Source organism: Dermacentor albipictus, chromosome 9 (assembly GCF_038994185.2).
Source record: "Dermacentor albipictus isolate Rhodes 1998 colony chromosome 9, USDA_Dalb.pri_finalv2, whole genome shotgun sequence".
Classification (NCBI taxonomy): Eukaryota; Metazoa; Arthropoda; class Arachnida; order Ixodida; family Ixodidae; genus Dermacentor; species Dermacentor albipictus.
The window spans coordinates 23,524,463-23,665,658 of record NC_091829.1 but is presented as its reverse complement, the minus strand read 5'-3'; the positions used below and the strand labels follow the sequence as shown (position 1 = coordinate 23,665,658).

The 141,196-nt window shown below is 44.0% G+C and overlaps 2 protein-coding genes across 9 annotated transcripts; one reads left to right on the top strand and one right to left on the bottom strand.

Moving 5' to 3' along the window:
* Positions 1–23,909: 23,909 nt before the first annotated feature.
* On the bottom strand, positions 23,910–88,268 carry LOC135902004 (neprilysin-1-like). Of its 2 annotated transcripts, XM_065431899.1 has the most exons (22): positions 88,165–88,268; positions 85,533–85,637; positions 82,689–82,739; positions 75,649–75,810; positions 74,921–75,007; positions 72,738–72,934; positions 69,316–69,453; positions 66,029–66,226; positions 61,778–61,858; positions 59,511–59,644; positions 59,199–59,424; positions 54,251–54,349; positions 45,852–45,929; positions 45,655–45,767; positions 44,279–44,337; positions 37,380–37,431; positions 34,123–34,190; positions 29,533–29,663; positions 29,120–29,185; positions 28,209–28,310; positions 25,678–25,754; positions 23,910–24,061 (listed from the first exon to the last, which is right to left on the bottom strand). In XM_065431899.1, exons 2-22 carry the CDS (start codon positions 85,618–85,620, stop codon positions 23,950–23,952), a joined length of 2,319 nt encoding a protein of 772 aa, XP_065287971.1. In that variant the 5' UTR covers positions 85,621–85,637; positions 88,165–88,268; the 3' UTR covers positions 23,910–23,949. The 2 variants fall into 2 exon arrangements, with proteins under 2 accessions (XP_065287971.1, XP_065287972.1); XM_065431900.1 differs by lacking the exon at positions 69,316–69,453.
* Positions 88,269–101,188: 12,920 nt separating this feature from the next.
* On the top strand, positions 101,189–113,813 carry LOC135901941 (uncharacterized). Of its 7 annotated transcripts, XM_065431783.2 has the most exons (6): positions 101,207–101,613; positions 102,021–102,159; positions 106,674–106,805; positions 107,149–107,199; positions 109,409–109,478; positions 110,667–113,813. In XM_065431783.2, the coding sequence occupies exons 2-6, from the start codon at positions 102,061–102,063 to the stop codon at positions 110,687–110,689; spliced, it is 375 nt and encodes a 124-aa protein (XP_065287855.1). In that variant the 5' UTR covers positions 101,207–101,613; positions 102,021–102,060; the 3' UTR covers positions 110,690–113,813. The 7 variants fall into 7 exon arrangements, 2 of the variants coding, with proteins under 2 accessions (XP_065287855.1, XP_065287856.1); XR_010564318.2 differs by lacking the exon at positions 107,149–107,199 and having other exon boundaries at positions 101,189–101,613; positions 106,456–106,805; positions 109,333–109,478; XR_010564317.2 differs by lacking the exon at positions 107,149–107,199 and having other exon boundaries at positions 101,211–101,613; positions 109,333–109,478.
* Positions 113,814–141,196: the final 27,383 nt, after the last annotated feature.

Here is a 141,196-nt window from a genome sequence, read left to right as displayed (position 1 = left end):
ATGGATGGATGGATGGATGGATGGATGGATGGATGGATGGATGGATGGATGGATGGATGGATGGATGGATGGATGGATGGATGGATGGATGGATGGATGGATGGATGGATGGATGGATGGATGGATGGATGGATGGATGGATGGATGGATGGATGGATGGATGGATGGATGGATGGATGGATGGATGGATGGATGGATGGATGGATGGATGGATGGATGGATGGATGGATGGATGGATGGATGGATGGATGGATGGATGGATGGATGGATGGATGGATGGATGGATGGATGGATGGATGGATGGATGGATGGATGGATGGATGGATGGATGGATGGATGGATGGATGGATGGATGGATGGATGGATGGATGGATGGATGGATGGATGGATGGATGGATGGATGGATGGATGGATGGATGGATGGATGGATGGATGGATGGATGGATGGATGGATGGATGGATGGATGGATGGATGGATGGATGGATGGATGGATGGATGGATGGATGGATGGATGGATGGATGGATGGATGGATGGATGGATGGATGGATGGATGGATGGATGGATGGATGGATGGATGGATGGATGGATGGATGGATGGATGGATGGATGGATGGATGGATGGATGGATGGATGGATGGATGGATGGATGGATGGATGGATGGATGGATGGATGGATGGATGGATGGATGGATGGATGGATGGATGGATGGATGGATGGATGGATGGATGGATGGATGGATGGATGGATGGATGGATGGATGGATGGATGGATGGATGGATGGATGGATGGATGGATGGATGGATGGATGGATGGATGGATGGATGGATGGATGGATGGATGGATGGATGGATGGATGGATGGATGGATGGATGGATGGATGGATGGATGGATGGATGGATGGATGGATGGATGGATGGATGGATGGATGGATGGATGGATGGATGGATGGATGGATGGATGGATGGATGGATGGATGGATGGATGGATGGATGGATGGATGGATGGATGGATGGATGGATGGATGGATGGATGGATGGATGGATGGATGGATGGATGGATGGATGGATGGATGGATGGATGGATGGATGGATGGATGGATGGATGGATGGATGGATGGATGGATGGATGGATGGATGGATGGATGGATGGATGGATGGATGGATGGATGGATGGATGGATGGATGGATGGATGGATGGATGGATGGATGGATGGATGGATGGATGGATGGATGGATGGATGGATGGATGGATGGATGGATGGATGGATGGATGGATGGATGGATGGATGGATGGATGGATGGATGGATGGATGGATGGATGGATGGATGGATGGATGGATGGATGGATGGATGGATGGATGGATGGATGGATGGATGGATGGATGGATGGATGGATGGATGGATGGATGGATGGATGGATGGATGGATGGATGGATGGATGGATGGATGGATGGATGGATGGATGGATGGATGGATGGATGGATGGATGGATGGATGGATGGATGGATGGATGGATGGATGGATGGATGGATGGATGGATGGATGGATGGATGGATGGATGGATGGATGGATGGATGGATGGATGGATGGATGGATGGATGGATGGATGGATGGATGGATGGATGGATGGATGGATGGATGGATGGATGGATGGATGGATGGATGGATGGATGGATGGATGGATGGATGGATGGATGGATGGATGGATGGATGGATGGATGGATGGATGGATGGATGGATGGATGGATGGATGGATGGATGGATGGATGGATGGATGGATGGATGGATGGATGGATGGATGGATGGATGGATGGATGGATGGATGGATGGATGGATGGATGGATGGATGGATGGATGGATGGATGGATGGATGGATGGATGGATGGATGGATGGATGGATGGATGGATGGATGGATGGATGGATGGATGGATGGATGGATGGATGGATGGATGGATGGATGGATGGATGGATGGATGGATGGATGGATGGATGGATGGATGGATGGATGGATGGATGGATGGATGGATGGATGGATGGATGGATGGATGGATGGATGGATGGATGGATGGATGGATGGATGGATGGATGGATGGATGGATGGATGGATGGATGGATGGATGGATGGATGGATGGATGGATGGATGGATGGATGGATGGATGGATGGATGGATGGATGGATGGATGGATGGATGGATGGATGGATGGATGGATGGATGGATGGATGGATGGATGGATGGATGGATGGATGGATGGATGGATGGATGGATGGATGGATGGATGGATGGATGGATGGATGGATGGATGGATGGATGGATGGATGGATGGATGGATGGATGGATGGATGGATGGATGGATGGATGGATGGATGGATGGATGGATGGATGGATGGATGGATGGATGGATGGATGGATGGATGGATGGATGGATGGATGGATGGATGGATGGATGGATGGATGGATGGATGGATGGATGGATGGATGGATGGATGGATGGATGGATGGATGGATGGATGGATGGATGGATGGATGGATGGATGGATGGATGGATGGATGGATGGATGGATGGATGGATGGATGGATGGATGGATGGATGGATGGATGGATGGATGGATGGATGGATGGATGGATGGATGGATGGATGGATGGATGGATGGATGGATGGATGGATGGATGGATGGATGGATGGATGGATGGATGGATGGATGGATGGATGGATGGATGGATGGATGGATGGATGGATGGATGGATGGATGGATGGATGGGACGACGCAGGCAGGCAGGCAGGCTCAAAGCACCTGTGGTAGGCAAAAATGCTAATCGCAACAAAAATGATAAGGGCTAGTGACAACAGCAGAGCTTCTATGGTCGATAGACGGCATTAATCCAGCCTACTTGCATTGTATAATTTGCTGCCTTGAATAGTTACTACCAAATGTATGAAAAACATTGAGTAGAGAAGGGACAGCTGAACGCAACACTCCTTCAGTTACTGTGGTTGCTACTGCGATATAATTAAAATAGTGTTTCACGAGTTGCAAACGTCGACCGTATTGATATACATGCATTTATTTGGACGGCCGAATGTTTACAGTGTGAGAGAAAGCAAGTCTTTATGTTGCACAAAACACTTGCGTGTAATAAACTCGATGCAGCAAAATAACATTGAGTAATTTTGTGTACCACTTGAACGAAAAATTTAAAGCTCCTACTTCCCGGAATTCTGCAGCGTTGATTACATTGGTTATTCAGCTAAGCTGCACAGTCCTCGGGATCTTATGCAAAACTTTTGCGATAACCGGGACCGACTGAGCATGAGGACAGCGATTGCACAAACAGTAACGCCTACACAGTGAAACGGCGTCTCGAATAGGGAGTGCAAGTAGAAGTCGTCGTATCCACAATTAACTGACAGAATCTGGTTCTTGCTATTCACTTATTGCAATACGTATTTCAAGTATTAAACGGAAGCTTTCGTGGTTGATCGTTTTGGTGAGCACTTCTACTTTTGCATGACGTGGAGTACATGGCGACGCCTCACTGGTTCTTTGTGCGTCATGTGAGAGCATCGAATCACTACGCGGCATGAAAAAAGTAAACCTGTGCTTATCGTCAGTCTATATTTCTGAATGTCTCCCATTGTTGGAGTCGGTAAATTCTATGCAAGTACTGCAACACTGAAAACTCGAATCTTTTTGGAAACTCTGCGGAAGAAGAGGCCAGAGGAAAAGTAAGAAAGAAATTCATACTCACATTCACACATGCATGCCTTGTACATAGTTGCAGCTTTCTCTTTCAAATTGTGGGGTTCAGTGATGTGAGTTATGTTTTCAATTATTTCTGCAAAGAATTAGTTGCCGATTTGAAAGCGCAATTATAAGATTATATAAGATAATATACACGGAAAACCAGGCGGAAGATGCACTATCAGATATTAGCGGAGGAAGCATGAGTAATCTTTGGAAACAGTAGTACTGGCAGAAGAAGCATGGGTGAAAACAGAAATTAAAGGTTTACGATATTATCTTCTCAGTGATATCAATATGAACACGATTTACTTATGAAATAAAATGGCAGTGTTAAAAATATTATTTTTGGACAAAATTACCAGGCGATAACACACTTTCCCGCTTTGTGTATTCTACAGCACTAAGCATGGGAAGAGTGCGATTACAAACATATTCAAAAAAGAATATGGCAGATGCTGGCAATGACTTAGACCCCCAGTTACTATGCGCACGCAATAGGTGACATCTGGGAATTCTGGGGCTTCCGGTTCCTGTATTTCATGTCAAAAAAGCGTGCGAGGAATAAGACAGTATGATGAAACGTTCGACAGCCTATGTTATAAAAATGAAGGCTCAATTCTAGTTATTCTTATTCCTATATGAGTGGATTGTTACCTTTGAGTTCATTTCGCACGTTTTGCCCCGCTAGTTCAAATGTTCCAAACGATGTATCAGCCTTTGGAATAGGGTGATCTCTGATCCAGCCGTCGCAAACAAAGCCGAAGAAGTCTTCGCAAGGATCCAAGCTTGCGTTGATGCTTGCATTGAGCAGCTTTGCTAAGGTACATACGACAAAAAAGTCAAATATCAGTTGATGTGTTAAATACGTTGAATGAAACATCAAACAAATTAAACAGGGGCTGGTGCTAATCCTAAATTTGCATAATGAACAAGTGTCCAGCTGAGGAATGTAACAGACAGCTTTTTCCGAAGTTGGACACGCGCGAAGCTCAGATGCGTTCTAATTGGGCAACCACACGAGCAATTACTAATATGTTTTTTTTATCATTTTAACAGGAAATGGCCCAAAACAAGATCTAGCGCATTTCACTGGCTAATTTCAATCTTTACGGTTCGAGATGTGATAAATACGACAGATACTTCAAAATGTTCAAACAATTATCATCAGGGTGTGCCACTCAAGGATAAGGGCATATACTGACATTTCGTAAACTCCCTTTGGTAGACAGTGTGATTTGAACAAATCCATAATTGCCATTTCCATGTCTCTAACGGAAGCTAGTGATGCTGAAACCGTATCCTAGAAGTAGCTATATGCTATTGTACTCTTTATTACTCTACAAAGTGTTCAAATTTGAGCTTTATGGTTTTCCTAAATTTAGGCAATGGGAGGCACGCGAAGGCCACCTGTGCAAATAAGTTATGTGGCCAGAGGGAGACAAAGTGATGACACAAACTCCGCACGCAACAACCACGTCACATCAGAAAGGAGCTTTCCGCCGATCCTAACTTTCTTGCATGCGTAATCATGTGAACGACATATAAACATTGGATTCGGATATCTCGGAGCACAGGCACGCTAAAAGAATTCTTCCAAAGAATACTGCTTACAAACACGACTACCTCTAACTTTTCAACACAAACGCACCCACTTACTTCAGTCAACAAAAAGTAACTTGTGCAATTTTGTTACTTGGGCTGTAGACAGCGATAATTATCATCTCGCTTTGTGTATCCCTGGCCACACAACTTATTTAAACAGGTGATCTTCACGTGCCTCCCAGCGCCTATTTTTAAGAAAACCATAATACTTAATTTTGAACACCAGGTATAGTTTTGATCCCTTAAAAGGCTGCGGAATGCGCTGTCTGAGTATTTCCGCTATTAGCGTTCGTTGTGCAATAACTTCGAAGCCTCACCTGCAGTAGCGGTAAAAGGTGAAATGGTCGACCGTTGGAAATTAATCATGGTTTATAATATTGTTCGGTTGTTTCAAATAATTGCTATTTCGTATTAAATGAAACATTTGGCTCAGGTTGTTCAAGCGATTGTCAAACAAGAGCATTACTAGCTTTCTACCGTATTAAAATAAGAATCCCAGACCTGTAGCTTCCCATTGATATTCGTTACTGGGGAGCTTGCTCTTATGACATACTGCAAAGTGCAAAGGTTTCCGAAAAGCATTTGACAGCTCACAGATAAATGTAAAGAAGGCATGCTAGAAATATGATAAAATGAATTTTTTTTTTACTTTAAGATCTACTATGAGTAATAGCTAGGTACGTGAACGCAGACAGGCAACTGACGTAAAAGCAAACAAGTATTTGACAGGCATTTTACCCATGCATATAGCATTCCAAAGGACAATTTGTAAACTTATGTGAAGCAGTGGTTTGCTTCAATATTTTTGAGCAACCTCGCAGGTCTCCCTCACAGGAAAAATGAACATTCTTTACAGAAGTGCTTCAATGACCTTTAGAGGAACACATAACATGCAAAAAAATGCTGATCATTTGAGCAATCTTGCTGCGTTATAAAAATTACTGGAGGGTCGCAAATACGCCTACTGGCTGAATAAACGTACACGCGCCAACTGAAAAAAATCAAAACAGAGATTGACGTTTCCGCGCCCAATATGGGTGCCTTGTTCACAATGAACGAATGCATGGTGGTCTTTATTATATACGCGTTGGAAGACGTGATGCGCTTGCGTACAACTCAGGGAGGGACCCCGTGTCCGGTTTATCGTGTTAGTAGTAGATTGCATGCAGAATGATTCAAGGAGCAATCGGAATCATAAATATGCCTACTGTGTCTCTTAAAGGTTGATGGGTAAAATTTACAATTCAGCATGACGCTTGCAAATGTAACCTGAAATCCACTCCGTAAAATGGCTGGCGGTCACTAATATGCGTGCTGTGCCTTTAAATGTTGATAGGTAAAGTTTACGTCTCATCATAACGCTTGTAAAGGTAAACCTAAATGCACCACATAAAATGGCTAGTGACGAAAACTGAAATATAAGGTCGCGAAAGGGAATTGAAGACAAAAAGAACATTTCCGCACACCTGAATTCGTATGCAGAATGTCACGTTTGAAGGAGGATTCATGGCAAAGGCCAAAGGCAACGGTACTTTTACTGCGCTTCGAAGTTGCCTAGAAACAGTGTATGCATGCATCGTAACTATAGTAATTAAAGTTAAAATAAATACAGATAGGCGCTCTCATTATCTGCGTTTAGGTTAGTAATGCGATTATTGGTTTTCGCTTTTATACTGCTGACATGTGTTTCGGACCTTTGGCAGTGCTGTATTTACTTGCACCAACATGGAGCCAACAAGGAAACGGTAACGCATGTGAGGAAATATAAATCAAGTAAACCGTTATTTAAACGAACTGTTACAAGTGCTTACAAAAAAAAGAGAAATTTTTTAAAGAAGGACAGGATCTTGATTAGAAATAGCGCATGAATAATCCCCTTGTCTTACGTACGTACGTCCACGTCCTTTCCTTCACTTAATATCGTCAGTGTAAAGCTAAGCGCAATATAACCATGAATCCCCTTGTCATTGAGCACTATCAGCACAGAATCAAGTTAGCATGATTGAAAACTAACGGTGGCCGGTTCCATAAAGTACAAGCCATATGCCACGTGTTAGGGGAATCTTCAAAAAGAATACAATTATTTTTTATTTACAAAATACTGTAGGCACAAGTTAGGGCCCCCGGCAGGAGCGCTATGAAAAGTTTATATATATATATATATATATATATATATATATATATATATATATATATATATATATATATATATATATATATATATATATATATATATATATATATATATATATATATATATGACGTGACACCTCCATGATCACCTCATGGCAGTGACAATAATGCTTCACACAATTAAACATGCCAACTTTAGTGAAAAACTGTCCTGAGTTGGCGACAAGAGAAAAAAAAGCGTTTCACATTATGGCGGTAATGCTTCGAATTAGTCACTGTTCTGCAGCATACAAAGCGGCAAAGGGTTCCAAACTGTAATAGTTGCTGAAAAAGAAATGAAAACTTGAATGTTTTAGTATGTGCTCTAAATGGTGTTACCGATTCAGCATGACGATTTTGAGTTAGTCGTGACGTTGGAGGTTGGATGTACGGAGCAATGTCTAATGTGAGATGTTTGCTTTTCAAGATAAAAATAAACTTTAATCTCAGAATTTCGCAACGCAGCTTAGGTTTCTGAATTTTCTTTGTTTCCATCAGAAAAGTTGGGTAGGGGGGGGGGGTCTTCATGGGGTATTTAGAAAAAAAATAAAACCACGCGAATTTGCGTTGAATCATTTCAAGAGCGTCATTTCTTTTCTTACTGTGTGGGTCCCAAATAATGCATGCGTATTCGCGGCCAGGTCTAATGATTTAATTATAGGTAAGCAACTTCACGGATGCAGGAGTTTGTCGGTGTTTATATCTGAGGAAGCATAAATTGTGGAAAGAAGATGCGCTTCTGTTGGATGTGCGTTGAACTTCGCTGAAATTGGTCCAGCAGTTGCCTCGTGAGAGAATTTCTACACTACAAGTCAATTTGAATAGGCAAATCAGAGATGGCCTCGATCTTAAGCTTCATCTCAAGGTGTAACTGGGCTTCATCAGTTCAACAATTTTTTCGGGAATATGTGATCACGCGCGACGTCGGCCAAAGGCACTGGTATGTGGCGTACGTAAGTGTCATAACCATAATCCTCAGAGTTTGAGTAATGGTAACATACGTGGGATTCAAGGCTTACCTCTCTCCTTGCATACTTCCGTCTCGCAAACAGTGTAGGGCTTGCCTTTGTCTGACAACAACAACAACAAACAAAGAAAAAACGCTCATGTATTATTGTATTAGACGTCTCTTTCCCCTCCAATGTTAAAAATTGGCGGCCTTTCTTTCTTGTACAAAAACAGGCGAGAACCTTAGCTGGTAATCCCAAATAAAATAGAATTTCTTATCGGAACATAGAAAATTAAAAAGGGGGCTGACAAATAGCGTAGCACACATGGAATAAAGTTTATAAAAAGGGATAAGGTGCCTCAGAAAGGCTGGCCAACTTTTCGATACGAGAGCCTATCTTCATCAAAGGCTCCTCCTACCGAAACATTAGCCAGCCTTTCGAGGCACCTTATCCCTGTCTGTAACCTTTGTACCGCGTGTTATAGAAACCTAAATGTATAAAAACTTACGAAACTGGAGTGGTCTCAGCTTTCTCACATTGGTGCTCGAAATGGCTGATGACGACGAATAATAGTAAATGCAAGCCTTTGAGAATGTCACTTTCTAGTGGTCTCTCCGATCTTTACCTGTACGTACTTAACAGTGTACCCCTAGGTTCAGTTAATTCGTATAAGTTATTCATATTACGAATAGCATGTCATGGAAAATGCACATTCGCTACATAATTAATAATGCGAATTGTAGCCTCGGTTTCATTCGCCGTAATTTCTCCTCTGCCCCAAGCTTTTTAAAGCTCTCTACAAAACTCTGGCCAGGTAAAACTCGAATATGGCCTAAGTATTTGAGAGCGCTATCTTGTCTTCTTGAATCAATCAAAAATCCATGTGCTCGTTTCACTGTGCGCCACTGCGCCCAGGATGCAACGTTGTCAGTAATCAATCATTCTCGCAAACTATCTGATTTGGCAATTGGACGGAATGGTGCTCAACTGTGCCTATTTTATAAAATCTCCTATCTTATTCGACAGCTAAAACGTGAGCTCGTCGTGCCCCCTTTATATATTTCCTCCCGCATTGATCACAGTCTGAAAGTCAATGTGCCCTGCTGCCGCACAAACCAGTACACTGAAGACTGCCTCTGAGTAGAACCACTTCCCCGCTTCCACTGCCAGCAATACCAAAGAGTCTTTATTCAAGACCGCCATTTGTACGTTGCTCAAGTGCTAACCATTCCTCTTTGTAACGCCTTAGTGGCCCGGATAGCATCTAAATGAGTAAATAATTAAATTTAGAAATTTGTGGACTAGAAGCACACCGCACGAAATAGATCAGTTTAGAAGCTTTTGCTACATACATGCTGTGCGTTTTATGCAATCAACTGAAGTTTAAAAGACGGCGATACAGTTAAATTGAACTTTATAGACAAGCCCACCAACCAGGTGTCTTAAGTCTGCTTTAAAGTGTTTGTAGTGTAAGCAACAATGACGCTTTCACCTTCCTTTGCGGCAAGAGATGGACTGTGCAGAATGAGCTCGCTGAACGTAGGTGCCAAAACATAGATCACTGCAGCAGAGATATGCATCTCCACCCTTTCGCCACCTGCACCAAGGAACAGGCCATGAGTGTCGTGACTTTAGTGCCTCTTATAAACGACCACGAGAACGCTTTGTATGAGTGGCGAGCTTGCTACCTAGGTGCCTTGGTTGAGTGCCTGTATGAGTGCAAAACCTTTGAATAAAGTTAACCTTCACAGCAATTTTGTCTTATGAATGTTGTTGGCAAAAAAGCATATCTGTGTTTTGACCATGAGATCATTTTTCAGGGTATAAGTTCAGTTTCACTATCTCCACTATAATTTTTTAACAGTGAAAAAGAAACTGCATCTCGTACAAAGAACCGCCTTGAGCCACAAAACACACACATACACACAAACATACTTTTTTAGTGGCGAACATCCTTAGCTGAGTGTTATGTCCAGTTCAAAGGAAGGCAGGAGGTATAACAGGTCGGAACGTAAACATCCCTTAAAGAATTATTGGGTCACGCAATGCCAGGAGTATGATACGGAAAAGTGGGCGCACAAAAAAATGGTCGCGGAAAAAAACGGAAATACAACAAAACAACCAATCTTACACTATCTTTACCGTAAATATTTGTGAACTTGCTTACATTTCGGTCGTTTTATACGTAGGTTACCCTATTCTTCCACAGTATTCGGGAGAAGAACTGGAATCTCTGCCTAAACTCCTTCATGAAAGGATCATAGTAGCCCCAATCCCCAAGAACACGAGTCCAAAATACCACCGCGGTCGTAGAAGTGCTCGAGCTCCAAAGTTAATGCAGCAATTCGGTGGAAATCCGGATACGGTCTACACAGATGTTGCTCGATGTGGTGCTTACAAGTACGCCCTCGCAGTAGTAGAAGCGGCCGCAGATCAAGGACTTGTGACTTGCGCCACGGCTTGAGTTGCGTCTGCGAATACCGCAGAAGCTTCAGCCATCGCGCTAGTTATCAATGCTAAGGACGCTCTGGGACAATCGTCGATAACTCTTAGATTCCCAGGTCACATGTAGACTCTTCCTCTCCGAGAGGCTACCACACAGCACCACCCACCTATTAGGATCCAACCTAACGCAGAAACACATTATCATCTGGTGCCCGGGTCACGGAATACTCGAGGGCAATGACAGAGCGCACGGTGTAGCTCATGCTTTTGTCACCCGAGCGGCCGACCACTCTGACGAAAAGCCCTTCTTTCCACGAGACATCCTTGAGCACCAACTGCGTGAGCGAAGAAGCTACAGTTCACCAGAACCTGACCTATCCAGGCGGGACTGTTATGACTGGCGCCGGATACAGACACACACATTTCCAAACCTTTATTTGAAACATGCCCTTCACCCAACGCTGTGCAGCGTTCGCTGTCGGTGGTGCGCAGGCCGGCCAACTCTCACCCACATTACGCGGGATTGCCAGAACCGGCCACCCAAAATTATAACACCCAAAATAGCCGGCAAACTTTCCGGCAGGGAGCAATGGGAGACTTCGCTCGCCAGTGAGGATCGGGAGATGCAGCTAGCGCTCCTCGACCGTACATGGCGGACGGTTCAAGGTAGTGGGGTCCTGGACCCCCTAGAGGCTCCACCCACTCCCTAAAACGCTCACACCATTCCATAATATGGTTTGACTGCGGAGACTGTGACTGAAAATAATTGCCAACAAGTGAAACTGCAATAACAAGCACAGCGACCAAAAAATAACTCGCGTCTTTTCGGCGGCCAACTACAGCGCTGAATTTAAAAACTGGCGTACCTGCCTGCAGACCTTCAAACACAATAACAAAATAAGCAATCCTGTTTTTGAATAAGACGTACTCATTGGAGATAACTTTGAAGGAGATGTTGTGATTACTGAATTGAGCTTCACAGCTGTTTAAATGTTGTCTTTGCTGTGCTCTGTGCGTGGCTAACTTAATGCGTATACATATCCAACTTGGTTTTATGTGTATGGCTAGTTAAGGTGCGTTCGAGCCTTCGGTACTGCCGTTGGCTCTGCCTCCTTCCTGGTGTGGTGATATTGAAGCGCATGCGCGGCAGGTTAGGAAGTCTCCAGAGACACGTATTGTGGTTGGCTGCAAAACCGACGAAACCAAGCGGATTCACTTTCACGCTCTGCTCGATTCACTCTATACCAGAGCCAGGGCAGCATCCCGGGTTCCGATACTGGCAAGTACGTCACATTGTGCGCACGCATCAGCGTTTCTGCTGGGCAAATCTGCGCATACCAAACCGTGGTGCATACATTAGTCTTGAGATGAAAGAACAGTATACGAGTGAAGCTGAATCGTTCTCGCACCATCATTGGGCGCCGAACGCCTACAGCGTTTCGTTGGTCTGGTTTCATGCACCGTCGAGGTATGACGCCTGTAACGGAGTTGCCCGCGTTCCTCGATTTCGCCAGCGGTGTGACGCGCTTGGTATAGGGCGCTCTTCCTGCTGCAGCGCAGCAGTCATATCACGTGCTTCATCGCTCAATATGGCGTCCGCGTTTCATTACAACACCGGATAAGTTACTCCAGTGCAATGCTATACATTGCTACTGATATAGATATTTCGCCTTTGGGAGAAAACGCCAATTTCTTTTTTACAAGATGGAGGTGCGCCGACCTTGTAAGCAACCTATGAACCGTGAAGTCGTCGTTACGGTTATTCTCTCTACGTCGATGCAAATGCTCACCTCAAGCACACTTACTTCAATTTGGCGTAGCTAAAGTTAAAGGATGCTTGAGAAGCCTCTTGCTCTTGGCCGAAATTCTTGGAGATGATCAGGCGAGCTTTTTCTAGGTTTCCTCAAAGCAAGATGAGTCCACATTAGAGAAAGGCTTTGCCGTGTAGATGTATACCGGACAGCTGTCTCTTGACAAGTGATATCGTTTCCGTCGCTTCGTATAGCATTAGTATTCTGGCTTCTTTCAGCGAATATTAAAGGGCATATCTCAGCTCCGCGCCTGCATACCAAATACTTGTTGCGGTTCGACTTTGTGAGCTATGCTGACCTTTTATATTTTATTTCACATTAAATCTTGCTACCCACGCGGCAGTATGAATTTCTCTACAGTGGCATATGACTCATAGCCGGTACGTATACCGTGCATGATTTTTGCTCAACTTTTCTGTTATGTGCATTCTCAAGAACACTTATGTTGGCGACCTCGGTAGCATTAACAATTGAGCGTGTTCTTTGATCGCAAACAAAGTCGTATAGAAGGGCCGTCGCCAATGCGTAGCATAAAAATGACGTACAATTGAGGGGAGATGTTAAGAGTACACAACCAATGAACCACTCTCCGACGCAAAAATAAAATGTGCTTTTTAAAACTTTCTTCGTTGATTGCTCAGTTTTACGCCATTGGCGCTGTCCGCAGTGGTGGGACGGTCCTGGATATGTGCAGCGTACCGTTTGCAATGGTCATGAAAAGGGAAACTGCCATCCACTTGAGTAGCACGACGATTCAAAAGAATTTCCCACGGATTACTCCGAAAAAAAGCTTCGCAAATGACAAAAAAAAATCAAGGGACACTTGGTTATCCCTGCCTGGGTTAATGCGAAAGCAATGCGAACACCGCGCAATGCTTAGACATTATGCCACAACGAAAGATCGTTAGTTTGACTCCCATCAAAGGTCGAGGATTCGACTACCAACAAAGGTGATGGGTTCGTAGACCTAAAGTAACTCTACCTCAATTCATTATGCCCTAATTACCTTCACATCAATGAACCACAAAGGTCGTCGGTTCGAGAGCCATAATTAACTCTACCTTAATTAGCCATATCTTAATTAACTGCACCTTAATTAGGAGTAAGGTTCGCGTGGCTGACTCCTACCAGTGGTAGTGGGTTCGAGTGCATTAACCAACTATATCCTATTTAACTGAGCCTTAGTTAACTTCTCCTTATTCAACACCAAAAGTCGTGGGTTTGCTTTCCGCCAAAAATCATGGGTTTGAGTGTCTTAATTAGGTATATCTTATATAACTCTGCCTTAACCCTGCCGTCATTACCACCAAAGGTCGGTAGTTCGAGTGCCTTAACTCTAGTTTCGTTAGCTGTACCTTAATTAACTTCACCTTCGTTAGCACCAAATGTTGTGGATTCGACTCCCACCAAAGGTAAAGGGTACGTAGCCTATTTGGACGATCACTTGGTTACGCCAACAACGCCGGATTTTCCACCTCATGAGCCATTTATTGCTTTCGCATTAAAATTCCTCCGGTTCTGAGAATCAGATGCATGGTCATGCCTTGCCAGGGCAGTTATTTTACTATCTAAGCTAAGCAGGAGGCTAGTACGCATAGATCGAAACGCGAGATAGAATTCAAAGCAAAATGATGCTGAACATGGAAAACTATTTCATGGTCGTCGTTCTAGATGTGTTACTCGATTTTCGTCATACGGTCTTCATCACGCCATCTTCGTCATGCACGCGCTGTCATCCCATTGTCCTCATAATGTCGTAGTTACAGTACATTAGGCTGCGCCATTGTATGCTTAGATAGCTGTCGAGCGTTGGATGATTGGAGAGGAGCGTAATGGCTTAACGAGAGTGCTATAAAACATTATTTAGAGGGAAATGTAATGGGAGAAGTTGTACCTCGAAACCCCCAAGTGCTCCTGGGAGCTCGTGATCGAAGGCAAGGACCGATCTTGACATAGGTGCACCGTCTGCTGCACAACATTCATCCCTCTTCGCCCGTCTAACCTGCCCACGCAGCTCAGCATTCTTATTACATCTCTGCAACGACAAAGAACTGCGGAGAAGCCGAAGCCCCTTTCTCCTCTCGAGAACAAAATGTCACATGCGCATTCCGCGGAAATTTTGCGCTTGAATCCATCTATTAACACTTCAGGTTCCGTATCCAATGCAGGATGCTCATTGTCACCAAAAGCTTGACAGTGCACTAGAGACGATGGCGTGGTGAGTCCCATCTCTTGTCACCACGCTGGATTTGGTGATGACCCTGTGCGGATGCAGTAGGAGAGAGCAGCTTCACTTGTCTGCTGTTCCTGAGTCACATGAGATTAGTGTAGTGCAGAACCTACGGATTGGAAATAACCGAACACTGCAAGCTTCGTCACTATGAATGCATCTTGTGGAGCCTTTCTTATTGTCAAGAATTACGAGGCTGTACTAGAAAGACCACCAGCAGCCTTGCTGGCTTCTATGCCTATGTGTGCAAGTAGCCACTGAAAAACGATTGTAAAAGCCGTGATGTGTAATCCTTCCAGAGCACATAGCATACGCTGTATTCACTTCTCTAGGGAAAGATCCATGATGTGGAAGCTACACAACAGATTTGCTTTCTGAGAAGAGAGCATGCTGCAGTTGGTAGAACTTCATTTTGCGCAAGGCTGCTTTAAGGGCGGCTTGTTAGCACGCCGTAGAAGATACGGCGTAGTTAATTCTGGAATACTGTGACACCTTCAGAGCCGGAATTTCCCACGCCACTGTTCTCTCTCTACTCTCTATGCCAACAGAAGCGCGACCAACAACATCCTGTAAACCCGCGAAATTCCTGGTATGATTCCTCCGAAGCCTATGGCGCCATACATTACGTATACCTTCTTTTTCTCGCACCAAATATAAATACATCAAACCGATTTCAGGAATGTACCTAAAACAAATTGTTGAGTATACAAACCTGGGCTGATAAAACTACCGTAACTTAATCACAGTAAAGTCGCCACACCACGCAAGTGTCGTCGTTTGCTTTCTTGAACCATATATTTTCCAGCTCGAAGAAAGGGGGTTAACCGAGGGGCCCGATTTTTAATATTCATAGGCTTTTTGTGATCTTTTCCAGCTCGTCACACCGAAATAGCGATGTAAACTACTTGATATTCCTTAGAGATACGTATATACTGTAGAGCAAAGAACAAACAACGGTGAGGAGGAGGAGGAGGAGGAAAGAACTTTATTGTGTGCCCTGCGAGTTGGTGGGGAGGGCCAGAGGCCCCGCCTAGGTGGCGGCCAGGAGTTCTTGGGTCCTGGCGGCATCCTCGGCCCGCTGGACGGCCCATAGTTGATCTTCGAGGGCGGGGCTGAGCAGCACGGCTTGCCAGCGCGTGCGAAGGCAGCTGCTAGAGGCCGCGTTTTCTTTATTGTTATTTATCATGCGGAAACGTTTTAGGCAAGATAATGTCAAGACATCCAAGGCCTTCACAGAAATTGATGGTCAGTGATCGCGATTCGTTTTACTCTCCGCGACTTGAATCAAGCATTGTTTAGTTTGAGTAAACAACGAGAATGGCTGAATTCACCAACGTCACTTTTGCCGTCGACGTTGGAGTTCTACTGGATGTACGTTCGCCTAATGACGAAGGGCATCGTGTCTGAGACTTCTCAGAGACAATGGGGCCAACGTGACCTTTCTTTTTGCACACAATACACGATTTTTCAAAGTGCTTTCCAAGTATTTGTGAGTTCATTCTGCGTACGCAAAAGCAGCTGGAACATGTGTTGCCATGCAGCTAGGTTGTAATTGTGCGATCCACAAAAGTCAAATTTTAAAAGGTCGGCAGAAAGACTTCGGTATGTTTACGTGTGGGAATGCGAAAGCGTTGTAGTCGATACGGGGGAATGTTTTCGCTTAGGTATTCGCACCTATGCCATCGTGCACATTGTGAACTTGCATGGCATTCCTTTTTTGTGTTTCCTTGTTTCGTCTTCTGTGGCGTGCTTCCGTGGGCGAACACATTTCAAGGATGGCGCTGAAGTAGACGGTTCGGAGTGCATCCCAGTAGACACAGCACCGATGAAATCCGAAGGTCAAGTGACGGGTGGGAGGCAGCGCTATGACATGTGCAGTGACGCACGCGCTAGGTACGCCTCATTTTAAGACCCCCTGAGTTGGTGTGAAGAGTGTATCGCGGTAGACACAGCACTCATGAAATCCGAAGAGCAAGTGACACGTGGGAGGCTGTGGTGGAGGCAGTGACGTGATGGGTGCAACGACACATGCACTAGGCGCAGATTTAGTCAACCATAACGATGGAGCCGCCGTTGTGCCGGAGAAGCGTGCTCGTCTCGCACCCTTAACGCTTATTGCCACCGAGACCAAATTGACACTTCGTGTAGCTCAGTTCGAGGCCGGCTATACTTAAAGGGACACTAAAGCAAAACAATAAATCAGTTTACACTAATGAAGCATTGTTTGAGAACCCTGCAGGCAGTCATTTAAAAAGAATAGTTTGATTATTAGATGAGAAAATGGAGGTCCAAGTATCATTATTTGAATTTCGCGCCGAAACCCCAGCGCCGGTACGTCAGCGTGACGCCAGGTATTCCTGAGTATGTTTTCGCATTTGGGCCGCGTTGGCTGAATAAAGGTTCCCGAAACTTGGCATGTTTAATATCTGGTTCCTTTAGAACACAATGTAGTCGATCTGTACCACTATATATATTTAGTAGGCCCTAGAAGATGCCATCAAAATCCAAAACGTCACAGCCCCCAGGTGCGGGAACTTAAGTAGGCGTCGCCACCCGTATTTCGTTCTTGAGCTTTTTCTGGGTTACGAAACGTCTTATCGTTGTAAGAGTGGTGTTTTTGGTGTTGTAGAACGGTACTTTACTGATGTAGAAGAAATCATTTCTCACTTTAGTGTCCCTTTAAACGCGCAGTACACATTCTAAGAACAACCAGCACGCCACCGCCAGCCACACGAAGCCCTCGGGGGGCTGCTGGGGTGGGGACCTTCTTTAAACGTCTACGGAGGCTAGCACTCATCACAGATATGTGGGCTCCAGTGTCGACAAGTGCTTGGACAGGTACGCCGTCTATTTTAACGTCAATCACACTTTTCCTTGTGGGCACAGACAGGTGATTTGCTGCAGTAATAGGCAATTCAGCACCACCTCCGAAGGCTACATTTCTTAGTTTTCCGAGAAGGTGCGGCCGAAAGCCACAGGGGATGAAAGGCGACGGGGCTGCGGCCAACCGGAAGATGGGTGACTAGTTTGCGGTGAACGAGACTGGTGTCCGCGCGGCGATGGTGAGCTACTGTACCACGTGTTCCTTGCAGAGTTGTCGGCGCTGTTAGAGTCGGCCATGGGCGAAACATTGCGGGCATTTCTATCGAAACGGCTCAGGTTGGTTCGCGAGCGAGGTGTTGACGTCCACGAGTTGCGACAGTATCGGGCGACATGGCCAATGCAGCGATAGGGGAAACAGATCGGCTGGTCGTCCGCAGTTCTCCGCTCAGTCGGGTTGCGATAATGCGGAGAGAATCGACGTGTTGGAGCGAAAATAGTAGAAGAACGCTCGTGAGCTCTGGGGCTGGCGACAGCACAGACAGGATGCAAACCACTAGTTCCAAGTTCTTGGCGAGCGATGGCTTGTACGAGGGGAACCGAAAAGGTGGTAGCATCAAGGCTGCGCGAACAGAAAACTGCGGGCGCCATCGCATCTAGTTCACGTCGGACGATTCGCACCACGTCCTCTGATGGCGACGCATGCTGATGAGTGGGTTGATCTTCACACGTCAACGTTGCGGCAGTTTTGGAACATCTGGCGAATGGGTGCAAGACGCGTCAGCTTTTGGCCTGCTCGAATTATCGGCACTCTTTAATGATAGCATCAATTGTAGAGCAGCTTTTGCACATGAGCAGATTAAAGGCGTCATCAGAAATGACCTTAAGCACATGCCTTACCTTGTCAGCTTCTGTCATGTTGTGATCGGCTTTACGACAAAGTGCCAGCACATCCTGGATGTACGAGACAGTATTCCATGGGGGATTGGGCATGGGAGGCCAGTTACTGGCTTTGCGGCAATTTTATGGCCAGCTGGTTTGCGAAACAACTCTGTCAACTTATGTTTGCATTGGTCCCAGCTGGTTAGTTCCTCTTCGTGGTTTTCATACCACACCTTTGCCGTGTCTCTTAGGTAGAACAACAGGTTAGTTAGCATAAGCGTAGGATCCCTTCTGTTGATTCCACTCACACGTTCGTAAATGGCCACCCACTCTTCAATGTCGGCGCCATTGGTCTCGCAGAAAGTTCCAGGCTTCTTGGGTTGCACAACCACAACCGAAGGTGACAGCTACGTAGCTGGAAACGGTGACGTAGGAGGTGGTGACGACGTTGATACCGCGTGCTCACCGTCATTCATGGCGTGGACGGTGATGCGACGGCCACTGCGGAGCTCCGTTTCCAGCCGTGTTACCGCGCACCTCCACCAATATGTTACGGGGATGTTGGGAGTATAGAAAGACTGTATTTACAAGATTATATATATATATATATATATATATATATATATATATATATAATCCTGTAAGGTAATGTGAGCCCCAGTGACATTGTTGCGTTAACTACCTATGCTACTACTACTACTACTACTACTACTACTACTACTACTACTACTACTACTACTACTACTAATAATAATAATAATAATAATAATAATAATAATATTGTCGCGCAAGCGACATTCTGAACACAAGATTACGGCCCACCAGCGTTGGCAAGAGGACTTGATGATGACTGTCTTCTGTGGTATGACTACTTAACCACTGTGGCAGGAAAAAGTAGCTACCTTAAACCTTGTCATTGACGACGATACGTAAGCACTGGTGGTGGCATGCCTTCCTAGGTGATATGTTTGTTTGTACGTGGAGAGTTTGGGAGCGCTGCAATCATGGCGCGCAAGTAAGTATATCACGTGGTATTTCTTTTATTATTATTTCGCGGCCATGCGCAGTTAGCTGAATAACACTAATACTTGATAGAAAGTTAGAAACTGTCTAGTCGGTTGTTTTGCAGATAGCTCTGCAACTTTCCAATTGGAATTTTTTGCCGTAACTTCGATGCTTCAGAAATTGGTTAATTAATCTTGACTAATCATATAATTAAGCAAGAAACAACATATAGCGTTACACACTACATACAAAAGTGAGCAACATGCATTTAGTCGCATCGTCTTAGAGCACATCGGCATATTTTTTAACTCTGGCTAACGTTACCTGAAACAACCTGTATAATCGCTCTCTACTTCGAATATCGTACTCAAACCTAAGTTCTCCAAACACCGTGTTCAATAGAATCGCCAGTCAGAAAAAAAATGACATTTAAGTACAATGCCGGTCATCAGGAATAATGAACTATACCACTTTGATTAACGACTTACGGCTTGCAAATGACAAAAAACGAATTACCCAGGCTGCTCAACTCATTTCATGACACCGGCATGGATACACTTAACACTGTCTCGAATATTTTTACTTATGCGATCTGTCTCTGAATTGTCTAAATATGAACAAAGACATTAGTCGTTGTTGTTTTTTTCTCACCTATACTTACATGTACGTGATGTTAAGTGTGGGACAACGTAATAGTGTGTAATGTTTGCTTCAGTTTCGCTTGTCATTGTTTTATTAATTTGTTGTTGCAATAGAAATTCCCTTGCACTGTTAACGCAATCTTCTTTAATTTTCTCGTTTATGAAAACGTGTTTCTTTAATCTGCGATGATTGCGCGACTCACTGCGCGACTCACTGCCGCCACCTCAAGCTCTCTCATTGCAGCTGTTATCGTAGCCTCCTACATTGTTTGGGAGTGCTTGCAATGTGTACTAGTAAACAAGGAAAAAAAAAAACTCAGACATGAAACCTCAAAACGAAAAGTCGGACCAAACGCACCCAACAAAACTAAAAGAATTACTGGAGCACGAAGCGCTAAGCAGCGGCAAAAACAGGGTAGCAGAATACTACAGCGTAACAGGGCACTCGTATCGCGCATTATAATAGCCCTGGACGTGTATTCCCAGCGTATATGCGCGCTTTATACGCTAGTTATATGCCCTACCTATCGTTCTTTTCTATACGAGGTTATGTACGTCGTCAACCCACATGTGATAAATTCTTGCCGGCATCTTACCCATAAAGCGATTGCCCTAAAATATGGGCACTAGTTGAGGTGTGTGATAATGCCGCCTGCTTTTTCTCTCTCGCGCGCGCAACCGATACCAGAAGCACTGCCGATGTGACGAATCTCGTACAATTCTAACATTGTAGTAGAAGAAAGGCCTGCCACTCATAACAAATTGATGACGCGCAGAGATACGATGCTGTGGTACCATATGAGATTTACGCCAGCGCCTCTTGAAAGTTCACCGATGTGTGCGTATCGGTGGTATGAAGTCGCCGTCATTGGTATCGACGATCGCTTACTGCTCTTGTTTTTACGACCGCCGCCAAGCGGTGTCTTGATTTACGAGGCAAAAGTTCGCCCAGTTAACTGTTAACATTTCTTTAACCAGGTGACATCGTTAAACACGTGACAATGCCAAGCAATGCTTTATAGTCATAACATTGCCTATAGAAGAAAGAGAGAAACATCGAGGCAGCGTCCCGTAGCACAGTCAAGAATTACTGAAGTCAGCTGAGTAAGCGACCATGGCACTGTAGCTTTTAATGTCTCCCAGCACTGCACTCAGCGCAGACTTTTGCGACAACAGAAAGGGCGTGGTGGCAATGCGCGGCTACTGTATCCGCATGCTATTGGCCTCGAGCTCCACCACTGGAAAAGCTGGCGCCACCGTCGGCGTGACGTGCTAGGAGGGATCACGTGGGCATAGCGGCCGCGTCGGCTGCTTCGGGAGCGCCGAAGCGAGCTGAAAACGAGTTTAAATTCCCTCGTACGCTGCGGTACTCATTTAGTGGCGAAATTTTCCCGCTTCGAGTGTCCCCTTTACAACGCTTGTAAGCACTACAATAGGCAATGGCTGCCTTTGAAGGGGCGCAACATGGTAGGCTACTGCTCGGTGCCGCAAGGCCGGACGCGCGTAACGGAGGTCGGTGTCAGTCTTATTCACACGTAGCCGCAGGACAAGAAGCTGCGTGAAGCTTGGCTCGCGAAACATAAAACCGGCAAACAGTCATCGGCTACAACTCGGGTATGCAGCAAGCACAGACGCGAGGAAGATTTCTGCTACGGCGGCGGGTCTGCGATGTTCGGAAAACGCGAACTGAGACGCTCGCCCGATACCGCTGCCCGACTAATGTCATAACGGTTTGGTCTATGAACTTGTCGATGCTATAGATACTGGCAAGTTCACTGGAGTGGAAAGGGAGCGGTAAGAAGCACAATAAAGAAGAGCATGGCATATGGTCATGTTTGTGTTATGAATTAATGCACTGGATTACAAAAAAAGAAGAGCGGGAAATCGCAGACTCAGAACACCGATAAATATACAGTGCGACGCAACTCTAGAAATAATATTGAAAGTCAAAGAATCTAGAAGAAAAAAGAGATTGAATCGTCGCGATGGCACATCACAGTCTCCGTAGGCGTCGAAGTCTCTACAATGAAATCATTTTTGAACAGCTCTGATAGCGCCAATACGACAATGGCTGCTTGTATACTGTCAAATGCTCATATTCTGCGGCCTAAAGCTCATGGCACGGTGTGAAAACGCGCGCGGAGAAAGCGAAACAGTGCGCGGACAAGCATACAGACGCGCAGTCGCTCGGTGCGAATCTGCTCGATCGCTGCATTGAGGCTTCGTTCTATTCTAAATGGAGCGTAAGCTCCATTTAGTATAACTAAATGGAGCTTACTATTTAGCATTACTATAAGAACATATTTCACATAGTTTGCTTTCAGCGTTTACCTACCTTTCACGCAAGAAGGCGCTTCGGGAGACTCCATGCATCGCGGCTGCCGCGCGCAGTGGCGTTCACTGTACGTATTCAGTAAAGAGATAGCGTCTGTAAACGATTGTGTGCTTTCAGTTTGCCCACGGTTATTATTTAGACAGTAAAAAACTTCTCTCGTTTCGAAAGTACTTACAGAAATGTCCGGGAGAGGTCACGCGGGGTGTTTTCAGTGAGCGCTGACAGCAAAACCTATGAGGAGCGCGCCGCATGATCCCTCATACTACGCCAGCGAGGCGCTTCCGATAGATGGCGACTCCGTAACTCCTCGCCGCCAATAACGAGAACTTCGCGACGGCAGAGTCGAGCTGGAATGCAAAAGCGTAGGGAGGAGCCTAGGTTGTGGAGCCGGTTGTTTCGAAAACTTCCTGCGTTCCACAAGAAAAACGTGATATCAAGGCTGAGCATTCGAAGTTTTCCAGCGGCATCTGTCCTTGACAGTGGTATCGGCTCCTCTTTGTTCCCTTGAAGAGCAGACCTAGCAGCGTTTGCGGCGTGTTCGTTTCCTATGACGCCGCAGTGACTTGGACGCCACTGAAATATCACGTGGTGTCCTTTCTCAGTCAAGCTGTCTAATCTCTAATACCAATTGTTCGTGTGGTCCACGCCACAGGGCTGATAGCAAAGATTGCAGTGCTGCCTTCGAGTCGCTGAATATTGACCTTCTTCAAGGTTGTTCTTGGCTGACGAAACGAAGTGCAGCGCGAAGAGCTGCAAGTTCCGCAGCCATCGGTGTCGTTGGGTGACTAGTCTTGAAACTGATGGTGATGGCTTTCGCTGGAAAAACCACGGCTCCAAAGGTATGAGTGAAAGAATGTAAAGAGGCTCTCGGTAACTCACACAATCTTTTTAGATGTTCAGCTTAGCCATTCGGACGAGGAATTCTTTCCCATACCTCACTACAGAATCATGGAATGATAAGACCATATTCTCAGCTGGAAATGCCCTGGCTCGTATATATGCTGTTGCCAGTCAGCAGGTGCCTGGCTGGGATCATCTATACGGGCATCATATCGCTTTACACACGGCATGACACACGGGGTGGCCAACAGTTTTGCAATTGCCCCGCATGTGGGATACATCTCGCGTATGCTGTTTAGCGATGTTTTTGAGAGTGGTAAGAATATGTGAGACCTTCACATCGATAAATCTGCCGTTAGCATATCGCGCTTGAAAGGACGAGATTAAACGACGATGAGAAGCGAATGTGCGTCAAATACAGTTGCGTGTACAGAACGTGATAAAAGGTAACTTTATTATAGTGCTAATTCACCACAGCACGCAAGTCTCGTTGCTTTTGGCCTTGAACGACATCTTCCTTGTTTCGTTGCAACGAAATACCGAAGTAAACGATTTCATGTTCTTTAAAGAGACGTTTATCCTGCAAAACGAAAAAAATATCTGAACTGAAGACACGAAGCCATGTCATAAAATCAAATCTGAAGACAGTCATGGCGCTCTTTGGCCAAACCTGGCCCTTGCGCCACAAAAAACCACACATCATCATCATCAAATCTGAAGACATCGCGATAGCTTTACTAATATTATTGTCGCTTAGTGGGCACGAGGAATTTTTCATTTATTTGTACTGCCGGATGTTCTTCAAGCGAGAATAACTACTATTTCTGACATATCACGGAGAATCTTTGCTTCATCTGGAAAACGTGGTGCTGAATGTAATGATAAAAAGCGGCAACACTGTGACCGCCAATGGTTGTAAAGCAGCTGTAAAGTTAGGTTTAGGACTCCTGCCTAACTGAGACTTGTTACAAAGAATACCACGAAGACGCAAGAAATTGACTCACAGGTATATGGTCAAGTATGTGAATTCCGAATATCGGTATGCTAAAGCTACCCACCTTTTTATACTAGCGGACCATATGTACGTTCTAGATATGCCTCTTGTACGCCGATAGTCTGTCGTCATTTCTTTAAATTCTGGGGTTTTACGTGTCGAGAGCAGGATCTGATTATGAGGCGCGTGGTAGTGAGGAATCCAGACTTAAATGAATGAACTTGGACTGCTGAGATATTTTTAAAGCTATATCATTGTTTCTTTTGCGATAATAGGTTGATTATACGAAGAAGAATTAAGGTTGAAGGTCGATTTTCTTTATTAATGTTTCATTTTGCACCGAATTCCCACGCTGGTATGTCAATCTGACATTATGGGTTCCACAGTATTTTTTTTTCTATGTCGTCCACATTGGCTGCGTGACATTTTCCGAAACATGCTATGTTGAGTCTTTGGCTCATTTATTAGACAATGCAAAGTCCATTGTCACCTATGATTAATTAACTTGGCCCTAACAGACGCCGTACAAATCCATGGCGTTACGACATGCCAGTTGAAGAACATCGAGGTGGTGTCGTCACCTCACATGTCTTTTGTTTTTCGAATCTTCTCCGTTTTACCAAACCTCCTCATGGTAACAGTTATTTCACTGATTTTATGGATGATTATTTACTTGTACAGGTAAAATTATTTTCTCTGCAGTGTGAGACTCGTTAATTATTTAGTTCACTCATCGTCTCATTTCTTTTATTAATGTGTCTCATAATGACTGTTGAAGGAAACATCTCTGTATTGTACTCACTTTCGCCTATTTAACAAAGTTACAGATTTCTCAATTCGTACCTCCAGCCCACTTCTGAAATTCCCCTCATTCTTGGCCCATCCCTATGGGGGGGGGGGGGGGTAAGTGCCAGTGCTTTTAGGGCCATAATCATATTCGTCAGTTTGCCTAATTTCGTGCCTGAGACACCTATACTGATTTCCCCCGCAAAAGTCGGCAAAGCAGCTGTAAGTGAAGTTAAACTGCAATAGCTACACCATTTTTCAGAGTGATATTTTTTTATTGGATTACGAGCAGAGTGAACGTTACACGTGCGTTAACAAGAAATGTCCAGGACTGAACCTTCCTATTCCAAACAAACTCACTGAGAGCACATTTACTTAAACAGTAGAAAAAAATAGAGAGCAAAAATAAAAGTCACCTTTGTTGGCGCGGGCTGTGGGGGTCGTATTCTATTTGCAGACGCAGAGCCCCTGCACGTGTGCTGCCACACCACACCTGCGAGACGAACATAGCGTTTGTCGTTTTAGTGAAAAGGCGCTGAAATTTTGGTTTCGATACGAATAGCATTCTTGGCATTGTCTGAGACGATATCGTCTTTCCGGCTATTTAACCATGTAACCTAAATTAGGTGGCCTATTCCGAACATAGAGCTGTCTTAAAATATGGGCCGATCCTGAACGTGTCGCCTATAGTCTAAAGAACGTGAGATGATCCCGAAGATTGTGCAGTCTAAACAAAATTTGCCTAAGCTCGTATAAGGTGCTCTTCAATGAAAAAACGTGTTGCGCATGCAATCGTGCCCACGTCAAACTGGTTACAGAGGCACGGCTACCCGGAGCTTTGCTCACTGCGCCTCAAGATGCCCGCAGGGTGAGAAGGATTATTTCGTAATATTCGAACACACCATAGTGGTACGCATCTTTGAGGCCACGTCAGGACTTCGTGGGTGGGGCCCATTCAGTGTACAATAAATTAATTTTCGTCTTGAAAGATTGCTGTTCGCATACTCGCCTAGTCGTCGTAGATAAGTTCTTCTAGAAATTTTGTTTCTAAAGGACAGCGTCGGCATCCTAACAGTATTTGTTTGCGTCATAGAAAAAGGGCATTTGTTCGCCTGATCTTTTCTGGTTTGGTTTTTCACATTTAGCTGCACATAAGCAACGATCGAGAGCGCATGGCCTCGGCAAAAGAAAGAAAAACTGCAATGTCCCCTCTTTATGAGGCAGCAATCGGGTTCAGTGGGCTTACAGAGGTGTTCTATTGTTAGCCGCTTTTCAGGATCACAATCAGCCTGTTTTATGTACACTGCAGGACGTAGGCCTCTCCCTGCGATCTCCAATTACCTTACTTCCCTTCAAGTATCTCCTGCAATTGTTTTTACAAAAAGAATAGTAAGAGCACCATATCAAAGCTCTGTGTTACACTTTTCAGCGACAAGAACCAGAATATAGCATTTCACCTTTGCAATAAATTTAAAGGGGAGTACCGAGGAAGACGCGATGATGCGTTTGCCCGATACATAAGTTGTACGAGACAGTAGAGGCACTCGAACAAGCATTGCCCGCTTCTGAAGGGGTGCCGGTGCTGGACACGCGCGAAATCCGTATGACCACCGGGATCGGCCCATGGAAGAGACCGCGCCTCTACCAGAAAGCTCGCCTTCGCGCGTAGCAATCACCGCCAGCGTTTTCCGGCGAACATTGCGGTTACATAAGCTGCAGTTGCCGGGAAGCATGTGATGCAGTCAGGGACATTTGAAGGCTATTGGGTTACACTCCTAAAGGCGAAGCTGAAGCATCCTCCAAGTTCTTATTGCTACAAATTCTATCGCGTCATCACGATCTAGTGTCACGCTTTCATCTCCTAATTTACACCTGGTATCCTCGGTTCTATGGCTCGATGCGTTGTCTCATCAATTCGTCCACTCACAATAGGTAGGCTCACCAAAGTGCATGTACTTCCACTATTTGTGATCTCACTGAACTTCGCACACAGATTACGGGGACGGTCTTATTTCCCGAAGCACGCGTTCTACGCCCTAATAGTCACTAGAGATGGATCACTCAGGCGAGATACTTGGAAGTCACTCCTATATAATTAGGGCGCATCTCTCATGACAGCATATGTACTATACAAGCTCGACCTGGTCCTGCTGAAGCAAGAAAATATTTGGTGACATCACAAAAAGTTGTAGAGAGCAAGGAGGCGACAGCGTGCCCCTCCGCTGGTTCAAAGCGCTTTTTTACGGCCAAGAAACTGTCCTTCCATACTCCGTGGTATGAAATAAAAGAAAGAGTGCGTAGATGAAATGCCAGGGTATGTGTTGTTGGCAGCGTCACGGTTGTGAATAGTACCTTTCAAAAATGACTCTCTCGCCGCGAAACTGCATAACGGGTTATAGGGGACATCGTACTGGACTATTCAGGAACAATTTTTGCCACCTTGGGTTCTCTAACATGGAACTAACAATATGTACATGGGTGATTTTGGATTTCGTCCCCATTGAAATATGGTCGCCGCGGCTTCAACTCGAACCAGTGACCTCATGCCCAGTGGCAGAACGCCTTCGCAACGGAGCTACCACGGCTGGGGAAGAGCTACTAAACTGTTACCTCTAATTGCGCCAGTCACCTGCCGTGGTTGCTCAGTGGCTATGGTGTTAGGCTGCTGTTAGCCATGGCGGCCGCTTTTCGACGGGGGCAAAATGCGAAAACACCCGTGTACCTATATTTAGGTGCACGTTAAAGAACCCCAGGTGGTCGAAATTTCTGGAGTCCTCCACTACGGCGTGCCTCATAATCAGAACGTGGTTTTGGCGCGTATAGCCCCATAATTAAATTTTTTTATTGCGCAAGTCGATTTGGTTGTTTCTGCACCGTTGTTCCGTTATTTTTTCAGGCTCATGAATTTAGTTGCCTCGTTAACCAGAGGTGGAATAGGGAAGCTTACGAATGCAGTGGAAATGAAAAACAGGTGCTTCGCTGAGAACTCTTCCAGGCCCGGAAGGCGCACGTCTGGCGTACTGAAAGCCTTCAGTTGCTGGTCAAGTGTCTGAAAAAAAGAAAGGAAAAAGCATAGCCGCCTTCCATGGAAGTATCGTAGGCGTCTGCATCATGATAATCAGCCCTCTTTTCCCTCAAAGAAGCATGAAAGCCTCTCCCAAAAGTTTGCGGCTCCTGCAGTCCTTCGTCAAGCTAACTCATACTTCCTAATTTCCTTATCTCTTCATTGAACCTAAATGTTTCTCACGGTAGACGGCTTTTCTTTACTTTCCGCAGCTTTCATCTCATTGCGGTATAATGGAAACTTCGCTGTATTGCCCACGTAAAATATGTCGTAACATTGTGGCACGATATACTGATAAATTAGTTCATTAGCCATTGCAGTGTTTGCCTTCACATCTTAGTTGTGAACAGATGAAGCGTTTCTTGACCTAACAAACGAGAAAAAGGTAGCAAAACAGTTCCTTCATCCCTCTCGTCCCGTGGCGGGATAAGTAAACATTTCCGAAAGACCGTTAGTATTGTAAGAATGAAGAGTCATGGCACTTCGGATACCGCTGCAGCAAAGGTTTCAACAGAAAGATTTGTCTTCGTTAGCCGTTTGTAAAATGTTCACCATTACTGCGCTCTTATGCGCAGTTTTCCATGGGCTCTGTGGAAAGTTGCTGTGTGAGAAGCATGCATCCCTTCAACTTTTTAGCGGCAGCAATGTTTCATAAAACCGACTCGTACCACAACGACAGTTTCTGACATTGGCAGTTAATATGACAGTTTGTATTTGTCGGTCCGTGTAATGTTTGTTTCTGGATTGGAATGCAGTCGTGCAAGTGCAAAGGTTGCTTTTGAAAGTCTACGTACCCTGAATGCCATTCGAAGTCCCCCGTTGTCCGCCATATTTTCACCCAATGTATTCACGCCATTCAGCTGTAAGTGAACCATAAGCACACGTTTACAGGTTAGAAAAACATTCTTAAAGAACTGATTCTATTGGTCTACACTGTGGCATTATGTGGCGGGCTTAGAATAAGCGTAAAAATTTTATGAGTAATGGCTTTCGATTCGTAGCCGAAAGATCATTCATTAGAGGTCCCAATGCGAGAAATATTCCTGGAAACTTATTTCGCAAACTTCCACACAAACCCGACAGGCGTTCAGGAATTTAGCGAACCGAAACCGTCTTCTCGAGTATTTTGCTCAAAAAAGTAGCGAGGCAATTACGCCCTTAAAGCTTATGCTAAGTTCACATGAATCGGTATTTAGTATATACCCACCGTTGTGTTAGCCAATTCGCTGAAGACGGAACTGTATTGGTTAATGAAGCAGTCTGCTCTCTTGTCGAACATTTTTTGAGTCGAAGGGCTCCACCAGTTTCTCAACCGCCCGTCCTCGTCAAACTGTTTACCTGCAAAAACATATGAAAATTACAGTATAGGAAGCTATAATCTTGATGTTTCGAAATTCTCTACATAAGGTCTCCTAAAAAACTGCGGAAGCTTTTGATGGATAAACATAAACGTTTCATTAGGTTGCCCGCTGCATATGATAAAATAAGCTCAGTTGTATGCACCACCATTAGTTGTACATAATGTAATCACCCGCTTCCCTGAAGTTTCTCATTACTATATTCCAGTGTGTTAGTTGGATCTGCATACCATTTTATGCCAGTTCAAGTGTGACCTCCTAGAAACACGGGATGCACTACCGCTATACCAGCAATTATAATCCGGGTGCTCTAAAACTTCTGGCAGACTCAAATGGAGTTCACATCTACGTAATACGAAGCATTATGAACAGGGTAGATTCCAAACAGCAATTATCGAGTGGTACTTATCCAGTTGCACATAACAAGTGGCCTGCTGGGGCACATACTCGGTAGCATATAGCTAGGGGCAGCTATCCAGTGGCATAATCCCAGTCACACATACACAATGGCACATACCCGCACATACCTAATGGCCCATGCCAACTGAACATACCCAGCGGTTCCAGTGGCACAAAATTTTAGACTGCAATGACACCAGGATTGGCCCACGAAAACAATGAGGTACCCAGAACACCCGCCCAACTGTGTTTTATTTTATTTATAGATACTGCGATCTTTTACAAAATCTTAGCAGGGTGGGAACATACTAGTACATTCACAAAAACATACAGTTTAAGCAATCATGCCAACGCTTGAATTCGAAAATGGCAAAAGGACAAAATGCAAGGAAAAAAGAGCAAATAAAGTATGTGCGGTTGAGTCATGAGTACAGGTGCGCCTGAAAACGGGATAAAGAATTTTCTGTAACGACTTTATCAGGAAGTTTATTCCAATCAACTATTGTTCTTGTAAAATAAGAGTATTTGAAGCAGTTGTTGTGTGGTGTTAACGGGGTTACTGCTAGGGAGTGTTTATGACGAGTAGCATAACCAGTTAAAGGTGTTAAGATGTGTGAGGTATCAATATGGTAGTGGCCATTCATTAGTTGAAAAAAGAATTTTAATCGGGAGACACGATTTTGTTCTGTAATCGAAGAGAAGCCACTACATTTAAGGAGATCTGTTATAGATGTTCGACCGTAAGAATTGTAGATGAATCGGACAGCTTTCTTTTGAATTCATTCTAATTTCTCAATATTTGTTTTTGTGTAGGGGTCCCAAATGATTATTGCATATTCTAAAGTAGGACGAACTATTGTTTTATATGCCATGAGGCGGACAGTTGGTGTGGAGAATTTAAGCGAACGTCTGAGGGTGAACAATTTCCGAAGACAATTAGCCATTACAGTGTCAGTATGTTTTGACCAGGAAAGATTGTGGGATATGTGTACACCGAGATATTTATAGTGAGATACTTCCGAGATATAAGTGTTCTGGGCAAAATACTGGAAGAGAAGAGGCTTTTTTCTTAGTGTAATTCTCATAAAGACGGTTTTCTCACAGTTAATAGTCATTTGCCATTGATGGCACCATGCAACTATTTTGCCAAAGTCACTATTTAACCTGATTTGATCTTGGGGTGAGTCAATTTCATCATATAGTACACAGTCATCCGCGTAAAGTTTAATTTTTACAGATAGATTATTGCCAATGTCATTTATATAAAGCAAAAATAAAAGAGGACCCAGTACGGATCCCTGCGGAACACCAGAGGCAACAGGTAATGTGTTGGAGCAAGTCTGGTTTATTTTAACGTATTGAAAACGGTTCGTTAGGTACGCCTGTATCCATTTGAATAACTTATCATTTCTAATTATAAAACTTAATTTGTGAAGTAATTTGCTGTGGGCTACTTTGTCGAATGCTTTACTGAAATCCATGAATATAGCGTCGGTTTGTTTTCTATTATTTATTGTGTTGGCAAAATCGTGAATTATTTCTGCTAACTGAGTGGTTGTGGAAAAGCCCTGCCGAAATCCATGCTGAGCGTTTGTCAATACGCGATGCTCATCAAGGAAACCCTCAAAAGAAAAAATTGCCCATGAAAATGATATTCGCTATATACAATGCGAAATTTCATTGCATCTTTTACGTGTTTTCATTTCGCGATAGGCTAGCCCGGATAATTTGCCTCGATTAGCACTGCCGCACTAATCAGGATATCGCGAGAGGCAGCTCGTCGGTGACGCGCGGGCGCAATTCAAAGCAGCCGCTGCAGACGGACCTCCACTCATGCAGCGCTTTGTTTCCGTTAATGGTATCGGTGGCATCATCGGTGAACAGACAACGTGCGCTACTCTGTCACTGTATCGTAGCCATCGCCACCGCAGAGCAGTCTTGCGCGGTACTACGCTTTTCTTCTCACGCTTTCGCCATACCCTCCTCCTCCGCTTTCTTCCTTGCTGTGTCTTCGCTATCACCGTCTTTCATCCCCTGCTGCGTTGCGCGTACGCTCTTTCATCCTTCGCTGTGCTCGTTTGCTTGGTGAGGAGGAACGCGAACGCAGACGCCTGCCGCACGAACGGGCGCCGCAGAGCTGGACTCTAAAATGCTTCCCATTAAAGCATGTTTGCATCGCCTCGTCAGGCTGTGGTTGGTATGCGAAAGTGGAGCGAAGGTTTCGGGTAGTGCAGCCGGTTGTTTCGGAAACTTGGGTGTGTTCCACGTGGAGTACTTTATATCGCGTGCGAGTACTCGAAGCTTTCTAGCGGCATCTTACCTTGACAACGGTGTCAACTCCTATTTCAGTCCTTAATGCGCTGACCAAACAGAGTTATCGGCGTGCTCGTTACTTAAGGCACCGCATTAACTTTTAGACCGGTGAAATGTCATGTGATGAACTTTCTCTGCCAAAGGATAGATTAGTATTATAATCTTAAAAATAAGTTGTTTCTGTGGTTCACTCCATAGGGCTCATAAATATACTTAAGTGGGGCCTTCGATTAGCTGAATACTGACCATCTTCGAGGTTCTTAGCAGAGGAGACGATGAACAGCGCAAAGAGCTTCAACTTCCGCAGCCGTCGTTGTCGTAGTTCGGCATGTTTTGAAACTGGTGGTGGTGGATCTGGCAGGGAAAAATATGGTTCCGTACGAAAACTGGATAGTTCGTGAGTCATCAGTTTAAGTATGTACTGTACATGCTCAGCATACCTCAGCATACCATAACAAGGAGAAAACAGTGACTTAGTTGCGAGGTGAAGCCTTGTGGAAGGTTATGGTAACAGTTATGGATGGTATCCTAAAATCATGCCTGTGGACTTTCTGAAGGTAGTGTGGCAGATGTTTTAATCGATTCGGTTGAGCTGCCTACTGTGCCTACTGTGCCTACTGTGCACTCTCAGTGCCACGACCACAATGAGCGTTTGTATTTGTTGGTCGCGGGCGAATGCAATAGGTGCCACAGCTGACGCGCATTTTCGTAAACCAACAAAATATCTGCGACCCCGATCTCGAATCGCCTGAAGAGCACGATGATTTGTACTGGAAATGTTGGTCAGTATGGGCAAGCTGTATTTCAAACATCTCAGAAAGATCGGTCTCTAAAATTCCTACAGAGCTCGTATTTACATCCCCTAACTTGTTACTAAACTTGAACAACCGGGAAAGTGCTGCCTGGTGCTGCTTCAAGTATGGTGCTGCTTCAAGTCACGCGCAGGTTCCATGATGGTCTCTACTATGATCCTGCCAATAAATGGAAGAGTCTTAGTATAAAAAATTCATCTGATCGTTAATAAAGATGGCGTAGGGTGTCCTTCGTGTGCGAGTGAACGCCACTAGCGCACATTCGTCTGACAAGATTTCCGGGCCTTGGTTGGGGAAGTACACCGCTCTCAGAGCAGCAGCTTTTTGGAGTCTTGGGTGTAACTATTTGTCACGACTGAAGCGCAAACAGGTACGTCGCCTGCGTACTCTTATACCTTGGTTCCAGTTGGCAGGCGTTCAACGATGCCAACGGATGTGAGGCTGAATATGCTGCTCTTGGTTTTCCGCCTTCAGGAACACCCCGACCGGTATGAGGTCGTGTGGTTAGGCGATCGACGCCACACCCAATGACCAATCTCATAAGCAGATAATTAGAAATCCATTGAAGGACTCGACTCCGAAAGGCAACCATCTCAATTACATCGCGAATGGCCTCGTGAAATGCGATTTTACGATGTCTTCTGCTTTTCGCGTCAGAATGGCTGGCACTACCTCCTGTGATAGGTGTGATCGCGAGGAGACACTTGAATACAGTCCATGTGTATATACTATATAGGGTGTACAGAAACGATCCCTCACAATTAGAGCTAGCTTGTTCTGTTGACACACCGTTATCAAAGCAAAGTCCTTCATCCCATGTTCTCCATCGTCAGGTGGCAAAACAAATTTTCTGTTCTCATTAGCCTTTCTGCATCTCACCTTTCTCGTGTCACTAGTGGACATCTCAAAACTTACCTAAGTCGTCAAAGCCATGAATCATTTCGTGCCCGATGATGGTGCCAATCGCTCCATAGTTAATGGACCTGCCAACAAATTTCGATTAAGAATTACTCCAACAGCCAAATGGAGGCGCGCTGACAGGAATGATGATGTTGTAATGAAATTGGAAAACATTGTCTCAAAACTGGTTTTAGAGATGTTTTCCGTTTGTATCATGAACATAAACAAACCATCACAGACTGAGCTAATACTGCTGACTTTGCAATTTGCAAACATGTCATATACTGGTGTTACACGTAACTTGTGCCAAATTTTCAAAAAACATACAAATATCATGTACCTAGATGGAACTAAGCTAATGTATTTGCCGTCGCTTGGAGTAAGTCAAACTATCTTTTCTTTTCTGCCTAATTACATAATTTGCTATTATTATTCATTCACCTCCTCAAATATATTATTGAGAGCAAAAGCCTCAGTGAGAAAATTGTAAACCACCTTGAAAAATTCCCAACCAACCATTTACTCTTCAGTAGGTGCTACATAAATGTTTTGTCTAAGCCTGAAAGAATGCCTGCGAAAAGCAAAGCAGTTCCGTGTGACTACTCACACAGAACAAAAAGTTAAATACAAAAAAAAATAGTCTGACTTATTCCACATGATGGCACATGAAGACGTTACCTTGATTATGTCCAACAACGGGGAACTAGCCTATTATAAAATTTCGAGCGATATGCGTGGCACACATGGCACAATTTTATTGTCCCACCAAATGTGAACACCGATGGCACGTCTCTTACAGTCGGACTCATAAATATTTGTAAAGAATTCATGGCAGAAGATCGATTGCAGTTGCAAGATAACACCAGCGGAAGGCTTTTGCTATGCTTATAGAAGAAAAAGAAATGTCCTCAAGGTACGTTGCAGCAATCGAATGCTAAAGTAAGGCATTGAAACACTAATAGCGCCAACCATGCTGGAGTTAACGAGAAGCCTGTAAATTAGCGCTGAGCTTTATGCGATCCTACTCTGCCTTCCCAGTTATTCTGTGCAGAGGAAATGAAAGAAGGTCCGTATGTCCAAGTCTGGAAAACTAGTTATTGTGCTTGCAGATTCGAGGGTCCCGGCTCACGGCTGCAAAGAGCAAGCACATAAAGTCCCGTATAGGAAAACTTGTGCCGCGATTACTTCGACAATCCCGCTGAAAAAGCTGCAGTTTCCCCCAAGGTGCTAAGAGCCCCGTTCTTGCCTTTATACTGTAATATCTTCTTGAAAATCGGAAATGATCAGTTTCTAAAGTCACATAGACCTTTCGAGAGATGAAGTTTAGACTAATTCATGTCCTACTCATCCTTACCACTTTGGCTGAACCGCCCCTTTGAAACTAGCGCGACTTCCCTCTAATTATGTTTGCAAGAAGTTGATGCTCAAACAAGCTTTTACAGGCGTGTCTGGCATGGAGCACATGCAGCTCGCATTGGAGCGAACTGAAGCAATGGCGCGAGATTAACACTGTAGCGGCTGAAAGAACAAGGGAAATCGATCCCAGACGCACATGTACAGCCACGTGAAATGTGGGCTGGAACATGATGCATTAAGTCGGAGGCACCCCAAGATTGCCGGCGGCACCGACATGTGAAAATTGTTCTCGTAAATGGAAATTCCTAAAGCCACGTTGATACTCACGATCAATTGAGTTTGTCGCCTTAAAGATACGGCGAAATGGCGGATCCGTCGGGAGAACGCTCTTCTGCAGCCGCATTCCGCAAAGTTTCGCAGTACCCTCGCTGTACAATGGTTAAAATACGTACAGGGCTGCTTACCAAGCATGCACATCTTGCAATCATGATATGTGCTAGCTAGAACCCGCCCAAGCAAAAGTGAAGAGTACGTGTCGTATCGAATTTCGACGGCAATACGTAGTAGCGCGGCGGAGGGGTTACTATTCTGACGAAAGAGCTCTTTAGAAGCGCCTCTAGGCGCTGAATACGGCATAGGATAGGACGTCCGCTTAAAATGTACGTAAAGTGCATAAGACGTGGCCGTCTAAACGCCGAAATCAACAAAAATAATGCGACCCTAACAACTGTGAAGTAGCAGGTAGCATTACAATTGGAATAGCTGGTTAAGATTCTTCAGCGGTGGCATCGAGGAAACGTGTCTGGCATGCCACGCCCCGGTCGGAGTTCGATTCCCCATCGAAATGAGGCATATGACATTAAAGAAAGGAAATAAACGTGAAAGCGCTTCCTCTCTTGCTTTATAGCAAAAATAAATAGCCTCTTTGCATGAAAAATTACCATGTTGCTGATTTTGCAGATGAATATGCGACTGATGTACGCATGCCCATGCTGCAAAAGGTACAAAATGGCTGGAGAATTTAAAGTAAGCTTCCAGGTGACAGTCAGCACTTGTGTTTGATGTTTCTTTCTTCGTATCATTGTTTTATTCGCGCTGTTCAACCTCAGTTTTCAATACATATGATTCGTCGTTTCGTTTTTTTAACAGCGAAGCTGTTCTAAGTCGACTCTTCGCCGTCCGTTGTCTAGTTTCACGCAGGGGACGAGTTAGCGACAGAAACCCCCTATGGGGGACATGCCATAGGTGGGGGAGGAGAGGGGTATAGGAGTAGGTGTATGGCCGGCACACGCCCTTTAGCCCCTAGCATTCCGCTCGGCGCGAGTGGCAGCGGGAGCTCGCACGAGTGTGACAGCGCCGACATCATGCAAATCCCGGCGATCGACAAGGGGAAGCCCAAGCCGAAAGCCCGTTGAGGCAAGCCAACCCCCACTTTCAAGAGAAGGCAACCCAAGCCAAGCGCTAGCAGAGGCAAGCTTAAGCCGTCCCCACTTCGAGAGTAGGAGGCCGATCGTATGCGTTGAGTCGTCCCGACATATGACAGTGTTCAGTAAAAACATCAGGGTAATTTTATTCATTCATTCATTCATTCATTCATTCATTCATTCATTCATTCATTCATTCATTCATTCATTCATTCATTCATTCATTCATTCATTTTATTTAGGCATTATGGTACATTATAGCATGTACAAAATGCTTCTTTCGGGATTCCGGAAAATATTTCGCCTGTACTAATTCGTACTGGTTTTAGATGCAGAAAATGAAAGGCGTGTGTCGTGCAAGGAAATATTCTGAGTGAAGCACCCGACCTTAAAGTTTCAACTGAACAAACACGAGCGTTTTAGTGTCGACATTGTTAGTGGGCTTTTTTTATGTCTAAGAGTACTAAGAAAGTGAGAAAAGGCTCTACGTACGCAGGCAGTCCGTGCTGGTAGAGTGAGTCTCGCAGTATTCCAGCCGGAAATACTGGAAGTAAGGGATCACGTAAAAGTAGCAATAAATGATATTTCTTAGTTGGCCCTCAAGCATTGGGTAAATGCTGTGCCAAGAAATGAAAAGTCAAAAAGAAGCTCTTCACGAGTACAAGTTCCAAATATTCAAGGCTCATGAACTGATTTGTGAGTGAATGCAAAAGTATTTGTCGTCTCAGAAGGAAACAATAATCACGTCCTTTTATCACTGGTTTCTATTTAGCCTAAAGAAACACACATATCGGTCCATTTATTCATTTCTTCTAACGCACACTTATTTGCGTCTATTTAACACACACGCACCTGTGGTAAAAATTAAATTCTGGGATTTTACGTGCCAGAACGGCAATCTGATTGTAAGATGCGCGTAAGTGCAGGTTAGGTGACAATTAGTGCGTGCTAAAGGCCCCCAGGATTATGAGGCACCCTGTATACAACAAGTACGCCGTGCCTCCTAATGCCGGGCTGACCAGCCGCGATGGCTAAGGCTGTTCGCTGCTAAATACGACGTCTCGGAATTATATCCCGGCACTGGATGCCGCATTTCGATGGGGACGAAATGCAAGAACGACCATGTGCCATGCACTCGGTGCACGTCAAAGTAATTCAGGTGGTCAAAGTTTTGCAGAGTACCCCGCTGCGGCGTACTTCATAATCAGATCGTGCTTTTGGCACGTAAAACCCCAGAGTTATTGTTATCTTTTTTTAGATCCTGGGGCATTCTTCGCCACCACCGCCGTTTCGCATGAACTCCAAATGCGATAAGAATGCGGAACTCACGCACCATGTGCTTCCTGGTGCGAGGGAAAGCATTCGAGAGTGAGCTGAGAAAGATGGTGACTTGACGCAAGCCCAATGTTGGAGGTCACGTGGACAAGCATCCACTCAGTAAGCAAAGCGCGCGTATGCTTTGCTAAAGCCTGGCAGGGGTTGCGTATGTTTGTCCGCGTGGCTGATGACTTACGGGGCCCGTGCGCTTCAATTTGGAGGTATTCCGCGCCGGGTACAAATGCTAAGGGCGAGTCGAGATGGCTGGTGGCTTTATGCATGCTGTCTTTCCGCATACCTAATGTCGAGGGTTGTGTAATTTAACCTTCGGCGACGTGATAAAGCGAGCGGCAGCACATAGCGTTCCCTCCGATCTTCCTGCGTTCCCCATAATAGCGATGTGAGCAAGTACTTGCGGTCACGAAGGGAGATCTGTTCGTGTGTGTCGGTGTGCGTGTGGCGCCATGCTTGTTTACTTGCGTGTTTAGTTAGTAAGAATACTGTGACTGCAATTCGTACAGCTGATAAAATCCTGAAACTGGCTTCATGTAAACGTCTCAGACTTTGCTGTCGATATAATCGCTTCGCCTTTCTGGCGAAACTCTATTTTTTTTTCTTTCTTTTAGCATGGGGCTCTCATCAAAATTCAACCACCGGAGCAGGTATTCAACTCGCGATCTGAAGCTAAGGGACGCAATGCCATATGCACTACGTTACTGCGGTGTGTGTGTGTGTGTGTGTGTGTGTGTGTGTGTGTGTGTGTGCGTGTATGAGCATGAGCGATAACTAGACTGCTGTAACTAGTGTGCTGGATTTCTCGGAGATGTGAAAATTACCTGCACAAAAAAGTACGTCATCCGCATAGGTAATAAAAAATCACGGTTTATCTTTTATAGCGCAGCTCCTAGGCGCCCTTCTTACGTTGAGCGTGGGCGTGTCTCGGCGTTGCTCGTAACCTAGCAAACGAGCACAGCGAAAGATGAAAGAGCGAACGCGGAGCCCAGCTGGGAATGAAATATGATGAGAGCGAAGAGAGCACGAGGAGGAGAGCGGAGGAGGAAGCTACAGTGAAAGCATGAGGCGGAAACCACAGGAGGAGAGTATGTCGAAAGGGTGAGAAGAAAAGTGCCTGCTGGGATTTATCGCTCACGGCCAACGTCGCCGATGCCGACGACACCGGCTTTTCTGCGACACGAGCACCTTAACGCTGTCGCGTTAAAAGCTAAGTGCCGCGTAAGACGGGCGCTGCGGTGACGGCTGCTCCAAGATGGCTCCAGAGTAGCGCCGCCGTCGTCGTCACGCGGCGAGCGCGTCGATCGATACCATATATGGAAACAAAGCGCTGCATGAGCGGAGGTCTGTCTGCGGCGGCTGTTGTGAATTGCCCCGATATGTCACCCGCGCACTGCCTCTCGCGATCTCCCGATTACCGAGGCAGTCGCGCCACTCTTCGCTCCGTTTGCAATGTGCCGCACGAGCCAGTTTGTCGGCGCCAGCCAATATATCACGAAATGAAAACACATATAGAGCTGCGCTCAAATTTAGCAGTAAGGAGTATCGTAATCTTCGGTGAATTTTTTCGGCACTTTATGAAGCAGGCCTTTCTAAAATTACATTCACTTGGCCGGAAGGCTTGCGCAAACGCTCTTTACAAATATCTCTCAGCACACGGAATTTGCTAAGAATGTGTTCGCGTTGCAGTTAATATCGTCCTGAGGTGCTAGTGAGTTGCTTTTGGAAAAGGAATAACTGGAACACCAATAAATTACATTGCCAATTTCAAGCACGGATATCTTGAATGAGGTGCTTGTTTTAGCATTTCTACTTTATAGACAAAACTTCACAACTGCACGGCTTTCTTTTCAGGGTTTTAATACGTGCCCAAATCCATTACAATGAAGCCTAAATATTCAATGTTTGTTAATTATTCATCCCCTTACTTCACGAAGTATGCCCGTTGTCGGTACTTTTACATTTTAACGTTTTATTTTAAGATCCAGTAGTCTTGGTAGTCACAACGTATACTTTCGTACATAGAATTGTAGGCTGATCGTGTTTCTGAATGGACGTGAAGCAGCTATAATTCTTCACGCGGTTCTGGAGAATCCATATTTGAAACACCGAAGAAGCACCTCAAGGAACAAGAATGAATGTAATATGCCATAGTTAGGGAGAAAAAATATGAACTATCGAAAATATGCGACAGGCTTTTAGTTTCCAACTTTTGCAAGTCAAACAGCGTGAAAAAATAGCAAGCAGATTTGTTGGCACTGATACTACCCTTAGTGATGCACATACGGCGCGGAAACGTAGTGCCTGCGCAAACGTCAAAACACGTCAGTTGGCATTGTGCAAGGATCATTTGTTTTTATTCGGTGCAGCAAGCAGCTGGTGCGTCTTTTAGTGCATTCTATAGGCTGGCGAAACAATGGTTGCCAGATCAGGGAGCATGCAGGAGCCTTCAATGCTTGACTATTGCGTTCGATCAGCTTTTCTGGCCAACCAAGCTGGTCGAAGGCGAGCTCATCTGGCGTTGAAGCCTCCACGTGCTTTGTTCGCTTCCGGCATAGTACTGTACACCAATTGGTAGGGTTGCATAGTGTTGCACAGTGATGAATAAGGGCACTTTCGCAGGCGGTGTTCAATGTAAGGAATCGAACTGCTACTCAAGCTTCAGTAGGAAATTGGTCTGAAATCGACTGCGTGCTCTTGTGTGAGGGAAAACCCCTCCAAGTGAGGAATAATTGCTTCTAATAGTTTGTACATGCGCCGTCGCAACACTGATGGATAAAGCAACCCACAGTGGGAAAAATGAAGTAGCACCTAATATTAGACGAACAAAATTATCGAATTAACGCCCACTATAATTAACGCCAATTATGAACGCCAATGATTGAGACATAGTTAAAACAGCCTAGACGTCGGAACAGAAAATAAGACAACCCGCCAAAAGCTTGTGTGTCTTCACTACTGCTCTCATTGAAAAATTATGTTGTCGAATTGGCCAAAGCGCCAATTTTGAACGACAGAAAGCTGAGCTAGTTGGTAAGGATTCATTATGCAAACTAGAAGTGAGGCGTGCAGACAGGACACAAGAGTAGAGAAGTGGACAACACGAACGCCGACTATCAACTGAAGGGAGCACTGAGGCGAAAAATGAAAGAAGACACAAAACTCATCTGCGCATGCTCAGGAATGGTAACACCACGTGTCAATCGGGTACACGTGCTGGTCTACGTGAGAGATAACTGTTAAGACACTTAATCTCTTCCTTATGTAAAGTAATCGAAGGCTGACTCACGCACGCACTTCCACCATTATAGATATGCCATGCCTCTACCATAAGACGCGTATCTTCATTCTTATGCCTGTACAGTATCGCGCATTCATCTAACTTTGGCTTGCAGTTACAATCTCGGCAATGTAGCGAAAGATTAGAAGGCGATCCACCGGTTAACGACCTTTTATGCTCCATTAGCCTCTGATTGATACACCGTCCCGTTTGCCCTACGTAGAACTGGCCACAGCTAAGGGGAATTTGATATACCACACCCATACGACATTCTGTAAAACTGTTGTTCTTATTGTGCTTCACTGGACAAATATCTGTTCGTTTTTTACCTCTAACCCGCTCCTTTTTATTCTGTACGGCAGCGCATATCTTACCTAGCTTATTGGGAGCAGTGAAAGCAACATTAACATCATATCTACTAGCAACTTTTTTAAGCCTGTGCGACACTGAATGAATATACGGAATAGCCACTACTCTTTTTTTGCGATTACTGCTTTCTGTGATTACGTCCGTCCCCCTGGAAACCGACTTCTTTAGGCGCTCAGCTACAGTGGCCACCGCTACATTAGGATAACCTGCTTCTAATATGCGCCGGATCTGCGCATTAAAACTGGCGCTCATTTTGTGCGTGCAGGATCTTGTGAGGGAAGACTTAAGGCACGACATGGCGATTCCGTTTTTTACTAATTTAGAATGCTTGGATTGAAAGTTTAGCAACGGCTTCGAAGATCTTGGGGAATACTGCCAACAAACATGATTTTGTTCGAAGATCAAGGAAATGTCAAGAAACTGAATTACGCGTCGCTGAGGTAATTCCTTGGTAAACTTTAATCCTCCCCCATAAAGTTTAAATTGCTCACTTACTGAGGTAGCAGCCGAGTCTAATTCTTCCCTATTGCAGAAAATCAGGTAATCATCAACGTAACGAAATATCTTGATAACGCTATCACCTAAGGCTTTCTCTAAGCAGTTGTCAACCTTACTCAGGTAAATGTTGCTAAGAATAGGGGCAACCTTTGAGCCGATGCAAATGCCTGATTTCTGCAGAAAAACGCCATCTCTCCACCCAATCAGCGTCGACTTCAAGTACATTGAAAGAATTTCTAGAAAAGCTCCCGTGGAAACACCGCATCTGTCAATAAAAGCCGACTCTTGCACTTGTTCTTTAATGCACTCATTTACGGAATTTAGCAACCCGTCATGCGGCAAGGAATAATACAAGTCTTCGATATCCATACTAAAAGCTGTACAATCACCCGGATTCTCCTCTCTTAAATAGTGAACTAGCGCCTGAGAATTACGTAGGCAAAAGGGATCTGAAAAAATTAGTGAAGCTAGGCAGTTCTGTAGGTAACTAGCGACACAGACCTGCCACGTCCCTTTCTCTGACACTATAGCACGAAAAGGAATTTCTTGTTTATGGCCATGTCGTGCCTTAAGTCTTCCCTCACAAGATCCTGCACGCACAAAATGAGCGCCAGTTTTAATGCGCAGATCCGGCGCATATTAGAAGCAGGTTATCCTAATGTAGCGGTGGCCACTGTAGCTGAGCGCCTAAAGAAGTCGGTTTCCAGGGGGACGGACGTAATCACAGAAAGCAGTAATCGCAAAAAAAGAGTAGTGGCTATTCCGTATATTCATTCAGTGTCGCACAGGCTTAAAAAAGTTGCTAGTAGATATGATGTTAATGTTGCTTTCACTGCTCCCAATAAGCTAGGTAAGATATGCGCTGCCGTACAGAATAAAAAGGAGCGGGTTAGAGGTAAAAAACGAACAGATATTTGTCCAGTGAAGCACAATAAGAACAACAGTTTTACAGAATGTCGTATGGGTGTGGTATATCAAATTCCCCTTAGCTGTGGCCAGTTCTACGTAGGGCAAACGGGACGGTGTATCAATCAGAGGCTAATGGAGCATAAAAGGTCGTTAACCGGTGGATCGCCTTCTAATCTTTCGCTACATTGCCGAGATTGTAACTGCAAGCCAAAGTTAGATGAATGCGCGATACTGTACAGGCATAAGAATGAAGATACGCGTCTTATGGTAGAGGCATGGCATATCTATAATGGTGGAAGTGCGTGCGTGAGTCAGCCTTCGATTACTTTACATAAGGAAGAGATTAAGTGTCTTAACAGTTATCTCTCACGTAGACCAGCACGTGTACCCGATTGACACGTGGTGTTACCATTCCTGAGCATGCGCAGATGAGTTTTGTGTCTTCTTTCATTTTTCGCCTCAGTGCTCCCTTCAGTTGATAGTCGGCGTTCGTGTTGTCCACTTCTCTACTCTTGTGTCCTGTCTGCACGCCTCACTTCTAGTTTGCATAATGTAGCCAATTTTGAGTCGTTGTATTGTGGAAGTGCTTGACACTGGAGGTAAGTTTTGACAATATCTCCAGTCAAAGCTCTTCTTTTTTAAGTTTCCCCAATCGGCAAAACATCCCTCACCAATACATAAAGTTCAGTCGTCATTTCAGAAGGTCCATAACGTTGCTAGTAGATGAATTCAAACAAAAACATTGAACAGCATGTAGAACTCCGATAAAATTGGTCCATTTCAATAGGCCCGGTAAGGAAAGGAATCAACTGGTAGTGCTATGACCACCTATTCTTCAAAAGCAATCGAATGATGACAGAAACTTATCGTGCAAGTAATGTGCACCGTTTACATAATTTACATGAATAGGCCAACTACGCAAAATGATCAACACTGAAAAACACAATATAAGAGGTTGACAGCAATTTCTTATATATGTTCTTTTATAATTGTTCTTAATATTTACCCATTTCATTCTTTGAGGGGCTGTAGAAGGCATTTACGACGGCAGGAGCGGTGATCCAGCTGTAAAGATGTCATAAACAGGTTTTGTCAATACGAAATCACTTTCATGAAACTTTCCTGAAAGGGGTAAGTTGTCTTTGTGGTTTATACAAATGTAAAAAAAACGTCGCAGTTTCACCCGAAAGGCGAAGCATCGGTTGCGATAGCGACTTAGTCGGAAACTATACAAAGTAAGGATAGCAGTAGTTTTATCGGGCGTATAAACTTGGAAACATTGGCTTACTAACTGAACCAACAAGCATGGTGCCAGCGCGCGCAAGGAAACAGGAACACATCCCACTCGTTGAGCGCGGACACTCGCTGTCAAAATGCTGGTGTGAGCAAGTGCGGCAGCAGCAGCGAGCGAAGTGACCTTCGCGCTGTCGATCACTACAACTATGCTGCGGCGAGAACACAGTGCGCACAAAGATATGAGCCGTCTGTAGATTAGTTTCAAGATATGGAGCGCGAGCGTTCACGGCCGTGTAAATCGCGCCCTTGCTGGCGGAGTCGAAGCCCTTCCCGCCCTACCCTCCCGCGCTGCCTCTCCGCTTTCCTCCCTGTCGTGCGCGAGGGGAGGAGGAGGAGGAAAAACTTTATTCTGGTCCTGTACAAGGTGTTGCCACCTGCCTGGCTAGTTCCATGTTGGGACCGGGAGGTCAAGCCTCCTAGCCCTATCATGGGCGCACTGGACAGCCAGGACTTGACGGATATGATCAGGAGATCTGATCATTCCTAAAAACCGATTCCGGGAAATGCCAGGGCCGAGCGACCCACACTCCCCGAGCAGATGTTCAAGCGTGCATATCTCCTTTTTGCATGCTTTGCATATAAGATTTAACCGCGATTGTCAGTCGTCCTTGCGCCTAGTCGCGAAATATGCAGTTTCTGCCGGAACACAACAACGCCGCCCCTCCTCCTTCCCTTCCTCCCTCTCATCCCACCACGGCTTTCGCAGGTCGCAAGACGGCGCGTTTGCTCCCCGCTTTTCTCCTTCGCTCGCGCGAGATTGAGCAGCTACGATCGGTTTCCCTCGCATGCTTTCCCTCGCACATACAGCATACGACGCGCGGCGACGGCGTTATGGCCTTGGGATTTATACGGAACATCACCACGACGGCGACGGCGAGGGCAGAAATGCGCCTGGAATGTCCATATAATTCAAATCGCGATGAAAGTTTCTCACATTGACGACACTGGAATTAATTCCCCGAAATTCTTCAATTTCTGATGAGAAAGCCTGCGCAGAAGCGAACAATCATGCAACTAAAAAGGTCGAATTGTAATAAGTTGCTGTGCCTAATGAGGTTCCCGACGATTGCATCCATAAATACATGCCTGTTTTTCTTATCTGGCTTCCTCCGAAGTAATAGCAGCGTCCTGATGGCAGCATTGTCTTGGAATGATAATATAATTTTAAAAAGTGGGACGCTGATGTTGAATTGTGGAACCTTCAATGAAGAAAAGAGGTAATGTATCAAGGAGTGAATTTGCTGCCGTAGTAGTTAGAAAATGAACCTTGAGCTTTTACTTACGTATTGAAAGCGGTTTTCCATAACGGTGTCATTTAGGATCCATGGCGGAAATCCGATCTTTTTGGTCATTTTCTCCAACTGGACGAAAAAAAACATTTTGAAAGTTTGGCGTTCTTCTGATGATATAATGGCGAAATCTTTTTCAGCAAGAAGGACGGCTCGATTACCTTAGCATCTCCATATGATGACAGCAGTGTCTTCATGTACGTGTACAAGTTAACCGGCTTATGTTTTTGTCGTAAAAGCTACGGGTATTTGCCTAAACACCGACATGAGGATGCAAGATTGTGGGGTCCCTTGGCGCCTTCATGCTGCCTTCTAGATTTTAATGCCAACTCGCCGTATGCAGAATGCGATTCGTGGGAGTTTTTCATGATTTGTGATGGCACAACAGTCCAGGTGAAATTCGGGCCTTTATTTTTGTAGAATTAATGCCAAGTTTAACCTTATCGCTCATATTTTAGTCACTATGGTGTTCCTCGAGCAGTGGCGTATCTTTAGTAGGGAAATTTGGAGAAGTTGGTTTTATGGTCGTAGATAAAAATAGTGCTAACAAAAACAATCATGAAGAAAAATACGTGTGTGAGGAAGGCCGATTTCCTTCATCCTCTTCATTCTTAGCGCTGTTTTTGTGAAGTATGGCCTACCGAGAATGAGGGGCTTTCCGTTGGTCCTTGATCCAAAGCTTCCCCATATAAACCTAAATGCCATAGGGAACACTCAGACATTTGTGTAATTTTTTTTATTCTGAACGTGTGCTTAAATTTATGATGTAAGTCAAATGGTGGTGCAAGTGGTGGTGCAGAATGAAGGCACAGAATGGCCGTGTTTCTCTGTGCATTGCTGCAACTAAATAGCGCAAGTTACAACCCTTACGGATGTAATGCTTAAGAGAAACATTTAGCAGTTAGTTCTGAGGTAGGTGAACAATGCCTTGCAGTTGACATAATAATGGTATGAGTATTCCTAGGATAAACCACGTACCCTTAGGGAGCTGACTGTCTGTATGTATCTGCACCTTCAATGGAACTCGAGTTTGGGAGTACGGCACGTTCTTCGGCAATGTCAAAGCATCACATGGTGCGTTACGCACCAAGACAGAACGCTGCTGACTTTCTTGCGGGCCACAAGCCTTAACGAGACTTTGTAAATCGCTCTCCCTATATATATATATATATATATATATATATATATATATATATATATATATATATATATATATATATATATATATATATATATATATATATATGTATTTATATATATATACAGGGCGAGCGATATACAAAGTCTCATTAAGGCGTGGAATCGGCGATGGCTAAAGTCAATACACAATACACTATACTGATGGGCGACTTCAATGCCAAGGTAGGCAAGAAGCAGGCTGGAGACAAGTCAGTGGGGGGAATATGGCTTAGGCTCTAGGAATAGCAGGGGAGAGTTATTAGTAGAATTTCCAGAACAGAATGATATGCGGATGATGAATACCTTCTTCCGCAAGCGCGTTAGGCGAAAGTGGACGTGGAGAAGCCCAAATGGCGAGACTAGAAATGAAATAGAGTTCATACTCTGCGCTAACCCTGGCATCATACAAGATGTGGACGTGCTCTGCAAGGTGCACTGCAGAGACCATAGGATGGTAAGAACTCGAATTAGCCTAGACTTGAGGAGGGAACGGAAGAAAACTGTACATAAGAAGCCAATCAATGAGTTAGCGATAAGAGGAAAACTAGAGGAATTCCGGATCAAGCTAAAGAACAGTTATTCGGCTTTAACTCAGCAAGAGGACCTTAGTGTTGAAGCAATGAACGACAATCTTATGGGCATCATTAAGGAATGTGCAATAGAAGTCGGTGGTAACTCCGTTAGACAAGATACCAGTAAGCTATCAAAGGAGACGAAAGATCTGATCAAGAAACGCCAGTGCATGAAAGCCTCTAACCCTACAGCTAGAACAGAACTGGCAGAACTTTCTAAGTTAATCAACAAGCGTAAGATAGCTGACATAAGGAACTATAATATGGATAGAATTGAACATGCTCTCAAGAATGGAGAAAGCTTAAAAGCAGTGAAGAAGAAACTAGGAATATGCAAAAATCAGATGTATGCGTTAAGAGACAAAGCCGGCAATATCGTTACTAATATGGATGAGATAGTTCAAGTGGCTGAGTATTCCTATAGGGGTTAATGCAGTACCAGTAGCACCCACGACCATAACGATGGAGAGAATAGTCTAGAGGAATTTGAAATCCCACAAGTAACGCCGGAAGAAGTAAAGAACGCCTTGGGAGCTATGCAAAGGGGAAAGGCACCTGGGGAGGATCAGGTAACGGCAGATTTGTTGAGGGATGGTGGGAACATTATTCTAGAAAGACTGGCCACCCTATATACACAATGCCTCAGGACCTCGAGCGTACCGGAATCTTGGAAGAACGCTAACATAATCCTAATCCATAAAAAAGGGGACGCCAAGGACTTGAAAAATTATAGACCGATCAGCTTACTGTCAGTTGCCTACAAAGTATTTACTAAGGTAATCGCCAATAGAATCAGGAACACCTTAGACTTCTGTCAACCAAATGACCAGGCAGGATTCCGTAAAGGCTACTCAACAGTAGACCATGTTCCCACTATCAATCAGGTGATAGAGAAATGTGCGGAATATAACCAACCCTTATATATACCTTTCATTGATTACGAAAAAGCGTTTCATTCAGTCGAAACCTCAGCACTCATGGAAGCATTACAGAATTAGGGTGTATATGAGCCATATGTAAAAATACTGTAAGATATCTATAGTGACTCTACAGCCACCGTAGTCCTCCATGAAGAAAGCAACAAGATCCCCATAAAGAAAGGCGTCAGACAGAGAGATACGATCTCTCCAATGCTATTCACAGTGTGTTTACAAGAGGTATTCAGAGACTTGCAGTGGGAAGAATTGGGTATAAATGTTGATGGAAAATACCTTAGCAACTTGCGATTCGCTGATGATATACCCTTGCTTAGTAACTCAGGAGACTAATTGCAATGCATGCTCACTGACCTGGAGAGGCAAAGCAGAAGGGTGGGTCTAAAAATTAATCTGCAGAAAACTAAAGTAATCTTCAACAGTCTCGGAAGAGAACAGCAATTTACGATAGGTAGCGAGGCATTGGAAGTGGTAAGGGAATAGATCTACTTAGGGGAGGTAGTGACCACGGATCCGGATCACGAGACTGAAATAACCAGAAGAATAAGGATGTGCTGGGGTGCGTTTGGCAGGCATTCTCAAATCATGAACGGCAGGTTGCCACTATCCCTCAAGAGAAAAGTGTATAACAGTTGTGTCTTACCAGTACTCACTTATGGGGCAGAAACCTGGAGGCTTACAAAAAGGGTTCTGCTTAAATTGAGGACGACGCAACGAGCTATGGAAAGAATGATGGGAGTAACGTTAAGGGATAAGAAAAGAGCAGATTGGGTGAGGGAACAAATGCGGGTGAATCACATCTTAGTTGAAATCAAGAAAAACAAATGGGCATGGGTAGGACATGTAACGAGGAGGGAAGATGACCAATGGTCATGACGGGTTGCGGACTGGATTCCAAGGGAAGAGAAGCGTAGCAGGGAGCGGCAGAAAGTTAGATGGGCGGATGACATTAAGAAGTTTGCAGGGACAACATGGCCACAATTAGTACATGGCAGGGGCAGTTGGAGAAGTATGGGAGAGGCCTTTGCCCTGCAGTGGGCGTAACCAGGCTGATATATATATATATATATATATATATATATATATATATATATATATATATATATATATATATGTAGCGTTCCTAACTAGAACGGCAACAGAAATGACATCATCTAAGTGAGACGGGTGTCGTCCGCCATTTTATTCCAACTTCTTTCTTCTCACTTCTCCCCTAGCACCTTCCTTCGTCTTCTTTCATGCGTCCAGCGCAGACCGCTTCACTCTTCCGGATTTCTTTTAATTACACCTCCTGGGGTAATACTTGAATACGTTTCCAATAGCGGCGCACTCCGTTTGGCCCGAGGCTCGGGCGTACCAGACATTCTTCAATATTCCATGCTGGCATGCAGTCTTAATAACTTGAAATGGTCCGCAATATTTTGAATTTGAGGGCACAGCTCCTTTCCTTACAAGGACATAGTCTCCAGGCTGTATGTCCGGTATCTGGCTACTGTGCCTTTTATCAAAGTTTCGCTTCATGCGGCGCTTGTAGATCTCCTGTTCTTTGACAGTTTTCTTTACTTCCGCAAGTTCGAGGTTCTCTAGGAGACCTAGCTCACGATCTGCAGGAAGTATGGGCGCTGTACCTGAAGTTACAAAATGAGGGCTGCAGCCTAAACTCGTGGTGTATGATCTGTTGTGATGCTTCACAGCGGCCTCGAGACAGCACTTCCAGCCACCGGCAAAGTCTGGATACATCTTCAGATACTGTTTGATGTCTCGTATGGCACGTTCCGCTAGGCCGTTTGCTGCCGGGTGGTATGGAGAAGAATACTTTATCATGATGCCGTGCTCCTGGGCCCACTTTGATAATTTGGCACTCCGAAAAGCCGGCCCGTTGTCGCAGACGAGCGTCTTTGTGTGTTTAAAACACTCAGCTTTGAGGAGGTCTATTACGCTGTTTGCGTCTTCATTGCCAGCTTTAGCCGCAATCGTCCGTGTGCACTCATCTATGGAGAGCAAGAAAGCTTGCGTTCGCTTGACTCCTTCCCCCTTCTTTTTGAGCTCCGCGAAGTCCAAATGAATTACTTCGAACGGGATGCTTGAATATTCAGGGTTTGTCATAACGTCTGTCGATTGCTTGAATTTAACTTTGTTCACCTGGCAGAGGTGGCATGTGCGGATGTAATGGCTGATGTCGTTTTTCATGCCCGGCCATGTGAATCTCATGAGCAATTTCTTATAAGTGCGCCAGAAGCCATCATGTCCACCCGATCCAGGGGTGTCGTGGTATAGATGAAGAATCCTTGGAATCATAGTTGGTGGTACGTGATACCTTCCATTGATAAACTGGAGCTCTTCTGTACCTTCCCATAGCTTAATATGATTGATGGTATCTGGATTATTGCTTCATTCCTGTACAAGTAATCTTGATAGTGCGTCAGCGTCAGTGAGGAGTGGGCCAGGACGGTGCGAAATTACGAAATCAAATTGTTGCAGATAGTTCACCCATCTAGCAATGCGGCCTCTTGGCTGGGCCATGCTCAGAAGTTGAGTCAATGCTTGATGGTCCGTGAAAAGTATGAATTTGGGACCTTCCAGGTAAGTACGAAAGTACTGCACAGCTTTTAAGACGGCCAGAGCTTCCTTTTCTGTGGTACAGTAATTGATTTCGGCGGGTTTCAGGGTATAGCTGTAGTACCCCACGACGTAGTGTTTGGTTTGATCAGCTTGTTTGGATGGCTTCTGGTATAGAACTGCACCGGTAGCATAATGTGATGCGTCCGTGTTCAGCACGAAAGGCAAGGAAAAATCCGGTATTCGCAAGATGGGGTCCGACGATATTAGTTTTACAAGCTCACGATAGACAGCTTCGCACTTCTCGTCCCAATGAAAAGGCACGTCTTTCTGAGTTAAACGTGTGAGGCACCTTGTTCTCAGTGCGTAGTCTTTGATAAACGCCCGGAAGTGTCCTGCAAGGCCAAGAAAAACGCGCAGGGAGTGCACATCATAAGGCTTTACCAGCTTGGAGATTCTCTCTACCGATTCTTGCTTGGTGCTTTTAGTCTGTCCATCAAACACCCTGCCAAGAAATACTACGCTATCTTGAAAGAACGCACTTTTCTTGAAGTTGACTTTGAGTTGGGCAAGACTGAGGGCATGAAGAACTTTTGAAAGATGACTACGGTGTTCGTCCTTTGTCTTTGAGTAGATGATGATGTCGTCGATGTACACATTGCAAAATGTGCCCAGGTAAGGTTTCAGAATGTCCGTCATAATCTTCTGAAACCACGCAGGGGAGTTTTTCCAACCAAATGGTAGGCGGTTGTACTCAAACAAGTCAAATGGGGTTATGAACGCGGTGTACTTCTTCGTTTCTTCACTTAGTGGAATCTGCCAAAAGCCCTTGCAGAGATCTATTCGTGAAAACCAATGGCAACCACCGGTTTCGTCAATGATGTCGTCGATTCTCGGCATTGGATAAGGTATCAATTCAGTTTGACGATTGAGAGCCCGGTAGTCTGTGCAGAGGCGGAATGTCCCGTCTTCTTTAGGTGCAATAGTGATAGGAGAAGCAAATGGGGATACAGAAGGCCGGATGATACCTGCGTCTAACATTTCTTGCAACTCCTTTTTCAGCCACACCTTTTTATCTCTGGACATATTATAGGGGGTTCTACGAACCACTGTTTTATCTGCGAGCTCGAAAGGAACGACATGGGATTTCATTGCTGGAGGGTAGCTTCCTATGCATATAAGCTCTGGGTACTTAGTCTTGATGTCTTCGTGGTGAAAAATTAGCCTCGATACACTAGGTTCTTCACCAGGGTCTTCTGTTCTTATCGTGTCTTCGGCCATTACCTTGTCATCCCAATAGAGGTTCATCTTAAGTTTTTTCATGTCTGGGCGGGACAAAAGAAAATCGTAGGTGACATTGGGAATGGCCAATACGTCACTGGTAATAGCATTTCCTTGAAATTCAATAGCCAGGGTTACCCATTCGCTATGCATGGTCACTGACCCATCGTAGGCTTGGACACGCAATGTTCTACCAGCGTGCAGACGACTGGCATCCACTCGAGTCTTGTTGATAATAGATACCGAAGCTCCACTGTCAACGAGAGCCTTCACTTCAATGCCATCTACCTTAATGGGGGCGTACAATAAGCTTGACGACACCAAATATACTGTCTCACTGAAGCTCTTTTTCTGGGGCTTGTGATGCACGGTAGACAGATTATGTGGAAGTAGGTTGCCGTGAACTGCTGAACGGCTGATTGCAGCTTGTTGCAGTACCACGTTGATCAGCGCGGTAGAACTAACTTCAAGAGGAAGGTCCGTCGCTGGCTCACCGTGCACTTGGTATCGGGTGAACACAACAGACTCTGATGACGCCTGGTCGACGAAAAACGTCACCCGCATCGCTGGTCTTCTAAAACTGTCGGCTGCGCCAAAATGTAGCGTTCCTAACTAGAACGGCAACAGAAATGACATCATCTAAGTGAGACGGGTGTCGTCCGCCATTTTATTCCAACTTCTTTCTTCTCACTTCTCCCCTAGCACCTTCCTTCGTCTTCTTTCATGCGTCCAGCGCAGACCGCTTCAATATATATATATATATATATATATATATATATATATATATATATATATATATATATATATATATATATATGTCTGTGTGTTCGACTGTATCTGCTGTTATATATCATTATCATGACCCACCAGCACGTGGAATAGCATGTCAGGCGAATAGCGAACTAACACCTCTAGCATGTCTTAAAGCTTGCTTCTCTCTATCTGCCTATGTCTGTAACATTTTCCCGCTAACCTGAATCACTGGGTATTTCGTGGTAGTCAAACGAGTTGCGCATCAGGTGGCTTTGAGGAGGGTACAGGGTTCGAAAGCAGCGGTCAGTCCCATTTGAGTCACTGGGTATATCGCACTGTGTTTCTATGTACCACTCTTCCACAAACTTCTTTGCCACCTACCTGGAGAAATGTCTATGTGCCACTCGGCCTGTGGTGCTCGTAATGAGCCTCTTTGATACCAAAATGGGTCGATGGTTATGTGGCATTTTATGTGTTCGGCTCTTCAGTGAACTTCTTTGACGTTAAATTAAGTAACGAGTTGTGTGCTACTGGGTATGTCACTGTACAATCGCAAAAATTGTCATTTAAATTTCTGCGAGGGTTGTCGGAAACAAATCCGCGCAACGCGAGGGCTTTAAGGCGGCGACGTTAGATGGCGCAGCGTGCGCAATAGTAACCGCGAGAGAGGAGCCCGGTTGCAAGCACGTTGCGACGTTGGCAATACGGTATTTCGCTACATCGCCCCAATGCTAAACGCATTAACGTTGACACTCATCGGGAAGTAGGTTCTGTCTTATCTTTGGTTCTGCTAAGCAACTATTTGTACGAAGTAAAATAAAATAACGAGGACCTGAATCACCCATTTCTATGGTTGAACATCGTTGCAGTGTTGCGGAGCACAAGAAAAAACGTTGAGTACCGCACGGGAATTAGGCATACTAGAGATAATACGTGCAGGAAAATGCCAATATAATGAACTATGTCCATTTCTGAAGTGCGATAGCATATAATACGAAGAGCAAGCATTTCGTGAAGTTTTCTTGAAAGCAAATGGCAACCACAACAAAACACAACTAGCGCGTACAAATAACAAACACACGCGACATGCCACTAATGAAGTGTAACGTCACACCTTCTTCAGAGCTGTTTCCTTTGTGCTGCCGGTCAACCACTCTCTTGTGGAAAGCGACTTTCTGAAGGTCGTCGTTATATTTTCTATCATCGTTTCGACCTAACAGGAGGCAAAAAGAAAAATGCCATTACATGATTTCTACAATACAAAACTTGGCATATCACTGCCCATAGGTCTACGCATAATATAATTTCATTATTTGATATTGCGAATTGAATAACTTCGTAAATTTTCCACACCAGACATATTTTGTCTACGTTTTATAGAATCAAGAAGCACTGAGTATTTTTTGATAGTTTGATATTGTTGACTAGACACAAAACGAGAACCACCTTAAGCTTAATTTCGGGAAGGCTTTAGTCGAAAGAGTGGAAGAATAAAGCGTCGGGCTTAAGTTCTTATACCGGAAGTCGGACATCCCTAGTGTAATCAAAAACAAATATTTAACACAGTTCATCGCAAAAGGGGAAACGATTAAATCACAGTAGACATGAGCACTTCTAATGAGTTGTTAACGCGAACGCACTAATGTCAAATTGAACGCCACTGAGTTTTGCGCTGCGAGTAATGTACCATAACGGTACATGCTGCTCGAGCCAGCAACCAGAAGCAGCATGCGGTGCCAACACTGCATGCCAACGACGTGTTGCGCGGCAAGAGACTGAGGAACCAGCAGCGACCACAAAGGCTGGCAGGCGCGCGCAGCAGCTAAGCCCAGTGGGGGCGAGAGAGACAGGGATGGCGCGCTGCCTTCCGAGAGCGAGGGGACTTGGCGTCGCGGCGATGCCCTCTCCCCTCACTCAACACATGGTGCACTACTGCCGCAGCAGGCGTTCCCTTTCTCCCGCTATGTTACGTCGAGCGAGCTCCTGATGTGCTGTTGCAGCCAATGGGAATTTTGGTCCCGTTTCTCTGCTACAGACACCGCTGACTTTTTCGCTCAATGGGCCATTGATTCTTTCGCATCAAAACGAGGCTTATGCCATATAAATAAGTTGCTCATCGCAAAACAAACACGTCCACATTGTTAAAAAACTTGACCTACGAAAAAGGCGGTAACAGTCAGACATAGCCTGTAGGAAACTAAATTGGAAATTTAAACTGATACGAAACGCAAACTTCATTTGCTGCTACAACGACAGATTTGTGTTGTTAAATAGAAGCACAGTAGAATAGAAGCACAGAAACTATTCCCACAGTTTTACAAGGGGTAGCAAGCACTGTCCAACATGGAAGCCAGCCAACATCGAGCAGGGCCCATCGTCGTCTTCAGGTCAGCCAGAGGCCTCTCATGGGTACGCCCCACTAAGTCCGAGTGTTCGCATCATTTTCTTCGAACAGCGCGTAGCATGACCCTCCGCTGCAGAAGCGCCGTTCCGGCGTCACTATGAATCCCCGGTAGAGGAAGGGTGGTAATGCCGAAGTCTCGAAACGCAGACGACGCCGGTGGAAAACGGAACATAAGATGTGGGAATGGCGGACACAATTTCGTACATGACGTCAGTTGCTTGTCGAAAGACGTGGTATGGGCCCTGTAAGATTTGGAGACGATCCCACCGCTGCCACCAGATGTCGGTTCTGGAGGACAATCCCAATCGCTGTCCCCCAGATTTTGGACCTTGCCGTTGGTTGCGGGAGTTGGCCGAGGTTGAGGAGGACCTCGGGATGAAAACTGTATGTTTATTTACATTATGTACAGTGGGAGTACAAAGAAATTAACAGCCATAAAGTCATTACGGGCCGGCAGCAACTCGGATGCTGTGGCCCGTGGCAAGAAGCTCGAAAGAGATGAATGAAGGAATGCTCAGGAAAAGGTCCCGTATCTAACAGCCCGCTAAACGCGAGAGGAGATTTTCAGGAAGGCCCATACGTCGTGAGGGATTCCAAAGTGGCAGGAGGACAACCGCAGCAAAACGTTCGTCGCGTTATCGCGGGTCGTAAAGGTGCTTCTGATTGTTTCGGGAAGCAGCAAGTCTGCTACGGAGCTACTTGCCACGCGTAATCATCCGTTCCACGGCGTCGCGTGCATTATTCACTAGTCGAAGTTGCAGGCGAAGGAAGAAATGTGTCCAACCGTAATGTTGGTTCCAGTCCGAACAAAACGTAAAAAAACGAGAGTCTCTCCAACAGTGCCGTGAAGGGAGGAAATATACGCTAGCGTCACGTATACAGTGCAAGGTCCCAATCACGGTGGTCAACCGAAAACGGGCTTTGAAAGCATGTCTAATAAGGTCCGATTCAAGCGCTCGGTGAGCTCGTTCGTTTTGGGATGATATGACGTGGTGATCTTGTGCTGCGAGGAGCAGCAGCGCAGGATGCCGTCGATGACTTTCGACAGGTAGGTACGGCCTCGGTCAGTCAACACTTCACGTGGGGCAACGCGTTAAAAATGTCGCAACAACTGAGAACTGAAAGATTTTGCTGCAATATCACTTTTTCATTTTTGTTGCACCCACGTAAAATACGGGATGGTCGTTATTAAGACTTACGGAATTTTTGAAATCGCTTGTTGCAGGCAGTTTAATTCTATTCTTTGAGATGGATTAATCAGAGAAGTGGGCATTACTTGCACGAGAAATCGAAGCACTTCAACTAATTAACAAAATTATCTCATTATCTTATGAATTACCTACTTTACGGTACATATGGAAATTTACGAGTCGTAGCCGGTGAGATCGTAGGGCGTACTCACTTCGAATGAATTTCCAGGTTTCCACCAGTTTGGAGATTCGCGCTGGAAACTCGCCGTAAGAGTGCATGCACTGTTGTTCCATTTGCGCTTTTTAAACAAACGCTCTTTTTATACACTGAACCACAAAACTAACTGGAACGACCATGTGTTTCATGCCCCGCTTCGGCAAATAATATGTCGAAACTGTGTTCCTGGAAGTTCACTTGAGATGGATACATCTTGAAAACTCACCGGCTACAATTTGTAAATTTTAATATGAGCCATAAATTAATTTAAAAATTCCTTGGGCCACAACATTTTTATAAGTATGGATTACCAGCGAAGCTGTTTAGGCTGCATACATGGGTGGTATACATCATGAACTCGTGGATTTTTTTTATACGGTACCACAATATGCCCACACGAACGCCGCCGCTGTCACCGCACCTTCCATGCATGTGCCGCAACCGCTGCCGCAGCAGCGCCAACACCTCCGACGAGCGTCACGTTATAACCACGGAACCGCAGACCACGTTCACAGGTGCCGTCGCCGCACACTTTCCCCTCTTCATTATTCGTAAAACAGGATTTAAGCCAAATAAAGCGCACGAAGGCCAACTCGCAACACTAAATGCACTTATATATATAGTGTTTCTCTTACAACGCCAAGTTTATGCGATTCTATTTGGACCCAAGAGATTAAGCTTATTTTTGCAATTTGATGGATTGCTTGAAACCTGCTTAACCTCCGCCACTGGTGGGCCCTCTATTGCACTATCTCTGGCATCGGCACACACATTCCTGTAACCCATATGGACGCAAGTGGGCCAGGGTAACGCCCCCCCCCCCCCCCCCTCTTAGGAATGAATGCAGGGGGTGCATACAGAGGCTAGAGGTACACAGCTTCGCATTTAGGTAAGTGAACTTTTCCTAATTGAATGTGTGTTGCGATTTCCCACGCTGATAATGTGAGCTTCTTCGAATAATCCAGCTCAAGGACAAGAATTATGCTAACCGTCACAGGCGATCTTTAAAAAAATGTGTAAAATGAATAAAGTGACCGCCCTGTGTAGTGGACGTTATTTGCTGACATCCCCGCAGGTATACCGCTTCCGCGCAGTCCTTCCGTGTGAAAGAACCCTTCACTACCTACTCCGTGACTCGCCGCAGTGGCTTAGCGTCTATAGGGTGTTGCGTTGCTAAGCGCGAGGTCTTGGGATCAACTCAAGAGAAAACTTAAACACGCTGCAGTTAGTACCAAGGTGTTAGCTTACAATACATGTGTTCGGTCAAAACTAGAGTATGCTGCTGAATTTTGGGATCCCCATTATAAGAAGGATGTTATGCAACTCGATAGAGTCCAAAGAAAGGCAATAAGATTTATTTTTGATAGATGCAGAAGGCACGATTTGCCATCCTTATTGGTGCAGAAGTGCAATGTACCGACTCTCGAGGTTCGCTGGAAAATTAGTCGTCTTGGGTTTCTTCACAACTGTCTTGCAGGGAAAACTAAATTAACACTTTCCAATGGCATAAACCCTTTAACTACAAGGACAACTAGAGACAGCCATGAATACCCTTTATCGCCAATTTTCCCTAGAATCAACGCACACAAGCGCACTTTTTCCCCGAACAGTGTCCGAATGGAATTCTTAGCCCCGACAGCTTTTCGAATCGGCCGACTTTATGAAGGTGCTCGAGTCTCATGTTGTAAACTTCGATGGTTGAACATTGCTACGGTCTTCATGTTCTGTTGATTTTTGTTGTTGTTGATCTTCGTTACATTGTATGTATCCTTTGTAGCCCCTCCTGCTAGGGCAAAATTACTGGCCTGCAGTATAGCGTAAATAAATAAAAATAAAGAAATAAATGCCGGCCGTAGTGGCCGCATTTCGATTGGGGCGAAACAAGGACTCGCGTGTGCCGTGCATTTGAGCCAAGCTAAAGAACCCCAGATTGTAAAAATTATTCTGGAGTCCCCCACTAAGGCGTGCCTCATAATCGAATAGTGGTTTTCGCACGTACAACCCCCGAATTTATTTTTAATTACTTGCTTCGTTGCTTGTTTGTTTGTGTGAAGCGTCGATTTAGAGCTTAAGTATATACAAATATTTTCATTTAAGTATTTCACAACGTTGCAGGCCATTGTGGCTTACGGGTTACTTCGAAAATTCACTAGCCCAGCCCACCTTCACCGAGTGCGTTCCTTTACAATTTACACAGTGTACACCTCAGTCTGAGGGTTCCTCCGACTATACCTATATAAGTTATACTCACGTCCTCTTTGGCTGTAACGTTGAAGTTCTTCTCGATGTACATTCGGCCAATCACGAAAGGCATCGCTTTAGCGACTTCTTCAACGCAAACCTGCCAATCTGGCTTTTCTTTTTGCACTCCATACGCGACTTTCAATAGATTCTGCCAAGATTTTGCGAATTTTTCTGACGTCAGCAATACCATCTGGAAGATGCGCCTCCACGCGGCGAAATTGTACATGTCTGAACTGAAACAAATGAATTAACCATTCAAATAATCAGCGTAATTGGTTGTCCATGCCGTCTGGAAACGCGATATGCGCTAACTACTTACAGGTCGTATATGCACTTGAAGAAATCATTGACCTTCTTGAAGTAGGACATCCCGAACATTGCGACTTGCTCAGTCTTGTTTAGCGTAATGTTCGCTTGCGAAAACGCCCTGTTTAGGCTTTGTAGGACTGGAATCTGAAAGTGAATACAATGTAAGTGGCAATTCTTCTGTTATTAATCCAAGAAAGGACAAAATATGGAATTGTGTTGGCATTACTCTCTTTCAACGCAATCATTTCTTTGCCTCAATAGGGTGCAACAAGATCAGATTTCTTTCCCAAGACATAACAGACGTCAAAGCACTGTCGTAGGAAGTAGTGTCGGAAAATACGTTTGGACAGGGATATGAGTCCCACAAAACTTCAGACGTCCGCATGTGCTTGACAGTTTAGTGGCAATTTAATGAGTGCTTTTAGGGTTGATCATGACATAATTCACCCCAAATTTTTTGTACCTGCTTGCAAGGAGTTCAGTGCTTGTATTGAATCTTTCTGGCAAATTAATGTTTTAGTAATAGGGTATAACGCGCCAAAACCACTTTCTGATTATGAGGCACGCCGTAGTGGAGGACTCCGGAAATTTTGACCACCTGAGGTTCTTTAACGTGCACCTAAATCCAAGTACATGGTTGTTTTCGCATTTTGCCTCCATCTAGATGCGGCCGCCGTGGCCGGGTTTCGATCCGACCTCGACCTCGTGCTCAGCAGCCCAACACCATAGCCACTGAACAAGCACGGCGGGTGCTGGGAAATTATTCTTTGCACTGCTTGTCAATGGCCGCTTGCAGGCATTTGCTGACATATCCTCAGCCGCTGAAATACCACAGGCATTCTTCCGGCCAGCTATCTTTTTATTACCTCCAGTCATACGTGCATTCTTGCTTAAAGGAGTCCTGCAACACTCTTCGAGCATGGTAAATAAATCATACCAGAGTGCGAGAGAATGCTTTATTGAACGTAAGCCAAGTCTAACTCAATTCCACGCAGAGGATGAAATGAGATCTTTGAAAGCCAAAATATTACTATAGTTGTGTACTTTCATGGAAAATGCTTTACATGACATTTTAAACTATGTTTTGGGTCCCTTTAAAGTTAACTGTCGCATTTTCTCGCACAGACATTTTCCAATGCTAAGAAACAAGCAGGCGAAGTGTTAACATAAGCGCCGTCTTCTATTTCTCCAACAGCAAATCTTCCATTTAGGAGGAAGAGGAATAAACTTTTATTGTACAACCAGCACTTTATGATGGCCGGGCCTAAGCCTCCCATGAGGGGACGACGAGGGCTTGCATCGCTGCCGCCACACGGGCGTGCTGGGTCGCCCAGGTTTGGTCGTCGAGGGCGGAGCTACGCAGATCCTCATGCAGCCTCGACGAGAGGGTCGTTGTGTTAGTCTGTGTGTACTGCGCTGGGCACTCCCACAGCATATGTGCAAGCCTAGCTGGGGGAATGCCACAGCACCGGCAGTTGGGGGTAGTGTAAACGTCTGGGAATATAAGGTGGAGGCGGGCGTGTGAAGGGTACATGTTTGTTTGTAGTAGACGCAGGGTGGTAGCCATTGCCCGGCTAAATTCGAGGTGAGGTGGGGGAAAGTTGGGTGACTGAGGTAAAAGGCCTTAACGAGATCGTTATACGTTGTCAGATTGTCTCTGGTGTCCAACTCATCTACAGTGACTCCGGTGCGGTTGACTAGGCCTCGAGCAATGGAGTGGGTGACCTCGTTGAGATTGGGGAGGTGTGAGTGGACAGGGCCCGCATGGGCCGCGATCCATGTCAGGGAGATCATGCTGTCTTTACAGAGTTGTGCCTGGCAGAGGACGCGAAGAGCTTGGGGAGAAATACGGTCTTTGCTGAAGTTAGTGACGGCTGAGCGAGAGTCACACATGATGGTGTGACAGGTGGAACCTCGAATGGCCAGGGCGATGGCCACTTCTTCAGCCGTCTCGGCAGTGGGGGTAGTGACGCTGGAGGCATGGTGTAGGACTTCATCGCGTGTGGCGACGGCCACAAATCGTGTGCCATGGGAATATTGGGCTGCATCAACAAATGTGACGCCAGGTTCCAGTTAGTCTTTTTTTTTCTTTTTTGTATGTGTGGTTGTTGCACGTACAAAGTCAGAGGTAAATGAAAAAAAGGGCCAAATCTTACTACGCCCATTAAATCTTTGCTCTAACTTGTTCTATGACGACTTGTCTATTCTTTTCTTGCGGACAAGTATGTCAGAAGAGTGCAAAACTTTGTAAATGACAAGAACGAAGAACCACCGTACGTTTGGCACTTGTTTCTCCAGTTCATCGATAGTCATCTTTTCGTAAAAAGCATTAATATCTTGTCTGTCATCTGATGTCATCTGCAAGAAACGTAGATGTTTAGAAGAATCATTTTTTTTACAAATAAAATATGAGCACAGGCGACCTCGGAAAAAACAAGGAACTTGTTTGGATGAGTAGGTAGGGCATCAAGCTTTACCATGAGTGATTCTGCAAGTTGCGGATCTTGTATAATTTGGTAGAGCGTTAGACATCCATGCGCAGTCGGCGAAACCACACCGACATGCGGACATAAACAAACTTTATATACATACTGAGAGGTAGATAAACATTTAGTACGATAGAAACACTGGGAGATCGGCCTTATTTAAAATTATGACCTACTGCTTAACATTGGAAACGGGGAATAGAAATAGAAAGCGACAAAAATGTTTATGATGAGGACAAACGTAGTGGGTTCAATGAGCGTGAACTCCAGAATCTGCTGAAATTCTCAAATCGAAACCACTATCGTGTGGCAACTCCTTGGTTGCATATAGAACCTCTTACTAACAGGGGTCCGACCGAGGTCGCAAGAGAAGCTTCCCGGAGAAAGCTTAATTGTTGTGTCTTGTCAAATGCCCTGTACCGTGAGCATATGCAGAAGACGGGTTCAATACTCTCATGTATATTGCACTGCTCGCCACCGACTGCACAGCGGAAAGAATGTAGGCTGCTTCGAGTTAACGCCACTCCTAGTCCTAACGTGTAAGCTTGTGTGTATTTTCTTTGGACATTAAAGTCAGTTCCAAGCCTGGGTCTGTTCTGTCAAAACGGCCGGGACCAAGTGGGCCATTTTATGTCCCAGTATTTTCAGGCAGTATGACGTAAACGGTAGCATTAGTCCCTCTTCGAAAAATTGCGAGACACTTCAACGGCATTATTGCGGGCCATTTTTGCCTCTTTGTCGGCGAGCTCATTTCCTTCTCAGCTATAGTGCCTCAGAATGCATTCAAGTTTGAAACCATAATCCTCTTCCAGTGCGAAATTTTGTATTTCTAGCCCATATTGAGCAAGCAGACAGTAGAAAATTTGTTTGGGGGCACACAAAATTAGTTGGTTTTACGACACAGTTTACAGCTGAGGCCTGATTCTGTTCTACTGTTTTAAAAGGAACGGCCTCGCGGGTGCCTACAATTACTGTTGCCGCTGATGATCTGTGGTAGTCAATACGCAAGGTCCTATTTCTCGTCAAATTTGACATTACGAATGGCGGGATTGAGTAGTTGGCAACACGAAGCTGTCAGTACAAATAGGTATGGAAGTGGCATGATTTGCATAAATGCTCGATAGCACCAGTTACCTAAAGAACAAGATGTCATACATAACCTTTAGTATCTTCTTGAATACAACGGTGTGCCAAAAGCCTTGACATAGTTCACACAGATACACCTGCTAACTTCATGCGACAAAAAAGGTGGTGCACTCCCAATGGGATATAGATTTCGAAAAAGCGTTATCTGAAAGCTTATTACGGATTGTCATGACGCTAGTTACGATATTAGTGGCTGGTCAATAGCGCAAGCTTTATTTGTAGAGGTTTGCAGAAACGGTCGACAGATGTTGCCGCAATAATTGAGCGTGTTAGCCCCCTGCTGTACGTAGGTAGGAACTGTGAATTCTTGACGAGAGAGGTAAGCTTCATCGAACGCAGTTTATGAAACTGGATCATACAAGAGCAGCAGTGATCCCTCTGACGTAGAACCGCTTACTCTTGCAAGATATCTAACGATGCGTAAAAAGCTGGCAAGCTTGAATTCAAGCGCTGCCGCATGCTAAGACCAGGACGAATTTCGGTCGATGATGACGCCTAAAAATATCTTGTGAGATCCGTATAGAATCGCTGTACCATCATTTCTGCTCTTACCCTTAGCTTACACTCGCATGTAAACGCAAGTGCAGCATACTTGGCTGAATAAACTTATCCTGACAAACTCTGATCTTAAATTACCGAATGTACTGAGGGTTGTGTTCAAAGATATAGGCCTCTGTAAACCTTCTTGACAGAAAACGTGGCCGACTTTATGTTGACTGGTCTCACCGACAACTATTGTCGTAAAGTACACCATGTAACGAACTTCATCATCCAGTGAAACAGCCTACTTCCAACGCCTAACTTGAGTACATCAGGAGTCGCATCATAGAACGCGTTTTGATACCTCTGACTTCCATTGACTTCGAAAAGGACCGCTCCTTAGAAGATCCGACATTTCTCTGTTCGACAGTGAAAAACGAAGTCGATAACGCTGAGATAGTAAAACCCAGACCTGTGCGAATTATCGTTTTTGCCATTTCAAAGCTAGCCTTTTGAGAAACCTGGATGGGTTTTCTTTGTAACGTTATGCTACGCTCAGCTACTGGATGACAATTTGCCCTTTCAGGGCGTTCCTTTGCAAAAATCATAGCCATGTCTGTATAAAAACCATACTTCCCAAGAAACCATTGCAGCCTCCTCAACATGTTTCTCTTTGTTGTCATAAGCAGACGGCTTGTCAGTGCTGTGGGTCAGTGAGAGGTTGTGGCATGGCGCCATTTGTCAGGCTTGAGAAGTGCCCCGATGCGAATGAGTTTTCTCTGGTCAGCCACAGTACCAGATGTCCACGACATGATATGTTAAACACAATACGCAGTTCTAAAAAAAACGCAGCACGTGTCCTTGAACGTCCCATGAACACCTAGAAGCAACGAACGCGGCGTCAAGTTCTCATAGCGTGAACAGGAGTTGGAGGTGGTCATCTATAGTTGGTGGCCCTTGTTTATGTTGTGAAACGGAGCCTGATATTATTGCTACAGTCATTGATCACCAGCCCTCTGCAACGTCCCCATTGCTTGTACATAGATACATTGCACAACAGCCAGAGTCCGGAATAAATTATTTTTTATGGAGGAAGCACATAACGTATGTACACGGACTCCGTTTGAGGGTGAGTGGTAGCAAGCGCACATGGCATGACATGGCAAGAACTTTATTTTGGTCCAGAGAAACTAGGGCCCGAGGGCAGGCGCACAGTCTAATAAATTTCAGCGATGCACACAGACATGTCTTGACCGAATATACGATTTTCTATGTCTATGTACACTTTTCTGTCATTGCACTTACGGGACTATGTGACAAGGTGCACAACACCTCGTGAAACTACGTTTGCTGAAGGTCATCTTTCAACTTACTGCTGTCATATGTGAATGTTCGGCCGTGCTAGTAACAAAATTCACAGAAACAAATAAAGGAGATGGTATGCAGGGCTACATTGATTATAAAGGTACAGAACTAGTTTGTACAGGTGGGGCAAAGGGAATGGCGTAGTTGTATAACATTTCAGTGTGTAAAGGGCCTAAGGCCATCCTAGTGCCTGTGCTGCTGGAACTTCCATGTGGGTCGATATCCCGGCCGTATTATGTAGGCCGGTTTGTGAGGGTTCAGGTTGTTTGCAGCGCGGGAAATTGAGTTGGTGGTGGTAAAGTTTTCTTTTTGTTATTTTTCTTTGTCGCATTCTGGCAACGGTGAACGAAGGACGAGAAGGTGGTCTGGCTACAACGACAGTGGCTGTATTTGACAGTGTGAAGGAAGGCACGAACAAAGAAAACCTTAGAGCTTTTAGCTTGCCTTCGCAGTAAAACGGTCGTCATGTTTGAGTAGGATGAATCTTCAAGCCCTGCACTGGGCAAACGAGTAAATATGGCTTGTGTTTCTTTTTTCAATGCGCACAACCATTCGCACGGTGTGAGTGCGTGCCGTGGAAAGTAACGCCTTTGGAACACGTGGCAGATGATCGAAAGCGAGTATGTTAAAGCAGTGAGTATTAAATAATAACTAGCTCTGCCTCTCGTTTTCAGGCACATGTGTTATGCAAGCTCCCGCAAAACTACACTTTCGACAATAAAAGATGAAGTGTAACAATCTGGGAACTGCTCCTTCTCTAAGTATCCGTCCATGGAAGCCACCTGACTTCGGTGCAGCTGTCGAAAGATTGCGTCGTTGTAAAGTAATTCATTGGAGTTATCCACCAGTCGAACGTATAGTTTGAATGGTATTTGGCACGGTGATGAAAAATTGTTTCGGATGTAGTAATATGTTACCATTGTAACTTGAGAAAAACTGTTTTGGAAGTGGAAAATTAGATATTTGAGTCAGATATCATGTACGTTTTAGTAATACTAAGTACTGCATTATAGCATAATTAGAAACATTGATAAATATTGTTTGTGCTTACCGAAGCAAGCCGTGCCTCAAACACGAAGATTCTTTCAGCAACAATCATAGCGTCGTATTCAGTCGTATTTGGATTGAGAACCGTTACAGCTGTGGCGATAAGAGATAAGTACGCCAATACAATGCCTTTGTTATACTCTGTCGTCCATGGATTAAGGAGCTGCTCTCTGCCTAAAATAGGATATGGAATCTCATCCAGCTGGAAAAAAAAATATTACGACACCATGAACTTGTTAAAACTGTTTACATCAACAAAGGCGTGCAGTTATATTTCAAGCTTGCCGATATTGGCAAAACACTATAACCAAATTAATTTAGATCATCCTTTTGTCACAAAATTCGATCGTTGTGAACTGGTTGTAACATATGTGTGTCTACATGTATCCGTATATTACCACAACTCAATTTGCAGTCTTTTCTTTTGAGTTATACAGTGTCGAGCTGTTTTCTTGTATACGTAAGTGTTAAAGAGCTCTCTTTTATAGATGTACAACAATATCCGCATAAACATCACGTAAACTTAAACAGAAGGATTACTTTGTGGCACCGTTCACGTAAAACACTGCCCATGTGATTGTCTCGTACGCCATGCGGTCTCATCTACCGTAACATTGCGCTTTCAATGCCTCGTGATTTAGGGAAATGCTGCAAAAACAAGACGCGGCGCCTGCAAAAGAATCAATCTGCTTAATAGTTCATTTGGCACAATACTGGATGTAAAAAGATATGACTGTTTTAAGCAAGCAGGCGCATTGCGGGGAGAACCTATTTCTGATTAAGTTAGCTGTATGAAACCACGAGAACTCTTTAGGCAACTAAGAACATTGAATAAAAAAATATAGTGCTCCTTCTTCTCTTGTGTCTCCAGGTCGTTCGGTAGGAGCCGGTGATAGCTTGTGCAGCACTTTGGTATTCACGGCTAAAGAATTTAACAGAAGCTGGTGAAACTTTCTATGAGACAGTAAACAACAAGATCAGCTCGGATTTCATGCCTTATTCCTCTTATTTTTTCGTAGAATCTGGTGCAATAAAGCTGGAATTATTTAAAATATTATTGTTTCTGCAAAAGCCGGCAGCAAAGCAGAGGGAGCATTTACAATTTCATTCATAACAATCAATAAATCAATCCAATAACTAGTCAGTGAGATTGTAAGCACAATAGTAGCGGTGGTGTAGGATCATATTTGGGGTATTATCCTATCATCATCAGCAGCAGCAGTCTGGTTACGCCCAATCTAGGGCAAAGACCTCTCCCATACTTCTCCAACTACTCCGGTCATGTACTAATTGTGGCGATGTTGTCCCTGCAAATTCGTTAATCTCATCCGCCCACCTAACTTTCTGCAGCCCCCTGCTACGCTTCCCTTCCCTTGGAATCCAGTCAGCAACCCTTGATGACCATCGGTTATCTTCCCTCCTCATTACATGTCCTGCCCGTGCCTATTTCTTTTTCTTGATTTCAACTAAGATGTCATTAAATCGCGTTTGTTCCCTCAGCCAGTCTGCTCTTTTCTTATCCCTTAACGTTACATCTCTAATTCTTTCCATAGCTCGTTGCGTCGTCCTCAATTTAAGTAGAACCCTTTTCGTAAGCCTCCAGGTTTCTGCCCCGTACGTGAGTACTGGTATGACACAGCTGTTATACACTTTTCTCTTCAGGGATAATGACAACCTGCTGCTCATGATCTGAGAATGCCTGCCAAACGCACGCCAGCGCATTCTTATTCTTCTGATTATTTCAATCTCATGATTCGGATCCGCAGTCACTACCTGTCCTAAGTAGATGTATTCCCTTACCACTTCCAGTGCCTCGCTACCTATCGTAAAGTGCTGTTCTATTCCGAGACTGTTAAACATTACTTTAGTTTGCTGCAGAATAATTTTTAGACCCACCCTTCTGCGTTGCACTTGGTCCCCGGAGTTACTAAGCAAGGCAATATCATCAGTGAATCTCGAGTTACAAAGGTATTCCCCATCAACTCTTATCCCCAATTCTTCCCTATCCAGGTCTCTGAATTCCTCCTGTAAACACGCTGTGAATAGCATTGACGAGATCGTATTTTCCCGCCTGATGCCTTTATGGGGATTTTGTTGCTTTCTTTATGAAGGGCTATGGTGGCTGTGGAGCCGCTATAGATATATTCCAGTATTTTTACATACGGCTCATCCACACCCTGATTCCGTAATGCCTCCATGACTGCTGAGGTTTCGACTGAATCAAACGCTTTCTCGTAATCAATGAAAACTATATATAACGGTTGGTCATATTCTGCACATTTCTCTATCACCTGATTGATAGTGTGAATATGGTCTATTGTGGAGTAGCCTTTATGGAATCGTGCCTGGTTTTTTGGTTGACGGAAGTCTAAGGTGTTCCTGATTCTATTTGCAATTACCTTAGTAAAAACTTTGTAGGTGACGGACAGTAAGCTGATCGGTCTATAATTTTTCAAGTCTTTGGCGTCCCTTTTATTATGAATTAGGATTATGTTAGCGTTTTTCCAAGATTCCGGTACGCTCGACGTTATGAGGCATTGCGTATACAGGGTGGCCAGTTTCTCTCGAACAATTTGCCCACCATCCTTCAACAAATCTGTTGTTATCTGATCCTCCCCAGCTGCCTTCCCCCTTTGCATATCTCCCAAGGCTTTCTTTACTTCTTCCGGCGTTACCTGTGGGATTTCGAATTCCTCTAGACTATTCTCTCCTCTCTCATTATCGTCGTGGGTGCCACTGGTACTGTATGAATCTCTATAGAACCCCTCAGGAATTTGATCGATCTCATTCATATTAGTAATGATGTGGTCGGCTTTGTCTCTTAATGCACGCATATGATTCTTGCCTATTCCTAGTTTCTTCTTCACTTCTTTTAGGCTTCCTCTGTTCCTGAGAGCATGTTCAATTCTATCCATATTATACTTCCTTAAGTCAGCTGTCTTATGCTGATTAACTTGGGAAGTTCTGCCAGTTCTATTCCAGCGGTAGGGTTAGAGGCTTTCATACATTGGCGTTTCTTTTTCAGTTCTTTCGTCTCCTGCGATAGCTTACTAGTATCCTGTCTAACGGAGTTGCCACTGACTTCTATTGCAGACTCCTTAATGATGCCCATAAGATTGTCGTTCATTGCTTCAACGCTAAGGTCCTCTTCCTGTGTTAAAGCTGAATACCTGTTCTGTAGCTTGATCCGGAACTCCTGTAATTTCCCTGTTACCGCTAACTCATTGATCGACTCCTTATGTACCAGTTTCTTCCGTACCTTCCTCAAGTCTAGCTAACTCGAGTTCTTACCGTCCTATGGCCACTGCAGCGCACTTTGCCGAGCACGTCCACATCTTGTATGATGCCAGGGTTAGCGCAGAGTATAAAATCTATTTCATTTCTAGTCTCGCCATTCGGGCTCCTCCACGTCCACTTTCGGCTGTCCCTCTTGCGGAAGAAAGTATTCATTATTGGCATATTATGCTGTTCCGCAAACTCTACTAATAACTCTCCCCTGCTATACCTAGTGCCTATGCCATATTCCCCCACTGCCTTGTCTCCAGCCTGCTTCTTGCCTACGTTGGCATTGAAGTCGCCTATCAGTATAGTGTATTTTGTTTTCACTCTACCCATCGCCGATTCCACGTCTTCATAGAAGCTTTAAACTTCCTGGTCATCATGACTCGATGTAGGGGCGTATACCTATATCCAATAGGGTAATCCTAATCAGCCCCAATGTAGGACTGGGTACTCTCAGCCAAATTTTCATTACCTCCTGTCGACTTCACGTTAAAATGCACCCGTACTGCATCCAGTTTCTTGCATGGGCAGGCCTGCTTTGCCGGATTATTTTCCGGAACTTTGAACGTCCTTAAGCTCCGCCACTGATATTAATCAGAAGATCTAGTAGTAGAGGATATTTTCTTGTCAAAGAGAAATGCCTCAACGTTCAATAAATCTACGTACAGGGGCATTTTTACGGCGAAGCTCTTTATGGCTTGCCTGCAGTGAAATTTTCATGTGCGCGAGACACATTGTCGTCATTTCAAGCCCATGCGTGCCTAGTTTCCTTCCGCTCTTCTGCAGTGGCGCGTATGTCGCGCTCGTGAAGTTGGCGCCGGTGGGCGGTCCCATTGAAATGTCACGGGTGCCTCCTCTCCGCCGGCTCCTCGGTGCAGCAGCGCTCCAATCACGTGCGTGGCTAGTTTTCTCCGGCTCCCTGAGACTACGGTAGTCGTCCACGCTTGAGCAAATTCATAAAACCAGCAGCTTCCAAGCAGCACATTTAATTGAGCATGGGCGCAGATTTGACTGTAGCTAAGAACGGGTCGAACATTGTACCCGAGCTGATCAGTGTGACCTACCGAAATAGTGACCCACCGATCAAGACAATAAATGTGTGCGCCTTTCATTCGTCATGATGACCACTCATCAGGACAACAAATGCGTTCGTACCTTTGTTCAAAATTCTGTGTCGCCTGTGTCTCGTGTGCTAAACAGCTTCGCTGATCGTCCACCTTGGGATGGCGAGTGGAATGGCTGACAATATTTTTTTACTTCAAGCTCCTTGGTATGCAGTCAGCGCAGCCACTCTTTCGTCACCTGACCTCGTCAGGACGGCTACACCACCTGTTTTTCTTAAGTTCGAATATTTCTTTCAGAGATTGTGTTCGACTGTTATTTTACCTTTAGCAGCTATTTTTAGTAAGGACGCGGGCACTATTGGCGCGACAATTCGCAATTTCTTACTAGCGAATAAAAATACTCACTATAGTTACCGTGTTTGATTCCTCACTTCAGGACACGTGTTGTTATTGCCACATAAAAGCTTAGCAGTAAAGGCATGTCTACTTAGCAGGAATCGTAAGTCCAGCACCACTTTTGGTATACGCGGCCCTAAAATGTCTCGTACGAAGTACATGGTCCTTCCAAATCCCAGATTCGCAAAGCATGCGTGAAGCAGTTTGACACCATCTTAACCGTAACTCCACTGCATTCCTTGGCAGCACTTCGAGGCGGATATCTCGAATAATTAAATGGAATAATTAACATCCTAGTTATAGAATCCGTTTTATAAGCCACCTGAAAAGTTGTGATCTGCCGCTTGAGTGACGTACGCATATTCAGGTAATTCACCTGAATGGCCCGAATTGCGCTACATGTTCCATGTAATTTCAGAAAAAAATGAACTAGAAAGAGCATGTGAGATATACGTAAACCGTAGCGTCTATCATTTCAGCACTATGCTCGGTCACATGGTGTCATACCAGGTATAATTAGCAAACATTACCACATCTCTATTTTGAAGCGAATATTTCCTTGCCAATTATCCCTACATTGGAGATGCCTGGTGCTTCTGTCTCGATGATTATACAACGTGGGTCACGGGATATCTTCAACTAGAGATGTGCCATGAATAGACAACTCGGGCGTTTGTTGTATGTGCATCTGGGCGTGTGCCACTCATTATGTGTCCGAACAGGTAACTTGGATATATTTAGTTGTTCATGCACCACTGAATAAGGGACAATTCTTGCCGAATCTCTCAGAATTAGTGCATACCACTGGGCAAGGTGCCCGTGAAGTGAAGAATTCTGTACCCAAAGTGGCCGATAGAGAATGACTAATAAAATTAGAGAAAAAAATAGGACCAGAGCGCGCATTGAGCAAGAAGCGTCGACCTGCATAAAGGTGAAGAAAGAATCGCGAAATGCCGAAATTTCAAGAATGATCTAAGAATACGCTTCGTTTGTCACTGATTCTTACATGTGCATGGTTTCCACCATTCTCTTTTATTGTCCGTTCAAGAGTACTGCAACGTTGTGCAAACGCGCAGCACCAGTAATTCGGTAGCAACATGGCGTCCCATCATTTCACGTTTCTCCGTTACGGTGATTTGTGAAGCATTTCAACCACATGATTTATTTACGGTGGTTAGCTACCCAAAACTTTAGCACCAGGAAAGTTCACTGCTTTTCTGCACACTTTAAACAAATCAATTGTTGGTGAAAGCAACACCAAATAACAGGAACACACAACCGAAATTCTGCCAACGATATCACGTAACGGCATCACCAAAATAAAGATGACGAGATAAATAAAACGCCACGTTTTTGACACGCAGCTCCACAACAAGTTACTCAGAACCGAAGGCACTGGACCACACACGTTTGGACTTTTCTACAGGCAATCTTAACTATTCAAAGCATGCTGGTGCAATTTATTAACAGGATAAAAGCCAGCAGTGTGACAACTTGCTTGAATTGCCAGAATGCCTTTCTTAGGACTCAAATTGAACCGTGCTTATATAAATAAAAATTCACAGGGGTGAAAATTCGGCCTCGCTGTTAGGACATAACGAAAGTAAAGCGCCAAGAAAAGTACGCACACAGACACATGGAGAAATTAAATGTGCATGTGTCGTGTACTCGCTCTGACCATGTGTTTTTTTTGCATTTTTTGTGTGTACTTCATTTTTAGTATGCTTGAATTATTTCCTTGGAGAGGGCCACCTCCTCGAAAATCCTACTTCTCTACAGTTACCATTCTTAATTCCAGTGAATTACCAAAACATTGCTGTAATTGTCGTCAGGCAAAGCCCTGCTGTACTTAACTGCGACTGTAACTGTGACAGTGATTTGAAAGTCCAAGTTATTGCATGCTTTCTACCTGATGCCGACATTCACGGGAAATCAACACATCTTGCATTCAAACATAGTGAGCATACGCACCTCGATAATAAACCGGTCTGTTTCGTTCAGGTCTTGAGCGACGTCAAAGAAAAAAAATGGCCACAAAGACGTTGTGCTGAGCAAATGTGAGTAGTTTCCATAAGGAAGTTCAGATGGTCTCATGACAGGCCATATAGGAAATCCCATACGAGCAAGAACATCTTTAACCATCGGGATTAGCTGCTCTTCTGTGAAATCTAGGAGAACATGTGATATCTGAAGCAAGTCAGTGGATTTCCTTGGAAAGGATAGCGAGAAAAAAAATGACAAAGTAACAACGTCCGCCTGGGTTTAAGCCTCAGCATACATCAAATAAGTACAGTAGCGAGCAAACGTTTGGGAACCAAAGGTGCCGAGATTTTTTTTATTACTTTTTTCCAAGCCTGGACATTCTGGTTGAAATCAAGAGCACACGCCTACGTGCCCTTGTTTGACTAATAAAATGTATTAAAGCAACTCCAGGTCGCGGAGCTGTGCTTGAATATTTTTCGACTTATTGCTGACGCTATGATCTCCAAACTTTCGCTCGCGACTGTGCATCAAATATTCGAAGAAAGCTTTTATTGCTCGGTCACTTTTGTGGATACCTTTTCTTTTGAATGACGTGAAGTCAGACGAGACGCCTCACTGCTTCTGTAAGCACGCTGCATCCTTAATATATTTATACCTTTAAGGGTGCTTGTTTGTCCCACGAGCAAGACCGTTACTATTAAGGCTCTGAACATGTTATTTTATCCGGCAGCGAGCATGAACTACACCTGTGATCATAACAACCATAGTCGAATGTTGTGTAATAATCTATCTGGTGCGCACCAAAACAACTGTTACACAAGTTTGACTGCAGCAGCTATTAACGTTTGCGTTAAGTAGTTTTCCCGCGTTCTGTCGCAGTAATTTTTGCAGGGCACGCTACTAAGGTTTCTTGCCGTAAAGAAGTCACCAAGAAGAAAATATCCATTCGCGTGAATCAATGTCATCACACCCTTAAAATACGAGGGTGCAAGCTGGAGCGTAAATAAAGCGCTCTTTGTGACTCCATGAGGGTTTAAAAATGTTAACGGTGAAATTATTTCACTTATAGCCATGCTACATCAAACGAACAGACTGGAAGCTGTACTCGTCGTCCTAAACGAGTTTCACTGCAGTAGCCGTCGAACTACAGCGACCACTTGTAAATTGTAATGCGCATGGTATTCTATCCTTTTAGAAGGTATACCTTGGGAGCTACGGCATAAATATTTGAGTATGCCAAATCAGACGCGTATGGAACTGTATAAATGTGGTTGAATCTTATTATTGCCGCCTGAATTCACGAAAAATTACAGTTGATAGAGAATGTTGTGCTGTGGAGAGAACGTAAAACACCCGTGCAGTGTGTTCTGAATAACGTGAGTTTACATAGGAATCGAGATTGTGGCTGTAATGTGCCTTCCTTACACATCAGATAGTAGCATTATCTCTTTGTTTGGGCAAATAAAAGTTGTTTTTGTTACAAGAAACAAGTGATAATAGTTACCTCCTCCACATGCGTAGAGATTCGATTTTCAGCATCCAATCGCTGCATTAAAGCGAAGATTTTTATGCCTAACAATTCTAATTTTTTATAAGCCCACCTGCCACTTTTCACATTGGCCAAGACATCTCCAGCGTGTTTCTTTTTATTCGAAGAGAACACGTTATTATTGTAGTGTTATAGCTTGTGAATGAACACTTCTTAGTCACATGAGAACGCTAAGCTTTCACAAACAACCTTTCTTGAAGTTCTAGGTAGCTAACTTTTCCTATTGCTTTCACGCCCTCTTTATTGTCTTCAACAGAGTCTTATTTCAATTACTTTTTTTTCAGTGCTATCTTCACAACCTTCTTCAACCGGCATACCGCGAACGGCACAGGGATTTACGACCTATAATGGCACATTAATAAAAGTCATGATGTCGTGATCTCAGATAGGTGCGTAAGTAGTTTCAGAAATAGAGTACTATACTATCTGATTAATGCGTTTTCGTGCGATTGTGATTTGAATGCCTGCGTTAAAGTTGTGCTTTTGCTCTTTGAAAATTGAACAGTGATGACAGAACCGGGAGCTAGTAATTCGAGCTTTTCACTATGTGCCTCACTGAAAACTCACGATTTTTTTTTCATTTTGCAAGCGAAGACAAAGAACAAAGAGATATTTCACTCACATTTGCACATGCATGCCTGGTACATAGTTGCCGCCATTTCCTTCACATTACGAGGTTCAGTAAAGTCTGTTACGTTCTCTATGATCCCTGCAAGGAACGAGTGACCAGCTTCAAATCCGTCGCGCTCCATCGCGTAATATATGCACAGTTTTTACAAATACCAAAGACACTGTGAACATTCGTCTAGGAAGTACCAAGCGTACGCGGAAACAGTAAACCTTTGTAATAGTGTGACATTGATTACTTTTAGGCTCATATTTACTCGGTGATTGCAAGGAGAACATGAACAGTTGTGTAGAAAGTTAGCAACTGCAAGGAACAGTATTTCTCATGCACGATTATACTACCGAAGTATACTCCTACGATTTTGTTGGATTTGCAGCATACTGAGAAGGGCCAGTGAGATTAAGGATTCATCCACGATAGGTAAGGCAGATCATCGCAACAGCCTATACCACAAGTACACCACTCCGACAAATAATAGACTTATCTCTTCAGAACGTTCGTTTGTGCAGCTCAATATTTAAAGTACCTTCACGCTTATTTTTGTGCTGTACAAAATAAATTTCCCATTAATTGTCATTTCTCATGTGCCCTATCATGTTATACCATAAATAGGGATATCTGAGGAACACGAAAGTATTATGGCGAAAAACACTTTTGCTAACTTTCAATATAGAAAAATGCAATGTTGCGCTTCTAACTTTGATATATGAAGTAATTCTTACCTCTTAGATCACGCAGCACGTTTTCTTCCGCTTGTTCGAACGTTCCAAACGACGTATCAGTCTCTGGAATAGGGTGCTCTCGAATCCACCCATCACAAACGAAGCCGAAGAAGTCGTCACAGGGTTCGATGCTTTTGTTTATGCTTTCCTTGAGCAGCCTCGCTGATATGCACACGGGAATTAAATGCAATAGTGGTCAATTTCTCACATGTTGAGAAACATTGAAAAAGCAGTAGCTGGTTACTTATTAGGAAACTCGCATGCAGGCGCAATTCGAAATCCGTATGCGCAGAACAGGGGTAATTGGAGATTTGGAGAAATTATTGGGAGAAATGCGTTCCTCCTGCAGTGGACATAAAATACGATGATGATGATGATGATGATGATGATGATGATGATGATGATGATGATGACGACGACGACGACGACGACGACGACGACGACGACGACGACGACGACGATGATTTATACTAAATGGTGGTCGCGTTGGGGAATATAAAAAAAGACGTTTACCTCAGTATAGGGCATTCTAATTAGAGGGCACGTGGAAAACAGTCGCACTATCCCTAAACTATGACGTGGTGGATAGAAAACGTTTCCTTTAAATATGCTTAGTTGAGTTGAGTTGGTGGTTGAGTGGAGTTTAGCTGGTGGGATTAGCCTTCCGTTGCTGCCGGCAATTGCTGCACCGTAGCGACACTTGAAATTAATAAATCACATAAATCCTGCACAGACCTCACAAATGGTCACTCCTAAGGTCACCATGTGGAGGCCAAATCCGCGTCCTGCAGATAATTTAAAAGAAGGCGAGAAACTTCCTTCCTACACAACTGGCTCCCGCGCGGGAAAACAATTTCCTGAAGAGAATTGTGAGGAACTCCTGTCCTCTTGAGGGACCGGAATAACACACTCCTTTCCGCGTTATACAGAGTACAGCACATTTGGTAATGTTCTATGTCACCGCACACACCGCACGTTGAACATAATGCAGACAACGCCAGGCCAGTCTAATACATCCACGTTGATGGTTGTATTGTGTTGATGGTTTACATAATAGTATTGTCGAGGTTTTAGGCCAACGAAGTACAATCAACAAAAATTACTTGCAATAATCACAAGAAAGGATGACAGCAGATCTGAGCGACCTTGAATACTTGAAACCCGATTTCCAGCGAAACTGTTCCTTTCGAACAGTTGCAATAAAGATTTCAGTTTCTTGTAAGTATATCGTCTGATTTAAAAAGTTACTTTGTATATGACTGTTCCATTTGAACGCTTTCCCGCATGTAAGGCTTTGTAAATTTATTCTAAGTGTTTAAATAGCCAGTAATCGTTTAACAAACAAGTTACTTCGCCATAACATTTATCATAGTGTCCCCCGTCCCTCCCTGTGCCCCCCCCCCCCCCAGCCATTGAACTTCCCCTAGATTTCATATTGGTTGAGTTCAAGGTTCTCGGAGACCTACGGGTTACATTATTTGTTCGCAAGACACATTCATAAAGCTCAGGATCGTTCTCATGCGTACTTTACTGCAAATGTCATAATTAGTCCCTTGTCTTTGAAGTGTAGCTAAATATAACCCATAAGGCGGCCTTTATTTTCACCAGACATTAACAAAGTGCCTTGTTCATTTCACCGAGCACATCGCTGAAACTGGCTGAATTTTTATATTGCAGCCACGCCATACTCGTCTATGCACTCTTCTACGCATGCTACTAGTTTCTGTTGAGGCAAGGAGTAGTGCAAGGAGTAGTACAAAGGAGCAAGCTGATAAGCTTTCGTCAGAATTTTCTTTAGGAAAATCCATGATTCCCGCAGAGGTTCTAGCGAAAAATAGGTCTTCATAATTAAGAATTCTGAGTTTGTCTTCAAGAAAAGAGCAAACCTTTTTTTTTTACCATGACCCGGTTTCTGAAACTATTACCCTTGATGTGCACTCGGTTTTTTCGTCATCGCACAAAAGATGATGCGAAGGCAACCAGACTTGATGCGAAGGCAACCACGGACCAATTGACTAAGGTCTGCCTTCTTGAATGGCGCTTTTGTTTCTAGCCTGATCTTTCTAAAAGATACATTACGGCACTGGTCGAACACAGAGGCAATCGCAGAGCAGGCTTTCTTATGAAAATCAGCTGCCTTGAGGATTTCAAAGCCACCTTCCTTGTCCGATGGTAAGACCTATAGCCGGTTCTGCCTCAAGAACGAAGTTGCGCGTGTAACCAGAACACGTGAGACAGTCGGTTTGTTGCGCGAGACCACATCGACCCCTTTAGAGATATATCGGTTTGCTTTGCCTTGTGGGGCGCAATTTGAAATCCTTCGCACAATGCTTAGAAGTTCCGTCGCGCTCAACATTGGTTCTACGAAGAACTAGGGGCCGAGTTCAACAACACCTTCAACGTAGTCTGTAGAAAAGAACCCGATGTACTAGAAATAAATTTCAGCATTGCCATTAGTTGGGCGTGTTGGTGAACTGACTTGGACAGCGTATTTTGCGCCAGCGAACAAGGACAGAAGGGCGATGACACCACAATGCGCTAACTTCAACTTGAGTTTCACCAAACACCCACCTATTTCCCCCATGCACAGTGGCGCCACCTCATCCAAAAAAGCCGTCTCCTTATCTAACAAGTAAACCAGTGGGGCGCTAACACACGTATCACTGTGCCGACAGATAGCCTGAACCTCAATAATATCTCGCACATCTTTAGCTTTGTGCTTCGCAAGAACCCGGCAGGACTCATACACCGGCTCACAGCCGCATTCCTGACAAATTTCTTTCAAAATTTCGCCAAATTTCACCAAAAAGTGACCGTCATTTCTTTCTTTCAAAATACAAGATACCTGATATTTTTGCTCCTGTCTGGAAACGAGTATTAGTATAGCTCCTATTTACAAACCGCCTGAAAAAGAAATCGTAAGTCAGAAGCGATACGTGCTTTCAGAAAAAAATTCAAGTGTTCTCTTGGTATTGAAATGGCTCTGCACGTTTCACCAAGTTCATTTTCAGGAGCACTTCAGATATAAGTCCTGATTACCCAATAAACTTCGACAGCAATACCTGTAAGAGGTTTGATTAGATGTTTGATGGTGATAAGATCCTGAGAATGCAACGCTATGTAGGCTATAGTTCCAGCATTTGATAATCCAACGATTTCATGGCGTAAGGCAGACCAGTCGTTGGGCGCAGCTGATTATAATGCATTATGCGGACCTACCCCTCACCCGCAGGTTAAATGTAGCAAGCCGATTGTGTTTTGGAATACGGATTATAGTGCTCCCAAAAACGGCATGGTGCAAGTAGCATAAGCTGACATTCGTTAGGGCGGGAATTGCCTAGCGCCAGGCATACTCCGCAAGGTGAGCATGCATGGCGAATCTCGCGGGTCATACCCTACAGGGCGTCCCGAGAAGGCACAAAAGACAATGCTCGCTGTCCACACCGGGGATTTGTAGCAAACATAATCATTACTTATGTAGCCACTCCACTGAGAAAATTCAGCTTCAGCTGTAGGTGTGTTGGACTTTTCAGCATGCAGCCGAAAGTGCCTGCTTTCAAAAGTGGGGGAGCAAATGGCATACTTTGCCTCCATCCACATCTGACAAGGGGGGGGGGGGGGGGGGGGGTCAGGTGCCCCCTTGCCCCCCCCCCCGGTAGATACGCCTATGGTGACGCAAGTGTTGAGAGGGAACCTGAATGTTTTGTTGTAGAACTAGCTGAAAATATTTTGTCCGGGTATCGTGTGCACAGTGAAATTACCGCCCAGAAGTCCCATTTTCGTCCAAAGCGCGAAGTATCGATTGCTATAGAAAATTGGTATACAGCTATACAAAGTAAGGGTAGTAGTTTTATAAACTGTGTAAACTGATAAAAATCTTATTAGTAAATAAGCTAACAATTGTCACAAACGTCCAGGCACACAGAAACACATCTCACTAGACGAGCGTGGACACTCACTGTCAAAACATTGGAGTTAAGAAGAGGAGCCGCACCTGCAAGCCAACTGAATTTCGTGCTGCATCTGGCTTCAACAGGAACTATAAGATGCGAGAACACAGCGCACACGAAGCTATGAGCCCCCGGCGCACCTAGACTTTGTGCTCATCGCAGATCGCTTTCAAGATAGAGATCTCGCGGCCGCGCTCAGCCGTGTCATACGCAGCCGCCGCAGGTTTACACCGTAACCCCCCCTCCCCTCCTCTGGTTCCTCGCGCGTGGTGCAAGACAGCGTGCTTCCTCCCCACCTCCCTCTTCGTGCGCACGAGACCAAGCCACCATCCTGGGCTCACCCCCACACGCTTTCACTCGCACCTACACCATACGATACGCGGCCATGGTATCATGCCACTCGGACTTTATACTAAACATCACGACACCGGCGGCAACGGCAGAAATGTACCTGGAGTGTCCATATAATTGCTATCGCAAAAAAGACTATATTAGAGTTATGAAATCATCTCTAAAATGTTGCTAAATATTATCTTTTTTTCTATTAGGTAAAACACATTTGACTCAGGTTATTTAGGTGATCGCCAAATTGAAGCGTTTTCACTCCTCAAGTGTATTTCCCTTTTACTTCCCAGGTTCACTTTTCAAATGTAAAGCCAGGCCTGAGGACAGGCTTTAAAATTCGTCAATATAGGGAATTGTAATAAGATATAAGATATAGTGTGCAAGCTTTGGTAGAGCCCTTGAGAGAGCACAAACAATTGTATACAGGGCTTTCGAAAAGTTAAAATAGAACTCTGCAAGAACAAAATTTATTGAAGTTCCACCATGATTAACAGGTATATTTTACTCTGACAGTCAATTGGCACGTAAAGAAATATTTGAAAAAAGAATTTGTTTTTAGGTATGCAGTAAAAAAAGTACTATTGCTAGTTTTAAGTCACCGATCGGTTTGTTGCAATGTCTTTCAGCGACCGTGCAAGGCTCGCTCCCACTGAAGAACTACATATTTTATAGAAATGCTTGGTTGGCCTACTATTTGGAGGAGAAGTCAGCAGGCAGTAATATTTCGATTTTCTCGGCTCTATCGCTGCGCTATGTCTATTCGCAGGCCATCACAAATTGGCATATTGTGCCTTTTACATGTCGATTGATAAAGTTCACAGCACAGTATAACGCTTACAAATGTAAACTGAAACCAGCTACGCAAATGACCAGCGATAAAAATAAAAAAACAGGTCGCAAAATACGATAGAACGTAAAAGGACATATCTCCTCCCTTCAATCTGCATACACAATGGCTACATTTAAGAGACGCACTCATAGCAAATGCCATAGACAAGGACATTTAGTCTGCGCTTCGGAGTCGATCTGCAGATGAAAGTCTAAGAAAATACTTAAGCACATGTTTGCTGTAGTTTGATTAGGTCCACAATCTGTCAATAATCTTTTATTTCTACACATCTGAATGTCATTCCAAACCTTTGGCAAGACTGCTTTTACTCGCACAAGCATTAAAACAATGAGGAAAGGACAGTGCAATATTAGGAAATAAAGAAAATCAGTAAAATCTACTTTGAAAAATTGACATCAACCGTTACAGATGTCTACAAAAAATGAAACATTCCTAATAAGAAAATATTTCCAGATAATATTCTATAATTAATGTCCTGATTCGAACACTAACAATCAAGTTAGCGTTTGAATCAGTATAGCATAATTCGAAACTACAGGCGAAGGGTTCTGTGGTGTACAATTGGTATTCCATATATTACCTATAATAGTAAAAGCACGCAATAATGGGAATTCAACAAGAACGCACCCGACTCTTCGCCTATATGCGTCTCTGTGGATGTATGGCCGAATCATAATCATCTTTATTGTTATCATTATTTGCAACAAAGACAACCATGGCATAGGCGTGCAAGACAATCCGATAAGTCATGATTTCTATGGGAAGACAGACCCCCTTAAGAGAAAACATTAATTCAGGAGCTTTAATTTAGGTACACGAAAACGCTGAAATTAATTTTATTCAGCAAGCAGTGCGACCATCTTGGTTAGATTTGTTGACTACAAAAAGTAGAGTTATAATCTAGTGTCCGTAAAAATGATATTTCAGTTGACGCCGTAATGTTTTGCAGTTATTTACTTTCGATGCCCTGAATCGCCGAGGCATTGCAGAGGGGAGTGGGTGACAGTATATAAACAGAGAAACGAGGAGAATGAAACGTGCAGCGTTATGCAGTATTAGCGACAAATTGTAAAAGTGAAATTAAATATAACAGACTGGCACTAAAACAAGTATAACTGAACTAAAAATAAACACAGCATGTTATACAATACTAGTGGGGAAATATGAGCGCAAAAAATTTGGGAAAGGGAGAAGAAGTAATAAATGATAAATAACCATAACAAATAAGTAATAAATAACCATATCCTAATTCTGTAAACTGCCCCCCTCGAGTGATCTAAAATGACCCGTACTGACCTCTCGTTTGCCACTCATAAATATACAGCAACATTCTCTGCATGACCTTTGCAGAAAACTCGTACACATTGTAGCACTTTCATTTATTCAAAATTATACATTTATATCCATTTTATAGATTCATGTTTAAAATTTCTCGCTTTAATAGCTTGATACGTGCAGCTTACAGAACTTCGATATCACTTTTGGCGCAGAGATATGGTTTCGTAAATCTCGCGCTTCTGTTCTTTACATACCTACCGTTTTCCGGCAATTTTAGTAGGGAATTATTAGCCCCAAATTATATGATGCTTACTACAATAATCCCTACAATTTTACTTTCTTTACGAAATGCACCACAATTAACTTCAATCAGTCGAGTGGCTGTTTTATGGGAATATTTCTGCGTCTCATTTGTATTTGAATAGGCAAATCCCAGTAGGCTTCGAACTAAGACTTGCTATTGATGTGTAACGGCGCATCATTAATTCAATGACCTCGGAAAGTTATCACCACGCTGGGCATCGGCTGGAGGCATTGATATGTGGTACATGAGTAGCATAACACTGCATATTCGAAGAGTCAGAATAATGGTAGAGTGGGTGCGAATCGAAGCTTACCTCTCTCTTTACACACTTCCGTGTCACAAATAGTGTAGCCTTTGGTCTTAACTGGCAAACAAAAAAGGTTCATATATTGATATATTAGAGACTTGCGGGTGTTTAGATGCAAAAAGAACAATGTCCGCCTTCTTTTTTTGTTTCACAAAAGCAGGCATTGATGAGGGGAGTGGATGACAATATATATATATATATATATATATATATATATATATATATATATATATATATATATATATATATATATATATATATATATATATATATATATATATAGTTTCCGGGGTTTATTTCCAAGTAAGAAAGCACATCACGTACAAATATGGAGAAATATACAATTGTATGAAAAAGGGTAAGGATTGGCTGGCACATGCCACCAACACAGTGAGATTGGCTGTTTCCTTTTTCAGAAAAAGTGAAATAAAGCAAAGAGGTGTGGATATGTAAAGAAAAGGAGAAGAGAGGGAAAAAGCAGCAAACACCACAAATAACAATGACAAGAAATAGAGCAAAGGCAATAAGAACAAAAGTGCTTGAGTCGCAGCAGGTCGGAATTGTTTAAGGAGGACAAACAGACAGACAATGGCAAACGTTCATGCCGAAAGCACAGCAAAACACAATATGAGAACATAACATATGCAAGCTGCAAGAGGTAACAATGCATGAACAAATGACAACGATGGCAGTTCATATTCGTGAGGGTCCGATTTTATTTTAAAATATACGGTGTATTGTCTTTCTTTTCGCATAAGTTGCCACGTTGTAAAGTGGCTCATTGAAGTTATAGGAAAGCATGATTGCATCTTTTTATTCAGAGGTCGTAATTTAAAAAAAAAAACTGAATAAGTTCTCCTTCATACTACGGATATAGAGAAACGCTCCTAAAGTGTCCAAAATACTCGTCTGTTCTCCTTACAATTCAAATAGTCAAACGATCGGGAAGAAACTTATTATCGGTTAAAACAAGTATTCTTGAAGTTTGTTGAAAGCGCTAAAGGCAGGATACGTAGAGAAAGTTTCTGTCTTTCTCACAAGGTTGCCTCCTTCATTTTCAGCACCGTTGTATCTCCTACAGAATGAATGCCGACAAACTTGTTCAATTTAACGTTTTGACACGATATACTTGGCGTTCTAGCAAATGTGTTCGAAATTGCTTAAAGATAGCGGACATGTGATGAAGAAAGGTTTCCTTTCTAGTGTTTCTAATACGGACGTATATGCATAAATTGTTTCTCGGTAGTATTTAAACAACTAGTTATGCAAAGCAGACAAACGGCCTTGTTTAACCAAAACATCCAGACAATTTTTTTAGGATCCGAGAAAACGCGCATGGAAATATAGAACGCTTTTGAGACACACAAAAACTTCACGGTGCTAATTTCTGCAGTGTACTGAATCCCGGCCAATTTACTTCACAAAAGCGAAACTGAACTGCCGAAATAAGCAGATGTCCCGCGCTTAGACGATGCGCATGCGCAACGTGACTGTTTTCGTGTCACGGTAGGGTGAAGATGAAGCCGGTGAGATGGCGACTTCAGGTGTACTTTAGCTTCATTGTTTCTCGCTAGTGCAGGCGTAAATGGTTAGGTCGCTATTGCGCGTTTGCTAAATGCATGACATTTGCACTCTTTGTGACGTCAGTTTCGCTTTTCTGAGTGAAAGTGGCCGGAATTCAGTACACTGCAGAGATTAGCAGCCTGATTTTTTTTGGTTGTTGTTGCCTGTCTGGAAACGGTTATAAACTTTTGAGTTGGCGGTCTTCGAGTCTGGCATTGCGCTCAATTGTGTGGCTTTGTCAGGTAAAACGGTGGCCAGTCTAATTTACCTATATTACTTGTCTAAATACTATTAAAACTTTAGAATGTATGCCTCCTTGGTAGACGTAATCATAATCTTATAGCATAATTATCACAGCTAGGTTTTTAGCTTTGAAGGAATATTTAACGCTTTCAAAATAGTACAGTGGTTCTGTAGTGACGTGAGCACTTCTTGAATTTCCTTTCTCTATGTAGTTTCTTTTTTTTTATAGCGTGTGTTTCTCCCCCACTTTCGCTCAACTACTGACTCTCCGATATTTCCTCCGCGTAGCATTGGTTAATGTGCCTCCGGACCATTTACCTTTACCCCATTTGTTAACAACATAAACAGGTCCCTTGGGGGAACCATTCGCGCTTAATAATCTGTCATTACCTGAAAATACGTCGACATCATTGCACATGGTGTGTTCCAAAACAATTTCATAAGTACACGTCGCGGTGGCTTAATGGCTAAGGCGTCGCGCTGTTGACGCCAGAGTCCAGGGTTGGATCTCGGACGCAGCGTTTGCATCCCGATGGGGTTGCAATGCGACATTTGGGGATCGGTAAAGTAGCCTTAAATTGGGAAAATTAAATTGGAGCTCTCCACTGCGGTGTGCGTCATTATAGATGCTCCATCAGAGGTTATGTGTAACTACCAGGAACCATTGAATTTAAAGCTCATTGTATTTGTCTTACTTTTCATTGGCAAAAATAGCATAGAGGAAGTTCATAGAGTAATTTCTATTAGGTCTCTAGAACGCCTCTCTGCAGCTTAGGGATTCCGTGCATATCTGTTTTCTTGATAGTTCGAACTTTTTGCAATAAGCATTTGTTTGGAAGTTTACGAAGCAGCTAATTACCGCAACACATAGGTTCTCTTTACTGCTCATCATTTCTTGCTTCCACATAAAATGTGTGCTTGAACTGTGCTCAATAAAAGAAGTCTGAAAGGGGGTGACACACCTTAAGTCTACAAAGAAGTGTATTGGCTATGTAGATTGAATTTGACGATGGTTTGGACCACAATTGGCGACGAGGTGTTTACCTTTCGGTGCAGCAAGGGATAGGCTGTACGGAATTATTCGGCTAAACATGGCCGCCAGGAGATAAACCATTGCGCTGGCCAGACGCATCTCTTCACTTTTGTCACCTGCAGCAGGTAATGCACCATAAGTTTCATGACTGCAGTGCCCTTGATGAATGACCACGTAGGAGTATTGGTCCTTCGGCATGGCAGATACATCGTTTTATAGGTGCAGCACCTTAAGACTATTAATGGAGAAATTCAGAATAGAACTCACAAAGGCTACGATTTTGTATCCCAGTAAGATATATCTCTTTAATATATACTGCATGCGTTTTACGGCCGCGAGATTGTTTTTCAACGAAAATTGTAGAATATGCTTATTTGGGCACATATAAATCCAGTTCCAGTACTTACGTCATGATTCTAGCTTACGGTGCTAACAGACAGCTTTAGCGGTGAACATGTTGGAACGAATGTTTTTTTTTTTAATATTCAAAGGAAAGGCACAAATGTAACAGCTCGAGGCAAAGCAAGTGCTAAACAAACCACGTGACTCGACATACTAAGAGTATGGTCCGAAAACGCAGGCATGCATAATTATAGCAAGAGAAAAGTCTGAAGGAATACGCAACATCTCTAGTACATTTCCCGTGCTAAATTCTCTGCGAACTCGTTGAGCTTTCTACTATCGCTTTCTACAGAAAGTATCTGCGAAATGGTTTATGAAATCTCAATTTCACGCGGCACAGATTACTTTAGAAGCTCCGTAAATCTCTCAGACTAAAAGGCTCACACCAATCCCATCTATTGCGACTGCCTGCGAACAAGTACTACCGAGTAGAACTATTACCAGAAAAGTCAGCGATAACAAAACAAGAAACTCGGGAATTTGCTGAGGCCCGTCACATTGTTAAATCTGAGAATACCCCTGTCTGCAAGCTATCGAGCATGATAATTAAAGCAGCGATAATGTTTTAAAATGAGACCTACGCACCAAGAGATAATTTCGTAGATGTCCTAATTACTGCACTGAGTTTAATAGCTCTTTATGCGGGGTGTTTGGGGTGCTTCGTGTATTCCTATTTATTTTACGCGTGTACATGTTGCGCTTGTTTTTACTAGGTAAGCGATGTCACTGGAGACGTGTTCACCCGGTTTACGTAAATGTCACAGCCGTTATGCTGTCTTGGTAGCCACAGCTCATTCACGGCTCACGCGCCTAGGGTTCGGAGGTCTCCAGAGACGTGATAGGCACGTAGTGTGCTTGACTCAAGTAGGGTATACAAAATTGTAAAAATGACAGCGTTCTGGTTTCAGGCACGTGAGCGGTGCCTGAACGCACATTGGCATTCCTGCAGAAAAGCGGTGCGCATACCACATCGTTGTCTGTACTCCAGACCAAGGTTGCCTGCCACGTCAGCTGATAGCGTGGTTCCAATTCCACACCGATTCACTCGTTTGCACCGATGTCGGCTGCGAAAGCATATCGCAGTGAACGCTCGCATTAAATGCGAGATATTTTTGCCGACATTACTGCCCCACTTGACAACATCACGGAAGCAACGGGTCGATGAAATATGGCCTTTTAAAATGTATAATGATATTTCTATGTATTGGCACATTTCAGTAACTAAAGTACAATTCCATGTTGTTTCACAATTTTCGCCTTGAAGAACTCAAAGATGTCGAAAATATGGTCCGAAGCGAGTACCCCTACTTCTCGATTCCTTCGAAGTTCGTGAACAGCCGTTCAAACAGGAAAGTAAATTATATGGCAGGGCCCTTGTGAAGAAGTCCTCAATTGCAAAAAGTAGAGTGGATAGTAAACGCCAAGGTAGATTTATCTGGTCCTTTAATCGAGCGCTGACCAACACCGAGGGTTTTATTCTCGTCTCGCCCACCGTCGTGTTGCGCTCAGCTGTAACGCCACTGCCGGCGTTCCTAATCGTACCAGGGTTTGAGATGTTTAGCGTTTCCGGCATTCGGGTAAACGCAAAAGAACTTGGCGTTTTTACCAAATGAGCGAAGGCGCGAACACGAACGGCTTGCACGGTGCAGCCATCTGGTGGTGCGGTGCTCAACCAGAAAAAAACACAGACCTGCTATACTGCAGGGGCTAACTGTATTTTCCTTCGCTGCTGGCGTAAATTTTCTACAGCGGTGTAATCGTGCTGCTCTCTAAAATTTGCACCTGCGGCAAAGTAAAACACACTTGGTTACTGCAATGTTAGCTCTATGTTTTGTCTGGTTGAGCTATGTGCCACCAGAGGGCTGCACCGTGCGAGCCGCTTGCGGTAGTCCCCTCCACTCATCCGGTAAAACGCCCAGTCCTCTTGCGTTTACCCGAATACCGGACGCGCTAAATCTCCCTGTGGTGACATTCGTGGTATCAGTCAGGGCGCCGTACCTGCTACACCGCAGTATTAGCGTAGCGTGCTGCTTCGCGCCATGTCAGGTCCACGTATATTTTAGAACACCGAATCAGGACCTCCAGCGCAATAGTAAACTTTGCTTTCGCGTTCACTGCTTCGTCTTTAAGCAAGACAGGCAATTACAAACCAGATGGAGGGAGAACTCCTGAAGAACCTATGAAGCTGAAAGTTGTTATGTTGATTCTCTGTTCGTAAACACATGTATAAAGTACACTTACGTTGATTCGGTGGCGCTCAAGTAAACTTGGTCTCAGACCTCTTGCTCTTTAGTTCACTCCTCGCAGACGACTGGCCAAGCTTCCGGGCTCTCCCTGAAACAAGCTGAGTGCACAATACACAAATGTTTCTCGTTCTTGATGAATGATGGGCCAGCATCTTGTTTCCAGCGGCATTTTTGCGTCCTTTCGTATAGCAATACAGTTGCGGCATTCCTCAACAAATATTAAAAGTCTTCTCTCAGCTCTGCGCTAGCCGACGAGGTACTCGTTCTTGAACTTTGGAAGCTTTAGCCGACCTCACATTTGAGTCCACATTCTTTCTTGATAAGTCCGCGGCAGGCTTCACTTCGAAATATCAGCATGCAGCTCCGACACGCATATATCACGCATGTCTTCGTCTCGATTTTTCTTCTTGGTCTGGCTCTGTCTCTTTTCAAACCTTCGGAATATGGCATGTTGATGCATGTATGCTATTTCTTTCGCGTGTGGTTTTACAACTGATTCTGCTGGTAGCCTCTATAACAATGAAGATTGAGCAAGTATTTTGAGTGCACACAAAGTGGTATGAAATGGCAGTAACCAACATGTAGAATCGAAATAACCTATAATGTAATGGCAACATTACGTATTCAAGCGAGGAAAACAGGCGCACCGTCAACACCTCACTCGAAGATAGAGCTCGCGCGCTTGGTGCCTGACGCTCGACTAACACACCTGCCTGTTTATCCTTCTGGCTCTGTAATTGATGTAGCTGATGCATTGACGCACTTCCAAAGGACTACGACGTCTTCCAGGTAGTCGGTTCTCTGTGGGCTGTTGGGAACGGTTGTGCAAGGGATCTTCGCCACGAAACTATCGCACCACGGCGTGAACGAAAACTTGCGTGAAGCTTGCCTCGAAGTCGGACCAGATGCGAAGGTCAGATTGGTGGTAGCAAAACCACACGTTAGAGATGTCTGTGAGATAGAAGACCTCGTCATTCAATTTCAATTTCCAGTTTAGTCATTCAAGCGCTCGCGCCGCCGGATGGGCCGTCTAGTTGTGGTTCGGAGTGGATGCACACTCGCCGGCGTGCGCCGGGAACCACTTGATACGAATGGTGCTGCCGCGGTCTTGGAGCTGGATCTTGCCGATGAAGGCGACCGCCGGCGCGCATACTTGCCCCTTGGCAAAGTTGCGCACGGCGTTCCTCGAGTCGCTGAGCACGGTGCGACCTCCACCTCGGAGATCGCCAGAGCTCTGGCAACATCCACCGTATCTGTGGCGTCCGTGCACCACACGCTCGCTGCCGTTGTTTTGGTGACCACTGCAACAACCACTGCCGTGAACCATTCCCTCTTGTACTCCGCTGCGTCCACGTACCGGGGGTGCGAGTTTTGGGCGTATTGTTCGGTGAGGGCCTTGGCCCGTGCCTGCCGCCATTCTTCATTGTACTCGGGACGCATGTTCTTCAGAATGGGGTCCACGTGGATGTGGGCCCGCGCTTCGTCGTTTATCTCGCACGATTGCCGGCTGTGAAGTTGGAAGTTGTAACCCAAGGACGTCAGTATACTGCGGCTCGTCTTGGTGGCAGAGAGGCGCTCCATTTGCGCGGTGAGCTGTGCCTCGGCTCTTTCTTCTAGGATGTTATGGACGCCGAGCTGCAGGAGCCGAGCCGTACTCGTGGTCTCCATTAAGCTCAGCACCATCTTGTAAGCTCTTCTGATCAGCGTGTTGATTTTGGCCCTGTCAGTGACCTGCCAGTTGAGGTAGGCCGCAACCTAGGCGATGTGACTCATCACGAAAGATTGGACGAGGCTCACCGCACTGTCTTCGCGTATGCGCGCCCGTCGCGTCGAGACTCGTTGTATGAGCCGCATGGCGTCCATTGCCTTGGTAGTAAGCTTGTCAATGGTTTTGTCGTTGCGGCCGCTCTTGTTTATCAGCATGCACAGGTCCATGATCTTCGGAACTTTGGGGATGCGTTGCCCCGATGCAGTCACGATTTTGATGTGATCGCACTCCCGAGGGGCAGTGTGTTTCCGTCCCGGTCACGTGTGAGGACGAACAGCTCGGATTTGGTCGGCGAGCACATTATGCCGGCGCCGTCAAGGTGCTGCTCGACAGCGGTAACCGCCGTTTGCAGCTGTTACTCGATGCTGCCGTCTGTGCTGCCGGCCGCCCACAGGGTAATGTCGTTGGCGTAGATCGTATGCTGGACGCCAGTCCCCGCTACAGCCCTCGCTACCCCTATCGTGCAGAGGCTGAAGAGAAACGGCGAGATGACCGAACCCTGCAGGGTATCCATGGCTCCCGAGCTTGCGTTCGGGGAGCTTGAGGTCTCCGGCGTGTTGTTGCACCATGCGGTTGGTCGAAAAGCCTTGCATGTAATTGTAGGTCGTTACCCCCATACTAAGTCTTGATACTTGTGCTTGCCGATGTCCGGTGGTTTGCCCAGTTTCGGGATCAGGATCGTTCTTGCCGTTTCCCACTGTCGAGGGAGCTTGCCCGAATGCCAGCATTCATTCGAGTAACGGGTTAGGGCCTCGATCAATGAATGGCTCAAGTTGCGTAGCGTCTTGTTGATAACGAGATCGAGGCCGGCTGCTGAGCGGATGTTGAGCTTGTGCAGCACTTCCCGTACCTCTGGCATGGTAATGTCATGGTTGAGCCACGCGTTTGGCAGCCCTCCGTACGGCGGGTGGGTTTTTGTTGGGTTGTCCAGCAGATACTTGGTTTCCATGCTCTTGGTAACAGCGTCTTTTTCTTGTTGTTGTGCGGGTGGCGTGCATGAGACGGGCCAGGTGGTCGCGCTGGTGTGACTTGGCCTTGGTTTCGCTTGGTGCAGAAATAGATTCCAAATGCAACCGCGATGCAGTTCTCTGTCAGCTCGGTTGTAGATTTCCTTCCACTACTGACGGCACCGGACCTTTAAGTGGTGTTTGTTGGGCCTGTTTACGTTGGCCACCTTCTTTCTCAATTTGTGATTCAGCCGTTGCCGCTTCCAGGCCGCCAATATCAAACGCTTGGCCTCGATCAAATGGGCCATGTGGCTGTCCATGGAGACCACGTCCTCGTCCGTTTCGATGGTCTTGGTGTCCTAGTGCGCTGCACCGCGCAGTTTCGCCGTCCAAGATTCGATGTCTGTGATGTCTTGTGCTGTGGTGAGGCTTCCCTTGCAGAAACCGTCCGAGCCTCTCCTCTTGTGTTTAATGGCGTTGCCCTGTAATTAGTTTGGTATCATAATTTCGAGCATGTTGTGGTTACTGTCCTGGTCGACACCGGTGTTGTGCCATGTTACTTTGCCCGTGCGGTCGTTTTTGGTGCATGCAAGGTCCGGTGTGGTGTCTCGTGCTACCGAGTTCCCGATGCGGGTGGGATGAGCGGGGTCCGTGATTAGGGCACAGCTGTGGTCTAGAGTATCTTGTATTAGGGTCCCTTCCCTTGGCCGTGTCCTTCACGTAACCTCACGCTCGATGGGTGCCGTTGAAGTACCCTGCAACGGGTTGCCTTTGGCCCGGGTGCCGGCTGTGACTAATAGGGTCCTGAATTTCTGTATTTGGTGCTTCGGGCTACTGTAGATGTTGGCGTCTATGATTGTGTGCCTTGGTGTGATAGCGTGTTGGTGTTCTGCTCGGGGATAACGGTGGGTGTAGGTTCGGTGCGCGCTCGTTTCTTGGGGGTTGGGTCAGTGGTGTTTTCCTCCTGGGCTCATCTTGGGGTGTGTCGATTGATAGTGTGCCTTGGTGTGATGGCGTGTCGGTGTTCTGCTCGGGGATAACAGCGTGTGTAGGTGTCTCGGGTGACTGAGCTGGGTCAGTGCTTGGCTGGGCTTACGTGCTTGGAGTTCCTTCTTGACCTCAGCTAGTTCTTGGGCAAGCCAGCGCATGGTTTCTGCCAGCGTCACGTTGGTTGCGCGGAGTTGTTCGAGTTCCTTGTAGGAGGGGCTGGTAATCCACGCCTTCCAGCTGCTCGGAGTACTTCGGCCACTAGTGTCACTGTTGGAGCTAGCGCTGCTTATTTTAACTTCGCCCTTTACTGCGTCGGCCCCTGCTGACTCTGTCACGGGAGCGCGATCGCTTAGTGCCGCAGCTGTTCCAGTAAGATGAGTCATGGTCATGGGATGCGGTGCACGAGGCATGACGGCTACAAAATAATGAAGCACTGAAGGGTTGTCTGAAACAAAAAATGCACTCATTAAAGCGATAGGGTTAAGTGGCTCATGGCCCCGATGACCTGAAAGCGTGGCGCGCGATACCGAAAGACGTGTGAGCTCACCTCACCCACACCACTGCTCGCGCGTGCGTCGTCGTCTTCTTCCACAGCTGGCTGCGATGCCGCTGGTCATGAAAAAAAGGCAAAGTTAATGAAGAGAGAGTTGATTCAGGCACTCGAACCCACAACATTTGGTGTCACGTCGAAGTTAATTAAAGCGCACGCAATTAAGACAGATTTATTTAGGCACTTGGACCCTCCACTTTCGGAGGTAGTCGAACCCACAATCTTTGGTGTTAATTAGGGCGAAGATAAAGCGTAAGCTAAGGCACTCTGCCCCACACCCTTTGGTGGGAGAAAACAAGTAATAAGAAGTTACAAGGCATTAAAATGAGAACATCAAGTAACTTAATGAATTTCTCTTCAGTGCGCAGGCTTTCGCCTTCACCCTCTTTGGCGATGCAAAAGTGACTGTCACTTTCTTGCCAGTATTTTTTACAGGGAAGCTGGTAATGAGACTACAAGTGCTCAGAAACGCTATACGCCACATTTCACAATTTTCTAAAAACAAGCTGAATAACTTTGAATCCAATATTCTACGAAAACGTAGGGAATGTAACGGGTGATGTGCAGACACATATTAAAAGGTGTCTGTCATATACGGTTTGAAAGAAAATTGCTAAATGATAGTGTTAAGCCCGTTTGCAGGTGTTATATGGCACGGTTGAACAATTGCTCGGCTTTTCCTGGAGCACCAACAGAGGCAAGTACCTCATATTTGAATAAAAAGTTGGTCATTGTACCGGTAATTTGTAGCGAAGGTTTGAAGAAACAATAGCCTAATATCCTTAATGGAGCGAATGCACACCTTGACAAGCGCAAGTGCTTCAGTAAACCAGTGCTTCTAACGTTTCAGTGTCTGCTAGCCTTACCAATAGGTACGCAAAATATTGCCATCTCGCATATTTGTGTGATTATCGCGTGACGCACTCACGTGGACAGTTTTTCAGTCGGTCCAAGCGTAAAACACTGCCCTGTTAAAATTTCTTCAGTTGCTGAAAGCATCATATCGCCATTTGACGCTGCATTTTTTCAGTTTCATGAGACAACATTATGCTACGCAAAGTTTATATTGAGCGACATTTAGAGGTGCGTTATGGGTTATGTATAAGCAAAACTTAACGTGTTCCAGTTAATTGCGGCCTCTGCAATAAATTATGTATTCCAGCACTCTAGACTACAAATAATTGAGTTTTACCAGTAGCGCAGTATGTACCCCATTAATCGGGTATAAATACACATGGCACTAGGATAAAACTTGGCAAAATTGGCCATTACAGTTGTTTGTGCGAAGTTAAACGCGCGTAAATCAAGTACAGTTTTTTCGATAATCTGCTGAGGAACTGTTCATAAGTCACACAACCATTATCAACTTCGTTTTCAAATGTACAGAGAGAACTCTGCGTTACACAAATGTGATGTTTAAAATAAATGGTTAAAATATTGAGCCCATTGTGTCGTGAAATTTGTACGTTTGTGGCCTTGTTATGAACGTAATTGGTCTTTATTATTGAGCACTCTTTCTTTCTTCATTTTTAATGATTTCTTTCGGGTGAAGTGGGGAGTCCTCGTTTATCTAAACGAGGCACCTTCTTTGTGCTTTTGAAAACTGAGAGTCGGGGAATGTGTGATGTGTAGGCAAAGTTCTAAGTGGGTGCTTTACTTGCGGCCCTTGCAAATAAATTGCGCATACAAGTTGTCCGGAACGTTATGAGTGTGCCTTCGCAGTGGGGCGAAATGGGCGCTGCATACGTACAATTACAAGCCAGATTAAATTTGCCGAAAATGAATAGAATGGTATGTCAACTCTCTGTGGGGTGTTATTGCATGTGGATTACCTATAACCTTTGCCAAAATTTCATCGAGTATTTTAGGGCTTCATACTGCTGCTATCAGCTATGTTTTCAATTGTGGCGGAGGGGAGGGGACAACATGCCGAGGCTGAGCACATTATTGCTAACGTCTTCATGAAGTAAAATTTGTATGGATGAATAACTGATATTTAAAAAATTCGCCAACAATGCAGCCTTATGTGCGGGCAACCTTTTAAATTGACTAGTGGTATATGAGTAATGTGTCTAATTACGAGATTTAACGACAGGCAGCTAAACCTCTCAATGCAACTGCTGGAAAGAAGCAAATTTTGCCGGAAATTGGGTTCTGATTCTGAAAGGTCCCACAAGTGCTATGTCTTTTTAATATTTCTCTATGACTATAATGTTATGTCCTGTATAGAACGCTTGTTGGACTTCGCACAAAAGTTGAAGTCTGTGTGGGACAAGCGATGATATACCTGGTTATAACGAAGTTGAACGGGAAGCCAAAATCACTGTACTACGGCCAAAGCACTTATATGCTTGAAAGTGGTATAGCTGTGTCCAAGAACTTTGCGTTAGGCAGCTCGGTAAGTGTTTACTGCCTCACCTCCTTTGGAGCCTCTATAGTGAATAGAAAAAAAACAGATCCTACTTACTGTGGGAATCAATGTTGGGCGAAGAATTTGGCCGGTATGTGGCTAACCACCATGATTTGGGATTGCGCAAAGCCTACCCAGGGGCACTACGGTGTTCCTGTAAAGTGAGTAGGTACGCGTCTGACGCGAGCATGTGTGCGTGTGCGTGTGTGTTTGTGCGTGTGTGTGTGTGACGACAGTACCCAGACAACGGTGACGATGTTCATGTTTAGACGGTGGCATGAGTTTTACTCCGGCCGTTCGATGCGCCCTCTTACAACCCGCCGTTTGTTGAGTTCTGTATAAGCACTGGACGAGCGTAAAAAAAAAAGAAACATGGATTGTGATGTCCCCCACAACTACGCTTTAGGCAATCGCACCTACCTGTCACAATGGTATGTAGCGCATAACTTAATGGCATGTAGCGCATTTGCACTGCGGTGATGAAAGGGTAGAAACTGTCTGACCTGGCCCAAATCAATAAGAAAATTTCAGTTGTATGAACGCAGAACAATTAAAAGACGGAAGAAATACGCCGCTAGCAAATGGAATGACAATACAGTAGTAAAAGCTATTGCGTAAAGAACAAAACATTACGCTCTGCTTTACGGCGGAACCGAAAGTGCGTTTCAGAAAGCTGATGTTAAAACTATAGACATGTTAACCCTGCAATGCCAAACTATCGTATATCCAACGCCGAGTTAGGCGCCTCAATATGCTTATTCGGGCACCGCCAAATTGACGCCATGACAATAGTTGCGTTTTTTGTAGGCTGGAAGGAAGCTTCAACTGAAGTTCCACATACGCAAACTTCTTACTTATAAATACTTACTAGACTAATTATCTTTCGATTCAAATAAGAACTTCTTTTTTTGTAAATAAATGTACTATCCATTGCCAGAATATAGATAACCAAGTTGTTTGAATGCTTCGTGATGTGAAGCTAGGTTTTGGCTTTACAGTTTTAAGACACGGAATGTTGAGACGTATACAAAATGTAAATTACAAAAAGAGCCACTATTGCGGCTCACCGGCAGGCATCAAATGTGGACGCGGGGAATCGTTAATCGTGAAGGTCGGAGCTTTGAAAATATGAGCTGAAAATTTAAAGTTCACTGACGTCACTTGTCCCACTGACGTTGAAGTTCTTCTCGACGTACATTCGCCCAATGACGGAAAGGAATCGTATGAGACTTTTCCAAGAGAATGACGCCAACGTGCCCTTTCTTTTTGCAACACCATACGGGATTCCTAGAAGTACTTTCCAAGCATTTTCAAATGCCCTCGTCGTCAGCTAAAGCAGCTGGAGCATGTGTTGCCATGCAGCTAGGTTGTGCACGTCTGATCTATAAGTGTCAGATGTTTATAGCAATAGGCAAAATCTGTGGACTCATACACAGGTTTCAGAAAATACTGAGTTATGTCTTACAGGTCGTGTATGCTCTCAAAAAACTTGCTACACTTCTTGAAGTAAGAAATCCTGAACATAGCGACTTCCTCTGCCTTGTTTCATGAGATGTTCACCGGGAAAAACAGTCTGTTTGCGATTTGTAGGAGAAGATTAAGAAAAAGAAGAAAACAAATATTGCATTTTTTTTTAGTAACCAAGAATAACGTGCCAGAATTTTTTTAATTGCTCTGTAAGAGAATGTCGGGCGAGTGTCTTTTTCGTTAAACGCATGCATTTTTTGTCCTAATGCGCTGTGACAGCGTAGTACATTTTAATTTTCCCTATCTATTGACGCTTAAAAGCGTTCTCATAAAAAGCATCCTAGTACAACTTGTTTGGGGCACTGACCTATTCTCGGTGCGCTGCCAGACACTGGCCTGGTTTGGGCCCGTTTTAGTTCATAAGGGCGTTCTAAGGGCAATTAAGGACATGCTTTAAAGCACTTTCGCCGCAGAATTCCCGAAACAGTTCTGATACCCGTGCCCAAATGGCGTGATGCTTTAACGAAGCTTTCATGCAACCTGTTCGTCACCTACACTGTTGTGCTTTATAGAATATTTCATTGCTGGGCCAGTTCGAATAAAAGATTGAGGAAGTGTAGCGCTAAACCATACATGACGGGAGAGACAGAAAGAAAGAAAACGCTTACTTAAAACTAAATATTTTCAAGGGGCATTAAACCTTCTCTGTGTTAGAAAAGAGCGTATGCGAACTTTATCAATCGATACGGTAAAAAACCCTAAGAGAAACCGCATTCGATGACAAATATAACCGGAATGCGAAAGAGACAACTACGTGGGTACATTTCGAAGGAAAGCATTGAGTAAAATGAAATAATAAATAATAATCTGACTTGTCGCCCCGGCCTTCATGTATATGCAAGATAATAACGAATATCCATGTATCACAGGGGCACTTCTGTTTTAACGTTGCGGTTATGCTTACCAGATGATCTTGCTTCGCCTCGTTTAGTTCCCTGTAACGAACATTCGGCTGCACATTCGCATTTCGTAATCATTAAGTTTCACTGATGCTTGATATTATTGGTTTTGAGGAACCACTTGATCGTCGGTGTTTCAGGCGAGTACCGTGCTTTCGAGGTGGATTTTCAAAATATACTTAATAAGTTCTGCCTCTGTGAACTTGCTCCCAAATAATCTTCGTTACTGAAAAACAACTTGGAATCTTGAAGCCAACATAAATTTTCTTTTGTTTATATTTCCTCATTTAAGTTCTGGGCCTGTGCTCCACTAAGATCACTTGATTTTTCTTTTTGCCACAACATTTGTTCATGCTACACGAGCCAACAGGCATCTTAGAAGTAAGAAGATCGTTTTCTATAATTACTCGTATATACAAGCACGAAGCTTACGCTTAGTCTTCTGTTTGTTACCTATCGAACATTCTCGCACTCTACACTATACATGGCTTCTGACTATACACTATACAAATTCACTATACAAATGTCTTCTGTTCTGGTATTGCCGTCAAACGGTTTCTTTAAGTTCCAACATGTCTTGTCTGAGTAGATATCTGTCGGGGTAACTTCTCAATATCTACGAACAATGAAACAGGGGACGAATTTAGAAAACTGCTCGTGTGCATAAAAATATTTGAGAAACTCAGAAACAGCTTATGTTTGGAAGTCTTGTTAGCAGCTCATCAATAGTGAACTTTTCGTAAATAGCCATAACGTCCTTTCTGGCATCAGGAAGCTCTGCCATCAGCAATAAGGAACAGTAATACCGAGTATATATATATATACTCGGTATTATATTATACCGATATATATATATATATATCATCAAGGCCTCTCCCATACTTCTCCAACTACCCCGGTCATGTAAAAATTGTGGCCATGTCGTCCCTGCAAACTTCTTAATTTCATCCGCCCACTTAACCGTCTGCCACCCCCTGCTACGCTTCCCTTCCCTTGGAATCCAGTCCGTGACCCTTAATTACCATTAGTTATCTTCCCTCCTTATTACATGTCCTGCTCATGCCCATTTCTTTTTCTTAATTTCAACTAAGATGTCATTAACTCGCGTTTGTTCCCTCACCCAATCTGATCTTTTCTTATCCCTTAACGTTACACCCATCATTTTTCTTTCCACAGCTCGTTGCGTCGTCCTCAATTTAAGTAGAACCCTTTTCGTAAGCCTCCAGGTGTCTGCCCCGTACGTGAGTACTGGTAAGACACAGTGGTTATACACTTTTCTCTTGAGGGATAAAGGCAACATGCTGTTCATGATCTGAGAATGCCTGCCAAACGCACCCCAGCCCATTCTTATGCTTCTGATTCTTTCAGTCTCATGATCCGGATATATATATATATATATATATATATATGAACGAGAAGTACAGGGGTTAACCGAGAAGCCCGATTTTTATTAGTCATACAATAAGAAGCAAAAAAAAAACACTGACATTAAGGACAACATAGGGGAAAGTACTTGTGCTAATCGATGAAACAAAGAAACGATCAATTATCGGAAATGAAAGTGGATGAAAAAACAACTTGCCGCAGGTCCCGCGAAAGGAAACGATCCCACGATCCCACGAAACGGCGCCGTGGTATCTGTAGCCGATATCGCACCGCCTTCTGAAGCTGTTTTTGTTTGTGCGTTCCCCATAGTTAGTAGTTCAATGCGTGTAGAGGGTAGATTTTAACAAAGTTAAATATTGCGGCTCTATAGCGTGATCTCGGGGCCGACATTGATTTCTCTGTTCATACCATGTAAAACACAGAAATATATTTATGAGACTAGCTTTCGACCGATTTCAATGTTATCGTGGAAACAAGAAGACGAATGAGGCGGGGCGAGATCTATTTTTCAACCGATGTGCTTCACTGTTGTCTGCATCGTCGGCATCACCACCTTCCAACTCTCAACCTGATTTTCGCGACTCCGGTAGAGCGCGGTGCCGGTTGAAGAATGAACAATAGAACCACCTGTGAGACTCAGTGCCCCCGAATCGCCACCCACTGCCTCCCGTGGTTTATCCCTAGCCGGACAAGTGTTTCTTTTCCGGCGGCAGCCTGGGTTCCCCCTCGAGCCACACGAGCTAGAAAAATAGCGCACTTAGGCGAAAGCTCGGCTAGACGTGTCCGCTATACGACGATGCACATGGCGCTTCCAACTGCGCCACAGCTGCCAAACGACGTGTGCGATACTCAGCCAAACACCTGGTGTGGAAATTTCCGGCACATGAAGTTGTGTAGTTCGCTTGTGGAGCGGTTCGCTCAATAGACTTGATCACCGGGCCCTGCACACCCGTAGTGTTAGTTGACGTCTAAGCAGCCCGGTGGCGCTTATTACGCGTGCGCTGTAACGTGTACGGCATATTTGCCTTTCCTTTTTTGTCTTTTTTTTTAAGGGGAAGGACGAAAGGCAGCTGATTGTACTGTGAGCGTCAAAGGAGACGTGAACAGTGGAGTGCGTGGCCGAAGCATAAGTTAGGGGGGGAGGGGAGGTATAGTGCACGCCGCCCAGGCATCACCATTGACAGGCACGTACATCCGGTTTGGCCGCACCACGCGATATTTTGCCGCTTGTTCTGGTTCTTACATTTGAAAGGAAGAAAATAAAAGTGAGAGAGAAGCTAAAATATCCCAGTTCGGGGCGAGTATTGTCGCGCAGTTCGCTGAAATATTAGTGCTATCGGAGCGAACAGCGGTGCGCGTACTGCAGTTTGCACCGCCATTGTAGATTCGCTCATGTTGTTTGCCGCTTGTGCGCCACATTCATTCTTTCAATTGGCAAGTTTGCACAGTGCGGTATCGCTTGCAGCCGCGACGGTGGCCTGCGTGGCCGTGCCGAGCACGTTTGACCGTTTGTTTGACTCCCAAACGAGTGCACTGTGCCGCCAAACCGGACGTGCGCGCTTATCAATGGTGATGACTGGACGGCGCGCACTACACCTTCACTTACGCTTGGGCCACGCGCTCCGCTGTTCACATTTCACTTGGCGCTGATTGTACCTATCCAGTCCCGCGTCCGAAGGTAGTGATAACGTGCTTAACGGAAGAAAATTGTTTCTGAACTGGCTTGCGGAGTTTTAACTACGAGGGTATAGTAACCCGTCTATATTGAAAAGCATTTTGCGCAATAGGAAGACAACTTTCTAACTAACTACTACGGCGATAGGAATGTCGTAGAGATTTAGCGAACACCAGTGATAATGGCATTGATCTTGCTGCCGCAGCTAGTCAAGAAAAATGAAAGAAACACTTCGGAGTTCACCACTGCACACCATTCTATTCGACAGGGTACGAACTATTGGAGTGGATCCCTAGCCAAATGCTTGTACGGGGACCATTTTCTAAATGCATTTGAAGAACTTTTCTTACAGTATTACAGCGAATACGCAAATGGCACTTAAGTCCGACGAGACACACAAACGTGTGGCAGCATATCAACAGAAAAGAAGAAACAGAACGGAAAGAAGGAAAAAATGCATTGGAGACGTCGTGATGTCTTGAGACAAATATGTCAGGGTCAGGCTCTTGAATGGATAAAAATGATAGTATTGCAACATAACACGCCTGACAGTAACGCAAGCCTACATGGTCAAAAAACAAATGAACAGGAATTGGCACAATCAAAGCATGACGGCCCATCAATTATAACCACTGCACGGGGGCGCAGGCCGAATACAGAACGGCGTCCTCTTGTGTTTCGCACCTCGCCGTGGGGCCGTGCAACAGAGGCCATTTGCCACGCAGTCGTGCATTCCCATTCCTAAAGGCGACGATCATACGTAGTGTAAAAAAAAGCCGATAAAGCTTCTGCCTTTCATTCCGGTGGTGATAACGAGGTAACGCGCACGCTAAGGAATCACACGTAGCAAATGCTTGTTTCCCTCACACTCTTTCCATCGCAATTTCTTTATCAAACGACAAGTCTGACGAGTTGCTGGGGCTATCATTTTCGAAATCAACCTCTTTATCTTCATTCCGTTCTGCGCTGTTCGATTTCCGCAATTTCTCGGCATTTGGACGTTGCCTTCGCCGCGGTAGCCGGCGATGCAGCCTGAACTGATATCGCAGCTTGCTTTCAGCTTGGCCGCCATTTTGCCATATGTCGGTGCGTGCGGTTGCATGCAAGAATGCTTTGGTCAGTAGCTTTAACTTCAGCCGTCAGACCGGAATTCACGTCGCTTTTTTCGAAGGCTCCGCAGAGTGACTGAAATAATGCTGGCTTCTCGCTTATGTTGGATATTCCGGTGGTTCAATGCTTCGAACCAAGGGTGTACGGACAGCCTGGTAAAGCTACGTTTCCCAGCAGACGAGGTGAGCCCAATTCTTACGACTGCTTCGGAGTGATTATGCATAAACATTTCGCGTAGCAGCTATGCGAAGTGCCCTCTGCTCCTTTGTGCTGTGAAACGCTTTCCTTTTTCTGCTCGCGAAGTAGGCTTATCAACCGTTCGGCAAATTTACTACAGCTGCCTGTTCAGTGCAGCACGCCACGGAATTTGTTGTTGACTTGCTGAAAAAAAAATTCCTTTCGCCCTGTATTATTCTGGCCATTTCCGTGTGCTTGCGCGCTGCCTTAGCCGCAGTAGCAAATGATGTAGCCAGCACTGATATCGCGGCTTGCTTTCGCGTTGACTGCCATTTTGCCATATGTTGGAGCCTGTGGTTAAACTCAAGAACGCTCGCCTGTTTTCGTGACAAACTTTAGCTCTTTCTTTCAGGCTTCAACATTTTAAAAGGTGCCACAAGTTGACTGAAAGAATGCTGGTTGCTCGTGCACTGCATGGCCTCGTCGTGGCTCACGGTTCGAACAATGCAGGGGCCGAGAGCCAGGCGAAGTGCTGCTTCGCTGCAGATGAGGTGAGCACACTCTTTTCTATCGCTTTGAACATTACGCTCAATAAGGAGAGTGAACTGAATACGTTAGTGCTGATTTATGTTTAAAATTTAGCACGAGAAAGGAGATAGACAAAGGAATCGCACACCACGAGCAATCTTGTCCGCGCACATGCGGCAGTCTTACTAAATGTCTTTTTTTCTGAAATAAACATTTCGTCTTCAGTAAACGCTCGTGGTGTGTTACTTTGTCTTATTCTTTAGCACTGAATTTTTAACATAACTACGCACAATGAACTTTTTGTGTATCAGCTATGCGATATGTGCCTTCTGCTGAGCGTTGTTGTAAAGCTTTTTTTATGTCCTGTTCAACTAGTAGGCGAATCAACCTTGAGGAAAATAGACTACAGCTGCCAGTTCAGCGCAGTGGGCTACTGAATTTGATGTTGGTGCGTTGAAGACATAACCGATTCGTTCGTTACTGCAAAACGCAACTCCAAGCCTGCAGAAACTGCATTTTAGGACTATTGCAGGCAGCTTTGCGCTTGTCGATGTTTTGCCCTGTTCTTATTTGCCATGGCACTATCACCGGGAAACAAGGCGAATCAGAAATACGCCAAGAATCGAAAAATTTGCCAAAGAAAAAATTATGTGCACATCGAACAAACATATTGGAATATATTTGAACCGAAGCTATGTATTTACTACTATACCAGTAACATCGATGTTCACAAAGGTTTGATTTCATCTTTTGCAACAAGTAAATCCATGCAGTGTTTATGCAAAGCATTTTCTTCGTTCAAGATTTGTATATGTGCACTACAACATTTGGAAGCTCCTTCGAAATACAAACAGCAAAATATGGCGGATGTAGAGTATGAGAGGTGTGTGTAGCGATGTCACGAGGATCAAAGCGATGTGTGATGCTTGTACAGGGAAGAATGCTGATGAGGTGCATGCACAGACAGGATGTCGCATATCTCATCCCACGTATTCGGGACATACTCGATCCAGTTTTAATCTTGAGAAAGCGTGGTTCGGAAGATTTGCGTAGACGATCACACACGGCCATGTATACCTTCTGCTATTGAAGCTACGAGCTCGTGTCGCTGACTATATCTGAAGATAGATGTTATCCTCCTTAGTCTGATACAGCTATGGGACATAATTGCTTTGCTATAGCTAGTTTTATTGTTTACTGGTATCTTACGAACGCGAAATACTTTTTTACGTATATACCATAATTAGTTACCAATGGCTGCTGCAGTTGGGTCAGCCGGTAGCTCGGTGGATTTATTGGTGAGTGTATGTACGCGAAGGTTGTGTTTCCACTGCGTGTACCAGCAAACGGAGCCTATTCTAACCACTGTATGCTGACCCTCAAAGTAGTGCCAGTGCGTACTCCTGTTTCAGCTGGAGGAGGTTACAAACAGGAAGTTACCCACACTTGCATCTCCTACACAAAAGATGAATGCCCGTGGTGTGGGGCCGAATGCATGCTTGACCACTTCGCGCGAGAGTGCCCAAGGCGCCTCAAGAAAGCCCTTGAATAGGGGCTCCGACCAGCCGTAAAGACCGCTTGTCATATTTTATACAATAGGTTTCCTTCTTCTACTACGACTACTACCTTTCTTGGATAATAATGATTAAGTAAATCTCTGCATAAAACCTCAACATATAATCCTGCACATGTGCCACTGTGACTTAAGCTGTACAGAATCGGAAATGCATCTGAGCACGTGTCGAACTTCTCTGTGCATACACCTGTCATCGCTGTTGCATCGACAAGCATCCTAATTCGCCTTTGACTTCGTCACATCGCTTCAGATGTCTGACACTGTGCGTCTGTCCAATGTGCTGTTCGATGTACTGTTATATATGGGATTACACAATCCACAGGATGAAAATAAAGATAATTGTACACGGCTCTTTGAATCGCTTAGGATTTGTTTACAAGCATCACGCAAGGTTCTCTTCTTACTTCCAACATATGCCTAGGATCCGCATAATTTCGTTTTCATATGGCATGCATCAGTCATTTTAATGTGTACATGGGCCAGCTGGGACATTGCGGGTTCTAGAACAGTGTTATCATACAGGAAAGAAATTCTACTCCGGACCAGCCAATGAGGTTTTCCACATTATTACCTTCCTTTAGGCCCATTTGGTTCTTCGAACGTCTGCTAATATGCCACGCAAGCATTCTTTCTCTGGTCTTCGCGTTGCTACTCCGTAAACTACGTTATATCCCACCTAATTCTTCACTCCTTGTTCTTACATTGAGCAAAGCTAAGCAATACCAGTCGCGAAAATGACAGCCGAACGCGTAGAAGTGTACCAGATGAATAAAGCTGGGGTGAAAATTCGCCTATCACCTTTCGAGGCACTGAAACGAGAAATTTTTATTGCATTTCAGCGGTTTACAGGATGTACTACATTTATCTTCATGTCATGCAATACTGGACTTGGTTTACTCGAAATTTTGTTACAATTCCGTCCATTTAAAGCTGTTGATGAATACGTTACCATTTGGGTTCTTTTGTAGTCAAATACAGGCATGCTGCTACTGCAGAAATGAACGAATATAAGTGAAGCACGCAAAAAAGCGCAGTCTTATAAGAAAATTAAAGAGTAATCGACATAGAATCCTATGTCGTCCATTCCAATGTGCCACAACTGCTTAGGCCATGCGCAACTAGTGCTATGCTCAGTACGACAAAACCAACCGACATATCTTTTTCCTCCAGTTTTTGTCGCTTGTTTTGGTTATTGCCCAAACTGAACACATGCTTCATCTGATTACCTCTGCACCTCATGGAGCGTCTTTCATTGAAGGTGACCGTAGAGAAAAAGGTCAACAAAGCAAAACCAAGCCAACCCCCTGGAAAAAAAAACAAAAGTCATCATCACCTTCAGCCTATTTATGCGCTTTCCCAGCAATTTTCAATAACCCTTGCATTGTACCATCTGTTGCAGTCTTACGCCTGCCAACTGTCTAATGTTATCCCACCAAGTAATTACCTGTCGTCCTCGACTGCACTTCCGTTCCCTTGGCACTTCTTCTGTAGCTTTAATACACCTTCCGTTATTTACCTTATCCATTGCATGGCATGCCCAGCTCATCTTTTCTTCCTAATGTCAACTGAACTATCGCATACCCATGTTTGCTCTCTTATACATAACGCGGTTTGCTGTCTCCTAGAGGCATCTAACATTTCTCTTCAACATTTCTTGGTAATCTCGAAGTCTCTGCACCTTCTGCAAGTACCCGTAAAATGCAGTGATTGTATCCATTTCTAGGATAGCTGTGCGCTGCCGAATATGATTTTGTAATACGTGCCATATCGGATCTAACCGATCTTATGTTCCTCTCAATTGCTTTCCCTTGATCAGGATAACCATTCTCTACTTCGCCTTGATATGTCATTCGAGAGGCCGACTACGACTCGAAAAATTCCGTTCTCTTGCTAGGAAATTCCACATTTCTTTACTCTAGCGCACAATAATCTCAAACCTTTGTGTCCATTCCGTTGGCTCAGTAATGCCATAACAGTCATACCTTATTGTTACCACAACTTCCTGTCAAAAAAGATAGGTCACACGCCATAGTTGATACACCAGTGACAATTTCAGCACCAAAAAGCTCAAAGGTTATCACAGGGAATTGATCCTTCTTGGAAAACATCACATGCATAGCAGTCTTAGGTGTTATGGGAGGGAGCTGAAATCCTACATTCGTCAATCACTCGGCAGACATTACCCAGGGAAGACTGCACCTTGTGTTAAAAGATCGAATGTACATAACCCAAATCAGAGCATAATATGCAGGTAGCGTCCAACTTCCAGGCATATGCTTATCGCCGAAAATTCAAGGTAACTGAATCTTTACACATTCGTAAGAATCAACTACGGAAAGAAAAATGCTCGAAGTAAAAAAAGAAAGAGCATAGGGTGAGCATCTTCGTTATGAGTTAGCATCGCATGACTTCACTACTTGTCTCATCTGAGGAATTGTGGTATCTTGGAGTGGATGGCCTAGGACATTCTGCACAACCTATTTTGCGCTTAATTGCGCCGAGTAGTCATCTCACGGTGCTGAGATAGTAGTACTCTTTAAGTTTTCCAGAATTATTTATTAATAGGGAATCGGCACTGTGTTCCTGTGCTTCGGTTGCGTTTGCCTGTTTTTGATTTTGCTGTCTCTCATTTACTGTCCATCAGTTCATTAATGTCTCGCCAGAAAGTACCAAGGGCATTACTTTTGCGTTCTAGTTAGCATTCCTCTATATGAGGCTTTGTAGGTCAATAATTATTTTTAAGGTGCGGATGGCCAGTGGAACGAGAGCAACATCTGGGCGATTGTTTGCGGAGGCGACCACACGGCTTCAGTGCGAATGCAGGGCCCACAGAGTTTCTGGCTTTGTGTCAGGATCGCTATCTGACGGTGTACAATAGTTCAAGGTTTCTTGCCCACATGTCTTTCACCGTGCTTCTCACGTACACGTGTGATGTTTTTTTTTCGTTTTGTTTTTCATGAGTGCCAAGAACAAACGATCGACGTTCTTCTGAACGTGCTGTTGGTCAAAGGCGATGCTGGCCTTTCGTGCCGCCTCACCTGGTCAAGCACTGGAGGCCGCATTGTCGCCGACTATGCGAATCAAGCCAGCAAGGTGAGCGCACCGAAGACGTGATGTGTTGCGTCGTAATATTTCTATTGCCTTTCGTTCCACCAAGTAATTACATCCAAAACGATTTCACGTGCATTAAACTGTACGAGGTATGGTTAGTCGTTTAATCAGCCACGTAAACTGCTTTAAACATTCGCTTACTAAATTAACGAGTACGTTGTCATGAGCGTAGAAACAATTACGGACACATCTCACAGGGTGGCCGCGGGCACTCGCTGTTGTACCTTCTAATTATTGCGGTTAGCATTCCTTGGGAATTTCACTCAGTTAGAGGTATGTTTGTCTGTTTCTTTATGCATATCTAACCTGTTCGACGCCAACTAAGGGCACGAGAAAGTCTGGTCCGATGGGTGGAGCATCGGGCTGTTGTCTTAAGGTAAATGGGTTCAAAACAAACTTTCGCCCCAACTTGAGTCACTGGCTTGTATGATGGTATGCGCTGACCCGCAATTACCTTCTTCCGCGTCATTCTGGTTCACTGTGTATGTGCTGCTCATCAGGGAACCTCTTTTACACCGCTTAACCCTTTCGGTGGCAGCTCAAAAATATTCCTGCAATAACGAGAGAAATCGAAATATTCGTCTGTGCCTCTTGATTTACATCTGTTGATGTGCCTGCTCAGCAGTAGCATTCACAAAAATGTCGATCGTGAGCACAGAGGTTTTGATGGCAAAACTCGAAGACTTCGTCATTCTCTTCTTAGCGCACGTGGTGGTCGTATTCTCGCCACTACCATTTCTTTTTTCATTTGTTTAAGCACGTGATTTCTTAGCCCTATAGAGGTGCATTTCATGAACACGCATTGCCCTTGCTAAAGCAAGTAGCAAATACCACTTTTTAAACCATACATTGACCCTCAACCAGCTAGTCAACAATATTTTGGTCTACTGTATCTTGCTTAACTTTTAGAGAAACTCTTCGATATTTAAGCTGGTATGTATTTGAGCATTATAAAGAAGAAATAAAGCAATAAATGCTTTCTAGGCCAAGTCTTTATCTTTCCAGTTAAAGGATTAACATCACGTTTGCCGAATGGTCCATTAAGGCCTTCTATCGCAGATGACTTTGTGGAAGTCGGTATCGCAGCTTTAAAAAATTGTTAGATCTCTGTCTGTCTGAGCCCCAGGTCATGATGGCAGTTCCAGTGCCATGCTAAAAATTTATTTACCATGTGTGTGTACGACCGCTTCTACAATTATGCTGTTTTTGTTCTCCGGAAGTGCAAAATATAAAATAAGACCACTTCTTGTTTTAGAGATCTCGAAATATGTTCATGTCTTCCTAAATTCGTTGTTTATAATGTGTTATACCAGGAAGCGCGCCTGCTTTCTCTTCACACGCTATTTCACGTGCTTACGGTTCAAACCTACCTATGAATTTATCAACCTGCTCTACCAGGTACATTATATGCATTTATTGTTGAACCAAGTTCATTTTTTGAGAACACGTGGCCACGGGTGCTCACCCCACAGGTTGTATTTGTGCAAGCACAACTAGCACCTTTAAATGTTTGCCTTGAAGTCATTCCGTTTTATGGTTCTACGTTGTCTCTCAAAATTGAATTTGCCGATATTTGTCCCAATAACGCGAAATTGCTGACCCCAACATATTTTAATGCACTTTTGCAAGGCTATTTGGCCCATTTCCCAATCAACGTATTAGCAACTGCGTGCTTCGTGTGAAGAGAGGATAGGCGTGAGAATCTACTCACCATAGCTCGATTGGTCCCTTTCACTTCGCCTGCCAGACGACACATCTAATTTCCAAGCCGAAATTCTGGGAATATTTCTTGCTTTGCTTAAGATACCCCTTTGTGTTACAAAAGTTGTTACCGTCACAGATTGTCGTTCTGTATGCACCGTGCTTCACGCGTCTACAAATTCGACGGCTTTCAACACGCGTCATAGATTTCCGCTGCAGTTAAATGTAGTTAATTTAGCATGCGTACTACGTCACCTAGACATTCATCCTAATGAAATAACCGTTCTTTAGCACGAATTTCTTTAAAAGGTCCGATCATTTCTGCGCTGCCGGCCACTGCATATATCACTGCAGCCAGATTTACGCATGTTTTTTTTATTAAATGAAGACAAAGAAAACTCTAATTAGTAAAACCTAACGACTTTATGCATCCAAATTTTTCTGGGAGCGGACAATGGTGTCCTAACCGGCAATTCGAAGTATCACAAGGCTGCGTTGCCGTATTCCCCCACTTAATTTTAACTTGCCCAAATGTGCCCTGGCGGTAACCTCTTTATGCTTCATCTGCAATGAGTCGGAATTCATCTATAAATTTGCATTATCCTATCGGCGGTTTTCTACTCACCAAAAATGACGTTGAGAAATTCCGCTTCGATGTCTCGGACTGTCTTAGGCAGTACTGCTATACGCTCACTCAGAGCAACGGTATTAGCATACAGCCACAAGAGTGTTTGCCGAGCCATTCATAGTTTCCTCTGTGACACCAGAAGGAAGGAAGGAAGGAAAAACTTTATTGCTCTGTTTACAGTTTTCCGCGGCTAACAGAGGTCTTCATGTTTTACTGAAGTCTCCGTCGTCTTGAGTGGTCGGCGCCCCTATTCCAGAGCACCGCGGAGCCTGGCCACATTGAGACCGTGTTGCACCAATCCTTTTTGGACTATGAGCACGCCGCTGGTGAGCAGGCACTCCCACCGTAGAAACAGATCTTTGATAATACTCAGACTCCAAAGAAGCATGCAGAAACTACACGGCAGGTAGAATCAACAAAGGGGTGCTGCGAATCCTCCTCGAGGCAGAGCTTCCGAACGAAAAGATACTGCATACGATTTTCTGGGTGCCGGGTCACACCGGAATAAAGGGTAACCAGAGGGCCGACAGTCTAGCCCGCGAGCTTCCATACCGAGTGAGGCAGTCAATGGACCCGGATACCACTATGACGGTGGAACCAACATACGCGGAAATACTAAACCATCACAGAGGCAAAAGGATAACATATCCACCACTTCACCCATCTTTAACACAACACGAAGCAGTCGGCTGGTGAAGGCTGCAGGCAGGAACATTCTCCACTCTACACAGCCTACATAAAATATCTCCCAGTCAATACAGGGACACATGCCCATGGTGTAGGGCCATTCCAACACTGTCACATCACATGGGAATGCAGAAATAACTTCTCTTTCCACATAGAAACCCAGTGTGACACCAGAAAATTGCTTTTTAGTATAACGCTTTTTAAGTGAGTAATCTATTTCTCCGTGAATAAATTCTAAATTTAGAAATTTCAGAGTAAAAGCACAGATTTCCGCTTCTAATGACATTATTGTAAATTTTCCTTGCTCATTTTTGCGTCTATCTTTTACTATCTAATATTCCTATAAGCAACGCTGACTACGATATTACACACTACTTCATTTCATTTGTTATCGGTTTACTTCTCATCTTTGGTTATTCGTTTATTTTCGTTTTTTAATACCTCTTTATTTATTAACTAATTTACTTCGTTTATCAATCATATTACCACCCGGTTCGAGGACTGTCCCCCACAGCAGGTGTCTCGCGTGATGTGCCGTTACCCTCAATGGTGGCGTGGCCGCTTTGGCGTTTGGCTACTAAGCCCGAAGGCGCGTGGTCAAATCCCGGTCGCGGAGGCCGAATTTTGATGGGGACGAAACGCAAGAACAACGGTGTAGCGTGCCCTGGGTGCACGTCAAAAGCACCTGGTGGTAAAACTTATTGCAGGGTCCCCTACTGCAGCATGTCTTATAATCTAATCGTGGTTTTGGCACGTAAAAGCACAATTTTTTTGTCATTGGGCACGTACTGCCCTTTGCCTGACGAAATCTTCGGTACATGTTCTAGAGGACCGGTGTCTTGCTGCCTGACCTAGGGAACTGGTGGCCAGGCCTTCTAGCGTGATGGTGCCTCGCAGCCTCCACTGCATATCCTGCGACCTGGTACCTCAGTGCCGGCCCTGCAACCTGGTGTCCAGCTGTTCTATCTGCGTGATGTGTTGCTGCGGACCCCGTAGACCCGGTGGCAAGTTGTTCCTGCGGCCTCCACGGCCGCTCATCAGAACATCGCGCATGCGTTAAGGGATCACAGGTGGCAAAATGTTTTTTCTGTAATAATTTTGCATCAAAAGACAAGTAGGGCTAGTTGCTAACATGCGTAAAATGAGCTTTGGTATTAGGGTCTCTCGTTTCGCATTATTCGATTTCGCCAATTTCTTTGCATTTAAACATTGTCTTCGCTGCAATAACAGGCAATGTAGCCTCATTTCATATCGCGGGTTGCTTTCGCGATGGCGGTCACTTTGTTACTGTGGGTGCATGTAGCTGTGGGAAAGAGTCCTCGCCTACTTTCGTGAATCTCTATAGCATTTACCATCCGAACGCCACCCACGCCGCTTTTTAGAGACACCACGACATGGGTGGATCAATGCTGGCTGCTCGTTTATGTTATACATCACCATGGTGTTTGGTTCGCACAACGCAGGGATGGACAGCTGGGGATGTTATGCTTACTATCAGATAAAGTGAGCACAATCATTGCGAGTGTTCGGAAATAATTACGCTCAGTAAATAATTCGTCCCCTACTGATAACTTTTAATTTTTTCACTTTTTGCTTTTTGCCACGACATCTTTAAATATTCCTAAACCACTCTAACTCTCAACTTTTTAAGGAAATATTGATCAAGAACTACTTAACGGCTGTCTGCCGAGCGTCAGACTACCGAGCGTCAGACTACCGAGCGTCAGACTACGGAGCGTCAGACTACGGAGCGTCAGACTACGGAGCGTCAGACTACGGAGCGTCAGACTACGGAGCGTCAGACTACGGATCGACAGGCTACGGATCGACAGGCTACGGATCGACAGGCTACGGATCGACAGGCTACGGATCGACAGGCTACGGATCGACAGGCTACGGATCGACAGGCTACGGATCGACAGACCACCGAGAGCGTCATGGACCGTCGCGGAGAGCGTCATGGACCGTCGCGGAGAGCGTCATGGACCGTCGCGGAGAGCGTCATGGACCGTCGCAGAGAGCGTCATGGACTGTCGCGGAGAGCGTCATGGACCGTCGGAGAGCGTCATAGACGGTCGGAGATCATCGGAGAGCGTCAGAGAGTCATACTGCAGGGTGTCCCAAAGAACGAAGTATTTGACTGAAATATTCTGTTTTTCAGCAGGATCTGGAAGTAGGACACATTTGTAATCAGACGTATTCAGGACATATTCGAAACATTTGTAATTTTGAGAAAGCTTTTCGGCAGCTTCGCGTAGACTTTCACCGAGGGCCATCTACACTTTGCTGAGGTGCCTGTGCTGATGTCCCTGAGTATCTCAACAGAGATTGCATCTATGAGAAAGTTTTTTGGCGTTCGTCAATGCACGGGGCTAAAATAAAACAATAGCGTTCCGATTGTCCATGCTGCATTATAAGTGACATCAGTATATCGTATCACGTTCTGTTTATGCTCATTCTTTGTTTCCCTTTTTTTCATGGACGAACCTTGAAAGTTGGCTTTGTATGGTGGCCACCAGGGCGCTCCGCAGCCAGCTGAGGTACTACCTCTAACAGTAGTACCTCGGACCGAGATTAGATGCCCGCAAGGGCATCCCCGCTAAGGGGAGATTGGTGAGAAGTTCGCCTGCATGGTCCCAGCACCCTCGCCTGGCCTGTGCGCAGCTTACCTTGTCTAGGGAAAGGGAAATCCTGTTGGCTGAGCAGACGACGAGTGTTTGGACCTTTAAGGTCCCTCGAATGAAGCAACGCTCTTTGTAGCCCGCTTCCCAATAGACGGTACCCCGAGATTGACTCGCCCGGGGGAAATCAGCCGCTGCCATTTCCTGACCTCCTCTCCACACTTTTATCTCTATTTCCTTTCTTCTATCTCTATTTCCTCTGTTCTATCTGTCCTGCCAGCTCATTCCTTCTTTTCTTTCCTCTTTTTTTGGACAGCGAGGGTTAACCTTGTGCGTATTGGTCAACCGTGGCCATTATGCATAGTTATAATGGCCGCGTACGGTTAATGCATTCGAACCCTTCCCTGGTTGGGCATCGGGGTGCGTGACCAGCTCGGCTACCAAATAACAAATAAAATCTTATGGCTGCCAAGAAACCTTTCTCTGACCCAGGAGAAGGGGTCGGACCAAAGTTAAACAAGTACTAGCACAAAAAACGTTAAATTTTCCGAGGTTTTCCGTTGAGCACTCCATGACCGACGAACTGCTGGCTGACCTATCTGCCTTGTTAAACACAAAGAACGTCCGAAACAATGTGGGAAAGTTTTCTAAGTGAAGAAACTGAAAAAGTGAGACTCTCTAGCAGAAATCTAAATGCCAAGGCACCAAATCGCTATCTCTGAAAAAGCTTTGCAAAATGGATGTGGCGATGACACATCGCTACACCCTTAACTACACGACGGGTGTCGTTTCCGAGCAGGAACTTTTGCAAAGTACAGATGTACAAATCGGAGAGGAAGTGCTGAACAAGGAGCAATCGCCGCCCGACAGATCACAATGGGAAAAAATACATAAAGACATAACATATTGTCTTAACTTTCAACAGCATAATTCTGCCCGGCTGCATTCACGCACCATACATGCGTTGCAACGTGCGCCCTTATATCCCAAACCCTAAGTGATGCTTTAAATGCAAGTTTTGGATATGGCTCGCTGTCATGCGGGGGCAAGCTTGCATGCTTCGCGTGCGAATATCAATGCACAGAAGAGAGATTTGAGCGCACCACCAAATTAAGTGCACAACTTTACCAGCTGTCTCTACATCTCATATTCTTTGAGCATCTTGTGAACACCTGATTGGTACACATCTTGGAAACGAATAAGAGAATACATCAATGTCAACGTGGTTTCTGACACCCTGGATCTTTAGTTGATCTGTTGGTGCGTCTTGAAACAAAATACGGGAGGCGCACGCAAATGGCCAATACAGTCTGCCAGCATTTTTACAGCGATGCTGGCGATATATTTTCGTCGCCATTTTTTCGCAAATCCTCTGTAGCTCTAAATCTGATGTATCTTGAAAAATCTAGGCGGGAATTGACCGCCAGAATGACTCTATCATTACGCCGAGTTTCAATTACTTGTCATAATTAACTCACAGTGAATTATATATACTCTGTGAAATTCCCGTCTGCCATGCAGCAGTATTTTCACACGTCATTTCGAAAAAAACACCAACTTGCGAAAAATGCCATGAATGCCTTAGAGTAAACCACATCATTGTCATGTCCACATACTGAAACAGAGGCGGAAACATTTCAACAATTCGTCTCATTTGCATATACCTTTACACCCTGCCTTAATATTGGTCGATGAGCCACTACAGCCTTAAAATTGGATATTGTACTGTTCTGTGACTGTCGCAGCAGGGCCTTAGTCGCTTTTGCGTCATTTAACACGAATTAACTAAGACGTCACTACTTAAAAAAAATCACTCGGCAGTCGTGTGCATTCCCTGTCTGTGTCCTTTAATAATAGGAACAATAATAATAGTAATAATAATAATAATAATAATAATAACTACATGCACATAGATGCACTGAACAGAACACAGAACACAGCTTCGCTGCTCCTCCTTCACAGAATGGAAGAGTTGATTTTTTTTTTTACCTAGGAAAAGCAACACGGTACAACTTGAGAATTTGGAATCCTCCAAGACCTCGTGAATTGAAGTAAACTATTGACTACAGAGCTTTCTAGACAGATGATTCCAAAACACTTAACTGCATTAGCGCAGCTGCTGTACAAAATAATTCAGCCGGTCATGCCATTGTAATTTATCCAAAAGCAGGCGCATAATTTGTTGACTTATATGGAACACTGTTGGCGCCAGATAAAATAAGTGACGGAAACAACAAAAATGCGGCAGTCTACACTGACTATAAAAGTGCCATGTGTGCAATTATCTCGAAACAAAGAACCAAGAACTCTCACTGCATATCCTTTAACAACTTCCTAAACTTGCAATACGCGGGTACATCGTGTACTTTTGTTGGGTTCCAAGCCATGTTAGGATTACAGTGAACGATCATGCCGACTGCAAAGCAGGAAACGCAACTGTGAGTGATGCCTGCAAAATGTCGAACATTCCCTGTAAGAACTACAACGTAACAATTAAACTAGCGCTCAGGTCCAAATGGTCGATTGAGTGGAACCGCAAGCAGAATAAATTGCACCTGAATAAAAAATATACAAGAGAATAGAACTATTGCCATCATAAAAAAGCATTCTACGAAGTAATTGATTCGAGGTTACAACCAGGACACGCCCACCTTATACATTACTTGCCTTTGGGCGCAGAACCACCTGCATGCGCGCATTTTAGTCGCCCGCTTTCAGTGATTCATATTCTTATAACTTCTCCGTTTGTTCAAGTGGCAAAGTGGTCACCAGATGCACACCTCCGAATACATTTTTTAGAGCATGAATCGTGGTACTCATGTCCTGAATTCTACACCGGTGCATCAGTCAAGTGCGGGCTTTTCTTTTGCAGTGGTTGGACAATCTTTTTCAGAATCCGACGTCCTGCACTCGCATATAAGCATCTTCACAGCGGAAGCCTATGCAGTACTATCGGCAGTGAAACACACAAATTGAAACTACAAAAATCGATCATATATACCGACCGCTTAAGCGTCGTAAAAACTTTGGTGTCTCTTTAAAAGCATCAGAATCCCGTAATTATTTATCTTTATTCGCTGCTTTGTACAACATACGTATCAGACGAGCATGCCGTAATAGGCTGGGTGGTCACCGAAGGATTAAAGACGCCATGCTCGCAGATGAAATCGCCACGTCCATGGCAGGGAGAGCTAACAGCTCCTCCATAGCTATCCCTACCACAGACTCAACACCGTTCTTGAACAAAAACTCATAAGTTATTGGCACCGAAAGTGGGAGAGTCAAACATGAAACAAGCTCCTATTTAGGAAACTGACCACCACCAACAAATATACGGCGAACTGACATTAAGGCATACATATATGGTACGCACTCTTACCTTTTGTAGGACGATGAAACTCCTACCTATGGTAAATGTGGCGATGGACTAACAGTCCTCCTCGTCTTGTTGGAGTGCCGGGAAGCAGAAGTTTAAGAAGCATTTTACACTATCCTACCGATGGCATATTCCCCGTCACCCGCCATTCTTTCTTAGATAAGAACCCTTTTTTTTAATCATATATCAGTTTTAAACTTTTTACGTCATGTTGACATATTGGACGTCATAATTTCACGATATTCGGAATACATAATCTCACCAAAGCCTGCTGCTGCGGTAGAGCGTCTTGTATGGCACATTTCCCAGGCCCTTGTGCTAAAGGGCGCCGTTTGCCCATTAATGCTACTTACAACAATGTATTTTAGTATGTAACCTCCTTGTAATATATACTTTGTACATACAACACGTTATTTGTAATTGTCATAGTTTTAACACGTATATATTTTACGGGCGTTTTCAGCGGATGTTCTTAGGCATCTATGTATACAGCCATGTTTATTCCACCCCTCGTAATTCACACTTCAATTCTATTGACAAGCGCTATTCTATTCAGTTCTATCGACAAGTGGTGGCTCGAGTTATTCTGCTAAACAAACTGATCACTATTTGCTCGCTTTATATTCCCCCACATTATAAACTAAGCAAACATGAATTTCAGACCTTTATAGATGAATTGCCAGAACCCTATGTTGTTCTTGGCGACTTCAATGCACATAACTCCCTGTGGGGCGACCCTCGTATGGATGCGCGAGGACGTCTTGTCGAACAGTTCCTTTTTACTTCTGGTGCATGTCTGTTGAATAAGAAGCAACACACATATTAATCTCTTGCAAACGGAACCTACTCTTCCATAGATCTTAGCATAGTTTCCCCGTCTGTACTGCCTGAACTTGAATGGGAAGTTACCGACAACCCTTACGGCAGCGACCACTTCCCTATACTGCTAAAATAAGCTAAAGAAAACGAATATCCACAACACACTCCTAGGTGGAAGATTGAGACAGCTGACTGGGAGAAATTTCGATCTCTTACTAGTATCTCATGGGCTGACCTGTCTTCATTAGGAATTGATGCTGCAGTCGAGTTCTTTACAGCCTCCATAATAGATGCCGCATATAAATGCATATCACAAGTAAATGGCTTGGCATGTAAACGGCGTGTCCCGTGGTGGAACGATTGTAGGATCGCTCGAAAGAAACAAAACAAAGCGTGGGGGTTGCTACGCGCCTCCCCCACTGCGGAGAATCTCATCAATTTTAAAAAAAGTAAAATCCCAAGGCAGGCGAACCCGCCGACAGGCCAGGCGAGAGAGCTGGCAGAAGTTTCTATCGCGTATCAATTCGTTTACTGATGAGGCCGAAGCCTGGAACAGGGTCAATAGTATAAGAGGGCGACCAGCATATTCACTCCCTTTGGTAAACACACAAGGCGATACCCTACAAGACCAGGCGGGCTCACTTGGGGAGCACTTTGAAAGCGTGTCAAGTGCCAACCATTACTCGCAATCCTTTCTGAAATACAAACAAATAGAAGAATGTAAGCCACTCATGAGAAAATGTCAACAGAATGAGCCTTACAAGCGTCCTTTCAGCATTGCCGAATTGAGAGCTGCCTTGAGCGCATGCAAGAGCTCCGCACCAGGATCTGATAGAATTATGTACGAAATGCTGAAAAACTTACACAATAACACACAAGTAACACTACTTACACTTTTCAACACTATCTGGGACGCAGGGTACCTTCCGGCCACATGGAAAGAAGCCATTGTGGTCCCTGTTTTAAAACAAGGCAAAGATCGATCCGTCGCACGGCCCGATCCGTCGCTCGAACCCATCGCTCGTCGCTGTCGCGCACAAAATCGCTTAATGGGGTTTAGCCTTTAATGTCACTCAGCAAACACCAAAATTCCGTATTTAATGAACTATATTCGGTCTTGTGCAAAGCGTACTCATCTAACCAGAATATCATAATATGCTGGGTCCCTGGCCATAGGGGAATCGAAGGTAACGTTCTGGCGGACGAGATGGCCACGTTAATCACATTGCAAGCTGTTAACCCTACCGCTGCGGTGCCTGTCACAGATCTGAGGCCTTTCTTGCGAAGGAGGCTGCGAGATCACTGGCAACACATGTGGGATGCGGAAACGGATAATAAGCTCCACCTGATAAAACCACAGTTAGGATTGTGGCCGTCTATTACAAAATCACGCCGAACAGATGTCCTATTCTGTCGTCTCAGAATAGGACATAAGTTTGGCACCCATAATTTTCTACTCACCGGAAGTGAGCCTCCAACCTGTGGTAGATGCGGGGAGAGGCTGACCGTACTCCACGTCCTCCTGGAGTGTCGGGAAGCCGAATCTGAGAGAAAAAGACATTTTTCATTAGCATACCGACAGCACATTCCTCTTCATCCTGAAATGCTTCTTGGTCCAGAACCGCTTTTTAATACAGACACAGTGCTAGGTTATTTTAAAGATGTGGTTTTACATGTTATTAGTCCCATGAATTCGTAGCGCCTCCTCTCTTGAGAGGATGCCACTGCGATAATTGTCTTGCATAGCACATGCCTCCAGGCCCTTGTGTTTCAAGGGCTTTAAGGAGGCAGTAGTGCTCTAGGATTTTTTACAATCAGATATATTTTACCTATCGTATCATTCTTTTTAAATGCATCTAAATGTTCATAGTACAAGTCACACGTCATCGCCATAATTTTATCATACAGATTTTATGCACTTTAGAGCGTATATTTTAAGGCCTCTTTACAGCCACCTCGCACGAACTTCATAGTAATCATAATTACACCGCAAAATCATTAGCATAGACATGGCGCTCTTTGGCCATACCTGGCCCTTGCGCCACAAAACCCCATACATCATCAATTCACACTTCAGTTCTATTGACAAGCGCTTATCATCGACATGCCGCTCTTTGGCCATGCATCTAGCATTTCCACCAATGAACCCCACTATCATCACCATTTAAAATTTTTTGTATATCACACACATCCTTCTACTCTCCCATTAGGAGATAACTTCAATTTGTTATTCGATGACGGCATGCATTATATAAATAGCACTGGGACTGTAATGAGTATATAACATTTTTTTAAGGTTACTTTCTAAAACGGGTTCCCTGGCACCGACAGGAGGGTGCCGAAGCCAAGGACGGTGGGAGGAAACTACCCGCCCTTTTGTCCGTGACAAACCCCAGCTCTTAGAATCTTTTTAAGTCGTGTATTTTCGACCCAAAGATTTATTCTGGAATTAGGCTATATTTTGATTTTATATATACATTCCAGCTGTATAAAAGGGACCCTCCATACCGTTTTTAATTTGGCATTTCTTGATTTCATCGTATTTCAATTAGTATCGGAGACAAATAAAATTCCCTCGCGCCAGAAAACCCCTAACTAACCGAGATTAGACGCGTCGGCCGCTGCGTGCGCAGACACTTTGAACTGTGGAGCGCGCTTATTTTGTTACGTGTTAACGACCTATATATATACAATAATCATAATCGACAGCGACGTTCCAAGGACAAGATTACGAGACACTGGCGCAGACATGGCATCACTTTATTTATTTATTTATTTATTTATTTATTTATTTATTTATTTATTTATTTATTTATTTATTTATTTATACTGCAGCTTCAATGAAGTTATTGCAGGAGCGGGATGAACAGCAAAGATACAAACATGTATAAACAAGCTTGCGTGAATTATTTCAGTGGTAGGGAATGGTTGTTGCCCGGTAAAGAATTCCAGACTTCAATTGATGAAAAAAACTATTTAAAAGAATCAGTGCGGGCAAAAAAAGTTCAGATATTTAGAACGTCGTGACTCCTCGTAGGTGGGGGTTTGGAAAAAGTCAAATGGGTATCTATAGAGAGGAGGGACGAGGAGAATCGATTAACATGTGAAGGCATTTCAGGAATTCAAGTTTGCGACGACCAAGTGGGGCAAGAGAGTTAGACCGCGAAAAGTCCTTTTCATATCTCCTGCAAACAAAACGCACTGCTTTCTTTTTTGCAATGATTGTAGTTTTTTGACGTCACAGTGCCTGTATAGATTCAGTACAACGCAGCCATTTCGAGGATAGGGCGAATGAAGGTTTTGTATGTTAGAAGTTTAGAATCTTAAGGAGCAAAACGAAGCGTACGATGCAAGTAACCTAGTCTTAAAGGCCTTGTTGCATGTGACAATGTGATTTGACCATAACAAATCGTATTAGTAGTGTACCTAAATATTTAAATTCGAGCACTCTATTTAAAGTACTATTATTCAAGGCATAGGCGAAGAAGGAAAAGCGTGAGCATCGTGTAATGGAGTGAGACAGTTTCGAAAAAGTTGGCATTTATTTGCCATGCTTACGACCAGAGTCAGAAGGCAGCGAATTAATTGTTAAGGAGAACACCATCAGTTGGAGGTTTATTTGTATGTGATAAAACGGCACCTTCAGCAAAAAGACATATTTTAACCGATAGGTGTAGGTGGAGATCAATAATATAAAGCGGCAATAACAGAGTACCCAGTACTGAGCCTTGGGAAATCCCTAATGAAACAGGCGTCAAGGGTGAGTTAGTAGAGTTGAAGCGTACATATTGTGAGCGCTGGGAAAGAAAGTCCGATATCCAGCCAACCAAGGATGCATTTTTAGTTTAGCGGACAGTTTGTGCATAAGTTTAGGGCGCAAGACGGTGTCAAAGGCCTTTGAATCTTCTTTAAATATAGCATCAATCTGGTCACGTATGCCTAAAGAGCTGCTGATGTTGTGAACGAATTGTCAGTTGCGCTGTCCTAACTTAAGGGGAGAATTGAAGCAACTTTCCACTTAACAAATTACTATCGGGAAATAGGAGCGCAAAGACTGTACGAAATGAAGACATTCATTACTTAAGACATTCTACGAAATGAAGACATTACTGAAGACATTCAGACTTATTCATTAACTGATCATGTCTTAACAAACCTAGGCGTTAATATTTTGGAGGGCGTTAACACCGACCTCGCTGATCACTTTCCGATTTTTGCAGTCTTCAAAACTCGTTTGGCTAACATTGTCACCTCTGACTTCACCGTAGTATTCCACATAGATAAATTCATTTACACCATTAGCTGCACTGCCTGGACCGATATCAATTTTATTAAAGACGCAACAGAGGCTATTCATTGTGTAAATCGTTCACTAAAGGCATTGGTACTTGTTTTACAACTGTGTGATGTAAACATCGATTTAGACGCCCCAAACTTCCTTGGATGACAGATGGTCTACTAAACAGCTTGCAGAAAAATGATAACCTGTATAAGAAAACTAAAAGATAACTGTTCAAACGTTCTCTGCTAAATCAGTACCGAAAATATTGTGACATTCTTAGCAGGATTCTTTGAGAAGTCAAAAGCCGCTACCTTGAAACAGCATTTTTGCAAAATAAAAACCTAAAATGCAATGGCAGTTATTGAATGACTTTTTGAATAGTGAGCCACCTACATTTATCTCTAAAATTGTGCACAATATTGCTTTGTCAGCAGGCTCAGATTTTAAACATTTTTTTTTTCATCTTCTCGCGTTACCTCAGAGAAGCATGCAGACAACTTTTCAACCTAAAATAAACCACCTTGGGCATTCATTTTTCGTGCATCCTGTCACGTCGCATCAAGTCATGTCTACTATGCGAAATCTTCGGAAGGCAAGTCCAGGATTCTCAGTGAGAGTGAAGTCATGTTATCTCAGTGCGCCACCTAAACCTAGTCGATTATGCCATCTGCAAGCCCCAGAGCGAAGTAAATACCCTAATTTTAAATCTGGTGAATTTCCGCGATTGGCTAAAGTGTACAGAAGGCTTTCCAGTTAAGAAAGGTAATAAAGAATTAATATCAAATTAGCGTCCAATTTCGATTCTCTCTCTTGTAAGTAACATGTACGCAATGTCCCATTATGTATTCTTAACTTATTAACTTAACGTATTCTTAACGTCAATTGCACCACCACATACACTTGTAAAGGTATCTCAGATAATGTCGGAGCGTCACTAGGAGGCACCAAACAGGGGGACCCTCTCTCCATTTCTTAACTGCGTAATTGATCCTCTAATATACCGTCTAAATGAGTTAGGTGTGGTTGTGGCGTTGCTCGACAGTTCAATGTCGGCCATGGCGTTTGCTGATGATTTGCTTTTAATGTACGATAGTCTTGAGGGACTTCAACTCCTAGTAGATGAAACTGTTAGCTTTCTTAAGAATGTTGACTTACAAGTTAATCCTGCCAAGTTTCAATATTTCGGGTGGCGTCCCAATCACACTAGTAAGGGTTTCGATTACAACACTCCTACACTGTCTATCTTAGGACAGGATATTAAAACAAAATGTCGAGATGAGCCGATTAGATATCTAGGTTGAGATAACTGCATTAATAAAATTCCAACTGTCCATTCTGAAAAAGCTATGAAACTTCTTGATCCCATTGCGAAGGCCACGCTAAAGTTATTTCAGAAGGTAAATTGCCTAAGACAACTGGTCATTCCAGTATTCTTATATAGTGCATCAAATACTCTTGAGGTCTCTTCGGAGTCCTGCAGGCTGCACGGGCTTGTTCTTAAATGGATCAAAAAGGTTGGCCATTTACCTTCAGGTTCACCCAATATCCACTTATGGCTTCCCTCAAATAGAGGGGGGGAAGGGGGGGGGAAGTTCGAGCGTCATTCAGTTGCGAAGGGTTGCTCACGCGGTTCAGTTCAAGAGCCTTGCGCAGTTATTTAGACTAGGGGATACATTCGTAGGTTATCTCATTGATAGTATCTTAAATAAGAATGTTAGAATATTTGCTGAACTTTTCGATACTTTCTGGACTAACCTGTCCAAAGGCGATTGAGACAACATTAAGTAGAGGATCCCAAAAATGGTGGTTCGATCTAAAGTTATAATACGGCCCACATTTCAGTCTTTCAAAGCTCCGTTAAATTATATTCTGGTAACTTCTGATAATTTTTCTTAATAAATTTTTGTATATTTAAGTAGGTACTATTTCTAACTCCCATCACCAAGTTGATCTTTCTTTCTTTATTCTGTTCACACTGCAACACATTATTTTTCTTTTTGTTTGTTCTTCTACCTTTCAAAATTGTATCATTTCTTTGCACTACACCGTATTAGTGCTTTGCTCATTGAATTTTCTTTATTTGTTAGCCTTGGTTTTTCTCCTATCTATATTTTACGTCATCCACTGTTACGCTGCCAACAATTGTACGATTCTCTTCCAGTTTCTAACCGAGCCTCCGCTCTCAGTATTAATATTTAGGGACTCTCGTCTGTATATCCTGGCACACCTCCTGGCTCACAAAGACCAGATCTTGGCTAACGGTTGAGTCATGACTCCAAGTTGTTCAAGGAAGGGGATCGTCTTAAGGCCTTAGGACTAACCTATATCCAACCATGCCTCTCACCAACAAACAAAGCAGCGATCCGATGCCACGGCTATGCCGTCGCTGTCATGGAAAACCGAAAACAACATTCCACATCTTGTAGGAGTGTGAGTGTGTGCACCTCGCGCGTACTGGGCGACACAACTTCATGGCGAAATAGGTTGCCCGTCTAATGTAGGAAAAGAGTCCGACTGTTACGGTTCAAGAACCTCGATTAATGACTCGTGAAGGCACTAGATTGACGCCTGGTATCGTCATCGAGACTGCGGACGAAGTGCTGGTGGTCGACTTGGCTGTCGTATAGGATGCCAATGTAGGGGTGCCTAAAGACGAGGCGCGTGACAAGGCAGCAAAGTATGCTTCTTAACGGAGTTGCTTCGATCCGCGGCAGAACTTTTCCTTGCACAGGTTTGGTATTTGGTGCCAGAAACATGACATGGCGGGAAAGTTTGGAGCAGGGGGTCTGTCTGACCCAAGGTCTGAACGAGGCACACCCAAGGTCTGTCTCATTCGGCTCTGGTTTGGTTGAGTGCCTGCGTCCTGCACGGCAGTTTATCTAAATAGATTCAGGAAAAGAGTTTAGATATCCTTAAGAAATTTGTTCCTCGTTCTTTAATATTTCTGTTAGTCCTTGGTGGTATAACTTTTTTTCTGCTAACATTTTTTTTCTGTACCGGTCTTGATTACCATTCTGTTGCTCCTTATGATGTACTTAGTTGAGGTTGGCGACAGCTATAAAAGACAAGTATTACATACAGACTTTAGCTTTCCCCAAGGTAGTTCACATACAAATGACGTCTTGGGGCGGCCAGTACTGGACAGCAAGGGCCGACATGAGGTGGGGTTTCCCCTCCCGTGCTGGTCCTTCCCAAACGTCCGACACATTAAATCTACCTGTGGCCACTGGGACCACAAGTTTGTGGTAATGCGTGTTAAAAGCCGGGTGACTACAGTCGCGACAATGAGACAGCCGAACGCGCAGAAGTGTATCAGGTGAATAAAGCACGAGTGCAAAAGTGCCTTTCGCATTTAGGGATAATGAAAGAAGAAACGTTTATTGTATTTGAGCTGTTTACTGGATCTTGATATTAAGAAACGTTGGGCTTTGCTATTACTCAAATTTTTGCGACTGCCCCATCGCTTTAAAGCTGTTCATGAAAACTTTGGCTTGGTTAGTAATATTATAGATATATATATAGTGCAGAAATGCATGCATAAAAGGGAAGCACGCTAAAAAGCGCAATGTTCTCACAAAAAAGTCAAGATTACGTGAAATATAATCGTATGTCATCCACTCCGAGATACTATAGCTGCCTGTGCAATAGAGCATCTAATTCCACGCTCGAGCACGACACAATCAACTCCTATTTCTCCTTTGTTTTCGAGTATTTGTCGTTTTTGTTGGTTTGCGTCCAAACTGACCACGTCGGTTAATCTGATTACCAATTGTGCCGCATAGTCCCTAAAGCAACAATAAGCATTAACCCTAAAGGTGACCCTAAAACATCAATAAGCATTAATATGGTAGCCAATATTTCAACCTCACTACCGCTTTAAACCCTGGCGAAGCCATTTCTGGGCGTTTGTTCTGTTTTCTCGTTACCACAATCGGTAACAAGCTCTACCAGGGTCACATTCCACGGTGCTAATACCCTAGATTTAGGTCCAAGTGGTCAACCTAATCTCGCTTCAGGTATTTCTTTTTTAGCCAGTATAAGGGATTTCTCGTCCCTAAACTTCAACCTCAGAATGGTTTGCCCCAAGCTACGAAAAAAAACAGTTTTAAATTATAAAAATGCCAACTTCTAAGCAATCAAAAGCAAATTATATGCCTGTTAAGACGCGTTTTTGACTAACTCCGCTACCATACTCTTCCTACTAGCTGGGATAGCTTTGCATGCAAAGTAGCCTATCTGACCGATAGATACGTTCCAAACTGCATCGTCACTTCTGTTCCGCGCCTTGGTATAACGCACGTATCAGACTCCTTTTTAAAAAAATGCTTCTATCAAGCTGCTAAGGTGTATCAAGGTGTATCAAGGTGTGTCAAGCTGTAGGTGTATCAAGCTGCCTTAGCAGCTTGATACACCAGCCAATGACACCAGGTGATGGCACCAGCCAAGGCAGCAACCCGTCTTGGCTGGTATAATTGCCAGCCAAGCTGGTTATTAGCTTATAACATGAGCCACTGGAATCGCCTTTGCGCCGATTGGAACATGTTAGCCGTGCAACACGCGGATTTGCTGTGGAAGATGAAACTTCCAGAGCTTGTACAAAGTAAGAGCAAACACTTTTCTAATAATTCACCGCCAAATAACGTACTGGGTCTTGGACACGCCATCGTAAGTGATACCCATAGAAAAACCCTTGCTTTAGGTCCTAAGCGCTGTTTTAAGCCTAACATAAAACCCCTTGATGTTTTAAGCATACCGCGCTGCATAACCAGTTTCGTCCCGGAAGAAGAACGCTCGAGCTGTATTTTAGATTTCATTGCAAGCATTAAACAAATTCTCATTTTAAGACGTCTGACCCTGTCCTACCATTAGTTAATTATCTTGTGGAGCATAAACTTAGGCCAGTAATATGTGACAAGGAAGGTTATTTCGTAATTATGCCAGATGACATGTTTTCAGAAAAAGCGATTTTCACCATAGAAAACAATTTACAGCCAGTAAAACTCAAGCCTTCGGCAGTTGAGCAACGTGCGGTTGACCTCCTGACAAGACATAATCTTGATAGGGTTGTCTCTAATGTCAAGAAAGCTAAATCCCTCATCTTAGAACTGTTTTTCTCGGCGAAGACCCATAAGCAAGAAATTCTTTTTCGTACTACAGTGTCCGAGAAAGGTATGTGACAAGTCTGTGCCACTAGTTACCTACAGCACTGCTTAGCTTCACTAGTTTTTTTTCAGACCGCTTTTGCTTGCGTAATTCTCAGGTGCTAGTTCAGTATTTGAGAGAGGAAAATCCTAGTGATTGTGTAGCTTTTAGTTTCGTTAAAGCTTCGTTAAACGATTTTCTGCCAACCTCTGATAGTTTCCAATACATTTTTGCACCTTCAAGTGGGTAGTATTTCTGACCCCCATCACCAAGCTGATCTTTTTTTCTTTATTCTGTTCACATTGCAACACATTTTTTTGTTATTTGTTCTTCTACCTTTCAGAATTGTATAATTGATTTACACTACCGTTATTTCTGTTACACTACACCGTGTTAGAACATTGTTCGTTGAATTTTCTTTATTTGTTAGCATTGGTTTTTCTTGTATCTAATACTTCGTCATCCGCTGTTACGCTGCCAACAATTGTACAATTCTCTTGCAGTTTCTAACAGAGCCTCCGTTGTCAGTATAATTATTTTGGGACCCTCGTCTGTATACTAGAATAACATTTTCTGTATTTATGTATCTATGTAAAATTTATGTATTTATGGTGTGTCAATAAACTCAAACTTCAAACTTCGAACGGTACGTTTGCTCGACTTAGTTTCTCTTTAATTTTGAGCAGCTTGTGCATTATGTAGTCGATAAACATAAAAAATTCCGAAAGACTCTTGGTGAAACTTCTATGATTGAAGAAAACTTGTATGGCATTACTCAATTCACAAGAAGAATGCAGAATTGCATGCATCGTCACACGTCGTAAATGGTTTTATTATACGCTTATCTATGGAGTTAAGCTTCATTTAAGCTTCGCTTGATTAGATTCCGAATTCTTCAGTAAACACGTAGTTTAGCTCTCTTATGACAGGCATTAGAAATTTCGGAAAGATAAATGGGATAAGTGGTACGTTTCTGGCTGTGCAACAATGCGACAGTTTAGGAAGCAATATTCTTCTGCGGACCATATATTAGGACTTTGTACTTTGTCACTTTTCTTGTGCCCTGCTGCTAAATCATAAGTAAATTATGCATATGCCGCACCGTTTTGGAGAAAACAGTCACATTATATGCAGCTCAGGCATTTGTTCTCTGCTCTTCACCTTGCTATTCTAGAAACGACGTTCTGTATTTGATTTTCGTCTCCTTGTCATGAAGTTCTGTCTAAAGTTAGGGCTACACACACTGGCTTAGGAGAAGTTCATGTTTTAGATGGGCCTACGTGCTCACGCTGTCGGTGGTCTGATTCTGAACTTAAAGCTTTGGCTAAGCGTGAAATAGATATAAACATTCATAAAAGGATTAGTGAGGCACTTCGTGAGGTTTTCAGTAGCCGAACCATTTCGTCGATATCTCAAGTTTGGCGTACAAGTCCTTACCAGGACATACTTCAGCTCTTGAAATCTTAAACTGTTGTCCCACCTCCCGCTCTCCCGTTCTTTTCTGGTGATGTACCTCCCCCTCCTTTGGAACTTTCTGCAGCGGAGGTGCGCCTCGTGCTCTCTGAGGTTGGCATTTCCGATGAGGCTATTGTTTCTTGTCTTGTAGCAAGTCCTGCTTCAATGGATGATCTTCGGACCTTCTATAAAGCTTTCGTTGTAAAACAGGAAATGAAAAGTAAGAACAGTAAGGACTAATATCTTAACATTAAGCAAACAGAAAATCGAAGTCAACGTAAGCGGTCACGTTATTTTGAACATCAAAGACTTTACCACTTAGGTCCGAAAATTCTGGCTGATCACCTTCTTATGGGTGATTCTTCAGCTGCATGCTCCTTACAAAATTTGCACAAAGAATTCGATCCCATTTTTAATGCTTATTTTACATCATTATCTTCACTTAAAGCACCAATTGCATTAGAAGTTGACGAATCTCTGTTTACGGAGGGTGCAGTTGCTCTTGCAATTAGATTGCTCTCTTCAAAATCCTTGCCTGGACCCGACATTTCCACTACTGAACCCTTAAAAATACCACCGAGCATCTTAACGCATATTTTCAATAATTGGTTAGCTTTTCGCTTAGTTTCGTTCGAAATGAAGCAAAGTAGGATGGTATTTATACCGAAGAAATCCAACTCGTGCGGTCCACGCGATCTTAGGCCGATTTCTGTTTGCTCCGTCCTTTTCAGGTTATTTTCCAAACACTTGCTGTGTAGGTTGAGTGCCACCAATCATTTTCATAAGTATCAGTCGGGTTTCGCCAAAGACTAGTACTTCGTCCAATTTACTCGTCTTGCAAGGCATTATGATGATGCTTAAGCTTAAACGTAAACCCTGCTTTGATGTAAGTCTTGACCTGCTCAAGGCTTTTGACTCAGTTTCTCATTCTGCTATTTTAAGTGCCCTAGATTCACGCAATGTCCCTTTACCTATTCTTAACTTAATCAAGCATTTATACGTCAATTGCACCACCACGTACACTTGTGGTGGTATCTCAGATAATGTCAGAGTGCTACTAAGAAGAGGCATCAAACAGGGTGACCGTCTCTCTTCATTTCTTTTTAATTGCATAATTGATCCTCTATTATACCGTCTAAATGAGTTAGGTGTGGTTGTGGCGTTGCTCGACAGTTCAATGTCGGCCATGGCGTTTGCTGATGATTTGCTTTTAATGTACGATAGTCTTGAGGGACTTCAACTCCTAGTAGATGAAACTGTTAGCTTTCTTAAGAATGTTGACTTACAAGTTAATCCTGCCAAGTCTCAATATTTCGGGTGGCGTCCCAATCACACTAGTAAGGGTTTCGATTACAACACTCCTACACTGTCTATCTTAGAACAGGATATTAAACCAAAATGTCGAGATGAGCCGATTAGATATCAAGGTTGAGATAACTTCATTAATAAAAATCCAACCGTCCATTATGAAAAAGCTATGAAACGTATTGATCGCCTTGCGTAGGCCTCGCTAAAGCCATTTCAGAAGGTAAATTGCCTAAGACAACTGTCGATTCCAGTATTCTTCTTTAGTGCATCAAATGCTCTTCAGCTCTCTTCGGAGTCCTGCAGGCTGGACGGGCTTATTCGTAAATGGATAAAAAGGTCCTTCATTTACGTCCAGGTTTCCCCAATATCTACATATGGCTTCCGTCGAGGAGTGGGGGGTTGGGCGCCATTCAGTTGCAGAGGGTTACTCAGGCGGTTCTGTTCAAGAGCCTCGCGTGGTTACTTAAATGCTTGAGAAGGCGCTTGAGAAGGCACTTGAGAAGGCACTTGAGGCGCGTGAGAAGGCAGCAAAGTATGGTCCTTTACGGAGTTGCTTCGATCCGTGGAAGAAATTTTCCTCGCACAGGTTGGTTGTCGGTGTAAGAAGCGTGACATGTTGGGAAACTTTGGAGTTGGGGAAGACCTTGGGTCTGTCTCGTTCGCATCTGACTTGGTTCGGTACCTGCGTCCTGCACGGCAGTTTAATTTGTCTAGATTCAGAAAAAGAGATGTCTTTAAGAGATTCGTTTCGCGTTCTTTATTATTTCTATTTGTCCTTGGTGGTTTAACTTTTTTTGCTAACTTTTTCTTTTTTCCCTTTCTTTTTTCTAACAATTCTTTTTCTGTACTATTTTTGATTACCATTGTGTTGCTCTTTATGATGTACTTAGTTGGCATTGGCCACAGCTATAAAAGACAAGTATTACATACAGACTTTAGCTTTACCTAAGGTAGTTCACGTACAAATGACGTCTTGGGGAGGCCAGTACTGGACAGCAAGGGCCGACATGAGATGGGGTTTCCCCTCCCGTGCTGGCCCTTCCCAAACGTCCGGCACAATAAATCTAGCTGTGGCCACTGGCACCACAAGTTTGTGGTAATGCGTGTTAAAAGCCGAGTGACAACAGTCGTGACAATGAGACAGCCGAACGCGCAGAAGTGTATCAGGTGAATAAAACACGAGAGTGCCTTTCGCATTGAGGGATAATGAAACAAGAAACGTTTGTTGCATTTGAGCGGTTTACTGGATCTTGATATTAAGGAACGCTGGGCTTTGCTATTACTCAAAACTTTGCGACTGCCCCATCGCTTTAAAGCTATTGATGAAAACTTTGGCATGGTTAGTAATATTATCAGTATAATTATAGTGCAGATATGCATGCATACAAGGGAAGCACGCAAAAAAGCGCTATCTTCTCACTAAAAAATTCAAGAATTCGTGAAATATGATTGTATGTCATCCACTCCAGATACTATAGCTCCTTACCCAATAGAGCATCTATTTCCACGCTCGAGCGCAACACAACCAACTCTTATATCCTTTGTTTTCGAGTATTTGTCCTTTTTGTTGGTTTTTGTCCAAACTGAACACGTCGGCTGCTCTGATTACCAATTGCACCGCATAGTCTGCCAGTGAAGGTAACCATAAAACATCAATAAGCATTAATTGGGCCGCCAATATTTCAACCTTACTATCATTTTAAACCCAGGCGAAGCCATTTCTGGACCTTCGTTCGGTTTCTCTTGATGACAATTGGTAACAAGGCCTACCAGAGTCACATCCCACGATGCAAATACCCTAGATTTAGATCTAAAGGATCAACCTAATCTCGCTTCAGGTATTTTCTAGCCAGTATAAGGGATCGCTCGTTCCTAAACTTCAACCTCAGAATCGTTTGCACCAAGCTACGAAGAGAAAACCGGTGTTAAATTCTAAGAATGCACTTCGAAGCTATCAAAAGCAAATTATCTGGCTTTTTAGACGCATTTTTGACTAACTTCCGCTACCATACTCTTCCTACTAGCTGGGATAGCTTTGCATGCAAAGTAAACAATCTGACTGATAGATACGTCTCAAGCTTCGTCATCACTTCTGTCCCGCCCCTTGGTTTAACGCAAGCATCAGACTCCTTTTTAAGAAAAAAAATTATATAAAGCTGCTAAGGCATGCTCTATTAACTCGCCTTGGCTTGTATATTTACTAACTTCTTCTGCGAACCATTTTAAAAAGCGCAAAGCACGATGTCCTCCAATTCATTCACATATATGTGGAAAACAAACGTCCGCAAATTCTGGCGCATAGTTAACCCTCCATAAAAATTTGTTTCCAGGAGTCCTCTGATGAGCAGGTTTCTAACGAGCAATGCCCTTTTTTGTTAAACGATGCATTAGTTCAAGGAAGGAAGGAAGGAAAAAGTGGAGAAGGAAAGGTAGGGAGGTTAACCATTTTGGCTTAACCGGTTTGCTACCCTACACATGAGAGAGGGATGGGGGAGATTAAAGATGGGGAAGGGGGAGAGGGAGAGAGCACATAGCACAGCACACACACATCGTCCATTGGAGTCCATCAATCTGGCATGGTACGCGACATCACTCTCACAGCCGCTTGTCCAATCCCGTCTCTTTCAAAAACCGAAGTAGTCCCTTTGTCGCCTTCACCTGCGATATCTTCTGTCGGCGGCATGTGAAAATCGTGTCGAGGGACAACGGTCTACTGTCAAGGCGCGCTAGAACAGATGCCAGGGACTGTAGCTGAACATTATATTCAGGACAGTCGCACAGAACATGTTCCAGCGTCTCCTCGCAAAGACAGGCATTATAGAGATCGTTGTCGGCCATTCCAATGCGGAAGGAGTAAGATTTAGTGAAAGCCACCCCCAGCCATAAGCGATAAAGCAGAGTCGCCTCTCTTCGACGGAGTCCAGTTCGCATATAGAGATGCATCAAAGAGGGCAGGTGGTATTGACGGTTGCTCTGGGTGGTCTGGCTGTTTGGTGTGCACCATAGAGATAGCGTGATCTCCTGTGCAAGCACTCGAAGTCTGCTAGCTGAGTCGGATCGTGAAAGCGGTATGGCCTCTTCTTGTGCGTCTTCAAGAGCTGCCCGAGCGGCATTATCGGCGTCGTCATTGCCACTGACGCCGCAGTGACTTGGCAGCCACTGAAACGTCACGTGGTGTCCTTTCTCCTGTGATGTATGGAGTAGGCATCTAATATCGAATACGAGCTGTTCGAATGGCCCGCGATGCAGAGCTGATAGTACAGATTGTAGGGCTGCCTTTGAATCGCTGAAGATTGACCATTGTCGAGGTGGCTCCCGATTGACGACACGAAGTGCAGCGCGAAGAGCAGCTAGTTCAGCAGATGTCGATGTTGTTGGGTGGTCAGTCCTAAAGCTGATGGTAATAGCTTTTGCTGGGACAGCCACAGCACCGGACGAACACTGGATGTTTGTGGAACCATCGGTATAAATGTGTTCCCTGTCCGCGTACATTCAACATTTTTACCTTGCTCCTAGTTCTCGCCTTCCTGAATCAGTTATAACTACTCGATCATGTTCCCAATTGTTGTAGACGTTAGCAGTGTCACTAAACTTATTGGAAATCTTTATTATCATTGTTTCTGCCCATTTTGTCTCGTTCAGTGCAAAAAATTATGAAAACGTCCGCACATAGTTCCATCTTATTAGCGAAGATTTTTCAGCAATCTGTTGACACATGTACTTTATCTACACAATGGAAGATTCGGAAGGTGGTTCGTCTTCATGAGTCGGGCAGCAAAAATATTGCGAGTATTATCGCCCCATCTTTCTAAAAAGTATTTGCTGTAAGTTACTAGAACATATAATCTGCAAGGTGCTGACAAAATTACTTGAACCTAACATGTTCCTTACACCGGCGCAGCATGGATTCCTTAAGCCATACTCATGTTTTTTCAGCTCGTATCATTCACACATAAAACTTCACCGCATTCTCGACCAATGACCATTCGTTGATTGCATAATTTTAGATTTTGCCAAAACTTTTGACAAGGTTTTTCATAACTTGCTGCTTCATAAGCTTAGTCACCCTAACATTGAGCCTAACGTTTTAAAATGGATTGAATGCTGGCTTACAAATCGTTTCCAATTCGTGAAGGTTAGCGGTCATAACTCTTCGCTTTCTGAGAAGCACTCTTGTGTAACTCAGGGATCTGTACTTGAGCCGCTATTCTTTTTAATTTGCGTTAGTTGCCTCCCCTCTCGAATATATTCTACCATTCACCTCTTCGACGACGACGGTTATTTTCCGTGAAATTAAAGGGTCTGTTGATATAAACTCTCTTCAAGCCGATATTACTGCGATTGCCAACTGGTGTGAAATATGTCTAATGAAACTAACATTAGTAAGTGTAAATCCATGCATGTAGCGCGAATTCCTAATGCCCCGTATGTATACTATTTGAATAATGAGCAAATTATTATAAGTGCCTGAGCTTATTTATTTTATTCAACCTCACTTATACAGTCAAAATAAAATACGTGATTAACGACACTAACCGCATGCTTGGTTATCTACGCCGTAGCTTTACCAACGCTCCATCCTCTTTAAAGTTATTACTGTGCAAGACAGTAATTCCTACCAAATGAGTGTATGCGCCGTCCGTATGGCATCCACGTTACGAAAAACTAATTAGCGCCTTGGAATTTGTAGAGAACAACTCCGTTAGTTTTATTACTTTTAACTATAGCAGGGCCAAAATCATTAGCCACATAAGTTCGAGCATCAGTTTCCAGCCTTATCATCACGCTGCAAAATATCATGTTTAGTCCAGTAACGAGTTCGTTCTTCGACCTCATTGCTTATCACATCGCATCGATCACGATCGTAAAGTTGACATGGATCTAGGTCTAACACATACACTTTCTTGCAGTCTTTGATTCCTCGAACATCTACTGAATTGAACCACCTTTCCGCCATAGTGTTTCCATCAACGGTAACATTATCGTAGCGCTTCAGCTAATATTATATGACAGAATTATGGCGTTGCTGTATGAATGCTTACTGTGCTTATTTTGTGTGTGTGTGCTATTCCCACCACGTAAATATTTGTTTTAATTTGTTTTATATTGTTTGTTAACCCATTCGCCCCTTCAAAGCCTTCACTGGTCCTGAGCGTAGTGTAAATGAAAATTTAAAAAATAAAAGCAGGAACACATTGAACTGAACGCATCATTAGTGATCACCGATGACTCGGCATTACCACTTACGAATGGTAACCATAAATATTTATTTATTTATTTATTTATTTATTTATTTATTTATTTATTTATTTATTTATTTATTTATTTATTTCAGGTACCCTCAGGGCCATTGGCATTGGAGAGGGGAGTGGTTACAGGCATACAAAACAAGGAAAAATTGGAAATGTGATGCAAGAAATAGGAGTATTGCAATAAAAGTTAACAAGTGTATCTACTCATACAATATTATCTAAGGCGTTCTTGAAAAGCTGGTAATCTTTGATGGTGGCTGTCAGTGCGGGAAGGTGATTCCACTCAGCTGCTGTACGAGGTATAAATGACTGGAAGAAAGCATTAGTTCTACAAAATGGGACACCGACCTTGTAGGCATGGTCTAATCGAGATGATAGGTGACGTGGGGGAGGGATTAATTCGCTACGCAGGTGTGGATGATGAAACATCTTATGGAACAGACAGATACGAAACGCTTTGCGACGTGAGGCTAGGGATGGTAGATTAAGGCTTGATATCATTGATGATATGCTAGCGGTCCTGTTATAGTTGGAAAGAATGAAGCGAACCGAGTTATTTTGGACCATTTCTAGTGAATGTATTAGGTTTTCATGATAAGGGTCCCAGATGGATGCGGCGTGCTCTAGTTTCGGACGTATTAACGTTTTGTACAACAGCAGTTTGAGGGATGAGGGCGCTTTAGAAAAGTTGCGGCGGATGTAACCAAGCATACGATTAGCATTGTTAATTATGTATGTGATATGTGCAGACGAAGTGAGAGTGGAAGTGATGTGTACACCAAGGTACTTGTATGAGCCTACTGATTCTAAGAGGACATGATCTAAGGAATAAGAGGGGATACTGTTGCAAGTTCTTGATACATGAAGAGATTTACATTTTGTGATGTTAAGTTCCATTAGCCAGGTTTTACACCACAATGAAACAGCATTCAGGTCAGTCTGAAGAGCGGTTACATCGTCACTGCTTGTTATTTCTCTGAAGATTACGCAGTCATCCGCAAATAAATGGATATGAGAGGAAACAGAAGAAGGCAAGTCGTTGATGTAGATTAGAAAAAGAAGAGGCCCGAGGACGGAGCCTTGTGGGACGCCGGAATGGACAGGGTTTGAGTGAGAGTTAAGATTATTAGCTGACACGTATTGTGAACGGTTTTTAAGGAAACACTCAATCCAAGCAAGAAGTTTGGGGTCAATGTTCATGAGCTGTAGTTTGTGAACTAGCAGTTTGTGAGACACTTTATCGAAAGCTTTGGAGTAGTCTAGGAAAATGTAATCCGCCATTGAACGAGTATCAAGAATTAGGTGCAGTTTATGTATGAAGGAAGCCAGCTGCGTTTCACAATAATGTTTTTCGAAAGCCATGCTGTGAACTTGAAAAAAATGAATTTGACTCAAGAAAGTTAGCAAGCTGTGAATATAGGATATGTTCTAATATTCTGCATGGGATACTGGTTAGTGAAATAGGCCGATAATTGAGAGGAGAATGCTTGTCACCTGATTTATAAAGTGGAATCACCTTACCGCCTTTCCAATCAAGGGGCAGGTATACTGTGTCAAGCGACTGTTGAAAAAGTTTTGCTAGTAAAATAGATTAATAAACAACAGTGCTCTGCAAAAATTGCACGGAAATTAGGTCATGGCCAGGAGCAGAGGAGAGACGCAATAATTTAATCACGGTTTCAATGCCACAGGGTTCAATTGTAATTGGAAACATAGCCTGGTAATCATAGCAATTAGGTGCAGTGGGTGGGGAAATATTACAGGTTACAGAAAAGTTTTCGATAAATGTTTCATTGAGGACAGATGCGATATGATCACAGGGTATGGCATTCCCAGAGTTATCTACAAGAGTTATGGTGTCATGATCTTTTTGGTTAATAACGCGCAAGAATTTCTTGGTATCATTTGTTAACATGGAAGGCAGCGTGTGACATAAAATATTATTTTTGGCGTTTCTTAGCGCTGATACATATTCGCTTGAAGCCAATCGCTAGGCACTCCAATGAGCTTCACTCAAGGAAAACTTTGCCGACCTGTACAATTGACTCTTTTTATTTGATAACCGTCTTATATGAACATTATACCAGGGAGCGTCAGACTTGCTAGTTACGATGCGAATGGGAATGTACTTGTCGGTTAGGTAAGTAACTCTTTCTGCGAAGATTGCCCAGTTAGTTTCTACTGTACGGCTTTCGAAATCCTGGAGGAAAACATCAAGGAATGAACATAATTCTCTATTAATCGCGTCAAAATCTGCTTTATTGTAATTACAGATGGTTACAGTCATTTTGATATGTTTAGGTTGTGCGAGGTTTAAGTGAAAAAAGAGTAAAGAGTGGTCGCTCATTCCTGGAACGTGAGTGATGTTGGAAACTAGGTCGGGCTGTGAAGCGAGAACAAGGTCAAGGGTATTAGCAGCAATGTTTGTGGTTCTAGTCGGTTCAGTTGCAAGCTGTTCGAGAGAAAAAACGGAGCACATTTCTAAAAATTCTTTAGCTAGCGTGGAAGGTGGGTGTATCGTGGGGACAGTGTTAGACCAGGTTATGTTTGGCATATTAAAATCACCAAGCAAAAGTAATGGGCACCTTGGGTAACGGGATGAAACGATGTTAACAACATCGTGTAATTCATTTACGAAGTTCTGTGTATAGGTAGGGGGCCGATAACAGACCCCAATAATAACTTTTTTATGATTTAGGGTGACGCATGCCAGGACAGTTTCTAAAGGGGTGTTGACGTGGATGCACTGTGAGCGAAATTTTTCGTGATAGCGAGCAGTACGCCTCCTCCATGTCGCCCAGTGCGATCGCAGCGATAGATAGAGAAATTATTTGCAATAAGAAAAAGTTCATGGTCTCGAATTTCAGGGCGTAACCAGGTTTCAGTAAATGCTATGATATCAGCTCTGCAGGGGTCGATGGCGGAGTTAAGGCAGTCACGTTTGCTGATGATACAGTGGTTGACTTGCTGACTGATACTGAGGATATATGTCTGATTGTGTGTACGCTAAGGCTGTGTTTCCACAAACGGGCCTATTTAACCACTGTACGCTGATCCTCGAAGTAGTGCCAATGCGTACCCCTGTATCATCTGGAGAATGTTGCAAACCAATATCAGCGGAGACCTGGAAGAGGGGCCCCGACCAGCATGAAGCCCATTTAGCATATCTTGTACAATAAACGTTTTCTCCTATTACTAGCCATCTTAATTAATAAAGATTAGGTAAATTTCTACAGAAAACTTTAAGAAGTGACTTAATGACTTAAGTGACTTTTCATGTAACTTTCTCTGAAGCAAAGAGACGTCCTAGTGAATTATAATCAATAGATTTTCTTAGAATTAGCCTTTCCATAAGTTCCAGTAGGTCATAGCCAATACTTGGCCAATCCTCTCCAATGGGCATGTGCCACTGTGATGTAAGAGATACAGAATACCTAATACATCTAGGCATGTATCGTAATTCTCTGTGGATGCACCTGTTATTGCCATCCTTACATCGACAAGCATCCTAATTCGCCTTTGACATCGTCACATCACTACATATGTCTAAAACTGTGCGTCTGACCGATGTAGTATATGAGTTTTCTATAGCCGGGGGGGGGGGGGGGGTGAACGATATGTTCTACAAAGGCAAAAAAAATTCAAAAAATTGTAGATTTGATCTTTTTTCTAGACAAACATTAAATGGGATTGCACAAGCCACAGGTTGAAAATGAAGAGTATTATATACATCCCCGCAAATTGTTTAGGATTTGTTTGCAGGCTTCACGTAAGATTCGCTTAACACTTAATTCTAACATAAGCCTATGATCCACATAATTTAGTATTAATGTGGGATGCACTAGTCATTCTAACGTGCAAATGTGTCGCTTTTGTTGGTTATTGCTCATACCGACCACGTCGGTTCATCTGATTACCCATTGTACGTCGTATAACATCAGTGAAGGTGACCTTATAGAGGTTAAGAAATGATAAACTATGATAACCCCATGGAAAAAAAGCAAAGCAGTCATCATCACCATCAGCCTATTTATGTCCCCTCCCAGTTATTTACAATAACCCTTGCCTAGCGCCATCTCACTAAATCCTATGCCTGCCCCATTTGTATTTTATCACACCACCTACTTGCCTGCCGTCATCGACTGCACTGCCCTTCCCTTGGCACTCATTCTGTAACTTTAATACACCTTCCGTTATCTACCTTATCCATTATATGGCATTCCCAGCTCAATCTTTTCCTCTTCATGTCAACTGGAATATTATCTGCCCCGTTTTGCTCTCTAATCAAGAGCACTGTCTTCCTGTCATGGTTACGTCTAACATTTTTCTCCTCAAGGTTATTTTTATTCAAGTTTTTGCTTCATGTGTTACTACCAATACAGTGTAACTACTGTACATATTTCTAGGATAACGCCAAGCTGCCGGTCATGGTTTCGTATTGTTCGCCCTATGCTATCGAGCAATTTTTACTTTCCTTTAAATTTACTTCCCGTCAGAAGGGTCACATTTGACTTATTGGCATTGATACATGTATGCTTTCACCAGTACTAGAAGCTCACTGCCAGTTGCGAAATTTCTTTCCTTTGCAAGCAGATTGAGCATCAGCTTAGCATTCCGCATGTTACTCTTCAACTTCAACCAAGAGTGCCGTGGTGCGTCAGGGATCACCCGAGAACACACGCTTAGTCTTGCAAGATTACAAACGAAGAAAATAAAAACATTCTATTAGACATGCTAACTGTGCGGTGCACAAGCAGGGCTCGTCCTATCTTTCCTGTTTCTAGATGGCGCGTGAACCGTCAAGCGCGAAGCAAACGACAATAGAAGTGGTTATATCATTCTCTCTGGCAAAAAAAAAGAAAGATGTCATGAATAACACTTCTTGTCGTATTCTAAACTTTTGAGTACATAATTCAGCGATGTTAAGTGCCAAGACCATGACCATGAGGCATGAGGTATAGGGGTGGGCTCTTGGTTCAGTTTTATCGCCTGAGGTTTATTGACGTGCACCTAATCTGAGCATATGAGTTATTTTTTTTTTGCATTTCGCCTTCGTCAAAATGCAGTCGCGATTGAACCAGTGACCTCGAGCTAAGCAAACTAACGCCGTAGTAAATGGGCAGATCGCGGTTTATGTACTCAGAAACGCACTTATGTTTAGATAATGGCATAGTCGCCGTGCTTCCTGCTCTAATTGGCTCACAGGTCTCTTACGCACTCGTTCATTGGCTAAGAATGAAAACATGGTGGCATTTGACGGTGTCTAGAATAGAACCTCAAGGGTTTGTGTCCCCATCATATGCAACATGCTTCTAAGTAAGCGTGCAATGTCTTTCTTTTTTCATCGGTGCCGAGAACGAACCGCACGAGAGCGTCATGGTCGTGTCGTGCACGAATCTGTCAGGCAAAGACGATGCTGGCCTTTCGTGCTTCATTACAAGGTCAACCTTTGGAGGCAGCACGTAGGCTGACGGTACGAGCCAATGAAGGTAAGCGCATCTAAGAAGTCATCATCATCATCATCATCATCATCAACAACAACATCAGCAGCAGCAGCAGCCTGGTTACGCCCACTGCAGGGCAAAGGCCTCTCCCATACTTCTCCAACAACCCCGGTCATGTACTAATTGTGCCCATGTCGCCCCTGCAAACTTCTTAATCTCATCCGACCGCCTAACTTTCTGCCGCCCCCTGCTACGCTTCCCTTCCCTTGGAATACAGTCCGTAACCCGTAATGACCATCGGTTATCTTCCCTTCTCATTACATGTCCTGCCCATGTCCATTTCTTTTTCTTGATTTCAACTAAGATGTCATTAACTCGCGTTTGTTCCCTCACCCAATCTGCTCTTTTCTTATCCCTTAACGTTACACCCATCATTCTTCTTTCCATAGCTCGTTGCGTCGTCCTCAATTGAAGTAGAACCCTTTTCGTAAGCCTCCAGGTTTCTGCCCCGTAGGTGAGCACTGGTAAGACACAGCTATTATACACTTTTCTCTTCAGGGATAATGGCAACCTGCTGTTCATGATCTGAGAATGCCTGCCAAACGCACCCCAGACCATTCTTACTCTTCTAATTATTTCCGTCTCATGATCCGGATCCGCCGTCACTTCCTGCCCTAAGTAAATGTATTCCCTTACCACTTCCAGTCTCTCACTACCTGTTGTAAATTGCTGTTCTCTTCCGAGACTGTTAACCATTACTTTAGTTTTCTGCAGATTAATTTGTAGACCCACTCTTCTGCTTTGCCTCCCCAGGTCAGTGAGCATGCATTGCAATTGGTCCTCTGAGTTACTAAGCAAGGCAATATCATCAGCGAATCGCAAGTTACTAAGGTATTCTCCATTAACTTTTATCCGTAATTCTTCCCAGTCCAGGTCTCTGAATACCTCCTGTAAACACGCTGTGAATAGCATTGGAGAGATCGTATCTCCCTGCCTAACGCCTTTCTTTATTGGGATCTTGTTGCTTTCTTTATCTAAGGCGTGTCTAGCGTCTAAAATCTTTCCTTTGAACTTAGTTCTACAATATTAGTTACCTAAAATACGATTTCGCGCACACTAAACTCGAGTATGCCAAAGCTTCTTGTAATTCTTAGCAAACAAGTGTGAAGAAGCGGTTAATATTGTGTAAACATTTATTTATATTTAGCGCAGCCACAACAATTAAATCCTAATATTACTTTCACTACAAAAATTGCAAACTGGAACTAGAACTGATCAAGTGAAAGAGCGCCTCACGAGCAGGGTGCGAATAAAATAGCGTACGTGTGCGGCCTTGCAATCGAAAGTCTATTAAAAATAGCGTCAATGCATCTGCATCGTTCATATGCCGTGTTCAGAGCATGCATTTGACGCTACTTTCCAATAAACTTTCAGTTATCAGACCAGCTTGGTGTGGGCTGCTTCAATGGCTGCATTTATTCCACCAGCATCCGAGCAGTGAAATATTTTTCTGTCCTATAAGCTCTCGGTAAGATTAGTGCTGATCTACTCACTGTGGCGTCGCTGATAATCCCCTAGTTGATTTAGTGTATTACACCGCATAATTTAAAGCTGCAGGTTAAGGAAATACGTGAGTGTTTTCCAGGCTGCTTCCTGAT

Excerpts from the sequence above, each read along its gene's own strand:
- LOC135902004 (XM_065431899.1), bottom strand. The coding sequence starts at position 85,620 with ATGCGTCTGGCCAGCGCAATGGTTTATCTCCTGGCGGCCATGTTTAGC. Across the intron at positions 75,008-75,648 it reads CGTGCTGCGTGATCTAAGAG|GGATCATAGAGAACGTAACA; the intron begins GTAAGAATTACT and ends CGTTCCTTGCAG. Across the intron at positions 29,664-34,122 it reads TCATGGCTTTGACGACTTAG|GTAAACAGTTTGACGAGGAC; the intron begins GTAAGTTTTGAG and ends ATGTTTTTGCAG.
- LOC135901941 (XM_065431783.2), top strand. The coding sequence starts at position 102,061 with ATGCTGGTTGCTCGTGCACTGCATGGCCTCGTCGTGGCTCACGGTTCG. Across the intron at positions 106,806-107,148 it reads ATGCGAATCAAGCCAGCAAG|GGCACGAGAAAGTCTGGTCC; the intron begins GTGAGCGCACCG and ends ACGCCAACTAAG. Across the intron at positions 109,479-110,666 it reads GGACTATGAGCACGCCGCTG|AGGACCGGTGTCTTGCTGCC; the intron begins GTGAGCAGGCAC and ends TACATGTTCTAG.